General features: G+C 43.7%; 3 protein-coding genes, 3 non-coding genes and 1 pseudogene across 7 annotated transcripts; 3 read left to right on the plus strand and 4 right to left on the minus strand.

The window, feature by feature from the left end:
* Positions 1-16,605: 16,605 nt before the first annotated feature.
* On the minus strand, positions 16,606-54,319 carry Ndufs1 (NADH:ubiquinone oxidoreductase core subunit S1). 2 transcript variants are annotated; one of them, XM_051153927.1, is made up of 19 exons: positions 54,232-54,319; positions 48,173-48,238; positions 47,670-47,761; positions 45,511-45,618; positions 44,335-44,411; positions 42,385-42,466; positions 42,165-42,295; positions 41,110-41,295; positions 36,576-36,710; positions 35,557-35,671; positions 33,177-33,322; positions 32,186-32,314; positions 28,426-28,555; positions 27,159-27,319; positions 24,793-24,947; positions 22,374-22,549; positions 21,034-21,168; positions 20,865-20,937; positions 16,606-16,746 (listed from the first exon to the last, which is right to left on the minus strand). In XM_051153927.1, exons 2-19 carry the CDS (start codon positions 48,231-48,233, stop codon positions 16,655-16,657), a joined length of 2,184 nt encoding a protein of 727 aa, XP_051009884.1. In that variant the 5' UTR covers positions 48,234-48,238; positions 54,232-54,319; the 3' UTR covers positions 16,606-16,654. The 2 variants fall into 2 exon arrangements, with proteins under 2 accessions (XP_051009884.1, XP_051009885.1); XM_051153928.1 differs by lacking the exon at positions 54,232-54,319 and adding an exon at positions 54,074-54,195.
* Positions 54,320-54,585: 266 nt separating this feature from the next.
* Positions 54,586-57,278, plus strand: Eef1b2 (eukaryotic translation elongation factor 1 beta 2). The gene is made up of 6 exons (XM_051153929.1): positions 54,586-54,963; positions 55,456-55,578; positions 55,980-56,106; positions 56,399-56,465; positions 56,828-56,953; positions 57,079-57,278. The coding sequence occupies exons 1-6, from the start codon at positions 54,884-54,886 to the stop codon at positions 57,231-57,233; spliced, it is 678 nt and encodes a 225-aa protein (XP_051009886.1). The 5' UTR covers positions 54,586-54,883; the 3' UTR covers positions 57,234-57,278.
* On the plus strand, positions 56,244-56,322 carry LOC127196772 (small nucleolar RNA SNORD51). Its single transcript, XR_007831540.1, has one exon. It is a non-coding gene; the product is annotated as a small nucleolar RNA SNORD51 (small nucleolar RNA).
* On the plus strand, positions 56,582-56,713 carry LOC127196774 (small nucleolar RNA SNORA41). Its single transcript, XR_007831542.1, has one exon. It is a non-coding gene; the product is annotated as a small nucleolar RNA SNORA41 (small nucleolar RNA).
* Positions 57,279-60,889: 3,611 nt separating the features above from the next.
* Cmklr2 (chemerin chemokine-like receptor 2) lies at positions 60,890-62,128 on the minus strand. Its single transcript, XM_051153706.1, has one exon. It carries the CDS (start codon positions 62,101-62,103, stop codon positions 61,036-61,038), a length of 1,068 nt encoding a protein of 355 aa, XP_051009663.1. The 5' UTR covers positions 62,104-62,128; the 3' UTR covers positions 60,890-61,035.
* A 61,882-nt stretch (positions 62,129-124,010) lies between these two features.
* Positions 124,011-124,118, minus strand: LOC127196753 (U6 spliceosomal RNA). Its single transcript, XR_007831526.1, has one exon. It is a non-coding gene; the product is annotated as a U6 spliceosomal RNA (small nuclear RNA).
* A 12,910-nt stretch (positions 124,119-137,028) lies between these two features.
* LOC127196692 (HCLS1-associated protein X-1-like) lies at positions 137,029-142,489 on the minus strand (annotated as a pseudogene).
* Between the last annotated feature and the right edge of the window lie 1,378 nt (positions 142,490-143,867).

Genomic DNA, 143,867 nt, shown 5'->3' on the forward strand with positions numbered 1-143,867 from the left:
CTTCAAACCAGAATGAGAAAGAAATGAGACAAAAGCAGGTAAAATTCCCCTAAGCTTTACTCAGCCTCCTTCTGTACCCTCTTTTGCCTCTTTTTGTTGTGCCTTCATCTCTGTCTTGAGATGCTTTTCCATGGCAGAGCATTATCTGCCATTTCCAAGGACGAGAGTTTGATTCCCAGCACTGGAGGAAGAAAAGGCATTAACATATTCTGTGCATGAGTGTGCTTCTGGACTGGGCCTAAATAAATAAATAAATAAGTGAAGTGAAACACTGCTGCTGTGTTTATAAGGGCAAAATGTGTGACATCTCTCAGTAAACAGTAAATAGGATGGGTGATGGATGGATGGACGGACGGACAGATAGATGATGATAGATAGTTCCTATTCTTGATATAGATTTAAATCCATAGGAATCGAAGAAGCTGAGGAAGAAAAACTTCAGATTATTGGCTTAAATTTAACCTCCCCTAACCACCCCTCCCCCACCCTCCCATCCCCCACTGGCAGAGCTAAATGTATGCATGGGAAATTTGTTGACTAATTAGGAGCATCTCATCAAAGTGTGGCGTGTCCACAAAATTTAGGTCACAGACACAAAGGAGCAACACAAGCTGCATGCAGTCATTGTGCTGTCATTAAAGCAAAAACAAAAACAGACAAACAAACGAAAAGCAGAAAGCAAAACTGGCAATGCAAGGGCTTCCTCTGTGGGAAAAAAAAATGAAAAGGGTGTTGTGGTTTGGATGCGAAATGCCACCCCCATCATGTACATGGGGCTGATTAGCCAACTGATGAGCTGGGGGAAGTGGTTAGATGGTAAGGACTTTGTAGATGGGCTGATCATTGATAATTCGGGATCTGGTGCTTGGAGGAAGTGGCCCCTGAGCCTGTGCCTTTTTGCACTGTATCTTGTCCCAAACTATGCTTCTGGGTCTTTGTGCTTCCTGGTTGCCTGAAGGTAAACAGCTTTGCTCCTGTATCCGCATCTACTGGGATGCTTTGCCTCACTGTAGCCTGAAACCTCTGAACCAGTAAGCGAAAATAAATTTGCCTGCCCTCCAAATTGTTTATCTCAGATGAAGTCTTGACACAGCTGGGTTGAGATTAACAGGCATGTGAAATCCAAAGTAGATTCCATGCTGGCTGTTTACCTCTTAAGTCAGAGATGATGCTTGGATCTAAAGTGTATAAGAAAGAAAGAAGTGCTGAAGAGAGGGAGGGGGAAACAAAAGGTGTTGGGGGTTTTGCTTTGTTTGTATTTTTTTTTTAATTTTGAGGCAGGCTCATATAGCCCATGATGGCTTAGAACTCTTTGTAGCCAGGGTTAGCCTTGAACTTGTGCTCTCTTTGCCGCCATTTCTAGAATTCTGGAATTGCAGGCATGAACCAACATACTTAGTAGATGTATGACGGGTGATATAGCCCAGGGCTTCGCGCCTGCTACACAAGAACTTTGCTATATCTCAACTGACCTATCCCTCCAGCCCCAAACAAAGCACTCTTCACACAGCGAGCCCCAGTCGTACAGAGCTGATTTTAAAAGTTGGCACAAGTGGAATTTCATTTAAAGGTTAACTTTTCCTTTTGCTTTCTTTCCTAAGTTTTGCTGTCACTATAAATGCTTCTATATCATAACAAAAGTTTGTTTGTTTTATTTTTTGAGACAAGGTTTCTCTGTTACACAGAGCCCTGGCTGCCCTGGGCTCTCTTTGTAGACCAGGCTGGCCTCGAACTTATAGAGATCTGCCTGCCTCTGCCTCCTCAGTGCTGGGATCAAAGGTGTGTGCCACCACACCCAGCTAGAAGAAAACTTTGGGATTTTTTTTTTTTTCCCAAGACAGGATTTCTCTGTGTAGCCTTGGCTGTCCTGGACTTACTTTTGTAGACGAAGCTGGCCTTGAACTCACAGAGATCCACCTGCCTCTGCCTCCCAAGTTGTGGGATTATTTATTTATTTATTTATTTATTTATTTATTTATTTATTTATTATGTGTATGAGTGCTCTATCCACATGTATGATTGCATGCCAGAAAGGGCATTAGATCCCAATATAGAAAGTTGTGAGCCACCATATAGTTGCCAGGAATTGAACTCAGGACCTCTGGAAGAGCAGATAGTGCTATTAACCACTGAGCCATCTCTCTAGCCCTCATAACAAGAATCTGTAAGAACATCTTTCCCATAAATCACTATTGCGGGGGGTGGCACAAACGGGACTACTAAACACGGGGACCCAACTTTTCAATTGGGGGGGGGATCCTGAATAGTCTCATAGTCACAGAAGTTGTATGTCTATTTTAAATGTATTAAGAGCAATTATGTAATCTACTACCAACAGAATTTATCCTTCAGATGTCACAAGAGTGGGTCACCTCCGTTTGTGGTAGGGTGCACAGATGCTTCCTGTTACCCTATTGAGGATGCTGTGAACATCAGCCTCAGAGAAGGCGGTTAGGTCAGCCTTGAGCCGAAGGAGAGCCACTGCATCTGTATTGAGGAGGGAGGAAGAGCTGTTACTTATATTTTATGGTTCTGGTTTTGAGACTAGATGTTTCTCACTATATGGCTCTGGCTGGCATGGTACTGTATAGCCCAGGCAGGACTCAAAATCACAGTAACCTTCCCAGTGTAACCTGAATAACCCTGGAATCACAGGCGTGTGCCACTGTGCCCAAGAGCAGGGCTGGAGAAGTGGCCTAGCAGTTAAGAGCACACCAAAGGACCTGGTTCAGCTCCCAGCACTCACATGGTGGCTAACAACCATCTGTAACTCCAGTTCAAGGCCTCTGACACTCTCTATTGGCTTCTGTGGGTACCAGGCACAAATGTGGTACACTGGCACACATGTAGGCAAAACACCCCTACTTGTTAAATACAGATAGAAAGATAGATAGATAAATAAAATTTAAGAGCAATGAATCTGATTAGCAGTAGTAGTTGGGCTGCTGCTGGTGATGGGATAAGTTATTACAAGTAAGTATGTCTACCTCTGAGTTAAACTAAGAAAACAATTCAGAACCAGCCATGGCAGCGCACACACATATCCCAGCATCATATAGTGTAACTCCATATCAAAATAAGTAGGTAGAGCTGGAAATTTAGTTCTCTTGGTAGGGTGTTTGCCTGGCGTGCAAAAGCCCTGGGTCCAATCCCCAGCACTGAATAAACACCTACATCCCAGCCGCTAAAGGCAAGGACAAGCAGAAGTTCAAGGTCATCCTCAGTTACACACAAAGTAAGAGGCCAGCCTGAGTTCCAGACCATGTTGGGGCCAGATAACTAAGAATTGCGAGACACCGTTCTAAGAAACACCATTAACTGCTCTCTCAGGCCATTTGTCTTTTTGTTGTTGTTAAAGAGAAGTTTCTGTTTTCCTCCGATCAAGTACGTATATGCATATACATAACTATATAGAGTACATACATATTCCAATATGGAACCCTTATTTTCTTTTTTAAATCCTTACTTATTAATTTTTATATGCATTGGTGTTTTGCCTGCATGTCTGTCTGTCTATGTGTGTGTGAGAGAGAGAGAGGTGGTCAGGTGCCCTGGAACTGGAGTTACAGACAGCTGTGAGCTGCCATGTGGGTGCTAGGAATTGAACCAGGGTCTTTTGGAAGAGCAGCCATCGCTCTTAACTGCTGAGCCACCTCTCCAGCCCCAGAATCTTTATTTTCTGCTGGAGTAGTATGCTACTGTTCTCTTTTGCTTCTAGAACTATCATAGCCGAGATGAGAAAAATGAAGATTCTTTAAAGATGCACAGTATGTGTCTTAACCTACATGTATGTAAGTGCTAGTGCCTCAGAAGCCAGAAGAGGGCGCTGGATCCTGAAGCTGCAGTTAAGAGAAGTTATAAGCCAACATGTAGGTGCTGGGAAAAGAAACCTGGGTCCTCCACAGAGCAGCAGGAAAAAGGGAAGGATTCTTCTAAGCAGCAAGAAAGGGTTTTGGGTATTTATAGTTCTAGTTGCTGAGCTCTTTTCCCCCAAAAACAGTATTTCTGATACTGCCAGACACACGTGTGTCTGTCTGTAGTCCCAATCTCTCTAGAGACTGAGGCAACAGATCACTAGAGCGCAGGTGCACATGCAGGCAGACACTCTACATACTAAATATATAAATAAATAAAATTTTAAGTGAAACGGTGACACAGGTTACCAAAAGTTGTCGTTAAATCCCACAGGTTTAGTGGCTCAGTCCCACAAGACAACCCTCACCAACCAAGCATCGGGTCCTCAGGCTGTGGACACTTCTGTCCTGCAACCTCTAGTTTGATAATTTGCTAGGACTGCTTATACAAACAGGACCACTCCTGGTTTCTAACAAAGAGTCTAACCCAGAACAGGCCTCCCTGGACATATCACCCTCTGAGCTCCAGTGTGTGTTCTCCACTCTGGAATCTTCCATACCCTGGCATGTGGAGTCACGTAGCCCTGCTTAATTATTAACTCCTTCTCCTGCCTCTCTTCCTTCCCCAGGGCCACAGAGTAGGCAAAAAAGGTTTCAGGCCTCTGACTGAGGTTTGGTCTCAACTCACTCCTAAGATGTTTGGGAGCAGGTCAAGGATCACTCACTCACTAGGAAGATATTCCTTTGACCCAGGAATTCCAAGAGCTTTCAGAACTCCGTGAGGGACCAGGGACAGTGGCCACATACTAGCACAGAAGGCACATATATCTGTCATCTGGAAATTATGCGGGGCTTAGAAGCTTTCTGTCAGGGAACCAGGACAAAGAGCATGCATACATTTCTTACACAACACATATTATTTATGTTGAAACAAAGCAAGAAGCAGTCATTGGGGCTAGGGCTAAAGATGGCTAGTGGTTAAGAGGCAGGGTTCAGTCAACAGCACCACCCAGTTGCTGCTCAGTCTCTAACCCCAGTTCTGGCCCCTGAGGGCACTACACACAAGTAGTACCCAGATAGTTGGGGAGATGGGACGGAGACACCCTTATACATAATAAATAAACAAATAATTTTTTTTTAAAAATCCTTTACAAGCCAGGTGCAGTGGTGCATGCCTTTATTCCCAGAACTCAGGAGGCAGAGGCAGGGGAATCTCAGTGAGTTCAAGACCAGCTTGGTCTACAGAGCGAGTTCCAGGATAGCCAGGACTACAAGAGAAACCCTGTCTCCAAAAACAAAACAAAAAACAAAACAAAACAAAATTTACTCTTCTTAATCTATACTATTGTATCACAACTGCTGACACAGTTGAACTATGCTTTTGTTTATTTTGTTTTGTTTTAAAACAGGGTTACTTGTAGCCAGGTTGGCCTCAAACTCACTATAAAGCCAAGGATGGACTTGAACTCCTGATCCTCCTGCTTATGCCTCCCGAGTGCTGAGGCAAGTAGGTGTACCCTAATATGCCCAGTATATACTGTCTTTCGAAACACACCAACTCTTCCAAAATCAAGCTACCTTGCTGGGCAGAGCAACTGCGGCAGGTGGAGGCAGGAGGATGGTTTGTGGTGATCTTCTGCAACATACGGAGTTTAAAGCCAGCCTGAGCAACACGAAACAAAACAAAACAAACCTACAAAATAAGAAAAAAAAAATTTTTTAAGCTATTATAAATGAAGAAAAAAAAAAGAAAGAAAGAAAACAATCGGAAGAAAACAAATCCTAGCCGGTGAATTACTTAAGTTACATTGACTCTCCCAATCCTAGGACATCCCGCTGGTCTGTTCCTGTAGCTTTGTTAGATTTCCCCAGCTTCACACTCATACCCATTCTCTGCTCCCATTACTCAGTCCTTCCTGTCCTTCCTGACCTCATCACTCTGGAAGAGTACTGCTCTTCGTCTGGTAGAATGTCTCTTACTTCGGTTTTTTTCCAGTGTTTTGCTTTGTTTTTTTCAAGAATCTCAGATGTAATGGTCTGTAGGTGATGTCAGTGTATTAATAATGATGTCATTTTCTATTGCCACCGTAACAAGTTACAGCAGCATCTGAAAGAAATACCCACTTACTATCTCAGTTTTTGGAGGTCAAAACTACGAATGGCTTCTGGTTCTACCTAGGAGTCACAATGCCAAAGTTTACGCGTGGGCTGGACTGCCTTCTCATCGGAGTTGTCGGTCACTTCCTTGAGGTTGTATACCGAACAGTTGTCTTGTGGGCTGGCAGCTGAGAATCCCTAATAGCTGCAAGAAGACACTGCCCGTGCTATTGTCACATGGCCCCCCATCTACAAAGGAAGCAGGTTTCCCTGAAAACAGTCCTTCTCACACTTTCTGTCCGAATAGACTCGAATTTGCAATGTGGCATCAAGTTGGGCATGTGGCACATTCCTGTAATCCCACCACTTGGGAAGAAGCCTGACGTTAAGAATTGCTGCAAAATTGGAGACCAGCCTGGGACCACAATGGGAGACCCTATTTCAAAGAAAGGAAGAAGGTAGGGAAAAGGCGGGAGGGAGAAACGGTTGTCTTCTCTAGTTGTTTTTAGAGGTAGCTGTAAGCCATCCAGCGTTGGTGCTGGGAACTGAACCTGGGTCCCCTGCAAGAGCAGTACAAGCTCTTAACCACTGAGCCATCTCTGCCCCATGGTTTTATTTTTTAAAAAATAAACCCATTAGCCAGGTGTGGGTGGCGCACACCTGTACTCTCAGCACTTGGAGGCAGAGGTAGGTGGATCACTGTGAGGTCAAGGCCAACCTGCTCTACAAAAGTGAGTCCAGGACAGCCAAGGCTACACAGAGAAACCCTGTCTCAAAAAACTTAAGCAAGACAAAGAAAAACCCGTTAGTCATAAATGAAAAAAACCAAGTCTGTAGTGGAGAAATCCAGAAAACATTTTAACTAGAGATCAATGTTACCATCACTACTGAGGGTTGTAAAATTCTGGGATGCCTACTCCTTCCCACTCTGTTATTTAAACCCTGCATATGGGTGGTAGGAGGCTCACAACTCTCTGTAGTCCTAGTTCAAATGTATCTGACCCACTCATCTGACCTCCCTGGGTACCAAGCAGGCGCATGGCACACATACAATATACATTCAGGCAGACACTTGTGCATGCTAAATAAAAATAAAGCTTTAAAATAAAACCACCTTATTCTAATTAATTCACAAAAACATGGCACAGCTGGTTGGAGGAAGGCACCTAAGCACCTGCCCAATCCCAAACTAGATGTCATCGTGAACTTCTGTACAGTTATAATGGGCGTTCTGAAGAAATGGGGCTCCACTGAGGGTTTTCTATGTCCACTACTAACTTTTTTCTTTTTTGGGTTTTGGTTTTTTTGTTGTTTTTGTTTTTTTGAGACAAGGTTTTTTCTGTGTAATCCTGGCTGTCATAGACTCACTGTATATACCAGGTTGGCCTCGAACTCACAACCACCCACCTGTCTCTGCCTCCCTGAGCGCTGGAATTAAAGGCATGCGCCACCACTGCCTGGCTTGTTTGTTTCTTCTGTGTGCTAATCATGTGTGTCTGCTTTGTCTTGGAGTCTTGCTATATCTCAGGTTTGCCTCTAATACTCGTCTGTAGTCAGCCTCCCAAATGCTGAGATTACAAGTAGGTATCACTACACCTAGCCTAAACCAACACAGGTTTAATTGATGGTCTAGGCCAACATAATCTATGATCTTGTCATTCTGGAAACAGAAATCCAAAATAGTATTTATGTGGTTAAAATTAAGATGTAAGAGGCCAGATGTATTGACCTCTGACCTCAGTGCATGCTTTACTTATGCACGTAGTTAATCCTGGCACTTGGAAAGAGGCTATCCTGGTCTACACAACAGCTAGTCCTGGCCAGCCAGACTACCTAGTTAGACTCCATCTCAAAACAAACAAACAATAACAACAACAACAGATACTAGTAAGGTCACACTGTTCCCAGAGGCAGTGGCGGTACTCTACAGCCTTTATTCCGTTTCCATCTTGACAGCCAGCAGCATAAGACCTTCCAGTCTCTCTCTGACTCTGATCCATATGGCTTGCTCTTATAGAAACCCTTTGGTTCTGTTAGGCCACCTGGATAAATACAGGGTCATCTTCCCACTTTAAGAAATTTAATGTAGGGCTGGGGAGATGGCTCAATGGTTAAGAGCGCTGCCTGCTCTTCCAAAGGTCCTGAGTTCAATTCCCAGCAACCACATGGTGGTTCACAACCACCTTTAACGTGATCTGATAACCCTCTTCTGGCCTACAGGTGTACAGGCAGGCACAACACTGTATACATAATAATAAATAAATAAATCTTTAAAAATAAAAAGAAATTTAATGTAGGGCTGGAGAGATGGCGCAGAGGTTAAGAGCACTGCCTGCTCTTCCAAAGGTCATGAGTTCAAATCCCAGCAAGCACATGATGGCTCACAACCATCTCTAATGAGATCTGGTGCCCTCTCCTGGTGTGCAGTCGCAGTCGTTATATGCAGAAGGAGCACTGTGTACGTAATAAATAAATAAATCTTTAAAATAAAATAAAAAAAGAAATTTAATGTAGTCACACACAAAGAATGAGTTTTGCTATGCAAGCCTACTCACAGGTCAGGGGATAAAGGCATGACACCTTTGGGAGCCACTATTCTACTCTCTACAGGAACACAGTGGACTAATGAGATAATTGGTCACTCCATAAAGCAGGTTGTTTTATGATGGAGTCCCTGTTATGTAGCCCAAGCTTGCTGTGTGTCATCATGCCCTGCATAGAAAATGATTTTGATAGCCAGGCGTGGTGGCGCACGCCTTTAATCCCAGCACTCGGGAGCCAGAGGCAGGCGGATCTCTGTGAGTTCAGATCAGCCTGGTCTACAAAGTGAGTCCAGGACAGCCAAGGTTACACAGAGAAACCCTGCCTCGAAAAACCAAAAAAAAAAAAAAACAAAAAACAAAAAACAAAAACAAGAAAATGATTTTGTTGGTGTTGCAGATTGAGCCAGGGATTTGTAGATGCTAAGCACTTACTCTACCATTGAGAATAAAGTCCATGCTCTTTTGTTTGTTTGGTTGGTTTTTTTGTTTTGTTTTGTTTTTTCTTTTTTGGGGGGGGGGGTTTGAGACAGGGTCTCTCTGTGTATCCTTGGCCATCCTGGACTCACTTTGTAGACCAGGATGGCCTCGAACTCACAGCGATCTGCCTGCCTCTGCCTCCCGAGTGCTGGGATTAAAGGATTAAAAAAATCTACGCCACGCATAGTCAGTCATGCATGCAGGTGGCTGCGGTGACCTGGGAAGCTAGCACAGGGGTTCACCTAAGCTGGAGAACTGGAAGTCAGACTAGGCAACATGCTGAGATCCTATTGGAAAAGGAAGCCGTTTAAAAATAAATAAATGTTCTCATCATACCCCTGCTACTCACTTATTCATTAAGCAAATGCTTCCTAAATATCTGACTTTAGAAAGCAGTGCAGTAAGTATCAGTGACCAACACTAAGATGTAATAAACGTTATTAAAATACCAAGCTGTTTTTTGTAGCTTAATCTCAGGAGTAATTCAAGTAGCTAATATAACCTTCCTATGAACAGGTGTTTTTTGTTTGTTTGCTTGTCATTTCGAGACAGGGTTTCTCTTGTAGTCCTGGCTGTCCTAAACTCGCTTTATAAACCAGGCTGGACTTGAACTCACAGAAATCTACTTGTCTTTGCCTCCTGAGTGCTGGGATTAAAGGTGCACCAACAAATGGAAGTTATTTAATGCTTTTTGTTTTAGTACCAAACTGTACACGGGTTGTATTAGAAACCACTCTAGGAGGATGGCTTGGCCCTTGCATTGTTGCAGACAACCCAGATTCACCGCAGCACCTACATGGCAGCTTACAACTGTCCCCTAACTCCAGTTTTGGGAACTAGTTCCTCCTTCTAGCCTTTGAAGGCACCAGGCAGGAATGCAGTCCACATACATGCAGGCAAAATGTATAAAGTAAAATGTTCCTTTTTTTTTTTTTTAAGATTTATTTATTATGTATACAATGTTCTGCCTGCCCACCAGAAGAGGGTGGCAGATCGCATTCTAGATGGTTGTGAGCCACAATGTGGTTGCTGGGAATTGAACTCAGGACCTCTGGAAGAGCAGAAAGTGCTCTTAACCTCTGAGCCAGCTCTCAGCCCCCAAATGGTTTTTTTGTTTTTTTGTTTTTTTTAAGGTCACAGGATACTCTGTCTCCTTTCATTCTTTGAAATTTGTTTTAAATTTTATGTGTCGGTATTTTGCCTGCGTGTACATATGTGTACCACAAAAGTGTCTGGTCTCTTTGGAGGCTCAGAAAAAGGTGTCAGAGCCCCCAGAACTGGAGTTATAGACAGCTGTGGCTGCCGTGTGGATCCTGGGAACTGAATGCAAACCCTCTGCTACAACAGCGAAGTGCTCTTAACCACTGAGTCATTCTCCATCCCCCATTTTTGTTCTTGTGTAAAGGTCAGACTCCTGGCGGTGAACCTGTGGTTTAGTTCTGTAATCCAAGGTCCTCAGGAAATGAGGCATTCTAAATGGCAGGCCTAGGCTAGTGAGATCCTGTTAGAGAAAATAATTTTAAAGGAGCTGGAGATAGAGCCAGGCACTCCTTTAATCCCAGCACTTGGGAGGCTGAGGCAGGCGCATCGATGTGAGTTCCAGGCCAGCCTGGTCTACAAAGCTTAGTTCAGGACAGCCAAGGCTATACAGAGAAACCCTGTCTCAAAAAAACAAAACAAAAACAAAGCAAACAAACAAACAAACAAAAGGGGCTGGAGATATAGCTCAGTGGTAGAACACATGCCTAGTCTGGCTGAGACACTAAAGCACCCAAGAGCAGCAAAGAAGAAAAACTAAGGTGAGATTCCTCCCGCCATCCCTGGTGGTGCACGCGTGTCACCCTGCACTCAGAAGAAGTATCACAAGTTCAGGGACCACCTGGATTACACTGGGAGGCTCTGTCTCAAAGTCAGCAAACCACAAGTTCAGAAATGTGCAACTCCTATGTGCTTAGCACAATACTAGCAGCCGTCCTTGTGGGTCCTGCCTGTGGTCCCAGCAGTTTCAAGGCTGAGGCAGCAAGACTGCTGGAGTTCTCTTGGCTACATAGTGAGTTTCAGGTCAGACTGGGCTAGAGAGTATCTCAGAAATAAAAAAGGAAAGCTGGGCGTGGTGGTGCACGTTTGTAATCCCAGCACTCTGGGAGGTAGAGGCAGGTTCCAGGCCAGGCTGGTCTACAAAGTGAGTCCAGGACAGCCAAAGCTACAAAGAGAAACCCTGTCTCAAACAAACAAACAAAAAGCAATAAATAAATTAATTAAAAAGGAGCAATAACTATTAATTCTATAGATGTTGTCACCAGCATTCCCATTTCAGAGGTAATAGCAGTAGATTGCCATGACAGTTAACTTTCTTTTTGAGACAGGTTCTCATGTATCCCAGACTGGTCTTGAACTTGCTATGTAGCCAAGGATGACCTTTGACTTTTTTTTTTTAATGATTTATTTTGTTACTTAATATGTATGAGTGTTTTGCCTGCATGTATGTCTATAGGCCATGTGCATGCCTAAGTGCCCATGGAGGTCAGAAAAGGGATCCCCGGATCCCTGGGGTCAGAGTTATAGATGGTTGTGAGCCACCCCAGGGTGCTGAGAACGTCCCCTGGAAGAGCAGCCAGTGCTCTTAACCACTGTGCCATCTCTCCAGCCAGACCATGAACTTCTAAGATCCTCCTGCCGCCACCTCTGAGGAGCTAGGATTATTGGCGCTGTGCTACCATTCCTGGCTGATGATTTCTTGGTGCTAAGGATGGAATCCAGAGCCTTGCGCTTGCTCGGTAAAACACTGCCAACTGAGCTACTTCTGCAGACCCTACTTGATTAGGTTAGATGTGCTAAGATTGGAAGAGCACACCTGTGGGAGGATACTTCCAGCGGGGCTCTGGCTATGGTGTGTGTGGAGGGCCCTCCTTGAATATGTCCGGCACCACCCAGTGTCTGTGGGCCAGAGAGGGATACAGGGGAAGGCTGGGGGCTGGAGAGATGGCTCAATGGTTAAGAGCACTGCCTGTTCTTCTAAAGGAACCAGGTTCAATTCCCAGCACTCACAGGGGCAGCTCACAACTGTCTATAACTCCAAGATCTGACACCCTCACACCAACGCACATAAATTAAAATTAAATAAAATACTTTTTAAAAGGAGGGGGAAGGCTGAAGCCCACCATTTCTCCCCCTGCTTCCCGGCAGTCATGAAGGAGCAGCACTGCCCCACTACATCCTCCCAGACACAATGGACTAGGAATAAAATAAACAAAAGGTCCCTCTTTAGTTGTTTCTCGGGTGTTTTTGTCACAACGCTGAAAAACGTAGCTTATCAATGATAGAATGTACATTTAGAGAACCGACCCGACAGCTTTCTCTCACGATACATGAGTGATGGCCAGGTACAGCAGTGTTGCCACTCAGGAAGCAGTGCTAGATGTCATGACGTCTTCAAACTCTGTTCACGGCTTAATGGTTTCTCCCAACTTCGTCAGAATTGAAAAACTACTTTCAACAGACAGAAAATATACAGACTTAGATTTGCATCAAAATCCTGCTGCTATACAAAGGGTTTTTGTTTTTGAGACAGATTCTCCTGTGTCTTAGGCAGGCTTCAAGGTTCCTATGTAGTCCAAGAAGGCATTAACTTTGATCCTCCTGGCTACATCTCCTGAGAGCTGGGAATACGTACCACCATGCCCAGTTTTAACCCAGGGCTTCCAACAGGCTGGGCTAGTGTTCCACCAGCTAAATGACCTGACCCTAGAACAGTTTTCATATTTGCTTTATTTTTACATGTGAGAACATAGGTAGTTTGTTCATGGAAACATGTTTTCCTGCTTTAGGACCTCAAGAGTATAATGTTTTTCTTTTCTTTCATTCTCTTTTTTAAAGGTTTTAAAAAATATTTATTTATCTGAGTGTTCTATTTGCATGTCAGAAGAGAGCATCAAATGTGATTACAGATGGCTGTGAGCCACCATGCGGTTGCTGGGGATTGAACTAAGGTCCTCTGGAAAAGCAGATAGTGCTCTTAACCGCTGAGCTACCTCTCCAGCCCCTCCTCCTTCTTTTTTATTCTTCTGAGACAGGGTTTCTCTGTGTAGCCCTGGCTGTCCTGGAACTGGCTTCGAGTTCACAGAGGTCCTTCTCCCGCTGGAGTACTGAGCTAAAGGTATGAACCACCACACCTGGCTCTTCTTGTGTTCTTTTTTTTTTTTTTTTGGTTTTTTGAGACAAGGTTTCTCTGTGATAGCTTTGGCTGTCCTAGACTCACTTTGTAGACCAGGCTGGCCTCGAACTCACAGTGATCCACCTGCCTCTCCCTCCCAAGTGCTGGGATTAAAGGCGTGCACCACCACGCCCGGCTCTTCTCGTGTTCTTATAGCCGGTTTCACAGCCCTGTGTGTGATTTTTCTTTTCTTTTTCTTTCTTTTTAGGCTACGAGGCCTTTTGTTTTGTTTTGTTTTGTTTTTTGAGACAGGGTTTCTCTGTGTAGCCCTGGCTGTCCTGGACTCACTTTGTAGACCAGGCTGGCCTTGAACTTACAGAGATCTGCCTGCCTCTGCCTTCCAAGTGCTGGGATCACAGGTGTATACCACCATACCTGGCTCACAACTTATTTTTAAAACTAGGCCAGCCAGACTAGCTTGGAACTTGGGATGCTCCTTAGATTGATGAAAGCTAAGTCAGCCTGTCGCTTTTAGATTTCACACTATCCCAGAACTGTCCCAAAGCCGATAGATGCTTCTGTAACCTTAGCAGACTGGCAAGTTCACCCTGCCAGTAGGACCACAGGGCAGTTCTGAAGTCTTAGAAAAGTCATAACAGGCTGAGTGCTCTTAATTTGTCCCCGTAACATCCTGCATTATTTCTATTGTTCACAGAATAATTTTCATCTCAGCATTAATGTAATATTCCATCTTCTGGCAGGGAGCTTATTAATTTTGCTAAATAGTACAATAGGGGCTGGGGAGAGTTCAGCTGGTAAAGTGCTTGCCTGGCAAGTATGAGAACCTGAGTTCAGTCCCTACAACCCACATAAAAAAGCTGCTGTTGGTGGTACACACACACACACACACACACACACACACACACACACACACCAGTTAAACACAATACAATCTGCTTCAAAGGAACATGGCAAAGAGGATTAGAGGCACCTGATACCCTCCTCTGGCCTCATTGAATATACAGGTGTGTATGCTAGCATGCATGTTTGGCATACACCAACCTCCCCCCCCCAAAACACACACAAATATGCACATGCTAGTTATAAAAGTAGAAGAGGAACTAGTTAGAGAGGGTCAGTTACTGAGCAGGCTGAACACCCACTGTTAGGAACTAGCCAAAATTTTTTATAAACTTTCTGGTTTAACTCTGGGGATAAAAGCAGTAGCTATTATAATTTTTATTCTCAGCTTACAAATGAAGAAATAATATTTAGCATGCATGCAGCTTCCCTCTTTTGATGGAAGTGTCATTTCACTCTGTAAATCTAACTCAGTTTGGGCAGCTCAGCAAGACCCTGTACTCAAAAGAACACTCCTGCCATTAGTGTCTAAGTGTCCTCTTGGTGCCTAGAGGGCAGTCCAAGGACACCAGACAAACTTAGCCAAAGTAGCTCCTTTCTACTTGAGTGTCCATTTCACTGAGGAGTACAGTGTGAAGCACAAGGCTGGGGGCATGTCTTCTCAGGGTCAGCAGTGTGGAGTGGTAAAGAATACTGGAGGGGGCTGGAGAGATGGCTGAGAGGTTAAGAGCACTGACTGCTCCTCTGAAAATCCTGAGCAACCACATGGTGGCTCACAACCATCTATAATGTGATCTAATCCCTTCTTCTGGCATGCAGGTGTACATGCAGGCAGAGCACTGTATACATTAAAAAAAAAAAGAATACTGGAGGGACAAGAAACCTGTATGGGATTTAAACCCTTAAAACAAAGAATTTAGGGGCTGGAGAGTTGGCTCAGAGAGTTGGCACCCGTTTGCTATTCCAAAGGTCCTCAGTTCACTTCCCAGCAACCACATGGTGGCTCACAACCATCTATAATGAGATCTGGTGTGCAGGTGTACATACAGACAGAACATGGTATACATAGTAAATAAATAAATCTTAAAGAAAAAAACCCAAAAAACCAAAGAATTTATACTTTCAGGCAACTAGGAGTTTTAGGCAAAGTACTTTTGTTTATGCTGTGGTTTGAACCTAGGGCCACAGATATCTTCTGTCACTGAGCTATGTCCTTAGCCCCAAGCCAAGTACTTTAAAATACACAGCTAAGAAAGATACATCACTAAAAACAAAACCAAAAACCAAGTATTTCTGAAAAGGATAGCAAACTTGGTGCAATTATTTTGTGTGCAGGGAAGTGCACTTAGAGCCACATACACACCAAGCACACTGCCGCTCACTACTCAGCCCTCTACCACTTCCTAAGAACTGATGGCACACCGCCACTACTCTAAAACCATACTGTTTCTTATGCCAGGAAACTGGCATCCTATAGTCAGAGCTCTTAGTGAAAGGAGAAAGAAATGAGGATTACAAAAGAAAAGAATTTTGTAAAAAAAAAAAAAAAAAAAAAACCAGTGCTGAGGCTATAGTGCAATGGTAGAACAGTCGCCCAGCTTGCTGAGACCCTGGGCTCAATCCTCAGAACTACAGGTAGAACTAAGCATCAAAAAGCCCTTAACCTACTCTTGGATCATCTCCTAAGTTAATTATGAAATGTTTGTTACTTTATGTTTTATTTTGTGCGTATGGGTATTTTGCCTGCATGTACGCTATGTATGCTATGTACCACTTGCATGCCTGGTGCCCAAAGAGGCGTAAGAGGCTATCTGATCCTCTGGAACTGCAGTAGCAGGCAGTTTTTTGTGAGCTGACATGGGGGTGCTGGGTATTGAACCCAGGTCCTCTGGAAGAGCAATCAATGCTCTTAACAAGCTGAGTCATCTCTCCAGTCCTACATTTAAATGAACTCATTTTAACAAAAAACTTGAATCTCTTTTTTCTTAGACTCCCCCTCAACCCCTCAAGACAGGGTTTCCCTGTGTATCCTTGGCTGTCCTGGAAGTCATTGTGTAGACAAGGCTGGCTTTGAACTCACAAAGATCCGCCTGCCTCTGCTTCCTGAGTGCTGGGATTAAAGAGGTGCTCCATCACACTCAGCTTACAACAGTTTTGTGTATAATTTGTAGGATTCAGTTTCCTCCTTCTACCATGTAGGCTGTAGAGCTCAAACTCAAGCTACTTTAAGAGTTGGCTGCAAAGCTGGACGTGGTGGTGCACACTTTTAATCCCAGCACTCGGGAGGCAGAGGCAGGCAGACATCTGTGAATTCGAGGCCAGCCTGGTCTACAAAGCAAGTCCAGGACAGCCAGGGCTACACAGAGATACCCTGTCTCGGGGGGGGGGGGGGGGGGGGGGGGGAAGAAAACTTAAAAACTGCACATTTTAAGGATCTGTGTTTTTAACATGAAAGAACAAATGATAGTTTATTAAACTACTTAATGCTTGCACACAATACATACTTTAAACTGCCAAGATTTTTGATAAGTGCAATACAATTTTCAAATAAGCATAGTATAACTTTAAATATTACATCATTCAGAATCATGTTGGAAAACATTAACTTGTAAGGGATTACACCAATGTACATTTACTGTCTGTAGCAAAACTGGGTCCCTGGTGATGTCTCAGCATATGGATGGTTCCTCTACTGCCTGGGCGCCCTCTGTGACAGCTTTGATACACTTGGCCATTGTCTGTGAGGCTCTGCTAATTGAATCTGAAAGACATTGAGAACATGCATTTTGTTAACACAACTTCTTTTGTTGTTTTTGAAACTGTACCAGATTTCAGGGCAGACTCAATAGCCTTAAACTTGGGGTGATCCTCCTACCTCAGAATCCTAAGTGTTGAGATTAAAGGGAGGAGCCACTATGCCAAGTTTTTGTTGATGTGCTTTTAGAACACATACCAAAAAATGTAACGTTGCACATATTCAAGGACAAAAGGCAGAGCCGAGCATGGTGGCACACGCCTGTAATTCCAGCACTCGGGAGGCAGAGGAAGGCAGATCACTGTGAGTTCGAGGCCAGCCTGGCTACACCAGGACAATCAAGATAACAAAAAGAAATCCTGTCTTGAAAAACTACAAAAAAAATGAACAAAGAACAAAAGGCTGCAAGGCTGTACTGCAGCTGTAGGTAAGCAATACATTTTGAACATATGCTCTTTACTGGAAGTTTTTTGAGCTAGGGTTTTATGTATCTCTGGCTGTTTATGAAGCCAAGAGTGACCTAGAACTTTGATCTTCTTGCTTTACCTCCTGCTTTCTGGCTAACTGCTTTTTCCTCCCCTCCCCACAGACAGAGTTTCTCTGTGTAGCCTTGGCTGTCCTGGAACTCGCTCTGTAGACAAGGCTGGTCTTTAACTCACAGAGACCTACCTGACTCTGTCTCCCAAATCCTGGGATTAAAGAGGTGCACCACCACCGCCCAACTGGCTAACTACTTTTATTCTTTAACAATCATTAAGTAATCACATAAGAGCTAGCTAACATGCCAGGCATAGTGGGGCACGCCTTTAATTCTAGCACTCAAAAGGCAGAGGCAGGCGGATCGATGTTAAGTTCAGGGCCAGCCTGGTCTACAAAGTGAGTCCAGGAGAGCCAAGGCTACACAGAGAAACCCTGTCTCCAACCCCTCCCCCCAAAAAAGCTAGATAACATTATTAAAAAAACAAAACAAAGACTGGAGAGATGGCTCGGAGGTTAAAAGCACCATCTGTTCTTCCAAAGGTCCTGAGTTCAATTCCCAGAAACCACATGGTAGCTCACAACCATCTATAATGAGACCTGGTGCCCTCTTCTGGTGTGCAGGCACACATGGGGGCAGAATACTGTATAAATAACAAATAAATAAATAAATCTAAAAACCAAAACAAAACTGAAAGATAGGAAATTCTTTCAAATCTAGGGAAAAAAAACTGCACAACACAGTTTATCATCTAGATGTTGTAGTCCATGCTCACAGTCCTCCAGCATGCCACAAGCTGAGACGGGAGGACTGAGGTCAACCTGGGCTACACAGAAGCATTTAACAAACAAACGAACACCTACCCATGGGCTGGCAAGACAGTTTGATCTCTGTATCCCAAAGTAAAAGCTTGATGTACAGGCGCACATCAGTAATCCCAACACTCCTATAGAAAACTGGGTCCTGGAGACTAAGACCCTGTAGCTTGGACTAGCTAACCTGGACCACAAAGCATGCCAGAAACAGCAAAAAAACCTCTGCTTCAGCATAACAGACAGAGAGCACTTGCTTCGGAAATCTGTTCTTTGACCTACCTACATAAACTCTATTTCTAGTTACAATAGAGTAAAAGTAATTTTTTAAAAAGCACCAGATGATGGTGGTGGCGCACGCCTTTAACCCCAGCACTCAGGAGGCAGAGGCAGGAGGATCTCTGAGCCTATGCCCCGCCTGGTCTACAAAGTGAGTTCTGAGACAGCCAGGGCTACACAGAGAAACCCTGTGACAAAAAACAAATATTTTAAAAACAAAAAACAAAAAAAAAAAACAAAAAAAAACAACAACAACAAAAAAAAAAACAAATATTTTGTCTTTAGTTATTTAACTATGTACTAAAAATGAAGTGTACACTATTGTATGGATAAATCTTATAGTATGCAACAGCTTTAATCAAGAAATCAAAACAATCCTTTTGTTTGTTTAAATAAACCTATGTGTATGTATACTCATGAAAAATAATGGACCAAATGTTAAAATTGGTTGTACTTTTGGGGGGGGGGGTGATCAGGATCACAGTTATTTTTCTTCTTTTTATTTTTGTTTTTTCAATTGAGCCTTGCTATGTAGCCCAGGCTGGCCTTGAATCCTGCAAACCTCCTGCCTCAGCATCTTGCATGCTGGGATCAGAGGCATTATGCATCACTATGCTTAGCTTAAAAAAAAAAAAAGCTAAAACTTGTGTCTGTGTACTTGAGCACACATGCACGCGCGTGTACTGCTTATTCAAGTCAGGGTCTTACTATATGGCTGAGTTTAACCTTGAACTCTGTAGTCTCCTGTAACCCAAGTGCTAAGGCTCCAGGTGTAAGTCACCATGCCCAGCAAAAACTGCCAATGTTTGAATCCATGGAAATCATCTGACCCCCAAGAGCCAGAAGTCATAGTAACGTTTCATTGATTTTCTGCTTGGTTGTGTATTCTATAATGATCCCAACTTGTATTTGTTAAGAAAAACAAAAACACAAATACACTTTTGTTTAGGAATCTATGGAGGCGGTGGCACACACATGTCAATGTCTGTGTGGAGGCCAGAGGACAACTTTCGGGATTTGGTTCTCTCCTATTGTGGGTCAGGTTACACAGCAAGCTCCTTTACACAATAACCATCCTGCTGGTCCTGATCCCAACACTCCTGTCATATCACAGAAATAACTCATTAATAAGTGGTAATTTAAGAATGTATAAAACAGGGGCTGAAGGAGTTCAAGAGTTAAGATCATTTGCTCCTCTTGCAGAGGACTGGGATTCAGTTCCATGCACCTACATGATGGCTCACAAATGTCTCTAACTCTAGTCCCAGGGGAATGAATGCTAACTAGTGTGTGGGAGGCCCAGGTTGGGTCTCTAGCACCATATAAATTATGGTGGTGCCAGCCTGTCATCTCAGCACTCAGGTGGAGTGAGCAGGAAGATTATAAGTTCCAGGTTATTCTCTACTATGACGTAAGTTGAAGGTCAGCTTGGCTACATAAGATCCAGTTTCAGAATAAACAAGCACAGCCGGGCTGTGGTGGCACACCCTTTAATCCCTGCACTTGGGAGGCAGAGGCAGGAGAATCTCTGAGTTCCAGGCCAGCCGGGTCTACAGAGCGAGTTCCAGGACAGCCAGAGCTATTACACAGAGAAAGCCTGTCTCGAAAAACCCAAAACAAACAAACAAACAACCCCCCAAAAGCAACAACAAAACAGAATAAACAAGCAAATAAATGTATGTATGTGCCAGGCGTGGTGGCACACTCCTTTAATCCCAGTACTCTGGAGGCAGAGGCAGGCGGATTGCTGTGAGTTCGAGGCCAGCCTGGTCTACAAAGTGAGCCTAAAACAGCCGAGGCTACACAAGGAAACCCTGTCTCGATAAACCAAAAAAAGTATGTATGCATCCCCCCATGGCTTTTAGGCAGGAAATTATTTACATATCAACTATCTCATACCTTTATCTACTCTTGTCTAATCTACAGAAAATGCATTTCACGTAGTCTGCATTCCTTAAAAAACATTCTAACAATTTACATCAGAAGCCCTGTTTAACATACTTCATATTCAAATATTTTGAATGTGCATCTATAATTTTCAGCAAACCTTGAGAGTTCTTTTTAGTACTTTTAAAAATTCTCCCTAAATTTCTATTCAGTAATTTTTCTTACAGTAGTAAAATTTTACATTTAAAATCTGTTAAATCTTTTGGGTGTTCAAACTTTGCTTACATGTCAGAAACATACAAAATGCAGGACTAGAGCTATAGCGCTCATCTTTAACAGGTACACCATGAGCACTGAGGCCCAGCCCTGCCCACTAAATTACATTAGTTTAAATGTCTGACAATTTCAGATTAGAAGACAGTGAGATGGCTTAGTAGACAAAGGTGCTTGTCACCAAAAGCTGACTCGAGTTGGATTCCCACAGGTTGTTCTCAGACCTCCACACTCTTCATGGTGAGGGTGTGCTTGCCCACACACAAATAAATAAATGAAAAAAGGCCAGGATCTTGACACTGATAGCAAACAGTGCTAAGCAAAGCCAGCTTTCCAGTTGAGGAGGCCCCCTGCTTCTCTCTGAGTAGTTGGTAACCAAACTAACAGTTACTTACCTGTCATATAGAAGTCTTTTATAGTTAGCTGAGGTGGAACAAGTGGGTCAGCAAGAAGCTCCTGGTTCACTAGCTGAAAAGATAAGAGACCAGTAATTGTACCAAAAATCAGTACTACTGTGCCAAGATATACACCATTAGGGGAAACTGCACACTCGCAATCTTTTACCTTGGCAAGCTCACTTGCTTCTTGAAAGTAATTAGCTCCTTCAACATCATCGTATCGAACAAGATTAGGAGAGACCTCTTCTAGACGGTTCCTCACTTGATCCAGAGTATCATATGGAAGAGTGACACCTGCAATCTACAACAGATCAGACCCACCGTGACATACAGCTTTACTACTTAGATGTGTCAGAGTTGGTGCAGGCCTCGGGCCCACACGGTGCAGGGATGGAACAACAGACTCCCTCAGGATGCCCTTTAAACCTCCAAATACATGCTGCAGCATGCATGGCCCAGAACCCAGTACAGTAAATGTCATTTAACTGAGTGAGATGCTGCGGGCCTTTAATCCCAGCACTTGGGAGGCAGAGGCAGAGCAGCCTGGACCACAGAATGAGTTCTAGGGCAGCCAAAGCTGCACACAGAGAAACCCTGTCTCGAAAAACTTAAAAAAAAAAAAAAAGGAAAAAGTCAGGGTTGAGGTTTAGGACGTACATCAGACCAGGCTCAATTTTCAGCACCAAAAAAAAAAAAAAAAAAAAAAAGGAGAGGGGGGGCAAAATAATTCATAATTGCAGCTATGATGGAACAGTATTACTAAAAACAAAACAAAAAAAACAACCCCCCCAAAACCCTATTAGTATCTTTTAGCATACAATCTTTTTCCCTCTTAAAAATTATTTATTACCTTTTTGTGTATCTGTTTTGCCTGTATGCATATCTGTATACCACACAGAAAAGTATGTCAAATCTCCTAAAACTAAAATTACAAATTATTGTGAGCCACCCTGTGGGTGCTCTTAACCACTGAGTCACCTCTCCAAATCAGATAGATCTTTCAAGGAAGCAGCAGGTACGGAATGCAGACGTCAAAAATTCTAACTCACAAGATCTGTCACCAAACTAATTTATCTGTAGAACGTGTCTCTGTAGCAGAGAGAATACTTAGCAAGTGTATGCTATTATAGAATTATAGAGACGATGCTAGACTAAATACCAGTACTTCCAGCTTGTTATTAATCTACAATAAAAGCACAAATTTTAGTTCTTCATTTCCTGAACACTTTATCTCCTACACAACCAGGTCATAGAAACCCTCCCTCATTTTAGAGAAAAAAATTTCCTTTAGTTTAAAAATAACTTAAAGAAGCTAATGTGTCTGCTATCCCTTAAGCTCAGTGATAGAGCCTCTGCTGCGTATCTGTTGGAAGCTCTGGGTCTATCTCCATCACCACAAGCTATATACATATAAGCAAGCACTCTACCAACTGCACTATATCCCCAGCTGCTTAATAGATATTAGCGGACAAAAAAGACTTCAAAGAAACGCCTCAAAATTAATACCTCAGAGAGCGCCCTTATGATTTTCCAGTCTTCCCTTGCCAAGCCCGGAGGTGTCACTGCTACTTTGGTTTGCTGAGCTCTGCCCTCAGTGTTGACATAAGTAGCAGACTTTTCTGTGTAAGCAGCCCCTGGGAGAATAACATCAGCTATGGGAGCACCAACATCACCATGATGCCCTGTGAGGAGAAAAACAGTGAGCCACGTTTTAGTAGAAACTGGACTAATACATCTGAAGTAGTGGTACACATCTGTAATCTCAGTACTGGGCCTGCAGGAGAGTCCTGAGGTCAGTATAAGGTACACAATTAAGACTGTCTCAAAAACTGTCACCACCACATCAAAAACAATCCAACACAGGGCTGGAAAGATGGCTCAGCGGTTAAGAGCACTGGCTATTCTTCCAAAGGACCGGAGTTCAATTCCCAGCACCTACATGGCAGCTCACAACTGTCTGTAACTCCAAGATCTGACACCCACACAGACATACATGCAAGCAAACATCAATGGACATAAAATAAAAACAAATTATTAAAACGAAAACAAGCCAACACAACATATACTGGATACTATTATATGTGAAGACAATATAGCTCCTTTTAGCTCCCATTTTTATTTTTATAGTTCTGGACATCAAACCTGCCTCATGCAAACCATGGAATTTATTTACCACTGAACTACACTCTTAGCTTGGATTAGGGCACACACCACCACTAGCTGGCTTGAACTACATTCTTTTTTGGAGAGGTGGGGGGTTTAACATTTATTTGCTTGTTTTATGTACATTGGTGTTTTGTCTGTATATGTCTGTATGAGGGTGTCAGGTCCTCTGTAAGTGGAGTTACATATAGTTGTAAGCTGCCATATAGGAGCTAAGAATTGAACCCAGGTCCTCTAGATAACCAGTACTCTTTAACTGCTGAGCTATCTCTCCATCTCCCCTGAATTACACTTAAAAGAAATTTCTTTTTATTTTGTGTGCATTGGTATTTTGCCTGTATGCATGTCTTTGTGAAGGGGCTGGCTCCCCTGGAACTGGAATTACAGACAGGTGTGAGCTGCCACGTGGGTGCTGGGAACTGAACATGGGTCCTCTGGAAGAGCAGTCAGTGCTCTTAATCACTGAGCTATGTCTGCAGCCCTGAACTACACTCTTATTTTAAAAGCAATGAAAGGGCAGATGTGGTGGCACATGCATTTATCCCAGCACTTGGGAGGCAGAGGGAAGAGGATCTATGTGTTTAGTCCAGCCTGGTCTACAAAGCAAGTTCTAGGACAGCCAGGGCTACAATAGAGAAACCTGTCTGGAAAAGCTCCCCCCCACCCCACCCCAAAAGGCCTCTAAACAAGCAACAAAAAAAACCATGTGATATACTGCATGTCCTGTAAGTCAGAATCCAAGTGGTTAAATTTTACAGTTTAGTCAGACGTGGTGGTTCATGCCTGTAATCCCAGTGCTTACAAGGTGGAGGCAGGAGGATCAGGAGTTTAAGGTCATTCCCAGCTAAGTATTCAATTAGAGGTCAACCTGAGCTACATGAGACCTTGTTTCAAAAACAAATTACAAAAAGTATCTTGTACTACTAAAGTTATTTTCTCTAACAACAATATAATGACAGTATATTACTAAATAATGATGCTAAGTATTCTGATACTCATGTTGTCTCTGCTGGCCTCAAACTTTCAATCTTCCTATCTCAGCTTCCTAGGACAGAAATTACAGGTGTGCACCTGAAAGGTGACTACTGTTTAACATTCCTCTTAATGAGTAGCCAACTCCAGCCATTCCTGTTACTGAGCATTCAGGTTGCCTTAACTCTTTAGTTCTTAAATAAGATCAGGCAAGAAATCTTTTAAAAAATTATTTTGTAAAAAAATATTATTTTGTATGTATGTATTTTGCCTTCATGTGTATCTGTGTACTACATACATGCCTGGTGCCCTCTGAGGCTAGAAGAGGCTGTTGGAGGCCCTGGACTGGAGTTACAGACAGTTGTGAACAGCCATGCTGGTGCCTAAAATCCATCTAGGCTATCTGAAGAATAGCCAGTGTTCCTAGCTGCAGAACCATATCTCCAGGCCATTAGGTAATAACATCAAATATAATAATGGGTTTTTAAGAACTGCCTCAAACTCTTGTCTTCTTGCCTCATCCCCCAGGGCTGGGATCATGGGCATATGCCACCCCTCTAGGCAACAAACAGATTTTGTTTATTTGTTTGTTTGTTTAAATAAGGCTTATTATAAAAAAAAAAAAAACACTTGCAAATAAAAAAAGTCACATATTCAGATTAAGCAGATTCAAAGTATATACACTTCAGTGAACTTCTATACTGTCAGAACAGCTATTCAGAACAGAAGCTATGTATATCAAATAGCTTTTAGTATACACTTTTGTTTCTAGTGCTATGGTGCTACTTACCTTGGTAAACAATGAAACAATCCTTTGGCAAGTCCTGCCGTGTGATACAACCTCCATCTGCTCCCAGGAGAAACAGCACTTTGGGAGGGTTCTTCCTAATTGCATCTACACCAGGTTTATAGCCAAGGTCCAAAGCAGCTACCTGGCTTGCAATCCTATAAAACAATTATGGAATTTCAAATATACATGCAGCATTTTCAGTGTAAGTAATTTGAGTAATCACAGGAATAATTTCTTTTATATTCAGTTCTTTTTTTGTTTTGTTTTGTTTTGTTTGAGACATGTTTCTTTGTGTAATAGCCCTGGCTATCCTGGAGCTCTCAGAGATCCATGTGCCACTACCACCTGGCCTTTATTCAATTCTTACCCACTTAAATATAGCATGCACAGCATAGTGTCTCTCTTTTTCTTTTTAAGTTTTTTCAGACAGGTTTCTCTGTGCAGCCTTGGTTGTCCTGAAACTCACTCTGTAGACCAGGCTGGCTCAAACTCAGAGATCCAGCTGCCTCTGCTTCCCAAGTACTGGGATTAAAGGCGTGTGCACCATCAGATCTAGCCTTTTCTTCCTTTTCCTGTGGCTTTGGAGATTGACCCTATCTTGTGTGTGCTAGACAAGTACTGTAAAACAGTGAGCTTCACATCCTCCTCCTGACACTGTTTTTCATGAAATAACATGCAAGAGTCACAGCTAAGAGAAGGGCTGCAAGTTTGAGGGCAACCTGTCCAGGCAATATAGCAAGTTCAAAGCTATCCAGAGATACAGTAAGAACCTGCCTCAAAAAAAAAAAAAAAAAAAGGCTGGGTGTAGTGGTGTATGCCTTCAATACTAGCACTTGGGAGGCAAAGGCAGGGGTATCTCTGTGAGTTCAAGGCCAGGCTGGTCTATAAAGTGAGTTTCAAAACAGCCAGGAAGCCAGGCACAGTGGCACATGCCTTTAATCCCAGCATACGGGAGGCAGAGGCAGGCGGATCACTGTTGAGTTTAAGGCCAGCCTGTCTACAAAGCAAGTCCAGGACAGCCAAGGCTACACAGAGAAAGCCTGTCTCGAAAAAACAAAAAAACCAATCAACCAAACAAAACAGCCAGGGCTCTAATATTAGAGAGAAAACCAGTCTCAAAAAAACAAAAAACAAACAAAAGGCAAAAAGAAAATTGCAGTGCATCCTTTTATCCCAGCACTCAGGAAGCAGAGGTGGGTGGATTTCTGTGGGTTCGAAGCCAGCCTGGTCTACCAAGTGAGTCCAGGACAGCCAGGACTACATACAGAGAAACTCTGTCAAGAAATACTGCCCCCCCAAAGAAACAATTGTTATACATTATTATAGAAAATAATGATTGAGATCTTTTGTTTATTTTGGCTTTTTAAAAAATTGGTTTCTATTCATTTGTCCTGATTTTCTTTCTTATTTTCAAGAGAAAGAACATTAGTTGGGGGTGGTGAAGTGGGAGGTGGAGAGAGGACTTGGTAGTAGAGGAAGAGAAAGAATATGATCAAAACATATTGTATGAAAGACACTATTAAGGAAAAAAGTTCATAAAGAACTTCCAATTATAGACAGAAATCCTTATTTGGTAATGAAAACAAGCTAAAGCACAACACAAAGTTGTAGTCACAGTATAATTTTAACTATATACCTACAACAATTACACAGGGGAAAGACTAGAAGGAAAGGAACAGAAATTATCTTTAGATCATGAAATAACCACTTCATTTCACACTTTGCTCTCTTTTCAGCTTTCCTAAAATAAATTAGTACAATTGGAATGTTTACAAAAAAAAAAAATCTCTTTAGCTAAAGTCTCATTGTATGTTATATTTTTATCATTTCATCAAAGTCAGAGGACTCACTGTACTTCTAAAATTAAGGACAAAAAATATGATACAGATTGAAAAAAAAAAACATAGTCTCACATATCCCATGCTAGTCTCAACTTCACTGTATAATGGAAGATAACTTTAATCTCTGACCCTCCTGCCTCCACCCTGGCTGGAGTTACAGTGTGTGTCCCTGCATCCAGTTTTTTATGTGGCATGGGAGAATATATCCAGGGCTTCATGCATGCCAGACAAATCTCTACCAACTAAGATTGCTGTTAAGATTGCTGTTTTGGCTACAATGCACATACATGACTTTCATGTCACTCACTTTCCACTCTGCCCTATCTTTCCCTTCCTTGATAATTTCTTTTACTGTTACTCATTAACCTGCATTATTCTTAAAACATCTTACATTTTATATCTGCAACGGGAATAATGTTTCTAAATGCTGTTTGTACATATAAACAGGACAAGTAAATCAGGAATGAACACACATACACACACTCACTCACTTGAATTTTCTAGTATGTAAAACAATCAACAAACCTATGCAGAATATTCATAATTTTCCAGTCTGCAGCAACACCACTCGTCACCCGAATCTTTTGTGCAATGCTGGACACAGCTGCAAGAATTGCTGCTCCATCATTTCTCTGGAGTGCAGAACTGCCTAAAACCACCATTGGTTTTTTAGCTTCCTTTAAGACCTATTTTAGAACAAAACAAAACTAAACTGTGATCTTAAAACCTTGCAAGTATAAGCTAATCATCTAACCGTACTTGCACCCACATGTTTTTCCAAGTTTAGGGATCCAACAAAGAATCATTAATTTTCCTAACAACATCTGAGTTAATAAAAACAGCTTGGCAATGTTACTGTGAAAAAGCTTAATATCACATAAAACAGATTTTATACAATTAAGCATTGGGAATGAAAAATTATAGCCAAGTGTCCTCTGAGTGGAATGGACACAGGCAGGTCTCACACACCCTGGGAAATGTCCCTAGATACTCAAAGGCTACTTGAAGACCCAAGGAGTGGTGATGTGTGCACTTGGGATGCAGAAGTAAAGGGATCATTAGGTTCGAAGCCAGCCTGATCTACATAATGAATTCCAGGCTAGCCAGAGCTACAGAGCAAACCCAGTGTCCAAACAAACAAGAAGAATAAACAAGTTAAAACACAAAAGAAGAAAGTATGATGAAGTGTCACCATCTACTACTTCCTGTACTCACCAAGACCAAGACAGAAGAGAAAGGAGAGAGAAAGCAACAGAGCATTCCTAAAGCAGTGAAGACTTTGCTTTACCCACAGTAAGGGTGTGAGTCTCAAGCAGATAGGAAACCACAGGCTAGGTGGAGATTAGTAAGCAGAACTGAGGAACAAACAGCGTACATGTCACTATTAAAAACAGTAAACTAGGGCTGGAGAGATGGCTCAGAGGTTAAGGGCACTGAGCCCTTCCAGAGGTCCTGAGTTCAATTCCCAGCAACCACATGGTAGCTCACAATCATCTATTAATATGGTCTGGTGCCCTCTTCTGGCATGTAGGCATACATGCAGGCAAAGCACTGTAAACATAATAAAATAAAGAAATCTTAAAAACCAAAACAAAACAATAAACTAAAGGAGTTAGAACAGTGGGTCTTGGCCAGCAGCAGGAGCTCAGTTCCCAGCACCCACACTGCAGCTCACAACTGTCTCTAAATCCAGTTCCAGGGGACCAGACACCCAATGCACATAAAAATAAATAAATCTTTAAAAATAATAACTAGAAAACAACAACAGTAGAAATGTATAGCTTAGACGCACCTGGCTGAATGTATGGTTCCCTGAAGCGATTGCTTGCAGAATTTTAGGAGAGTCCCCTAGATGTTCATATCTGTAAGTGAGGTCCACTGGAGTGCCTATGAGGGCCACTTTTAAGTCATTATGAAGCCAGCTGAAACAAAATCAAGTTTAGAGCCAAATAAGTTAAGCACAGCCTTTGGTCTCAACAATTCTAAGTCCTACCACTATTTACAACCACAAAATGTCAAAAGCACAAAAGAATTCACAGAAAATTTAATCTTAATAGATATAATGTAATGTGTACCTTTCAAAATAAGTATTGTCAGAACAATTCGGGGAAACAGTTTGTTTTGTGGGAATCCTCAATACAAGTCTAATGTAATCAAAGACTATTTCTGAAGAGCTGACCTGTAGGTTATAATTCTCAGTACTCGTGCAGCAGTCATTCCTCAAATATCCCCGAAAATAAAAAGTCATTATTTATTCCTTACAGCAGAGTACTACGAAGCTACCTCCTTTAAACCTATTGGTTTTCTGTTGTTGTTCTGTTTTTTATTTTTTTATTTTTTTTTTGAGAGAGAGAGGGTTTCTGGCTGTGCTAGAACTCACTCTGCAGACCAAGTTGCCTCAAACTCCGAGATCTGCCTGCTTCTGCTGGGATTAAAGGTGTGCATGACTACCAACTGGCGACTATCCTTCGAAGCTATTTGTTGTGTGGCTTGTTTGTCTGCAGCAGTACTAATTTTTATCTGTCATTCTGAAATAGCAACTCCTTCTTTCCCTCTCAACCATCTCCCAGATTAGATAATAATCTAGATAGATAAACAGCCACACCAATAAGTGTCACAACACATGCGGAAAAAGACTGGGGATGGGAGGTGTTCTACAAAATAACTATCCTGTACTTTATAAATAAGTGAAACGGGGTGGGGGAAGGGCTGAAGAGATGACTCAGAGGGTAAGAGCACTCACTGGCTGCTCTTCCAAAGGTTCTGAGTTCAATTCCCAGCAACCACAAGGTGGCTCACAACCATCTATAATGAGATCTGGTGCCCTCTTCTGGCCTGCAGGGGTACATGCAGGCAGAGTACTCTATATATGATGAATAAAATCTTAAAAAAAAAAAAAAAGTAAAAAGGGTCGGAAATGTCATAATATTGATTGCAATGTGTGATTCTAGATGAATGCTTCTAACAGAAATTTTGGTTTCTTTGTAAACTCAGGTATGTTATGTTAATATGTTTTTGTTTTAATCTCAAGTGTGGGATTTTAGTTTGGGCTTTACTATGTCCACAGCTGATAACTGTCTCCTGCAGGGCTTGGTCTTTGCCAGATAGTAAAGGCCTGCCTCTGCAGCAGGAAGAGGGGTGTGGCTAAGGACTCAGAGAGATGCATAGGAGAGCCCAGAGAGAGAGAGAGTGTGTGGCGTGCAGTGGTGGCATGTGGCAGTTTGGAGAGACTAGACAGTTTGTCAGCTTGGAGATAGACTGAGAGAGACATTTCAACACAGAGAAACTGCTCCGTTTGCTGTTGATGGAGACTGGTACTGTCCCAAAAGAACCGGATTGAACCTCCACAACCGGGAGAAGTAAAGGGGTCTGTGCCCCCTCTCTTTCCACTAATCTTTCTCTCTTACCCAGGGTTAAGGGTTGGTGGAATGGAGGTAGAGGCTTCAAAACCCCAAATAAAATAGAGTTTTAAAAAAGAGAGTCAACAGATGCTGGACAAGAATAAAATTCTGGGGTCTGGAGTGGTGGCTCAGTGGTTAAGAGCACTGTCTGCTTTTCCAAAGGACCCAGGTTCAATTCCCAGCATCCACATGGCAGCTCACAACTGTCTGTAATTCCAGTTCCAATGGCTCTGACACCCTCACACCAATACACATAAAATAAAATTAAAAAAAAAAAAAAAAAGAATAAAACTGCTATGAAAGATGGGGCTAGGGACATAGTTCCGTTGGTAGGTGCTTCCCTAGTATGCAAGCTCTTATAATACAGTTGAGTCTGGCCTTGAACTTTCAATGAAATTTGAGGTGAGCTTGAACTGATCCTTCCATGTCCACCTCTCCTGGTGAATTATAACCATGTTTGCTTAAACTTTATTTTATGTGTGTATATGTATGTGTGCTGTTTTAAGTGAAAATCCCAAACATTTTATTTTACCAATAAATTTAATCCCTAAAGACAAAAATCAGAGGGTGGGGCTTGCAAGAAGGCTCTGCAGGTTAAGGCACTTGCCACCAAGTCTGACAAACTCAATTCAATGCCTGGAACTCACTCTTCTGGGGCAAGGAAGACACCAGCTCCCGAAAGCTACCCTCTGATTACCACATGTACACTTCACCACGACATGTTCATGGCCACATTATGGTGCAGGGCTTGGATCCCACTGTGATCCTGAGACTGTGAACTGTAAAACCCTATCTTTGATTCCATTGTGATCCCTGAGGTTGTGAACTATAAGTCCCTGTTTCTTGTGGTTGAGCCCTAACACACCTTTAATTCAAGAACCTTCTGTTTATTATAAACAGGTGATTAAGTGTGGTTCAGCCAGCCCTAGCACGCACCTTTAATCCAAGAGCTTTCTGTACACAAGACTTAATAAAGACAACCCTAGGTCAAGAGGAGCAAGAAACCAGCTGACAGGGATTGAAGAGCAGGAGGGACTTTGAGTTGAGGGGTATTTAAGACAGCCTATAGGAGTAGAAGGAGATCTTAGCTCTTAAGCTCCTCAGTTGCTTGGCCTTTGGTTTCCTGGCTTTGAGCTAGCATGCCCTGGCCATGGGTTTTTTGGCCTTTTCTTCCTGGCTGTCAGCTGAGCTAGAGAGCCTTTTGGGCCTTTTCCATTTGGACATGAGCTGAGTAGGAAGGTCAGCTGGGTACTTTCTCTGCCTCTCTGAGCTAGCACCACAGCATCTGGCTCCTCAGTCTTTATTGGTAAAATGTTTGGGATTTTCACTTAAAACAGCACACATACATATACACACATAAAATAAAGTTTAAGCAAACATGGTTATAATTCACCAAGAGAGGTGGACACTGAAGGATCAGTTCAAGCTCACCTCAAATTTCATTGAAAGTTTAAGGCCAGACTCAACTATATTATAAGAACTTGTTTAAAGAAAAGAAAAAGTATAGGACCTGTACCTGCCTATAATACCAGCACTTGAGATAAAGACAGAGGATCAGGAGTTCAAGGTTCAGTTTGACTATACAGTGAGCTTCAGGCTAGCCCGGGCCACCTGAGACCCTGTCTCAATAACAAAGAAACCAGGTGGGGTGATACATGTTTTTAATTCTAGCAATCAAGAGGCAGAGGCAGGCTGATCTCTCTAAGTTCTAGGTCAGCCTGGTCTACAGTGAATTTCAGGCCAGCCAGGGCTATGTAATGAGACCAACTCAAAATAAACAAACAAACAAACATCCTAACAAAATAAACCAAAAGCTAGAGAAATGGCTCAGACTGGCTGTTCTTCCAAAGAACCCAGGTTCAATTCCCAGCTCACAACTGTCATAATTCCAGTTCCATGGGATCTGACACTCTCATACAGACATACATTCAGGCAGAACACCAATATACATAAAATAATAAATAAATTCTAAAAAAATTTTTTGAAAGACAAGGAGGTAGAATAGAATAAATCTGTTAGACATTTTCCCCTCCTCTAGTATCACCACAACTAACACTAGGAATCACCTAAAATACCATTTCATATATAAAACAAAGACAATAACATATTTTTGAAGTTCTTATTAAGTAAGAATTAAATTAAATTACTTACCTCTTTCGAATTCTAGCATTAAATAGCGGTGCCTCAAAACGTGGATTTGTACCAATTAGCAGAACAATATCTGCCTCTTCCACACCAGCAATTGTAGTATTGAGAAGATAATTAGAACGTAAATCTGTGCTAAAAAAAAAAATATATGACTTAAGTCTGGGAAGAAAAACAAACAATAACAACATAAAATTATGCAAGTAAACTTAATACATGCTAAGTATCCAGATTATTCTCTTATCATAAATCCTAAGCACTCTCACTTTTCATAAATTATGTCTACCTTTTGGTTTGTTTACGAGACAAGGTCTCACTTTACAGCCTAAACTGGCCTTGAACTTGAGCAGTTCTCCTCTCAGCCCTCCAAGTGCTAGAGATTACCACGTGAGCCACAGGTCAGGCAGGTATGTCTAAATGAGGTGAAACTTATTACCATGTATTAGCTATACATAATAGGTTTAGAATCCCAGTTTCATACATGTGTAAGGAGCAATGTGATCATATCCACCACTCATTACCCTGCCACCTGCTAATCTACCTCTTCTCCAATAGACCCTTTCCACTTTCATGCTATTTGGTTTTGACTTTTATGTGAAAGTACATTGGTATGTTAGAGAAATCGCAGTGTGTCAAAAATTGAACATTGATGCTACAGATGTGTTGTTTTTTGTTTTTCAAGACACAAGGTTTCTCTGTGTAGCCCTGGGTGTCCAGGAGTTCACTCTGTAGACCAGGCTGGCCTTGAACTTATAGATCCACCCACCTCAGTGCTGGGATTACAGCTGTACACCACCACCACCTGGCCAGATGTGGTTGTTTTAAGTAACTAAAAAGGAGAATGTGGCTAAGTACAGTAGCACGCATCTTTAATCCAAGCACTTGAAGTTAAAGACAGAAAGTTCCTCTGCTATAGAGTTCAAGGCCAGCCTGGACGACAAGAGACTCAAAAACAAAACCTAAAGCAGCTCCTGGAGCACAGCTTAATGTTTCTCACCCAGCTCCTTCAGTGGGGAAGACTTCTTCAGTGCACAGGTTGTCAGCGTCTACTCTATTAAGCAGATCTTTCAGAGCTACTAAGGCTTCAGCATCCACCAAACCACCTGCGATTGCTGCCACATCCTTGCCCTGAAAGCTCTGTAACTAGAAAGAGAGAAAAGGGCATTACTAAGAAACCTACAGTCAGCAAAGACCACAATTGTTTAGAAAATAAAGCAAGTCACTTTCAAGTACCAAGAGTAATGAGTGACAGGACACACCAGCTATCTTTCCTGGATAGTGTAGCAGCCACCCCACATCATGGCAGATCCTTTTTATAGCAAATGGAAAGACAAACCACACTGGACACAAAGCAGACAGAGATCGTGGGAACCACAGCCACAACAGATACATCTACATCATGGCTCCTACATCTGCGGCTCAGGGAACACCACAGAAGAGAAGGTAGAAAGATTCTAAGAGGCAGAGCACCAGGAAATGCCTGCCATAGAAATGGCAGCATAAACAAGACCTGAGCAATTTCAATACCAACAGATATTTTAACATGGAAGGGAAAAGACACCTGTAGACAAAGAATTATAGGCAACTACTCACTTCTGGGAGTATAAAAGAATTAGCTCCTCTCAGAAAATGAACCCCCTTATTGGATTTCAGTAAAGAGCAGTCAGACTTAAAATCATATATATACAAACAAACAAACATACAAACATGCTATATACATACAGGTATGTATGTAACAACTATACTCAAGCAATGTCTTCCAGACACAATAGGACTGACACACATATGAACTCAGAAACCAAAGCAGGTATAAGACCAACACAGGTTCAAGGCAGATAGAATCCCAGCATTGAGAGCGGGAAATGGACACAGCCCACCTTAATCAGGAAGCTATTAGCAGTTGATACTTGCTGGCAAAGGGAAAATCAGTTTTCTCCAGGTGAGTTTCACTAATTATATTAACCATACTTCAGGACAGGCCTCATGCCCAGGAGTAGGTGGCCAACACAAAACAAACTTAATGGGGAACTGGAGAGAGGGCTCAGCAGTTAAGAGCAGTGGCTGCTCTTCCAGAGGTCCAGAGTTCAAAACTCAGCAACCACATGATGATTCACAAGTATCTATAATGCAATCTGGTGCCCTCTTCTGGTGTGCAGGTGTACATGCAAGCACAACGCTATATAAATAATAAATCTTTAATTAAAAAAAGAAGGAATTGTACATTTTCTTTGCCAAATTCATCACTACAACATACTGAGCAATACACAGAACAAAAAAACAGTAATTCACATCTGAATAAAGTGTTACAGTATTCACCAGTTGAAGCATGAGCCACAGCAGTATGTGTGTGGGGCCAAGGTGAGCGATTCTAATGTGACTGGAAGCTGTATATTTTATCTTTAGGAAGAACGGAGCTTCAACATGACTCTGGAGACTAAAAGTCAGGGAGGCCTAGTTACCTAAATGCACCCTCTTCTAAAGTACCTGCTGTTCCCTCTACAGTGTCTTTCATCAGGGGGCTTTTATTCTGTTGTTTTCCCTTTTATTGCCTGCTGCAAATTAGACCGGGGCTTTGTACATGCTAAGCACACTCAATACAAGTGAGTTACACCCCTCCACCTTTGCTCTGGCAAGCTCATATTCATTCTTGCACTTTGTTCCAGAATCACTTTCTTTAGGAAGGCATCTTGATACCACAGTTTTGGTTAGGTACCCCACACCTATTATGTGTTTTCTCTGTATTAGTCCTGGTACAACAATACTTACGCCTCTTTCAATAGCATAACAAGGTACAATGCAGGGAGCAAATGTCAGTGGTCTATGGGTTATATTCTAGAATGTATTAGCATAATATCTGAGATATAGCTTTGAAAAATGTCAAATAGAGGCAAATTATAATCTTGGCAAGAAAGGAGGCAAGAATGGGTGTAGTGGTGCACACCTTTAATCCCAGCACTCAGAAGGCAGAGGCAAGCAGAGCTCTGTGAGTTTAAGGCAGGCCTGGTTTACATGGTGAGTTCCAGGTCAGCCAAAGCTATACAATAAAATCCTTACCTAAAAAAAAAAAAAAAAAACTTAAAGAAGCTGAGCGTGGTGGGAGACGCCTTTAATCCCACCACTCAGGAGGCAGAGGCAGGAGGATCTCTGAGTTCGAGGCCAGCCTGGTCTACAGAGCCAGTCCATATCAGCGAGGACTACACAGAGAAACCCTGTCTCAAGAAAACAAAAACAAAAATAAAAACCAAAAACTTAAAGAAAGAGAGAAAGGGAGGAGGAGAAAACAAGCACGCAGTTGAAAGAAAAAGATGTGCCTTGTCCTCATGGCAACATTGTTTCTTGGAAACTACACACTATTAATTCTACATCTCAATTTTTACCATTCCAGCTACGCGCGAGAGTGCATCTTCCCAGGAGGTATAAGTCAAAAGCCCTTTTTCATTTCTGACCATTGGTTCAGTAAGTCTTTGACGTTTTAGTCCATCATAGGCAAATCTAGACAAAAAAGATCACATAATATGTAGAATATTGCTAAGGAGAACCAAAATATGTTCTTTAAATAGAAAATTACCTAAAGTGTCAAACAGAGTAAGAAACACCTAAGATACGCACGCTGGCAATAGATAGATCTGCCTTAGCTGGGCATGGTGGTGCACACACCTTTAATTCCAGCACTCAGGAGACAGAGGCACGCTGAGTTTGAGGTCAGCGTGGTCTACAAAGTGATTCCAAGACAGCCAAGAAAGACATCTTAAAAGAAAAGAATAGAAAAGAAAAATCTCCCTTTCTTTCTCCAAGTACTGGAGACTGAAATCAGGGCCTCGAACGTATCAGGATGGGCTATGCCCAGTCCCTTGCGTTTTTATTTTGAGGCAAAGTCTAAGTCCCCCAGATTGGCCATGAATTTCAGATCTTCCTGATTTAGCCTCCAAGCAGTTTAGACTACAAGCTTACGTCACCATGCCCAGCATTTATACCTATAAACATTGATTTCCCCCCCCCATTCTCTTTACAAAACCTCTGATTTTTCAACAGTTTCTATCATTTTACAACATAAAAATATCCATTAAAAATGAGCATAAGGGGTCTGGAGAGATAGCTCAGAGGTTAAGAGCACTGGCTGCTCTTCTGAAAGTCCTGAGCTCAATTCCCAGCAACCACAGGGTGGCTCCAACCATCTATAATGAGATCTGATGACGGGAGATGGCTCAGTGGAAAGAGCACTTCTTGTTTTTACAAAAAATATGAGTTCAATACCTGACATCCACATGTTGGCTCACAACCATGCATAACACGGTGGTGCACAGATGTCTAAAGGAGCAACACTCATATGCATAAACCAAACCAAAAAATAACCAAAAATTTGTATATCAACTGTAAAAATTAAGACAGACAATACCTGGTTTTATCAGAGATCCATTCTTCATTTATATCTTCATGCATTCGTGGCAAAATCCTCATTACCTCTCCAGTTCTTGTGCTAACCACAATGTTACTTCCTACTGCATCCATTACATCAATGGACTCCGTCTTTCTGAGAAAATGAGCATACATTTATGTTGCTAGCCCGAAGAGCAACAAGAGTTCTGTTACTTCCCTATCAAATTTCCTTTATTGATACTTTGAGACAGGTCTTAGGAGCCCAGGCTGGCCGAAGCCCACTAGGTAAAAGATGACTCTGAAGTGATCCCGCAGTGTCTACATCCCAAGTGTTGGGATTACAGACATGTAATACCAGATCTACTTCCCTTTCTAAACTCTAAAAAAATAGTAGAACTTAGAAGAATAGCAATAAACTCCCCCCCTTTTTTAAAAAACACAGGGTTTCTCTGTGTGGCCCTGGCCGTCCTGGACTCACTTTGTAGACCAGGCTGGCCTCCAACTCAGAGCGCCATCTGTCTCTGCCTCTGGAGTGGTGGGATTATAGGCGTGCGCCACTGTGCTCGCGCACCTCCATACTTTAATCACATTATTTGACAATCCAGTTGGGCTGCTGTTAGTCAAAGGCACCAGCAAATCAACCACTCCAGAAAGCAGAAACAAAGTTCAACAAAACCAGTAAGGACAAAAAATTCCTCCCAAATACCATGTTACCACTTCCACACCTAAATATAACAAGTTTTAATGCATAAAAATTATTCTGTGGGGCTGAAGAGAGAGTTTAGTGGTTTAAGAGTACTTATTGCAGCTGGGCTGTGGTGGCGCAAGCCTTTAATCCCAGCACTTGGGAGGCAGAGGCTGGTGGATCTCTGAGTTTGAGGCTAGTCTGGTCTACAAAGCGAGTCCAGGACAGCCAAGGCTACAAAAAAAAAAAAAAAAAAAAAAAAAAAAGGACTTATTGCTCTTGCACAGAACCTGAGTTTGGTTCACAGCACCCACATGGTAGCTCACCACTGTCCAACTCCAATTTCAAAGGATTCATTGCCCTCTTCTGGCCTTTTTAGGCACCTGCATGCACACAGGGTACATCCATAACACAGACCCACACACATACACATAAAATAAAATAAATCTAAAGCCAACTGTTTTGTGGTGCTGATGGGATGGTTTAGTAGATAGAGCAAGCATGAGGACCAAAATTCACACTCTTAGCACCCATATGAAAGCCAGGAGGACATGGCAGACTGGCTAGGAGTGGAGGATGGAGGGTTGGGTGGGGGACCAGGAAAACTGGCTAGACAGAATAGGAGGCAACAGTTGGCAAGCTTCAGGCTCAGGAAGAAATGCTGCCTAAGTAAATTGAGCGAAAGAAGAATCAGGAAGATACCCAATGTCAACATCTGGTGTGTGTACACACACACACACACACACACACACACACACACACACACACACACACACACGCCCCAGACTACCCTAAAAAATCTCTAATGGCTGGGTGTGAATGGAATACAACACAATTCCAACACTTAGAAGATTTCTGTGAGTTCAAGGCCACTCTAGTCTATATAACAAGTTGCAGGACAGCCAGGGCTACATAAAGAGACACTGCCTTAGGAAAATAAAAACAAACAGAAAAGTCTGTAATGGTCTAGCTCGATGCTGCTGCTCCTGACTCTCTCATTAAAGGCTAGCACCTTGGCATATACAAGTTTTTCTTAATCTTAGAAAGAAACTATAATTAACTTGTAGAGTTCTATCCTACCTTTCAATTTAACTAGTTAATTTCCAATAAAACATTTTCATAGGCTGGGTCAGATAGTTCAATCAGTTGGTACAGGCTGCACAAGTCTAAGGACCTGAGTTCCACGGCCCAAAGCCCACATAAAAAGCCGAGCGTGACAGTGATGCCTGTAATCTCAGCACTACAGAGGCAGAAGCTGGAGGATCCCTAGGCTAGCCACATCAGTGAGTTCTAGGTTCAGTAAGAGATGCTGTCTTAAGAAATAAGGTGGTGGGGTTGGGACTTAAAAAAAAAAAAAAAAAAAAGAAAGAAAGAAAGAAGGTGGTAAGAAATTAAAGTCACCTGATATCCTCATCTGCCTCCATACATACAACCCTCCTCTCCATACACATTTTTACTTAAGCAAACATAAATATGTAAATCAAAAGCCGGCAGTGTCACATGCCTGTAATCCCAGCAGTCTGGGGGCAGAGGCAGGCAGATGGCTGTGAGTTCAAGGCTAGCCTGGTCTACAAAGTGAGTCCAGGACAGCCAAGGCTACAGAGAGGAAACCCTTTCTCAGGAAAACAAAAACAAAAAATCAAACCAAACAAACAAAAATATGTAGATGAAAACCAATTAAGATTTAGAAAGAAAATGATACGGACACTTTATTTAAAAAGAGGTAGACTAAAATTTAAAAACAAGGCTAGGAAGATGGCTCAGAGAGCAATAGCGCTTGCTGAGCAAGCCTAATGACCTGAATTTGATCCCTGGAACCCACACCAAGAGCCAGATGAAGTGGTGCCCATTTCTCATCCCACACTCCTACAGTGAGATGGCAGAAACAGGACAGCAGGCCAAAAGCTTATAGGCTAACCAGTCAGGCATATGCAGCATAACTAAAGGAAAAAATAAGAGACATGCCTTAACAAAGTAAAAGGTAAAAATTGATTTCCAAAAGTTGTTCTTCATGTGTGCACGCTGGCATACACCCACCTGTGTACGAACACATACTAAATAAAATTTAAAAACAATAATCAGGGCAGGAAGTATGGCTTAGTCTGTAAGGCCCTACCTGGCCTAACAGGTACAAGGAGCTGAGCTCTGTCCTCATCGTGCATGGGGAAAATGCTTGCACTCCCAGTGTGGGAGACAGGAGGATCTCTGCCAGACAGTTTTGCCTAACTGGTGAGTTAGAGACCAACAAGAGACCCTGCTCACCCTTAAGGGGAGTTGGGTAGGTTGTTGGTTGCTTTCTTGGGCTGTAGATGTTTATTTTCATTGGGAGTTAATTATAAGTTACTATTGGTCTTATTCAGAGAGAAAACGAGGTTGGACTCAGGGATGTTTCTCTTTTCCTTTATCTTTCTTTCTTAGGCTTGGAGATAGGGGCTGAAAAGAAAGAGGGGAGAGTATAGAAATATTTAAGGATAAAAGGACAAAAATCGATTATTGAGTCAACTCCTCGATTTAACTGTGCTCACAAGGTTATTTTTAATTCATTGGTATAAAAATATGTATATTGACACCAAGTAAGGTTTATTTTGATACACTGGTATAGAAGTCAAAATTAAGATTATTCTTCACACACATATACATTTCTATCCTAATATGAGGTATTGCACCCATACCACTCAAGAAGATACAAGGTTTACCTCCAATATCTTGAAAGTGCTATTGCAGGCTGTTTTAGGATAAGTAAGTTAGGCAAGCTAATTGTCACTTGACCAAATCACGCTCATGTCAATTCCTACTCTATATCACAATAATATATATCCCAAGTGTAAGAGACAGGTATGATTCTATAGACAGATAAGGTAAAACAGTTAGATACGGTCTTCAAAAACATCAGAGTCCTATAGAATATGGTGTTTAAAGATATTTTTAATCGTTTTAAGGATTCTTTGACAAGAAGACAGGTTAACTCCTGGCAACATCTACCCTACCTCAAACAAGATGATGAAAATCAAAGAACCTCCTTATGGAGATGGCTTCAAATGTGGCAAACAAGCCACTGGGCAAAATGTCCTCATTTCAACCACTGACAGAATTATGCCTAAAAATAGGCAAGCTTGGATGCAGGTCAAGTCAAAAGCCAAACTCTGCCAAGACAGGGTAGGCAAGTCCTCAATAGTTCTTGCCTCATAAATATGTCTGTCAGATATATTGGGCCAGAAAGCTGAAGCTGATGCTCCAACATTACAGAGAGTTATAGGTGACTGTTCAGGCAGTGAACTGTCTTAGTCATTTTTTTCAATTTGGAAGCTTGAAACCTGCACCCCTTGTATACTTAGGTAATTAATTTTATTCCTTCTCAAGTCTCTGATGGGGTTGAAGACCAAATAGGTTAGCTTCACAATTAAGCTTAGTTGTTTAGGGATTAAGATGCTTTTAGGTCTAGATAGATGTTTTAAGTTGATAATGATGAGATATGATAGATATTGATTTACATTCAGAATTTTGGATTCACCAAGATAGGAAAATGTTTTCTTCAAGGTTGCCAAATACAAATGGCCAAAACACTATGAATGCAACATTAATATAATTCCTGATTGTTTCATAGTTCTTGTTGCTCAATGTAGTTTATTTTATATATGTATAATAATATAAATGTGTATGTAAAAAATTTTTTTAAATATTAATTAAAAAAAGAAAGAGAGAGATCCTGCTCAAAGAAAATAGTTGTGTTCCTGAGGATGATACCCAAGGTTTTCTCTGCCTCCAAGTACACCTGCATACACATTCATGGGCACCTGCACACCCATCACACACACACAGAGAATAAAATCTTTAAAAAACAAGTTGGTCAAAGCACAAAGAGAAATACCTTGTTTCCCAAGGCCGGGCAGTAAAGGCATAGGGCTTAGAGGTTAGGGCCCCTACGGGGCAGATGTCAATGATATTCCCAGACAACTCAGACATGAACATTTTTTCAATGTATGTGCCAACTTGCATGTCATTCCCTCTGCCTGTTGTTCCCAAATCATCTACTCCTGCAATCTCACTTGCAAACCTAAAAAAAAGAAAATAAAAATTTGCTATCAAATGGTTAAATCCAACAAACACCATTTCCTTTCATTTTCATAATCACAAAGGCAATGACTTTTAAAACATTAAAAAGGCACAGTTTATTTTCAATGATAAGCATAGTCAGCAAATAAAAACTAATGTTTCTCTGTAACTGAAGCATAACACAATAGAAAATTGTACAAATCACATGTATATAGTTCACACAATACTAGATTTAAAGCTTTAAATTCAACTGAAATTGGCATTAACTGAAAGCAAATACCATAGTTATTTTATCAGAATATAAAAATTAAGCAAATAAAATCTAACTTTTTCCCCACAATGGCTGTCATATCCCGTGTTGTTGTTCGATGAAACTATATGAATACTAAGTTAGGACTGTTAGGTTTCAAACCTGGGGCAAATGGCCAACTGAGGAACCTACTCAACCCATCAAGGCAGTTCTGTTTTTCCAGCGTCTTTCAGTCCCTACCTGTTACAGGTATGGCTGACCCACTCTGCTCCTACCTCATCTTCTCCACCCTAGGAGCCTAGAAGCTGCTCTTCCCCATACTGCCCTTTGCTATATAATCCAGCCATTTTGTTGCTATGCTGGTCCCTTTTTGGCTCTTCTCGTCTTCCTCTTATCCTTGCAGCCTCTGGCTCTGGCTCTCCCCTCCCCTTCTCCTCAATGACCCAGCTCAGGGTCATGAGCACTCTAGACTCTCCCAGATGGGTCCGCCTCTGACAACGCTCTCTCTCCCTTTCACCTACACTAAGCTTTCTCCTCCACCATACCCAGGACCAGTCATGCTCTTTCTTTTTTCTCTTTTTATTCAAGTCCCCAGTGATATTCCAGAAGAGAAACATTACCTGATGCACCGGGTGCACTGGATGCATCTCGTCATGATGGTCTTCACCAACGGCCCAATGTTTTTATCTTCCACAGCACGTTTCCCCTCTAGAAATCGGCTCCTATCACTTCCAAACATCATGGACTGGTCCTTAAGTAGATTACGAGACAGTCAATCTAATGCTGCTAATGAAATTAAAATGAGCCACTCAAAATCATTTACACAATTATTTTAGATACCTGCAGATCACATTCACCTCCCTGGTCACAAATAGGACAGTCCAATGGGTGATTTGCCAACAAGAACTCCATCACACCTTCTCTGTATGAAAAAATCAAATATATAAAGTGACATAAAGCAGCTACCACTTAAAAATGGTAACCGATAGGCTAGCTCAATAACCTTCATATATATTTTAATACAGTTAGCATAAATTTTACACTAACTTCCAGCTACGCCATAATGCTAGCATTGAGGTAGTATTAAATACAGTTTGAACATGTTCATAAGAGTTACACAACTGATCTTAGGAAACTATGACTTTCAGGGCTTTGTTTATTCACTGATGTATATATTTCAGACAAGGTCTCATGAAGGCCAGCTAGCTTCAATCTTAAAATGTGATTTTCCTGCCAATACCTTCCAAGTGATTGGATCACAAGCATATGCCACCACTGTCAGCTTTAAAAAAAAAAAAAAAAAAAAAAGCAATCTCTCAAGTGCTGAAATTATAGGCATGTGCTATCATGCCCATCTTTTTCTTTTTTTAAAAAAATTTATTTATTATGTATACAGTGTTGTGCCTGCATGTGAGCCTGCACATCAGAAAAGGGCACCAGATCTCATTATAGATGATTATGAGCCACCATGTGGTTACTGGGAATTGAACTCAGGACCTCTGGAAGAGCAGACAGTGTTCTTAACCTCTGAGCCATCTCCCCAGCCCCTTCCCCGCTTTTTGTTTTTTGAGACAGGGTTTCTCTGTGTAGCCTTGGCTGTCCTGGATTTGCTTTGTAGACCATGCTGGACTCAAACTCACAGCGATCCACATGCCTCTGCTGGGATTAAAGGCATGAGCCCACCATGCCCAGCCTCATACTCATCTTTTTAAAATTATGACTTTTGGGATAGAGAGATGGTTCAGTGGTTAACAGCACTGGCTGCTCTTCCAGAGGTTCTGAGTTCAATTCCCAGCAACCATATGGTGGCTGACAACCATCTATGGTATGATCTGATGCCCTCTTTTGGCATGCAGATGTACATGCAGATAGAGCACTTGTATACATTAAAAACAAAAAACAAAAAAACACAAAGCACTGGCTGCTTTTCCAGAGAACCTGGGTTTAATTCCCAGGACGTACATGGCAGTTCACAACTGTCTGTAATTCTAGTTCCAGGAGATCTAATACCCTCAAAAACATATACATGCAGGCAAAATCCCAATGAACATACAATAAAAATAAATTAATCTTTTGGAGGTTTTTTGGTTTTTCGAGACAGGGTTTCTTTGTGTGTATCCCTAGCTGTCCTTGAACTCACAGGGATCCACCTGTATCTGCCTCCTGATGCTGGGATTAAAGTCGTGAGCCACTATGCCCGGCAATAAATCATTTTAAAAAATTATGACATTTAACAATACAGAATTTTCAAATGGGGCTAGAGGTAGGCAGTAGCTTAGCTGGTAGAATGCTTACCCAACATGCATGAGCCTTGCTTCAGCCCCCACCACGCATAGCCCAGGCATGGTGGCATTATGCCTGTGATCCTAGTACTTAGGACGAGGACCAGACTCAAGGTCTTCTTCAGCTTCACTGTGAGACCAGGGCTACATGAGATCATCTCCACAAATAAACTGCATTAGTTACTGGAAGGTTCTCAGAAAACATCTACATTAATTCAAAACAAAAACAGGTCTGAATTACAGCACTGTGGCAAGTTTAAACACAGGCTGAGCACTCGAGCAAACACTCACATGTCATGAACGCCCAGCTCTGTGAGTGCTGGGTGCTGCTCATCTCAGGGTGAGTTTCAATGCTGACACTGTTCCTGGCAATACCAAGAATACCTGAGCCCACCACCTCGCTGTGTGCTCATTTCTGCTCTTCTTCAAAGTCTGACTCTATGTCCCTCATATATGGGAGGCATGAACACGACCTGACAACAAATCTACAGTAGTAACAACATAGTACCTGGCTTTCTTAGATTTCTCCGAATTCGTCAGGATATTCCAGCCCTTCATAACAGGCATAGCACAAGCAGCTACAACCTAGAATTTCAATGAAGAAATCGTATTTGTATTTACTTGTAGTTATAAGCAACCCTACACATGAAATATTAAAGCCATCTGCCTCTGCCTCCCTGAATGTTGAGATTATAGGCATGCAGCACTGTGTCCAGCAAAATTAATTTTTTAATTATTAAATAAAAAAAAATTTTTTTTTAAGGAAAAGAGGCCTAGGATGTGGGGAGATACCTCACTCAGTAAAGTGCTTATTGTGTAAGCCTGAGAAGCATGAGGGAGGACTCAAGTGTGATCCTCAAAACCCATATAGAAAAGCCGGACATTATGACGCATGCTTGTAATCTCAGCATTGGCGAGGCAAAAGCAGGTATATCCCTGGAGCATGCGCAGCATAGCCTAAGCAGAGCCCTGTCTCTAAAATACAAAACGGAGGGCTGGAGAGGTGGCTCAGAGGTTAAGGGCACAGACTACTCCTCCAGAGGTCCTGAGTTCAATTCCCAGCAACCACATGGTGGCTCGCAACCACCTATAATGTGATCTAATGCCCTCTTCTGGCCTGCAGGTGTATGTGCAGACAGAGTACTATATACATAATAATAAATAAACAAATCTTTAAAAAAAAAGAGAATCCCAGGATGGCCAAGGCTACACAGAGAAACCCTGTCTCGAAAAACAAAAAAACAAACAAACAAAAAAAAAAAGAGAATCCACAAGGAACAATACTTGAGGTTTTTCCTCTGGCCTCCATATACATGTACATGTGTACACACACACACACACACACACACACACACACACACACACACACACACACACACACACAACACACACCCTTGTTTTCATTTATAGGCATGGCTATACACTCCTACAACTCCTTGTCAAGTAAAAATGGTACAGCATAAGCACTTCTATATACTACACACACACTGAAAGCTTAAGAAACCATCTTGAAATCCTAGATTTGCTATATGGCATTTATCTTTATACAATACTTCTGTCAATGTATTTTGTTTTGAAATGAATCATCTACACATAAAAATATTGAATTTATAGAATAAAGTTTGCTGCAAGATTCAGTCTACTCTCTCCTTCGGCATGGTATGGAATTCCAGGTATCACGTACCTTTGGAGCTTTCTCAATTTCCACCAGGCACATCCTGCAATTTCCAGCAACAGATAACCTTTCGTGGTAACAGAATCGAGGGATCTGCATGCCAACCTTCTCGCAAGCCTAGAAGACAAAACTTTGCATCAGAATAACTTCACTTCACTCTTGTTTTTACTGAAACATAACGGAGGGGAGGAATCTTTTATTATTTTCACTCCTGACTACTCTATCTCGATCCACTCCTATGTAACTTCCTGTGGAGGTCTGAATAGGTATGGCAGCATTGTTAGGAGGTGTAGTCTGGAGGAAGTGTGTTACTGTAGGGGTGGGCTTTGAGGTCTCCTGCTCTCCAGCTATATCCAGTGACACATTCTCCTTGTTGTCTGTGGGTCACGATGTGGAACTCTTACCTCCTCTAGCACCCTGTTGGCCTGGATGCTACCATGCTTCCTGCCATGATGATAACAGACTAAACCTCTGAAACTGTAAGCCAGCCCTCATTAAATGTTGTCCTTCCAGGCTGGAGAGATGGCACAGAGGTTAAGGGCACTAACTGTTCTCCCTGGGGTCCTAAGTTCAATTCCCAGCAACCACATGGTGGCTCACAGCCATTTATAATGTGATCTGATGCCCACTTTTGGCCTGCAAGTGCATATGCAGATAGAGTACTCATATACATACATAAATAAATCATAAAATAAAAATGCTTTCAACTTTGGGGCTGGAGAGATGGCTCAGAAGTTAAAAGCACTGGCTGTTCTTGCAGAGGTCCTGAGTTCAATTCCCAGCACCCACATGGTGGCTCACAACCATCTATAATGAGCTCTGGTGCCCTCTTCTGGCGTACATGCAGATAAAACACTGTATATCTATAATAAATAAATAAATAAATCTTTATTTAAAAAAATGTTGTCCTTTCTAAGAATTGCTGTGGTCACAGTGTTTCTTCACAGCAAGGAAAACCTAACCTTATTTAGGGTTTCCTAACTAAGATAGTTTCTGAAGAGATTTTACTCAGCTTTGAAGCTACCACAAAGGATGTAAATCCCTTAAAATCCCTTCATTTCATGTGAAAGAAATTTGGTATGTATCCAGTCTATGGTGAGGCCTTTCTTCTTCCCATTGTCTACTTTGCCCACTACTCACAAGTTTCCCTGTCAAGCTGCCCCGGCGGCCTCTTTCTTGGATTCCCTCTGTGCAGCCCCTTGTCTTCTGAGTCACATCTCCCCTCACATCTTACAGCTGGCTATGATGTAGTCACCTCTGATGTCTCCATCATCTCCTAGCTAGCCAAAATACTTTCCAATGAACCTAAAAAATATTTTTTTGCTAATATTCAGTGCTTTCATGTCTATGTATGCCTTCCACAGTCCAGAAATGAAAACAAACAAAATACATTTAATTCTATAATAACTTACAGATAGAATGGAAATGGAAAAAAAATTAGCTCTGTGATAACATATAAATAACATGAGGCATCACCACTCTCTGACCAAATTTGTTATTTCTGAAGAAGTTTAGAGAAATTCCATACTATCCTTCACTTACCTGCCTTGTAGGACATAGTCCTAAAATATTAATGAAAACAGAAAGGGGAAAATGAAAAATCATCAAGAAGGCCCAAAATGGGCTGGAGAGATGGCTGAGAGGTTAAGAACACTGACTGCTCTCCCAGAGGTCCTGAGTTCAATTCCCAGCAACCACACATTGGTTTACAACCATCTATACTGTGATCTGATGCCCTCTTCTGGCCTGCAGGAATACATGCAGACAGAGCACTGCATACATAATAAATTAGTCTTTTCTTTTCTTTTCTGTTTTTTTTTTTTTGAGACAGGGTTTCTCTGTATAGCCTTGACTGTCCTGGACTTGCTTTGTAAACCAGGCCGGCTTCTGGAATTACAGGTGTGCACTACACCTGGCTCTTTTTTACAATCTTAATGATAGTGATTATTTCTGTAATATCAAATTTCTTACTGGATCCCACTTGAAGAACATAAGTAAAACTACAGAGCCACTACAGTTCCCTAGGGATGCTAAGGCTGTATTACTCCCTCTCCAACAGTACGAGTGAAAAATCAAACTATTTCCATGATATTGTTATCTACTGTTTTTAAAAACTAAACAGTACGTAAGAAATATAGAGGAACATACAGAGTCACAAAAATAATTACCTGCAGGACAGTGGTTCCTGGTTCCACCATAACAGACTGACCATCCACAAACACTTCAATCAAGTTACTTGCTGCTGTGCCAGTTGTGCGAACTGGTCATCAAAACAGTAAGGTAGAAGACAAACGAACAGAGGTAGATTCATTACAGTAGAGGCTAATGGGTTAACTATACATAAACATTTTCATTTTTTACTAGTCCTCTTTCTTTAGATGCAATCAGCCCTCCCCCCAGCTCTTCCGCGACCCAAGACAGGGTTTCTCTGTGTAGCCCTGGCTGTCCTGGAACACAGTCTGTAGACCAGACTGGCCTTGAACTCAGAGATTCACCTGCCTCTGCCTCCTGAGTGCTGAGATTAAGGGAGTGCATCACCACTGCCTGGTTAAGATGCAAGTTTTTAAAGTACTAAATCAGGCTTGGTTTGGGGTTGGTTTTGTTTTGCTTTGTTTTTGAGGAAGGAACACTCAAAAATACTCATAAAGAGACAACAAAACCAAAAACTTACCATATCCTTTAGGAGACTTAGACAGGCCTATCAAGGCCCTTTTTACCGGTATCCTTAACATGATGGCTACGAAACAAAACAAAGATCAATTATTGTAGAGGGAAAAGAGCCACTTAATTATAAGGTGTCAGGCATTGTTTTATAGTTTCACATACATTATTCTAAGAAAATATTCAGAAGTCCCAATGTTTTCCCTCAAGTTGTACATACACTAGTTGGTCCCAGAGACATTAGCTTATACAATGTCAACCAGCTAAGAAGTAGTTAGTCTACAGTAGACTTCCAGTCCTTGCATGACTAAGTGCTTTATAACTGAGCTCCAGCTCCAGCCCTAGAGTTAGGCTTGTAATGCAAAGTACAGGACACTTTTGATACAGCTAGAAGTGGTGAGAGCTTAGAACACAGTTCAGCTGATACAAGAGTGTTGGCCTAGTATTCAGGAAGTCCAAGGTTCTAACTCCAGTGTAGGATAAACTGGATTATATGCTTATAATCCCAGAATTTGGGAGGTGAAGGCAGGGGGATTAGAAGTTTATGGTCATCTGCTACGTAGCAAATTTGAAGTCAGGTAGAGGTATAGGAAATACTGTCTCAAAAGAAAAAGAATAATTAAGAATAAAGTAAATTAAATTGCAAAAATAACTGTCATTAATACCTATCTAAAATAAATAAAATACCTTTTTGCCTTCATCTTCCACCACTAGGTTGAAGATTTTGTTTTGTTAAAACAGGGTCATATTAATCCTGGCTACTCTTGAAGCAAGTCTCCTGCCTCCGCTTCCTGGGTGCTACCATAACTGGCTCCAATATGCACTCTCTCATGATATGTGAATTGTATATGATCCTAGGATATTCCAAGGGAGGTCAGAAGTCAAAAGCCTTTGATACATTTTGAGGACCATCATTCTCTCACAGACCTGGAATCTGCTGTATTATGCCTCTATCCTGAATGTATGAAGAACTCATGGCATCTTCCTACTTTCAGTACCAATTCCCAAGAGCCAGTAAAACTAAGCTTTAAAACAGTGGTCCTCCATTGGGCCTGGTGTTACAGGCCTGTAATCTCAAGTTACTTGGGACACCAAGGCAGCAGACTCACATGTTCCAGGCCTGCTTAGACCTTGAGGGAGTTCAACGCCAGCCTGAGTAACCTGGTAAGAGCCTGTCTCAAAAATGGAAAAGTGACTGGAAAGGCTCAGCAGTTCAAGAGCACTTGTTGCTCTTTGCAGATGACCTGGGTTCAGTTTCCAGCACCCCATGATGGTTCCCAACCATCCATAACTACAGTTACTGATGCCCTGTTTTTGATATCTGCAGCAACACCCAGCACACATACATACAAACAGGTAAAACACTCATACACAGAAATGAAAATAAGCTGGGCATGGTGGTACACACCTTTAATCACAGTACCTGGGAGGCAGAGGCAGGTGGATCTCTGAGTTCAAGGCCAGCTTGGTCTACAGAGAGAGTCCAGGACAGCCAAGGCTACACAGAGAAACCCTGTCTTTCGAAAACCAAAATAAATAAATTCTTTTTAAAACTTTGTTTTAATTGAAAGTAAAGAGAGAAACAGAAAGGTAGCTCAGTGGTACCATGTGTGAGTCTGCTCTTGGTTCAATAACCAGGTCTGAAAAGACCAGTAACAATAAAGACTGGAGCGATGAAGAGTACTGCTGGTACACACAGATGAAGAGTACTGCTGGAACACACAGACGAGCTCGAAGCTGTCTCTAAGTCTAGTTCAAGAGGATCGGACACTGTCTTCTGGTCTCTGTGGATACCAGGCACACACATTGTACATAGACATGCATATAAGTAAGACACAAATAAATAAATGTTTTAAAAATTAAAAATAAAATAGTGGTTCTCATTTGTCCCACAGGGAGGGAGGGAGAGTATTAATTATTAATGTCTGGAAACAGTGTTATCACAATGGGAGGAGGTATGCTAGCATGTAGTGGGAAGAGGACAGGGTGCTATTAAACACCCATCCATAGGATAGCCCTTTACAATAAAAATGATCCCAAAGAACTAACAGGGTTCAAATTGAGAAACTAAGTTCTAAAAGGTTTGCACCTGCAACCTAAGCTGGTTAGAGCAAAAGTTCAAGGTCAGGTAACACTATATACCAAGATGCTGTCTCAAAATAAAAAGAATAAAATCTGGATAATTTACATAAATATGATTTTTAAACCAGTGATTCTCAACCTTCCTAATGTTACAATTCTTTAATATACTTCCTCTTGTGGTTATCCTCAACCGTAAAATTATTTTCATTAGTACATCATAACTGTATTTTTGCTACTGTTATGAATCATAATGTAAGTATTTTTGGAGATAAAAGATTGCCAAAGTGGTCTTAACCCACAAGTTGAGAATCATTAAATTTTAAGTACTGGACTTTCTGTTTGCTCAGTTAAAAATATGGACCAAGAAGCTGGATGGTAGTGATGAGGACATTAAAGGAGGGACGAGGGATTAAGGGACCTTCAATCCCAGCACTTGGGAGGCAGAGGCAGGAAGACCTCTGTGAGTTCAAGGCCACCCTGATCTACAGAGAGTTCCAGAGCAGGGCAGTCAGGGCTACACAGAGAAACTCTGTTTCAGAAAAACCAAAGATAATTGATGATGATGATGATGTGATAAAGCATCTGCCTTAGTTAAGGTTTCTATTGCTGTGAGGAAAACACCATGACCAAAGTACTTGGGGAGGAAAGGGTAATTTGGCTTACACTTCTACTGAAGGACATCAGTCAGGGCAGGAACCTGGAGGCAGGAGATGATGCGGAGGCCATGGAGGGCTGCTGCTTACTGGCTTGCTCAGACTGCTTTCTTATGGAACCCAGGACCACCACATCAATCACTAATTAAGAAAATGCCACATAGACTTGCCTGCACCTTGATTTTTATGGAAGCATTTTCTTAACTGAGGCTCTCTCCTCTCAGATGACTTTGGCTTGTATCAAGCTGACATAAAACTATGCAGCACAGCCTCTAAAATCATAATGTTGCCGGGTGGTGGTGGCACACGCCTTTAATCCCAGCACTCGGGAGGCAGAGGCAGGAGGATCGCTGTGAGTTCGAGGCCAGCCTGGTCTACAAAGTGAGTCTAGGACAGCCAGGGCTACACAGAGAAACCCTGTCTCGAAAAACCAAAAATAAATAAATAAAATCATAATGTTTATCTCCAGTTTGTTATTGGGATTGCGAATATGTGGCAAGACAACTAGGTTTTTGTTTTTGTTGTTGTTTGTTGGTTTTAACATTTTAAAGATAATTATGTGATTAGAATGTACCAAGACTTAAAAACAAATCAGTAAAGTTTCAATAGTGGTAGCAGTACTAATAAAAAATAGTGCAAACCCAGAAAATTTTCCTTTCTAATTAAAAAAAATTGTGTATATGTTGTCCTGCCTGAATATATGTCTGTTCACCATTTGCATGCCTGCTGCCAAGGGAGGCCAGAAGAAGGGGTCAGAGCCCCTGGGACTGGAGTTGCAAACAGCTGCTAGGGTGTCGTGTAATTTTGATGTATCAAACCTGAGTCCTCTAGAAGAACAGACTTAGTGAACAGACTTAGAAGAACAAGTCTTAGCCACTGAGCCATCTCTCCAGCACCAAAAGTATAGCCCAGGCTGGTCTTGAATTCATAATCCTCCTGCCTCCACTTCTTCAGCATATCTCAGGTGCTACCACGACTGGCTTTATCTATATGGAGACCAGGCTGGCCTGAAACTCACAGAGATCCATCCACAGGCTTCTGTCTCTCAAGTGCTGAGATTAAGGTATGCATTACCACTCTAGATAAAATAGAATCCTAAGCACTAAAGTCTGTAGTTACTGTAGATGACCGATAATTAAATTCATAATTCATTTTATTTCATTAATTCCTTAAAAATAGCAATCTATAACTTTCAATACTGACATTATGTGTTTTAGCTACTAGTTATTGGTTCCTTATCACAGAGCAGATCTACAATATTTCCTAGGTTGTTATTAACCAGGTCAATAATTGCCAATAATAAAAACAAAAAAATTCACAATAAAAAGTGACTTTAACTTAATCAGTAATGGGTACTGACAATCAGGCGTAAGTGTTCTTCGCTTGCGGTCCTCTTCTTTCCTAACCGCACACCATTTTATTATTCTACTTACTCAACTTGGGATGACCATGTAGTGTTAGCGGAAGATCACCTCCTTAGCCTGCACTGCGCTATATCCATAGTGCAGACGAGAAACAAGCCTGCAACACTAAGTTGAAGGTAAATTATCAATTTTGGTACCTACTATAAATTCCTTGACAAGAAATTTGGCAATTTCTCTTCTCTGAAGACTAGTGCAGTATCCTTACAAAAGCAAGTCACCACACAGTCTTGCCACCAAATTCCAGAATGAGCAGTACCTATCCCATTGAAAAAAAAAAAAAAAAGGATTCATGAGGCCAAGTATGGTGGCCCTTGCCCGTAGTTCCAGCACTGGGGAACCTGAAGCAAGAGAATCATGCAGTTGAGGCCAGCCTGTGCTACATAATACCCTGTCCCATAAAAACAAACAATAACACTTGCCCTACATAGAGAGTTTGGGGAGAACCTGTCTTAGCTCATTTGTTGGGGGTGTTTTGTTTGTTGGTCTGGCAGCATTTGACTTTTGAGCCAGAGCACATGTGCCCTCAGACTGACCTCAGACTTGCTATGACGGCAAGGGGAAACTCGGACTCCTCAAGCAAGTGCCAGGATTACAGACATGCATCACCACGTCCAGACTGCTATACAGTTGTTTTGTTTTTGTTTTTTACATTTGTTTATTTACTTGGTGTGTGCCACGATACACAGACAGGGGTGGGGCGGGTGCATACAGAAGTCACTTCTCTCCTTCCATCCTGGGGGTCCTGGGGCTGTAACTCGGGTGGTCAGCCTTGGCAGCAAGCACCATTGCCAACTAAGCTATCTCTCCAGCCCTAGTATGTGTCAGACATATTGTCTATCAAATTGGAACAAGGACAACTAGTCAAGTTGGGCATGTGGCTCAGTTAGTGGAGTCTGTACCAAAGGATGCACCAAGTCCTGGGTTCAAATCCTCCTGTCTTAGCCTCCTCCATGCTGGACTTCTGAGGACCACAACACGTGGCATACGTCTAATGTCTTGGCTGTGACTTACAGAAACAACCTTCCAAAAGGTGCTGATGCCCTGGCTGAGTACACTCAGTTTAATGAGGCAAAACTCAAGTGAAAAAAAAATTCTTTTAATGCCAAGTTGGGGGGGGGGGAAGAGAAGAAACTTGATGTTTCCAGCTCGGGTTGATCTTACAGACGTTGAATCTCATGAACCTCAAGGCACCACAGCTTCCTGGTTTGCAGCTGGGCGCCGAGCTAGCTTTTTCAGATTCATTTTTTATTCACGTGTGCATGGTGTCTGAGTATGTGCACTTATGAGTGCCAGTGCTCACAGGGCAGGAAACTGCCCAATTCCCTGCTACAGCTCCAGGCAGTTGTGCGCCTCTTGCCTTGGGATAGTGGGAACCGAACTCGGATCCTCTCCGCAAGGTACTGCTAAGCGCTTACCCATCTCTCCTGCCCCGGCTGAGCTAACTTAAAAAAAAAAAAAAAAGTTTTGTCAGCTCTCCCCATCCAGGGGATGAGTAAACTACCACCCGGCATGATTTAATCAACTAGATAACACACACACTGTGGACAGTTTCAAGACCGCAACTAAATAATGATGGCTAAAGTTTACATCGCCCCTGACCCTGGGAAATGAACCGGTCTCTTCCTCACAGGCTCTTCTCCAGTTTTCCCCTGAGGGGAGAAAGTAGCTCGCAAGCCCGAGCTCCCAAAGGTCTCCTGATCTTCCCGCCTCCTGCTCCGTCGGAGCAGAAACCAAGGTTAGTATAACCCTCACCTGCCGGGTCTCCCCGGGTCCGGAGGTGGCGGGGCAGGAGGCGGCACCCAGTCAAGGACAAGAGGAGAACGGCTTGTCAGACCTAAAGGATACAATCCCGCCAGGAGACAAGTCACTGCTCGAAGCACTTCACCCTCCACAACTAAACATGCTCTCACCTTTGCTCCGGATCCCACCAGGTTTCTCTGCTGTCTTGTCCGGATCTCTCTGACCCCCCTCAAAACCCGGCCGCTAAGTCAATATGGCGGCCACGGCTAATTACGTCAGCCAGACCTGACGGACGGAAAGCCAGAAGGGACGATAACGCCAGCTTCGACAATTTCCCCACCACCACCACCACCTCCCGCTCTTTGGAGCCGTTCGGCAATTTCCGTCAGCTCGGAGCGAGCCGGGAGGAAGCGGAGAAGACGACTTGGACCTGCAGTTCCGCCGGAAGTAGCCGAGGCCTGGGACGCCGAGCTCCTTCGTTCAACTCCGGCTCTTCAGGGGGCGTTTCCCTTCGTCTCGGAGTCCTTGGAGCGTGGGCATTATAAGATGCCTCTTTTATTACTTTCTTTCCAAACGCGAGGGGAGGCCCACGGACGACCTGTGGGCCGCCTAAGTCACAAGTCGCAGTTTTACGTGGAGGAACGCGACTTGTAACGTACTTTGACCTTTAACCCCTAGCCGGTGCAGCGGAGGGAAACGCCTCCGTCTCTATATAAGGACTTTTCCGGCCGGCCCGGGTCCTTTTTTCCCTCTGCGCTGGCCGCTGGTTTGTGGCGCTCATTTTCCTCCGCGGCAGCCCGGTTCCCGGATACGGCCCACGCCATGGGTTTCGGAGACCTGAAAACCCCCGCCGGCCTCCAGGTACTCAACGACTACCTGGCGGACAAGAGCTACATTGAGGGGTGAGTCGGAGGTGGGGGTGCGGGGAGGGCCGGGGAACCGGGGGCCACGTGGCGCGGGGGCTCCGCCGAGGGGAAGCGAGTCGCCGCAGCGAGGGGGAAGCCGACTTAGGTCTCCCGAGACCCGGATGCCGCCGGAGCTGGACCTCCCCCGGGAGAGGCAGTAATTGAAATAATTTCTGGCTTCCCGTATGGCAGCGTTCGGCCGGTTCTAGCTTGTCTTTGGCCAGTTAATAAGTTAAAAGCCGTGGCAGGCCTGGCTGGTAGCCTTTGAGTTCTCCCAAAGTGGTAAATAGTCTTCTTGGCTTGCACAGATTTCAAGCAGATGCTAACCGTGCATCTACGGTTAGAAAGCAACTCAAGTTAGCCCTGGGATAGTTCCTACAGCTTTAGTTTAACGCATAGAGAGTTTGTCGTTTACTAGCTAGTGTTTGTGTCTTGTCTTTTTCTTTTTTTCTTAAAGGTGTGTGCACTTGTTTTTGTGTCACCCGGCAGGTATGTGCCGTCACAAGCAGATGTGGCAGTATTTGAAGCAGTCTCTGGTCCACCGCCCGCTGACCTGTGTCACGCCCTGCGTTGGTATAATCACATCAAGTCTTACGAAAAAGAAAAGGCCAGGTAAAAGTATGTCTGTGCCACCTGGATTTTTCACATGGCTTCCCTCCACACACACACACACCCACCCCTTTCCTGTCAGTGTCCTCCTACCTGGAAGGGGCCACCGCTGGGGTGAGAGGGTAACTCATTCATTCAATCCCTGTCCGTTCTTCTGAAACTACGGACAAGGGTGGGAGTTTGGGGAAGTGGACTCCAGTTCACTAAGAATGGAAGCGAGCATAGTCCTATACACAGAGATAGATAATAATTCTGAAAATTCTAAACTGTAGTGAGTGTTGAGAGCAAAGTCTCCTGTGGCACTGGTGCCTGTTAGGGGAAGCGTTGGACATGCATATAGTTAGTTATTTATCCGGGATTGTGCTAATGGGTAAATAACCAGCCTAAAATGTTTGTCTTTCAAGCCTGCCGGGAGTGAAGAAATCTTTGGGCAAGTATGGTCCTGCCAGTGTGGAAGACACAACAGCAAGTGGAGCTGCTGATGCTAAGGATGATGACGACATTGATCTCTTTGGCTCTGATGATGAGGAGGTAATAGCTGGCGTCTTTATAGGAGTGTGTTGATAAGGCAGTGTGTCTTTTTAAGCACGAGTACAGATGCTGTAGCCACTGGCTGGGTTTTAGGCTTGGCTGGCTTTGCTTTGTTGTCTGCCTTTAAAAACTGACCGCTGGGTACATGATGAATCGAATCAAATCACCATCTTTCGGCTGAGCTCCTGATGGATTTGCTTTTTTCTGATGACTCTGGTCATGTTTGTAATGACCCTGTCACTACATTCCAGCAGAATATGGCCAATGTTATATTTTTCTTTTCCCTCTTAAGGAAAGCGAAGAAGCAAAGAGGCTGCGAGAAGAACGCCTTGCACAGTATGAATCAAAGAAAGCTAAAAGTGGGTAATTTTATGGTTGATATCTTCACTGTTAAATAATAATGTCAGTGGTCTTTACCAGAGCTTGACCCTAGCGTGTTTTTCCCCTTTCCTTGAATGGGTCAGTATTTGAAAACTTCCACAGCTACTGGTCTGCAGCTGTTCTTATGGTAGCAGTTGTGGCATTCCTCTGTGGGAAAGAAACTGTTACAAAATGTAATGCCTCTTTCTTAGCCAAACAGAAAGAGGAATGTACGTGACAGACACACGGTGTATTTCTGTATGTTCCACCAGATGATGTTTCAAAACAGACGGAGGCTTGGCCTAAGGTGAGGGTGTTCGGTTGAGTGTTTTAAGTGCAGTGCATTTCTTCCTCTCCCCAGAGCCTGCCGTTGTTGCCAAGTCTTCCATCTTGCTAGATGTGAAACCCTGGGATGACGAGACAGACATGACAAAACTGGAGGAGTGTGTCAGAAGCATTCAAGCAGACGGCTTGGTGTGGGGCTCTTGTAAGTTTAATGATTGTGTTTTGAAACTGGTATTTGTATACATTTTCAAAGTTTTCTCATCAATAAGAGTTTTACTAACTTCTTTTCCCTTTAATGTTCTTTTTTTTTTTTTTTTTTTTTAATAGCCAAATTGGTCCCAGTGGGATACGGAATTAAGAAGCTTCAAATACAGTGTGTGGTTGAGGATGATAAGGTTGGGACAGACATGCTGGAAGAGCAGATTACTGCCTTCGAGGACTATGTGCAGTCCATGGATGTGGCTGCTTTTAACAAAATCTAACATCATCCTCAAGTCAGTGCACTTAAATAAAAGCTTGAAAGATAACTCTCGGCTCTTGATTCTACTGTGAGAAATGGTGTGTGCCATCGTCTTGAGGGAAATAATTCAGTGGCTATGTAACTCATAAGTAATGAAGATGGGCTGGAAAGAAATAGGTCAGCAGATCAGGCCTTTTGGACCAAGCTTGATGACCAGGCCAGTCCTAAAGTTGTCTTTTAACTGACATTGTGTCATGTCATAGACATAGTTTCTAAAAATGTAGAAAACTGATGTGGATTATTAAACATTAAGTAATTATAGTATAATTATATAGCCACTAGTGATAAAATTCTGTGGCTGTCAGCAGTACGTGGTACCGGTTGATACTGGTCAGTTGAGTTTTGGGCCAGTAAAATGAGTCTGCCACTAAGGTGCTTGCTTGGGTTCATCTCGAGAGCCAACTTTGCAAAGTGGCTCTCTGACTGCCACATGCATGCCCTGGTCCTTGAAGTTCAGAAAAGGGTGTTGGATTCCCTAGAACTGGAGTTCTAGATAGATGTTAACACTGTGGGGATTGGGGCCCAGGTCACCAAGTAGTAATGATGCCTCCCTCGCCCCCTCCCACCCCACCCCCCCAAAAAAAACCTAAGTGCCAGAGGAGGCACATCCTATAATTCTAGTCATTTACAAATGTTAGGATTTTAATACCTTGTGCTCTAAAAGGCTGACACTTTTTGGAACTGTAGGCTGCAATTAGTGGTTTGTCCGGAGAGGACCCTCATTTCATGGTCTTGTGTAGGCTCACAGTGATTGGGCTGTATTTCCATGAATCTGACTGTCGGAAGCTAGAGCAGGAAAAGTGCAGGTTAGGCGGTATGTATGCTAAAAGCTGCTCATTGGAAAACAGCACACTACTGAGTACATCAAAACTGTTTGAATTTTGTGTTAAAAATATGGTACGTAAGGTGGGCGTGGTGGCACACGCCTTTAATCCCAGCACTTGGGAGGCAGAGGCAGGCAGATCGCTGTGAGTTCGGGGTAGCCAGGTCTCCAAAGTGAGTCTAAGACAGCCAAGGCTACACAGAGAAACACTTGTCTCAAAAGACCAAAAGAGAAAAGAAAAAATCTGGTACATAAATGTAGATCTACTATATAGTGCTTACAGCTTGGTAATTAAAGCTTTAAAACATTTTATGATCTGGGTAGTAGTGCACACCTTTAATACCCACCCTTAGGAGATAGAGGCATTCTGACTTCTGAGTTGGAGGCCAGCCTGGGCTATAGAGTGAGTTGCAGGACAGGGTACCCGAGAAACCTTGTAAAACTCTATTTTGTAGATGGGAATCTAGGTAACTGATCCTGGATTGATTCACACCATCAGACAGCACTCTTGCTGTCAGTCTGGTGTTGGGACTGCCTTCAGGAAGCAAGGCTTCACATGGTAAACATATATTTACTCAAGATAGACGATAGAGCTTGCACAAAGGAAAATGTACTTCAACAGACCCAGCCTAAAATAGTGACAATCTTTTTTCAGGGTTGTTAGGATCATGAGGACCAGCAGAGGGCAGTGTCAGCACTATGACATCTAGCAGAGGTCCTTAAGAACAGTAAGATTCAGCTGGGGCACATTAGAACCCTGAGATCCGGATGAGGACCCTGTCAGAACCGTGAGATGCAGCTGAGGACCCTGTCAGAACCCTGAGATCCGGATGAGGGCCCTATCAGAACCCTGAGATCCGGATGAGGGCCCTGTCAGAACCCTGAGATCCGGATGAGGGCCCTGTCAGAACCCTGAGATCCGGATGAGGGCCCTGTCAGAACCCTGAGATCCGGATGAGGGCCCTGTCAGAACCCTGAGATCCGGATGAGGGCCCTGTCAGAACCCTGAGATCCGGATGAGGGCCCTGTCAGAACCCTGAGATCCGGATGAGGGCCCTGTCAGAACCCTGAGATCCGGATGAGGGCCCAGTCAGAACCCTGAGATCCGGATGAGGGCCCTGTCAGAACCCTGAGATCCGGATGAGGGCCCTGTCAGAACCCTGAGATCCGGATGAGGGCCCTGTCAGAACCCTGAGATCCCGATGAGGGCCCAGTCAGAACCCTGAGATCCGGATGAGGGCCCTGTCAGAACCGTGAGATCCGGATGAGGGCCCTGTCAGAACCCTTGGATCTGGATGAGGACCCGTCAGAACCGTGAGATGCAGATGACGGCCCTGTCAGAACTGTGAGATCCCGATGAGGACCATGTCAGAATCCTGAGATGCAGCTGAGGGCCCTGTCAGAACCGTGAGATGCAGATGAAGGCCCTGTCAGAACCCTGAGATCCAGCTGAGGGCCCTGTCAGAACCGTGAGATGCAGATGAGGGCCCTGTCAGAACCGTGAGATGCAGCTGAGGGCCCTGTCAGAACCCTGAGATGCAGCTGAGGGCCCTGTCAGAACCCTGAGATGCAGCTGAGGGCCCTGTCAGAACCCTGAGATGCAGCTGAGGGCCCTGTCAGAACCGTGAGATCCAGCTGAGGGCCCTGTCAGAACCGTGAGATCCAGCTGAGGGCCCTGTCAGAACCGTGAGATCCAGCTTAGGGCCCTGTCAGAACCCTGAGATGCAGATGAGGGCCCTGTCAAAACCGTGAGATGCAGATGAGGCCCCTGCCTGAACCCTGAGATCCAGCTTAGGGCCCTGTCAGAACCCTGAGATCCAGCTGAGGGCCCTGTCAGAACCGTGAGATGCAGATGAGGGCCCTGTCAGAACCCTGAGATCCGGATGAGGGCCCTGTCAGAACCCTGAGATCCAGCTTAGGGCCCTGTCAGAACCCTGAGATGCAGATGAGGGCTCTGTCAGAACCATTAGAGACGGCAGAGGGCAGCACTTGGTATTCTGGGGATCCATAGTGCTTGAGAATTCTGACGAACTGGCTGGCAAAAAGATAAATTTTATTCAGCTTATACTGATGTTCATGTAAACAAAAGAACAGACGATAGAACTATGTCAGCAATACTTTGAAGTATTTCTGGGGTCAGGCCAGCCTCTATACCATCTGGAAATGTGTTTCTATGTTTATAGTAATCTATACACTTACATATAGCCAGAATTTTCCATAGCTATGATGTTCTAGAGGACTAAAAGGGAATAGAAAACTGTACACACGTTTCACAAAGGGGCAAGAGGTCTCTCTTCGCCTTTGATTCTGAGCTAGCCTAGTTTTACTGTCATCAATTGAATATGATGGAAACAGTGCTGTGTGAATGACCAAAAGGGGACTGAGGATGTAAAGCAGATCTCTGGGGCTTGTGGGCTAGCCACCTTAGCCTACTTGGTGAGTTCTCGGCAAGTGAAAGGTCCTGCCTCAAAAATAAATAAATAAATAAAGTGGGTGGTTCCTGAAGAACAGCACTCAGTATGGTTTACATACATGTGTACCCACACACACATGAACAAACATCCGCACCAAAATGACCCAAAAACAAAACAAACAAAACACCAGCCTGTTAATTTTTAAATAGAGATGATTTTAATATAAAGTAGTATACATTATAAAAGTTATTTCATCTGATACATATATTACCGTACATTAATAGCCCCAGGCAAAAAAAAAAAAAACGGAGGGAGAAAAGTTTCAGGCTGTCAGTATCACAATCGCCACCAGGGGGCAGCCCAGCCAGAGAGCCACATTTAAACTGCAAGGAAGAAATCAGTGGTTTTTATACCCACACAAACATGTAAGGCCAGCCAACGCACTGAACGAAAACAACAAAAACCTGGTCATTTTAGATCAGGACGAAAACTTAATCTGAAAGGATTTGTTATAAGGCTCCCAACACTCATTGGCCTGTTTCTAGGGGAGACAGGCTCTTGGTTTCTGTGCTCCTGAGCGGTTCACTGACTGTGCCGGAGCAGCTGGCTTCCCACAGCGACCGCTTTAATACCTCAGCAACAGAGGCCCGAAAGCGAGTTTGAAACTTCTTGCTAATTAGAACGTAAAGGATGGGGTTCAGGCAGCTATTGAGGAAAGCCAAGCCAATGGAGAGAGGGATCCCACCCCGCAGCACGTTCTGGAAGGAGCTGTTGTGGTGAACGCTGAGTTCCCAAATGCTGAACAGCTGATAAGGAGTCCAGCAAATCATGAAGGCCATGACCACCGAGAGAATCATCCAGAAGTGCTTACTGGACGTCAGGGTGTTGCGCTTCTTCACCTTGAAGATGAGACACAAATAGCAGCAACTCATCGTGAGCAAAGGGAAGAGGTAGCCAAAAAAAAACTTCACCCAGGTCAGAACATGGTGTCTCATCATGGTGAGGTCAGAGTCATGCTCCTGGAAATTGTTATAGCAAATAATCTGGCTATTGACTTCCGCAGTGTCCCGGAAGTACAGGGCAGGACCTCCAAGCAAGGAAGCCAACAGCCAGACAAATACAACAACCACTCGTGAGTTCTGTAGGGTCCGGTGCCGATGAGACCAGACGGGATGGATCAAATGGATATAGCGGTCCAGGCTGATCACTGTCAGGAAGAAAACACTAGAAAACATGTTCAACTGGGCAATGAAGGAATTGGCTTTGCAAAGCCACAGGCCGAAGGGCCAGTGGAAACTCAAGGCTACATAGGAGATGTACAGGGGCAGGAAGAGGACAAAAATGAAGTCTGCAATGGCCAGATTGAGGAACCAGAGGGTGGTGACTGTCTTTTTCCACTTGAATCCCATGAACCAAATGACAACGGCGTTCCCTGGAATTCCCAGGACAAATGCAAGGACACACAAGAGCAGCGAGATCCAGTGAACTAGCTCCAGGCGCGCCTGCTCTTCCGACCCGGCCCCCGGCGGGTAGTACTCTGAGGCGTAGGAGTAGTTCTCAAACTCTTCATATGGCGTTTCCATTGAGATCTCCATGATGACCTGGCAGATGGAGAGCAAGGAAATCTGTAAAAGCAGATCTTAAGAGGGGAGAAAGAAAGCTTAAGTTTAGGGAATAAAGAACAAAAACTCGCCAGGCATGGTGGCGCACGCTTTTTTTTTTTTAAATCCTAGCACTCAGGAGGATCTCTGTGAATTTGAGGCCCGCATGATCTATAGAGCAAGTTCCAAGACAGCTAGGACTACACAATGAAAGCCCATCTCAAGAAACACATATGTATTCACACACATACGCACACACACACACACACACACATATGACAAGTTTAATCAGTTCTGCATTGGGTCAGTTTTCCTGTCTTGTCTTCAGCCTCGGTTTTGTTACTGCTGGCTAAGAACTTGCTGCTAAGCCTAAGGACTTGAGTTGGATGGAACCCCAGGACCCACATGGTGGGAGGGGGAAATTGTCTTCCAAAAATTGTCCTTAGAGCCGGGCCTGCTGGCGCACATCTTTAATCCCAGCACTCGGGAGGCAGAGGCAGGTGGATCGCTGTGAGTTCGAGGCCAGCCTGGTCTACAAAGTGAGTCCAGGATGGCCAAGGCTACACAGAGAAACCCTGTCTCGAAAAACCAAAAAACAAAACAAAACAAAACAAAACAAAACAAAACAAAACAAAAATTGTCCTTAGATCCACCAGTGTTCCATGGTACATGCTCTCATACAAGCACAGGACAGATGGATGGATGGATGTAAACTAAAAAATGATTTTTCTAGACATGTTTTTTCTTGTAGCCCTGGCTGTCCTGGACTCACACTGTAGACCAGGCTAGCCTCAAACTCAGAGATCTGCCTGCCTCTGCCTCCCAGTGCTGGTATTAAAGATGTGGGCCACGGCACCCAGATGTAATTATAAATTTAAAGACTATGATAAAACAAAAGTGGGCAATAATGATAAAGGATAAAGGTACATTAGTGGGAGTTCAACAAGACAACTCAATGGTTACCGCTGCTCTCCCAAAGGATCCCAGTTCCATTCTAGTACCCACAGCGTGGCTCACAAGCTTGTGTGATTCTAACCTTAGAGTATCTGCTGCCCTCTTCTGGCCTCTGAGGGTACTGCATGCATGTGGTATTCAACTTATACATGCAGGCAAAACAATTTACATAAAATATATTTTGTAAAAAAAATTTTAAGGGCTGGAGAGATGGCTCAGAGGTTAAGAGCACTGACTGCTCCTCCAGAGGTCCTGAGTTCAATTCCCAGCAACCACATGGTGACTCGCAACCATCTATCATGTGATCTGATGCCCTCTTCTGGCCTGCAGGTGTATGTGTAGGCAGAGCACTGTGTACATAATAATAAATTTTTAAAATCTTTAAAAAATAAAAATAAAAACAAAATTTAAAAATTAAACATAAAATTTTTTAAAAAGATAGATCAGTGGGTAAAGGTACTTGGTGCCAAGCCTAAAGACCTGAGTTCAAGCCCTGGGACCTACGTAGTGGAAGAAGAGAAGAGAATCAATTTCCAAAAGTTGTCCTCTGACTGCCATATGCATTCCATGTGCACCCCACCTTCAAATAAATAAATATAAATAAATAAATATTTTTTAAGAGAAAAGAAAGTAACTCAGTGAGGTTGGAAGCATGACATTATATTATGTAGGCAGTTGAAGGATTCTTTTTAATTAAGAAATATATGGATGAGTAGATATTTTGCCTGCACGTGTACCATGTAAGTGTTTGCAGAGGGCTCAAGGGAGCACTGGATCCCCTGTGACTGGGAGAACATACTTCTGTGAGCCACCATGTGGGGTGCTAGGAATCAAAGCCAGGTCCTCTGGAAGGGAAGCCAGTCCTAACTGCTGAGCCATCTCTGCAGCCTCATTGTTGAAGGATTTTAAGCAACATTTTCTTATTTGTATTACAGAAAAATCCCTGTTTGTGCTACAGCAAAAGATGACTGGTACCCTGGTTGTCCTGAAACTCACTAGGTAGACCAGGCTGCCTTTGGACTCACAAAGATCCTCCTGCCTCTGCCTCCTCAATTCTGGGATCAAAGGCGTGTGTTACCAGTCCCAGCACACACATGATTTTAAACATTTTTAAAAGATGTATTTCTTGTACTTTATGTGTGTGGGTATTTTACTTGCATGTACACGTATGAACCATGTGTATGCCTGGTGCCCCTGGAGGTTAGAAGTAGGTATTGGATTCCCTGGAACTGGAGCCATTCTGTGGGTGCTGGGAACCCAGGTTTTCTACAAGAGCCACAGGTACTCTTAAACACTGAGGCATCTCTCCAGCCCCGCCCCCATGAACATCTTTTTGTTGTTTTGTTATTTTCTCCGTGTAGCCCCCGGAACTCACTTTGTAGGCCAGGGCTGGCTTCAAACTCATGTAGATCAGCTTGCCTTTGCCTCCCTAAACATCTTAAACTGGTACACACCTTTAATCCCAGCACTCTGCAAGCAAAGGCAGGTAGATCTCTGTGAGTTCAAGGCCAGCAATGGGCAATTTAGGAAGATCCCATGGCTTTTTGTTTTTTGAGACAGGGTTTCTTTTCTCTATGTAGCCTTGCTGTCCTGTACTCAGTTTTGTAGAGCAGGCTGACGATCTGCCTGCCTCTCCTCCCCGAGTACTGACTGGGATTACAGGCGTGCACCACCGCACCTACCAAGATGCCATGTTCTAAGAAACAAAACAAAAGACTCGTGTTGTATATCCCATCATGCTGTGTTATAGTTATCTCTTCATTTTTGGTGAGTAAAAGAAAAAGGGGAAGAGCCAGGCATGGTGGCACACGCCTTTAATCCCAGCACTCGGGAGGCAGAGGCAGGCGGATCACTGTGAGTTCAAGGCCAGCCTGGTCTACAAAGTGAGTCCAGGACAGTCAAGGCTACACAGAGAGACTCTGTCTCGAAAAACAAAACAGAAAAGGGGGGTGGAACATATAAAAGAAAACAGAAAATGTCCCCTTTCATCTAACTAAGTAGAGCTACATCAAGACAAATATAAACCCACACACACTCACATACATGTCTTCATGTATTTTGGAGAGGTGATGGGAGGTCTGAGGTGAGTCTCAGAGGTGAACTAGGCAGGAAAAAGGAGTTGTGTTAGGTAGTAACAAGAAAGGATGATGGGAGATTATGGGAACTAAGCAAAAGTTAGGTCTTCGAACTCCCATTTCAAGGAAATGCCATTTATTTATTTATTTTTAAGATTTTAAAATTTTTGTTCTGTCTTCCTGTACATCTGCAGGCCAGAAGAGGGCATCAGATCCTATTCTAGATGGTTGTGAGCCACCATGTGGTTGCTAGGAATTGAACTCAGGACCTCTGGAAAAGTAATCAGTGCTCTTAACCACTGAGCCATCTCTCCAGCCCTGGAAATGCCATTTATTAAGCACACAGGTCAAGTGTCTTAGCTAGCAGTGACTTTGCACTGGGATGTTGGCTTTTCTCAATTCGGATGAGCATAATAACACCAGGATGAGGTTTTTAGAACTGACTGAAAATAGGAGATAGCCAATGTTTTAGTCTAAAAAGCCATTTGTGCTGCTGGAAGGTCAGTAAATAATTCTGACTACATTAAAGGCCAATAAAGATATTTATACTCATAAAATATTTGAGTTGCCACGAAAATAACTGCCAAGCTGCAGCGGAGCCCTGGATAGGGCCTCCGGAATCTATTAGAAACGTGTGGAAAATGCTTGGTCCAGAGCCAAGCTGAAGGAACAGCCCTTGCCGTCCATGGTCTGGTTCCCTGAGAATGTGAAGGGCCTATTCAGGGCTTCAGTTGCTGTGAGGGCTCAAGCTATCACATTCCTGGGCTATATTTCTTCACACACTTCAGCATCTGTCCAGTTTTGGAGTCGACAGGAATTTCCTGAATTAAACACACCAGCTTCTGATCTACTCCGCATTTAATAGATGGCAAAGCTTGAAACTTTTTTTTTTTTCTGAAGAAACAAATTTTACTATAAGACTTTTGTCAGAAAGTATAGGGACAAATAGTCTATAAAACCCAGATGCCAGGGATGGTAGTGCACACCTTTTAATCCAAATACCCGGGAGGCAGAGGCAGGCGGATCTCTATGAGTTTGAGGCCAGCCTGGTCTACAAAGTGAATCTAGGATAGTCAGAGCTATGAAAAAACTAAAACAACAACAACAGCACCCCCAGATCTGGTAAGAATATGTATCCTTAAACTCTTAACTGTGGCATGAGACGAAGTATGACCAGTGAGGGAAGCATCAGTGCTCAGGAGTTGAAGGCAGGAGGATCAGGACGTCTGGAGTATGAGGACAGCCTAGACTGCGTAAGACCTTATGTTACCTCAAAACAATGCTTTCTCCTTCCAGCAGAGTGTGTGGTGGAGGCGGAGAAGTTGGATTTAGGTTTGGTAACATTGAAGGAAATGGTTTTTTCCTGAACCACTGAAGAGGTGTGTCCTTCTGAAGGGAGGCCAGACCTTCACGTCCTCTGACAGAAGAAGATTTGATCCTGTTGACTTGTGTCTGTCTGTCTGACTGACTGACTGACTGACTGACCAACTGGAGAAAAGGCAGCTCAACCGCAGGCAGTTTATGCTGTTAAATCCACAGGCCTCAGCCTGACATGGAAGTGTGTGCACTTAACCCCCAGCAGTCAGGAGGCAGGGACAAGTGGATCTCTGTGACTTAGATGAAGGCCAGCCTGGTCTATATAGACAGAATTCTAGGCCAGCCAGGGTGACATAATGAGACTGTGTCTTACCGCGAGCCTTTGAAAGACCGTGTGTTTTGTCTATGATTGGATGACAGGAACAAGTGAAAAGCAGAATCAGACATAACGTATCAACCTGAGAGCAGTTCTGATGGAAGCCATGCTCCATGACCCATCAGTGTACCTAGTCAATTGTTGCCAGTGAGCTAAGGCATTTTGTGTAATCTAGGCGGGACTCAAAACTCCTGAAGTCCCCGGGGCTGGGGAGATGGCTCAGCATTTAAGAGCACTGGTTGTTCTTTCAGAAGTCCTGAGTTCAATTCCCAGCAACCACACAGTGGCTCACGACCATCTATATGATATGATCTGATGCCCTCTTCTGGCCTGCAGATGTACATACAGTTAGAGTGCTCATATACATAAAAACAAACAAATAAATCTTTAAAAAATTTTCCTGAATGTCTGAGCCTCTGCCACTTCCTAAATGCTGAGATTACAGGTGTGAGCTATTATACTCAGCAAAACTATTTTCTTTTTCTTTCTTTCTTTTTATTTATTTAATTATTTTGCTTTTTCTCTGTGTAGCCTTGGCTTTCCTGGACTCACTTTATAGACCAGCATGGCCTCCCAGAGATCTGCCTGCCTCTGCCTCCCAAGTGCTGGGATCACAGGCGTGAGCCACCACGCCCGGCTCAGCAAGACTGTTTTCAGGGGATATTTTTTTAGTTGAAGAAAGATTTGGGGGAAAGATTTGAGCATGTGTATATTTGCTCACTTGTGCTCGTGCACCTCCACGTGTATGCACGGGGCAGGGGCGGAGGATGACTTAGGTCATTTCTCAGTGTTCTCCACTAATTATCAGACATGAACTATACACCACACCCCAGAATGTGCTCAAGATGTTTGGCACTTGTAGAGCACTCCGCTGCCCTTTGTATGAACGGTCCCTTGGAAAGGGTCAAGGCATACCAAGGTTTTATGAAATACCCTGTTTGTTTACCCAAGGGGAACAAAGGATGATGTTTTGTTGTTACCAGGGCTTAAGATAGACCCTAGGGCCTCCAGCATGAAGTGAGAGCTGAAGCTGAAGGACGTGTACCCTGACATTCCAGAGGCAGAAGGGGGATTCAAGGCATGCCTGGGTGTATTATAGCGAGTTCCAGGCCAGGTAGGGCTAGCTTGTTAAATCTTGCTAAATGAGGGAGAGAGAGAGAGAGAGAGAGAGAAAGAGAGAGAGAGAGAGAGAGAGAGAGAGAGAGAGGAGAGAGAGGGAGAGGAGAGAGAGGAGAGAGGAGAGAGAGGGAGGAGAGAGAGAGGAGAGGGGGGAGGAGAGAGAGGGAAGAGAGAGAGAGAGAGAGAGAGAGAGAGAGAGAGAGAGAGGAGGTTAGGAGGAGCAGAACAGAAATGACCAGGCTGTACCTTTCCAACTACAGTCCTGGCAGACCCCCTCCCCTCCCTTTCATAGAGAAGTGCCTTGCTTTCTGTGTGGCTACCATGTCATTTCATTGCTTAATGTCATGCACATAAGATAAATGAAAGTATTCTTTTGGTGCATTACAAATGAGTGGACTTGTTTGGTCCGGCTGGGAACAAGACAGCACAGAAGGGAATGTTCTGAGGAAGGTCTTTGAATGTCATGCTGAAGGGTTTGGATTTGATTACACTGCCAGTTGGGAGCAAGTAAAAATGTTTTCAGCAGGGAGTGGCATACCAGATCTTTGTTTTTGTCAAGATCATCTGGTAACAGTTTTTGGGAAATGAGTTAGGGAAAAAAATATTCAAATGAAAGTAGGGAGACAGTTTCCATCCTTAGGATCTGAAAGTGGAGTGGGACTCAGCAAGAATTAGAGTGGGGGAAAAGGAAGACATAATCTAAAGATGCTACCTGAGTAACTGAAAAGCATGTGGGAGCAGCTGAGCGGAGGAAAGCCCTCACAGGAACACTTGGACTGAGCTGGTACTGAAAATCTATCTTGGACAGAAGTGCTAGCTAATTTGAGGTATTTAAATGTGTCTTTTAGTTCTTCAAGGCAGTGAGGTTGGAAGAAAGAAAGAAAGGAAGGAAGAAAGTTTTTCTTTTACCATTAAAAGCGAACAAACAAAACAAAATCAAATAGAAATGAAATGGTGTCTGTTCCCCTGTGTTGAGATCAGGTTTCAGTCATAAAAAAAACTTGCAAACTGATCTCCCTGTCTCCCAAGCCTCCTTGGACAGTTTGGGACAGAGATGGCAGCTCATATTCAAGAATGTCACCACCTACTTGTGGACCAGTTGTTTTACTGCCCCACCCAGAAATTAGTGCCCTCACTTGTACCATCTTGTGACTTTGTTCAGTGTTGGGTCAGGGCAGTTTTTCAGGCTTAATTTCTTTGTAAGTGTGAAAATACTTAGCACGCGGGTGTACTTTAAACACCAGGCAACACAGTAGGCTCTGGGCTGGCTCCTCACTTTCAAGCCCCGGTTCCCCTTCTTCCTGACTATGAGATGTTGTACAACCAACCCACGCCCTTCTTTGAAGCCTGTTTCCTTATCTTTCTTATCCTGAAGCGTAAACCGTTGCAATGGTACTAGAGAGATGGCTGAGTGGTTAAAAGCACTTACTGCAAGAACCAGAGGACAAGCTGTCCAGCGCCAACACCAACACCAACACCAACACCCGGCAGCCTGCGACTGCCTACAGTTCTACCTCTAATGGATCCAGCAATTCTCCTAAGACCATCATGGGCTACAAGCCTGCCATCCTCAGCATATGTGTATGTAGAAACACAAAAATGGAATAATACAGACTCATGAAAATTGCTGTGAAGCCAGGCGGTGGCGGCAGCAGCGGAGGCGCACGCCTTTAATCCCAGCACGCAGGAGGCAGAGGCAGGTGGATCTCTGCGAGTCTGAGGCTAGCCTAGGTTACAGAGTGAGTTCCAGGGAAGCAAAGGCTACACAGAGAAACCCTGTCTTGAAAAACCAACCAACCAAACAAACAAAAAATAAAACAAGTTCCTGTGACGATCATGTGAAGAAATCCTCAAAAAAGTGGCCTGTGTGATGCTCAACTCAAAGCACCAGTCATTGTAAATACGGACTCTTTCAAAACTATTACAGGGGCTGGAGAGATGGCTCAGAGGTTAAGAGCACGGTCTGTTCTTCTAAAGGTCCTGAGGTCAGTTCCCAGCATCCATATGGTGACTCACAACCATCTATAGTGAGATCTGGTGCCCTCTTCTGGCTTGTAGGAGCAAATAATAAATAAATCTTTAAAAAAAAAAAAAAAAAAAAAAAAAAAAAGACTAGAACAGAGCTGAGCAGTAGAAATACAGAGAAAGTGTTGGGGGTTCTTTCATTGCTGTCGTTTGTTTTTGAGACATGGTTTCACTGTATAGCTGTGGTTGGCCTGGAACACTCTATATACACAGGCTAGCCTTGAACCTCACAGAAATCCACCTCCCAGTGCTAGAACTAAAGATGTGCACCACCATGGCCAGCTGCAGTGGAAATTTATTTGATCTAAAAGTGTTTTACATATCCCATATTTTTCTCTGTACTTTATTTTTCTCATGGAGGAAGGCCAAGGGACAAGCCCTGGCTGGCCTGGAACTTGCTCTGAGGTCCAGGCGGGTCTTGAACTTGCAGTCATCTTTCTGGCTGCATAGTTTGAAAATATTGACTCGGTATTGAATTCACAAGTGTTATCTCTCTGCCATTTGTGTTGGGGGATTTCTGTGTCTAGCCTCAAAATATCATGCTTAGCCTCAAATTTCATGAAGAATGATAAGAAGAATAAACCTCTAGACAGCATTTTCTTTCTTTTTAAAATGTCTTTTTTTTTTTTTTTTTTAGATTTAATTATTTTGTTTTATGTGTATGAATGGAGTGTGCAAGGCCCTGGGTTTGATCCAAAGAAGAAAGTGGAGGAGGAAGAAAAAAGAAAAGCAAACTTTAAGAGAAAACTGCTAAACAGAGCTGGTTTGTCTAGATCCAGAATCTTAAGCTGTGATTTGAAATCTGCAGTTCAAAACAGGCTTCCAAGAAACCAGGTGGGAGGGTGTGGGGTGGGGGCGTGGTGGGGGACACAGCGGAAGTGTGCCTGTGTGTGATGCCATAGCCCCACTTTTTATTTCAGCATCACTTGGCATGTTTTGATTATCAGTCACACACTGTCAGTGGTATCGATAGCAGGCTGGAAACGCCAGATTTAGGGTGGCAACTGGGTTGGCAGCCCCTATATTCTTATTTTAATTTACATCAAGACGTTTCCTGTCTTAAAGAAAGCTGGGGCTGTTCTCTTAAAGGAAGAGAAACAATAATGAGGGAACGTGCAGAAGAGACGGAGGAGACTGAAGTCACTTAACAGAACAGCACCATTCATGCAGGGAGGTCAAATGTGATGCAGCCTGTGGACAGAAAGTGTGTTTTGGTAGCAATCCCAATTCTGTTCCACACTGCAGCGAACAATGGAGAGAAGAAATGGCAGCAATTTGGACACTTCCTCCTGTTTATACAAGATTATATCTGGACATGTATTTGTGGGTTTTTCTGTCCTACTAAACATCAAGGCATATAGGATAAAACATAAGCTGAGGAAATAATCCTGTGGAAGTGTGAGGGTGCACCATCATTAAACCCCTTTAATAAATATTAATATTCCATGGTAATGAAAAGAAAGCTGGCCACTGAGATCCCTCTTTTAAAGACAGATCTTGGGCTTTCAGGGGGGACATTGGGGGAAGGCGAGACTAATGCTTTAACCTTAGCACTTGGAAGGCCAAGGCAAGTGGATGTCTGAGTTCGAGGCTAGCTTGGTCTACAGAATGAGTTCCAGGACAGGTCTTGGGGTTGGGGATTTAGCTCACTGGTAGAGAGAGTGCTTGCCTTGGGTTCACCTCAGTCTTAGGGGTGTGTGTGTGGGGGGGGGGGGGATCAACAACATAAAAGGGCAGATCTTGCTTTGTAACCCAGGCTGATCATAAACTCCCAACAATCCCGCGTAGCTCCCAAACCTTGGGACCACACTCAGGAGGGACATTTCTGTTGTGACCAATCTGTACTAGGAGAACTTTGTTGGATTCTACAAAACAGATGTTGAAATTTTCATCGGAAAAACTGAGGCAGGGCAAAGAGGAATTGTGACTTTGTTGAAATAGTTAATGCAGAAAGGGAGCTTAAGGAATTTGATAGCCATGTTTCCAAAGCTTGAAGATGAGGAAACGGATGTTTCTTTTCAATAATTCTGGCCTTGAAATTAGAACAAAACTCTTAGTATGGAGTTGGCAAGATGGCTCACTGGGTAAAGGTACTTGCTGCCAACCTTGCTGCCAAGGTTGCTAAGCTGCATTTGATCCCTGATACTGACATGGGAGAAAGAGAGAACTGGTTGCTGAAGGTTGCCCTCTGACCTCTGCATTCATGCTATCGTATGAGTGACTCCTTTCCCTCAACACATATACTGGCCCTGTCTCCTTTCTCTCCTGCACACACATGGGTAATTTTTCAAAAGGCTTTCCCCCACCCCTCTTGTTTGTTCGGGGTTTTGTTTTTGTTTTTTGAGACAGGGTTTCTCTGTAGAGTGCTGGCTGTCCTGGAACTTACTCTGTAGACCAGGCTGGCCTTGAACTCAGAGATCCAGAGGCCTCTCCCCCTCGAGTGCTGGGATTAAAGTCGCTTGTTACCACTGATCAGCTTCAAAGAGGTTTTAAAGAATCTTGGGACAGAAGTGGTGATGCACACCTTTAATCCTAGCACTTGGGAGCAGAGGCAGGCAGATCTCTGTGAGTTCAAGGCCAGCTTAATCTACAGAGCTAGTTCCAGGACAGCCAGAGCTACACAGAGAAACCTTGTTTTGTGAAGAAAAAAAAAGAAGCCGGGCCGTGGTTGTACACGCCTTTAATCCCAGCATTTGGGAGGCAGAGACAGGCGGATCACTGTGAGTTCGAGACCAGCCTGGTCTACAAAGGGACTCCAGGATAGCCAAGAGTGCACAAGAAACCTTGTCTTGAAAAACCAAAAAGGGAAAAGAAAAAAAAAAAAAAAAAATGGAATCTTGGGAGGCCAGGCAGTACTTTAATCCAGCAGAAGGCAGAGGCATGCGGATCTCTGTGAGTTCCTGAAATGGCTCAGTAAGTAAGTACAGGTGCTTCTTGCTACTGTGTCTGACAACCTGAGTACAAGCCCCAGGGTACACATGGTGGGAGAACTAATATTTGTAAGTTGTCCTTTGTCCTGCACAAGTAAGCTGTAACATGAGTACACACACACACACACACACACACACACACACACACACACACACACACACACACACACCCCTACTACACAAATCAATAAACAATAAAATCCTTATTTATATCAGCAAACTAGGGTAATTTAGGTTTTTAGGGGCATGAGGTCTGTTCAAAATTGAAACTTTTAAGAGCCTGCCAATTAACAAAACAAACAGAAGGTGCTGCATTGACTGGGTTCTCAGAAAGTTCGGACATCTCAGTGGTACTAAACTGGCACATTCTAGAAGGCACTAAATACATGCACTAAAGGGGCTCTGCCTACCTCTTTCTTCAAGACAAGGATCTGTGACAAAAATAGCAATTATGAGCCATTCTTCTCTACTTTCATAGTAGGAAAGTGAAGATTAGAAAAATGAAAGAACTTACAAGGAACACAGAACTGTTAAGTTGTCATAGCTAAAACTGTCATCCAAATTGAAAACAGCCTTTGTTTTTAATCTCTAGGCACTTGCTTGCGCTGACAAGTGTTTGCCACACCCCCAGTTTATTCATCGTTGAGGGTCCAACCTAGGGACTGGTGCACTGTAAGCAAGCACTCTGCTAACTGACCTAATCCCCTAGCACTCTAATTCTAAACTTTTGTGGTTCTGCTCATTGGCTGTCTCTCCCAGCTGGCTGAGAAGCAAAGTGACAGATAAGCTTTGAGAACAGTATATTGACTCTTAGGATATTGCATTAGTAAAAGATGAATCACGAAGAGTCAGTAATTTTACTTTACACAAGTTTCCATAAACAAGTAATCTTCAAAAAGACCTCTTTCGTGCTATAAATAATGTAAGAACGGCACATCTGTCTAGCTTGCAGAAAGAATCCTGGATGTATGTTTGTTTGTTTGTAGACAGGACCTCTCTGTATAGCCCAGACTGGCCTCAAACTCTTTTCCCAGCTTAGTCTCCCAGTGTTGGGATTATAGGCGTGAACACCATATCCAAATCCAGAAAAGCTTCGGTTTACAATGCATTCTTTCTCTTGACTCTTTTTTTTTTTTTTGCCTTTGTCTAACCGAGTGTTCTCAACATGTTGAACCCATCAGTTGTCAGCTTCTTTCCCCCACCTGTCTCAATACGCTCATTTCATTTTCTTAACAGAATAAAAAATTCTTAATGCCAAAATTTGAATAACAATTCCTGTTTTTCTGAACTGTATTTTGTAGTTTAACGTTATTATGCAGTTTTGAACTTGTCTTTTTTAAGCAAGGAAAGTTTCTAGAAGTTGAGAAGTTTTACCCAATAATGGTAAAATAGTGTGCATAATTTTAACTGTGCAGAATTGGTGTTTGTTTCTCGTTTTAGTAAATTATGCTGATGGTATTATTATCTCCTAAAATTGTGTGGCATTTGGTCATTTTGTCAGGAGTAAATTCATTTTTCTTAAAACCCACTAATATTTGGGGTTTTGGTTTTATTATTTATTTATATTGCTTCTACATTGAAGCACTGATAGAAAACATGTAAAATAAAACTCTGGGGTTGGAGAGATGGCTCAAAGGTTAAGATCACTGTCTGCTCTTCCAAAGGGCCCGGGTTCAATTCCCAGCAACCACATGGCAGCTTACCACTGTCTTAGCTCCAGCTCCAAGGGATCTGACCACGTCGCACCAACACTCATAAAATAAAATTGAATAAATTATAAAAGAAAAATAAAACTGAAAAATAATGCCTCCAGTTATAAATAACTAAACAAGTGTAACAAAGGGTTAGGACCAAGACATACAACAAGAGATTCATGCAGACATTTGCAAGTCAAACAAGATCTTGCCAAATTAAAAAACCCTCACACCCTTATCTCAACCATAATAAAAATCTGGAATCAGGCCAGTAAGATGGCTCAGTGGGAGCTGGGCTGCCCTATCTGGCTTCAGTGGGAGAGGATGCACTTAGTCCTGCTGCCAGAGTGACTTGGTACCCCTTGGGGGCACCTCCCTTTCTCTCATAATAAGGAGAGGGGGAAGTGGAGGGAGGGGATGGGCTGAGAAGAGAGAAGGGAGGGGCTGAGATTGGGCTGCACAGTGGTTAAATAAATAAATGGGGTAGGAGGGGAAGCGGGAGGGAGCTGGGGGAAAGATGGCTCATGAGTAAAGATAATGGCAAGAAGCCTGGTAGGTTGAGTTTGATCCCAGTGGTGGAAGGAGAGACATGGCTATTGTAAGTTGTCCTTTAAACTCCACACAAGTTCCCATGGCCCACAATCACATGAGTGTACACACAAAATTAACAACAACAAGAAAGAAAGAAAGAAAGAAAGAAAGAAAGAAAGAAAGAAAGAAAGAAAGAAAGAAAGTAACCATTGGTCTTTCTGCTCTGTTTAAATAAAGGAAAATCATGTTACCTTTTTTTTTCCCCTACCCCCCAAAAATTTTTTTTTCAAATATTTCAGGTTGTGAGATGCCTTATGTAACCATTTTACTCTCTGGGATTTTTTTTTTTTTTTTTTTAATGGTGAAGATATGCGGTACCACCCGAATGAGTAACGTTTCATAAAATGTAACATCTGTGGGAGAGTGTTAGAAACAGGATAGAGCCCAAGACAGCTGTGGAAACTCTGGAAGAAACAGAATCTCCTTTTAGGTCTTCACAGTTCGCTTTGCAGAAGATGAACACACATTCGTACATACAACCCACACATACATTTTCTTTTCTCAGTTTTATTGGCACAGGGAGGGCCAGTGGGCGGCTTCTCTAGCTCGCACAAAGCACCGTAGAACCACTCTTTTAAAAAGCTGGCCAGTCAAGTATATAATCTATGTCTTGGTGATGACCATCATATGCTGTGCTGGAGAATTTCCCTAACACATGTTTTTACTCACAGTATGACGATATACACACAAGTAGCCATTCTGAAGCTTGTTTTATTTTTTATATCATATGCCTATCTGAAACTTGAGGGTAACTGTTTAATGAATGTAGATTTAATTTTTTCTAATGTTAAAGCTTCTCACTTCTAACTGCAAAAAAAATACCTGGACACTCTCCCGATTTCCATCAGCTTCCACCATATATCTGCTGTTCTGTCATCAACTTGTAGAAATAACTATGAAATTCATTAATAAGTGTGTGAAGTTTATATTACCATGTTAGTTAATGGAAAAGCCCGTACAGGTTGAAAGCTGTATATTTTTTTAAAAAATACAATTATAACAGCAAAAAAAAAAAAAAAAAAAAAAAAGCTGGCCAGCCGGGCATGGCAGCGCACACCTTTAATCCCAGCACTCGGGAGGCAGAGGCAGGCGGATCTTTGTGAGTTCAAGGCCAGCTTGGTCTACAAGGTGAGTCTAGGACAGCCAAGGTTACACAGAAAAATTCTGCCTCAAAAAACCAAAACCCAAAAGAAAACAATAATGGCCATAGCTGGCACACCATGCCAGCACTTGGGGAGGCAAAGGCCAGGAGATCTCCGTGAGTTCGGCCAGGGTGATCTCAGAGATACTTGCCGCATGAGAGTGACGCATCACTCATATCTGTCATCTGCTCACACAGGCATCAGAACACCAACCTGGTCCACTTACTAAAAACAAAACAGAACAATTCACTAACGTAAAATCCCCCACGCTTTCTTCTCTTCTATGCCGTCTCCGTCCAACTGCTTTGTATCGCCCAGACGCCATGTTTGCGGCTTTTCCTAGGCCTTGCCACGCGGCATGTCGCCGGCAAATTAATCCAAGCCCTTCAAATTCAATACAACATGTTACTTTCAATGCTAGAGATTAGACCCAGTGCCCAAAGCAACATCCATTAGCTATATTTTCCACACCTCACCATCCCATCTTTTAAAGCGTATCTTGTTTTGAGGAAGGATGGTCCAGGCTAGCTTTGAATTCTGGGTATGCAAAGTGATAGAAGTACAGTAGCCGGCGAGTTCACGTGAAATCACGCGAGCAGGTAAACAAACCATCGCACAGCAGGGGGAGCGCGAAACCCAAGAATCTGTCAGTTCGAGAGTTTGGTCGTCTGTCCAGAAAACCTGAGTACTTCCGGGTCCGGGACTCCCTACGGCTGCCGTAAGTTTTCTGGTAGCATCTTTGAGCGTGACTTAAAGCTGTGTGCGTTGCTTATGGCCTTCAAGATAAACCCGTGATCCTGGAAGTGAGCCAATATGATGGGATTCACTCCATCTTGGTGACTTTCTGACCCATAACTTGGTGCAAAGGTAACCATTCCACTCTCGTCTTTTTGTTTTGGTTTTTTGTTTGCTTGTTTGTTTTTGTTTTTTAAGACAGGACTTTTCTAGATAGCCCTGGCTGTCCAGGACTCACTTTATAGACCAGGCTGGCCTCAAACTCACAGCCATCTATCTGCTTGCCTCTGCCTCCCGAGTGCTGGGGTTAAAGGCATGCCTCACTAGCTCTTGGTTTCTTAAGAAAAGGTTTCATTGTGTATCCCATCCTGGTCTCAAATTCCTCCTGCCTCAGTCTTCTAAGTGCCGGGGTCACGAATATGTCACCACCATAATCAGAATTCTGGGTTTGTTGTAAGGATTTCATGGGATATTTAGATATTTAGTGTCTGGTTCATAGAACTCCATAAATGTGAGTGTTCTTATGACCCTAATAATCCATTTATTAGAGTTTATAATAATTCTCACAATTTAGCTATGGCTCTAGAAAGGGACCGTATTAGCTAATTAGCTTATATCAGAGAGCTTATTTGAGCACATTATGCATGAACTCTGATAACATTGTGGGTTTTGTTTATCCAGAGAACATCAGCTGAGAGAAACCATCATAAGGAGCAAGATAATGATGGCCCTGCTAGTTCAGGATACTTGCATTGTGTTTTTTTGTAAAACTAGGACATTCTGATCGTCTAATAATGTCCTATGTTTATTTTGTCAGGCCATTCAATAGATGTGGTCATTTCTTGTGGTGAGCAGCAGTACAACACACCCGAGTTTCTTTGTGTGGCCCTGCTGATGAGATGTAAACTACCTGGCTTAAGAACTGAAAAATTATCTGTCTCGGAGAGAGAAATGCTGGCCAGATACTCTCTCAAGTTTGATGAATATATTATATACTGATTGTGTGAGGGGGAAAATGTAAAAGGGATGAAATGGCCATTCTACTGGAAATTACTGCCCATTAGAGCAAATTTGACTGATAATAGTTAGAAACAATTTATTTAAAAAAAAAAAAAAAAGCTTTTTATCAAAATGTGAAGCAAGTGAATATTCTTCTATATCTAACAAAAGCTTGAAATGTCCCTACCTACATGATCACTTTCTTCCTCCCTCCTTTGAAATATATTAATTTTTGAGAAAAATCTGAAAAATACTATTTTTGTTTTGCTTTGTTGTCCAGATTGGCCTGAAAGCCACTCCGTTAGCCAAGGCTGACTTTAAGGCTCTAATTGTCTCTCCCTTCCAAGTATTGGCTTTACAGCTGTGTACCTCCATATTTGAGTTAGCATCAGTTTTATGTAGCAAAAGGCACACAATCTTAAGTGTCCCCCGAAATCCACTCTTCTCTCATTAGCTCTGCAAAACAGAGGCAGAGAAGGAAGAAAGGCAGATTTTTAAGAACCTGACCTTCCCTTTTAATGGAGTTCCTCATGTCATGTTGTGGTGAGTCCCAAACATGGAGCTGCGCCTCAGTGTTCTCTCTCTCTCTGTCTCTCTCTCTCTCTCTCTGTCTCTCTCTCTCTCTGTCTCTGTCTCTGTCTCTGTGTCTCTCTCTCTCTCTCTCTCTCTCTCTCTCTCTCTCTCTCGGCTTTTTGAGACTGGGTTGGGCTGGAGAGATGGCTCAGAGGTTAAGAGCACTGATTTGTTTGTTTGTTTTCAGGAATTTTCTTGGCTGTCCTGAATTCCATTTTTAGACTAGGCTGGCCTTAAACACACAGCAATCCGTCTGCCTCTGCCTCCCCAAGTGCTGGGATACCAAGCCTGGCTATGCCATGTCTCAGTTCTTTTTTTCTTTCTTCTTCTTTCTGTGGCTTTTTGAGACAGGGTTTCTCTGTGTAGCCTTGGGTGTCCTGGACTAATTTTGTAGACCAGGCTGGCCTCGAACTCACAGAGATCTGCCTGCCTTTGCCTCACGAGTGCTGGGATCACAGGCATGCACCACCACACTGGGCAGGTCTTAAACTCATGATCCTTATGCCTCCTCCTTGTAAGAAGTGAGATGATAGGTATGTACCAACAGGGTCTCAGCAATGGCCTGGATGCCCTGGAATTTGCTCAGTTTGTCTTGAATTCCCAGCAACCCTTCTGCCTTAGCATCCCAGAAGTTGGGATTATAGGAGTAAGGTACTGCACCAGGCCATGGATATAAGTATAGTTAACATGTTAAGTGTAGGTAACTATCACCTATGTAGAAATAAAGCACATATATACTGATGTTTAAAGAAAGTTGTTTTATATAAATATAGCCTAGTATTGTTCTTGAAATTATTAATCCATGTTTTATGTTGAGGCGCAAGAAACCTTTATTACTTTAGGTCAGACACAGGCTGTTTTTCGCACCTCTCTTACATGACACCTCGTAAATGTAACCCTGTATCAACTCCTTGTTTTTGAGATGGGGTCTCTATATGCAGATCTATCTGGCTTGGCACTCATATTTCCCTGCCTCTGCTTGTCTCCCAAGCGTTCCGGTCAAAGGACCGCTCTGCCGCTTCGGCCCTCCTTTGACTCTTCCTATGTGTTATGTACCCAGGCTGGCCTGGAACTCAACACATCCCAAAGGATGACTTCAACCACCAGCTCCTTCTCCATGTCCACGTCTCAGGTGCTAAGATTGCGGACATGTGCCAGCGTGCCTTGTTTATCAGTGCTGGCCTCAAACCCAGGGCTTCATATTAAGCAAGCATTCTACCAACTGAACAAAATTCCTGGCCCCTACGTCAATTCTTGTTTGTTTGTTTGTTTGTTTGTTTTTCAAGACAGGGTTCCTGACTGTCCTGGAACTCACTATGTAGACCAGGCTGGGCTAGAACTCAGAGAGATCTGCCTGCCTCTGCGTCCTGAGTGCTGAGATTAAAACTGTGTGCCACCTCTGCCGGACTGCTAGGTTAATTCTTAGTTATAGAGTTAGGCAGTGTACTCCAGTTCCATTTCTTTTTTCTCAAGCAGAGGATCATCCCCATACATTAGTGAAGAGAAAACTTTATTAAAAACTAAAGATGTCAGCCAGGCACGGTTGGGTACACCTGTAATCCCAGCACTCTGGAGGGGGAGGCAGAGGCAGGTGGATCTCTGTGAATTCGAGGCCAGCCTGGTCTACAAAAAGAGTCCAGGACAGCCAAGGCTACACAGAGAAACCCTATCTCAAAAAACAACAACAAAAAGATGTTACACCTATAAGCACCTTCTTCTATGTTCAAAGATCAACTCTCGTCTAATTTTCTGTATTATTTAATGCCATTAGAGACACCTTGGTCTTAGGGAGAATTCAACCAGATACAATGTTTTTCCATTTGCCTTTGATTATCTCTCTCTCTCTCCCATGCTGTCAGGTTGCAGACTTGGTTGAAAAGCCCCTCTCAAACTGGGCACAGTGACACACATCTTTAATCTCAGCACTTGGAAGGCAGAGGCAGATGGACTGATGCGAGTTTGAGGGCATCCTGGTCTACATAGAGAGGGCCAGGCCAGCCAGGTCTACATAGAGAGACCCTGCTTTATAAAACCAAAACCAAAAAGAAAAACAAAAGAGACAAAGAAAGAGAAGCCCCTCCCCATGAGGTCCTCTACTTCTCAGTATGAATTCTGTCTGTTCCTGAGCCCTGGCTCATACCTTGCTCTTCTGGATGGAGTGATTAGACCATGTATGTTTAGAGTGGTCACTTTTTTATTAAATTTGGCTTTTATTAGATCAGATTATATATTTATAGTGGAGAAACTATATGTAACTATTGGAAATGACTTATTCTACTAGGTGATTGGTTGACTATGGACAATTAATTATTGCTTTATTTTTGCATACAAAGAGTAAAAAAAAAAAAAAATAGCACTGCAAGGATTAACCCTGGATGTCATTTTAAGTCCTTGTGAAATTTGCTGTTTGTATTATATCTACTTATTTGTGTATGTGTGTATGTATGTGGATACATGCATATGTAGAGGTCAAAAGGCAACTTGTAGGAGTCAGTTCTTTTTCTCCATCATGTGAGATACAGGGATCAAACCCAGGTCATCAGTGCCAGACACAAATGCCCTTCTGTTGAGTCATCTAGATGCCTTAGCACTGTTCTGTTTCTGTGTGATTCCTGAGTGAGCACCACAGCCTTTCCTTCAGTCCTTATGTGCTAAACTTTTGTTGTTGTTTTGTGACAGGGTTGTATGTAACAGCCCTGGCTGTCCTGGAACTCACTTTGTAGACCAGGCTGGCCCGGAACTCACAGAGATCCGCCTGCCTCTGCTTCCTGAGTGCGCCACCACTGCCGGGCATCACATGTGTCTCTTAAACACAGTGATACCCACGGGCACTCAGCTCACTCCCTCTTGCCACCAGCAGCCCAAGAGGAAGGTCAGTTTAGCCGGAGGGGCAGTGAGGAAGATGAGTGAGGGTTCCAGCTAAATCTGTTCCTTCAAAACTGGACAGGAAGACAAAACAGTCAACAGGAAAGGCTAACTTGTCAAGGAAAGAGGAGAGACAGAAAGGAGACAAGGACACAGCTCACGGTTGCCCACTAAGCAGCAGATGGAGAAACTAAAAACAAGAAGCTGTTTCTGATAGAGCAGGAGAAAAGGAGGTAAAGTCTGATCGAAGCCATACACCCCAAGGGTCTCATCTGATGTCCCTGTCTCCCTGCTGATGGAACCAAAAAGATGTTTTATCCATGGCTATGGAAGGGTACAGCCACTTTGGAAGTATGTTTGACATGGAAAGGATCTCGTTGTAGGCCATTTTGAAATATAAAAACTTTTGTTTTACTTTATTGCTTGTGTGTGTGGGTGCGGGGAGGTGTTGTGCTGGTGTTTGAGATAAGCTCTCACTATGTAGCCCTGGCTGGCCTGAAATTATGTGGACCAGGCTATCTCAGGAGGCCTCTGCCTCCTGAGAACTGGGATTAAAAGTGTGCACCACCATGCCTGGCTAAAGCTTTTATTTTAAAGGTAAAGGCAAAGTAATTTCTTGGTTTTATCTTTTGCTTCTTAGGGGGTTTGATTTTTTATTTTGCTTTGTTTTCTTTTTCTCTTTCTTTCTGTTTTGTTTTTTGTTTTGTTTTTGTTTTTGTTTTTGAGACAGGGTTTCTCTGTGTAGCCTTGGCAGTCCTGGCCTTGCATTTTAGACCAGGCTAGCCTTGAACTCACAGAGACCCACCTGTCTCTGCCTCCCAAGTGCTAGGATTTTGCTTTGTTTTCAAGATAGGTTTCCTCTGTATAACAGCCCTGGCTGTCCTGGACTCGCTTTGCAAACCAGGCTGGCCTCAGAACTCACAGAGGTCCACCTGCCTCTGCCTCTCTGAGTGCTGGGATTATAGACGTGTGCCACCACACCTGGCTTGGGTTTTGATTTTTAAAATTATGTTTCATTTTATTTATTCATTTGTGTGTGTGTGCACACTCACGTGTGCGCGTTGCACACCATGGTTCTTTCCTTCCATCAATAGGAAGCAACCTGGGTTCAATAGAGGTCAGCTAGCTTTGGTAGAACCAACCTTTACCTACTGAGTCATCTTGCCTGGCCCCTTGATTTTATTTCATTCTTTTGTACAGGAAGCAAATACCAACATATCGAATCATAGGGGCCTTTGGCTATTTGGGAGGGGGGTTTCTCTACCATTCTCTGTGCTGGCTGAGTAGAGCTGGTAGTGGAGTTTACATCCCATAATACAAAGCTGTAATGGCTATTACTTTTACCCTGCCTCAGCATCCATTTTCAGTCTCAGCTGGACCTTTACACAGTTGCCAATTGTCCCAGCCCCTCAATGTGAATAGATACAGTTCACTGCCTTATGCAGCCTCATACTGGTGCCACCTCCCTAGGGGACAGCTGGACACAGCCTACTTGACATACCCAACTGACCCTCAAGTCCCTGATAGAGAGTTCAGACACCCTACTCTGGCCACCTCTGTCACAGAACCTCAATGGAACTCATGCTGCCTGCTCTATGTCCCCAAACTAGGACTCTCCATGGGACCCTGCTGGGGTAACACCCTGTGCCCATCAGCCTAAGGCTCCCTCACCCACTTGTAACCCCTCAGTCCCTCGTCCTTCCATCTGCTCCTCTGTTCTGGGCATTTTCTCCTTCCCACTGGCTTTGGAGGCCCCTCTTCTCTGGGATTTGTAATTATCACTGTGATTCTGTTGTCCCCAGGGCTATGCTCTCCTCCCTCCTCCTCTCTCACTTGTACCTAGCGCGCGCGCTCTCTCTCTCCTTAGAAATAAACTGGACAAAAAGACAAACATAACCAGACGTAAGTGATCAGCTTTAGAGTTCTGGCCTCGGTTTGTGGAAGAGGAAGCCATATGCATTTAGTAGAAACTGTACCTCATGTTTTAAATTCTGGTCTTTTTCTAAGCTAGCAATATGACACAAACACTTCAGATCCTGGGCAGCGCAAGCCACAGCTCTTAGTCAGCCATGCAATCATGAGGAGAAAGAAAAAAAAAAAAAGAAAAGAAAAGAAAAGAAAAAAAAAGCGGTACTCTGTGCGCACAGTGTTGCTAAGCAACCATGTTCAGTAAGTGAGGTGTATTCAATTTGTTTTCAATTAAGATATTTTCAGTTTACAATGTGTTTATTGAGGTGTAATCCCATAATAAATCAAGGATTATCTGCATAAACAAGTCCCTCCTGTGAAGGACACACAGTCACAGGTTGGACACTCCACCATTAGGCAAGCTACAGCAGGGTCCAGAGAAAGGCACACTGAAACAAGACCACCTCCCTAGGAGGCCCTGCGTGGGCAGAGCTGGGGCCTCTCCCTGAAACAACCAAACCAGAGGAAGATACACAGCAAGCAGGATGTGACCATGAATGTACAACCCCTCCCCCACCCTTGACCTCCTATGTGCCCCACAGTGGGGGAGGTGGCTCTTACTTGGGGGGTCTGTCACTCAGCCTTTATATGCCACCTAGTGCCTCAGCTGCTTGCTGCCTGCCCTGTCCACCCCCAAGTGTCGCTGTTGCCATTGTCAAAGTAAATCCTCCCACAGGAAGCCCTCTGCCAGACCGGACCCCATTGAGGCCCCAGACTTACAAAAGAAAGAAACAGGGGCCTTACCGGGGAAAGCCAGTGAAGAACATTAGATTTCTATGTTTTAATCTGTCCGTAGTAAAGGTAAAGGCTGAGGATACGCAAGAAATGCATTCTCATCGTGAGGACACGAGGAGGCTTTGTCCTTTGGGCCCACTGAGCAGGGAGGCATATTGGGACTAGACAGGGTCTTGCTATGTAGTCTGAGACTCTGGCTGATGCTGCCTTCCTTACTTCTGTAGCCCTCTGCGCCTCTAACGCTAAGGAAGGCGGCACCTTAGAGGGAGGCAGCTGGCTGAGAACAGGGACAACAGGAACTCAAAACGGAGGCCACTGTTGACAATAGGAATTTTTTTTTTGATGTCACCTTAAGCAACCATTCAAAGTAAGAAACAAACAAACGAACAAAACAAACAAAAAAAAACAACCCTTTATCTACAAAGACAAGCCATTCTAAAGATTTTACTACGAGACCCCTCCGCCCCCAAAATAAAGGGTGGGACTGAGATGTCACACCCTCCCTGAGAAGATCCTAGTATGCACACAGGTCAGGCCTGGGTTTGAACTTCAACAGAGCAAAACAAGGCTGTGTGTGTGTGTGTGTGTGTGTGTGTGTGTGTGTGTGTGTGTGTGTCGGGGAAGGATGTCTCTACCTATTTTGGAGAGAGGTACTTTCAGAAAGAAGCTATGAGCTTTAGATATCAGTTCTTTTACCATTCCCAATTCCTGCTATGGGCCAGAGAGCAAATCTAAGAAGTGTGGCTTCAGGTAGATTAAAAAGTCTAAAAACAAAGTCTATGAAGTGTGTGTGTGTGGGGGGGGGAGTAGGGAGGGGGAAACGAAGGTGGGGGGGCTCAGGTGACTTCAAAGTTAAATTGGAAAAAATTTGTATTTACGAAAGAACGGCATTCTTAAATGGCAATTTGGAGTCACAGTCCTGTAATTAAAATGTTTTGAACATTTTAAATTGTACTTCCATACTGTTTTTTTTTTTTTTTTTTTTTTTTTAAAGAATTGTTTTCTTGCTCTAAGGCCCCCGCTGTCACAATTCCTTGTGCTTTGTCAGATCTTAGGTTGTGGGCGGCCAATTTTCCTAATAGGCTTATGGTAATGTACTGTGAGCAAACGAAAATCTAGCCTCATAGACGACATTAAATTGTAAATTAACAGCTTACTGACATTTGAAGGTGCTAATGCTTGATATGTTCTTAAAAGAAAGTCTTTCTTCAACCTTTACATCAGAAAGTTACTGTTGTTTCAGAAAGAATCACAGCTACATCGTTCACCTTTTTAGTGCATAAACCAGCAATGGTGCATATGCCTAGAAGCAGATTTATCACGAGTTCCAGGCCTGCTAGAGACCCTGCCTCAAGCTAAATCAATAAATTAAAAATTAAAAATTTAATTAATTAGATAAAGTAAAAAATCCTGTGCAGCCTATTAAGACGTGGGGGCTCAGAGGTTAAAAACACTGTCCTGGGGCTGGAGAGATGGCTCAGAGGTTAAGAGCACTGTCTGCTCTTCCAGAGGTCCTGGGTTCAATTCCCAGAAACCACATGGTGGCTCACAACCACCTGTAATGAGATCTGGTGCCTTCTTGTGGTAGGCAGGCACACGTGTGGGCAGAACACTGTATAAATAATTTTTAAAAAAGGAAAAAAAGAACACTGTCCTTCCAAAGGTCCTGAGTTCAATTCCCAGCAACCACATAGTGACTCACAACTATCTATAATGAGATCTGGTGTCCTCTTCTGGCATGCAGGCACACATGCGGGCAGAATACTGTATAAATCATAAATAAATCTAAAAAAGAAAAAAAGAAAGACAGAAAGAAAGAAACAGAGTTGGGCTATAATGGCAGGACGATCTCTAAGTTTGAGGCCAGCCTGAGCTACAGAGCAACTTCCTGGACAACCAAAGAAATCCTGTCTCAAAAAAACAGAACAACCCCCCACACACTGACACACACACAAAATTGTGGGGTTTTAAAGAACTACGGAGGTGACAAGTGTTTGCCATGGAAACCTGAGGGCCTGAGTTTGATCTCTGAAACTCTTGAGGAAAGGGAGAATCAGCTCCCATTAGCTGACCTCTGATTTCTCTATAACAATAATAATTAAAGTCGAGTAAAAAAAAAAAAGAATTACATACATATTGAAATAGATGTATTGATTTTTATCACATTCGGTAAAATCTTACCAGAACATAGGAATAAAAAATAGCATGTAGCCGGGCTTGGTGGCGCATGCCTTTAATCTCAGCACTCGGGAGACAGAGGCAGGTGGATCGCTGTGAGTTCAAGGCCAGCCTGGTCTACAGCCAAGGCTACACAAAGAAACCCTGTCTTGAAAAACAAAAAAACAAAAACAAAAACAAAAACAAAAAAGCATGTAGCCGGGTGTGGTGGCACACGTCTTTAATCCCAGCACTTGGGAGGCAGAGATAGGCGGGTTTCTGTGAGTTCGAGGCCAGCCTGGTCTACAAAAGAGAGTTCAGGCTAGCCAGGACTGTTACATAGAGAAACCCGGTCTCGAGAAAAAAAACAAAACAAACAAACAAACAAAACACGTGATTCTGAGGGCGCCATGTTTTAGACCCATATGCATTACGTAAGTAATCCTTACCCATCGTGAAATTGAGTGTAGAGGTTCAAATGAAGAATCACAACAGGCCAGACATGGTTTGACTTGACCCTTGTGGAGGATGGAAGGGATCGAAATGTGTGTATGTGCGTGTTCGCTCGCGCGCGCATGCTCACAAGCTCACGGGCACGCACGGGTGTTTATGTATTCACGTGCACGCGCATGAGGTCACGCGCACGCATACGCTCGTGTGTGTCTACGTTTGTTCACGTGCATGTGCTCCTGCGCATGCGCGCAAGTAGCGTATATGCCATTATGTCTAAGTGGAGATCAGACAATTTTTCAGTCAGATGTTTTCTTCCACCCTGTGTATCAGGGATCAAACACAGGTCAGGGTTGATTTTCCTTGGTTTAACGACAACCCTTAAAAGTCTTGGTGGAAGGATCGGGTCAAAAGAAAGAGATGGAGGAAAATCCTAAATTTGTTCATGCTTGAATTCTACCTTGTTTCGTTCCTTTAGACCCGAGAAGATAACAGTGCTGGCTTCCCAATCATTCCTGCAATTGTTCCCGCAGCACCCCGAGCGCACCGTTGTCGTCCACAGCCTTCTTCCGGTAACTATGAGTTCAAATGCGCCCAGGGCACAAGGGAGTGAGGCAGTCGGGAGCAGACTGACATTTTATATTGGGAATTTAGGCTCTAAATGTTAACTACCTGAGGTGGTAAGCTACGCAGTACCTTTCTGGTGCTCAGCCTTCTAATGGAGAACTTCTAATGCACGACCTTTGTGCAGTCTGCAGAGCGAGCTGGCCGAGTATGCCAGGAAATGGGTGGCATTATACCTTCTCGTTCCAAGAGAAGACCCGGGTAAACAGCCAGATAGGGACATACCATTCTCCAGACTTCTGAGCTCGGTTAGTAGAAAACTAAGGGACCAATTGAGTTAAGAGGTAATTGTTTTTGGTTTTTCCAGACAGGGTTTCTCTGTGTAGCCTTGGCTATTTTAGGCTCACTCTGTTGACCAGGCTGGCCTCGAACTCACAGAGATCTGCCTGCCTCTGCCTCGCAGAGTGCTGGGATTAAAGGTATTGCACCACCAAGCCCGGTTTGAGCCAGCCGTTTTTCTCCTGGGCACATACCCAGAGGACTCCATATCCTATCAGAAATATTTGAATAATCATGCTTATTGCTATTTTATTGACTGTACCAAAGAATTGGAAGCAATATGGTTGTTCATCGAGGAATGAATGGGCAATTTGGTATGCATATAAAATGAAATACTATTCAGCTAGCTGTAAAGGAGAGTGAAATGACAAGATTTATAGAAAAGTAGATGGGCTTAGAATTTTAGAGGCTACACAATTTTAGAAAAAAAATCTTTCATATGTTCTTTCATATGTGGAATCTAGCTATATGCTTTTATATATGTATAACATGCAGAAAAGCAAACAAAAAGGACAGCCAAGGCTACACAGAGAAACCCTAAGAAACCCTAAGAAAAACCCAGTTAATAAATAAATAAATAAATGTGTAAATTCCCATGTGAGGACCCCTGGCGTTTGTTCCGAGTGCCTGATCTCACTGTGCAGACCTTTATGGAGTCATATCAGCTTTGAATCTGGTTAAATTTGGTGTGAGATGTTTTTATTTACCCCAAAATATTTTGTTTTAAATAATTAAGCGGTTTATCTTCAGAAGGGATGAGCAGTGGGTGAGTGTGGCAAACACATCAAATCAATGCAGGAAAACATTTTCCTGCCTTTATCTTAAAGAAAACAAATACTCATTTTTAGTTCTGAGTTCCATTTCTCCTTTCTCTCCAGTTAACTTTTCACAACAGTCCACGATATTCACTGGCTTTACTATTACTTCAAAATCTCCATTTTGAAGCTAAGAAACTGTCCCCAAACATTTAATAAAACCAAGAATATGAACTATGAGGAGTCTTTCCTATTTGCCAGCTGGTCTAAAAGGTGCCTTGTTAATAAATCTTCTGTAGGTTGGTTGCATTTGTGTCAGTTCAAGGAAAGCAAACAACTGGAGTGCTCACCTGTTAATATTCTGCGAGGAGCCCGGCTGTTGCGGTGTGTGAATGTAGCTTCCAGCTCTAGACTGAAAAGGAGACTTTTCCAATCACTCGTGTTTCACACTCCTTTCCTTGGTGCTCATCCTGCTTTTATTTGACTTTTGAAATGACACTGTGCAAAAAAAAATTATTGGGTTTTGAGTGTGGTTTTTTTCCTTTTCTTAAAGATGTATTTATTTTTATTTTATGTGCATGGCCATTTGTCTGGATGTATATCTGTGTGCTGGCAGAAGCTGGAAGAGGGTGTTCTAGAAGAGAAGAGGGTGTTCTAGAAGAGGGTGTTCTAGAAGAGGGTGTTCTAGAAGAGGGTGTTGGATCTCCCAGAACCTTATTACAGATGGTAGTGAGCTCCCATGTGAGTGCTGAGAATAAAATCCTGGTCCTCTGGAAGGGTCTCCAGTGCTGTTAACTACCAGCCATCTCTCCAGTTCCGTGTGGTGTGTGTGTGTGTGTGTGTGTGTGTGTGTGTGTGTGTGTTTTCTTTCTTTCTAAGAGAAAGATATATTCCAGAAAGAAAGTGAGCAGTGAGTGTAGGGTATGGATTGGTTCTTTTGCAAAGCCATTTTTATAGCATTGTTTGGTTTCTCCTTGTGGTTGTTTAATCGGGAATCCCCTCAGCTTGCTGCCCTGGGATTTGAAGCTTCCTCTCCTTCACCTGGGAAGGTTTTTTGCTTAGGAAAAGTCAAGTTATAGGGGCAACAATGGAACAAAAGCCAGAAAATGCTGAAGGGGAGTTGGTTCACCATACAGAACCTACAGGGCTGATTAGAAGTTTTGTTGTTGTTTGTTTTTTTACTTTACATTTACTTGGTGTGTGTGTGTGTATGTAGTTTCCCTCTAAAGAACTGCTTTTTGTATGCTCCATGAACTGACTATATGATACTTGAAACTGAACATCGTTAGTCCATAAAAAGTCAGCTTTAAAAATGGTCACAGCACAGTGGACAGCGGTCAGGCAGAGTCAGGTACACACACACACACACACACACACACACACACACATATATACACACACATATATATAGACACACACACACATATATATATATATATATATATATATATATATATATATATATATATATATATACACACACACACATATATATATTCAAGTTCCAGCCAGCCATGGCTACATAGAGAGACCCTATCTCAAAACAAAACAAGCAAAAAAAAAAAAAAAAAAAAAAAAAAAAAAAAAAAAAAAAAAGTCAAAAGTTCATGATTTTGTATTTGTTGTTTAGAACCAAACCTAGAAAAAGCACAAGATGTCATTTTCACGGTGGGTGTTAGGTGGTGGGCAGAGGCGCTTTCCAGCCTCCCAGCTGCCCTTTGTCCTAGATTTTCCAGCCTCCCATAGCCTAGCAGTACGTGACTCTCTGCTTGCCCCCGGGGAGGCCCCTGGTTGTGCAGAGATAAACAAGCACTACGGTCTTGACATATTTCTCTTGTCTTGATGGATTCGCGTGGTTGCTGGGGACCGGATAATTGTTAGCGTTGTGGGCTGCTCAGTGTGTCTTCCCGTACCTGAGTTCTGTAATCACACCAAAGCTCCGTTTCATCCAAAAAAGGCGCTTCGGAGGACAATTTCAAGATGTGTCAGCTATTTAACATAGTTTTCTTTTTGTTTTGTGAAAGATTCCCAAACCCCGATTCCCAAAACCCTAGCAAAGACTGGAAAAAGCAACAAGAGAAAAGACACTGCCTAAGGATTACACTGTGTGTCCAGCGCAGTATAAACACAGTACCAGCGAAACCCAGGAATGTCTATCTTATCCCTGTGTCTCAGTCAACATCTAAAACAAGAGTGTTGAGATATGCTTGTTTAAAGTTAGACCAAGATACAGTGAGTTAAATTACCACAATAAATAAAAACAAAACAAAACAAAACAAACCTGTCTTTAGTAAGCTCTATAGCTTTTTGTTTGAAGATCAGCTTTCATGCCTTAGCTCAGTGTACTACCTGGGCTGGCCTCAAATGATTGCCTTCTTGCCTTAGCCTCTCTTTGAGTATTTCCCCCCCCCCCACCCCCACCCCCGCCTGCCCCCTTTGGTAGTCTAAGAAGACATGACTTGCAGTTAATGAGTTTTGCAAAAGTACCTGAATGCACACCTGCTTAAATGCCCTGGCGACCTTTCGCCCTTGAGTATTAATCATGCTGGGGACATCCAGCAGGATGTGTGTGACAATGGTTAGATTGTTAAGTCGATGTAGTGGACATCTGTTAGGAGAGGCTCTGTGGGGCCATCCAGATGGCTCGGTGAGTGGTTAAGGGCAGGCATATGCCTCCCTGCCAAGGATCAGAGTTTGAGCCCCTGAACCTAGGTAGTGGAAGGAGAAAACCGAATCCAGAGTTGTCTTCTGACCCTCCACATGTTCAGTGTGATACACACACACACCAAACAAACAAATGAACAAATGTTTGTAAAGAGAAAGAGAGCTTCCTCTGACAGTGGTAGGCTTTGAGGTTTGTTCCCAGACACCCTGATTCCCAAAAGCATTCTTTTGAAAGACTTACTGTTAGGTCCTATCTGGGTGTGTCTCTCCTTGTAGAACTGCTGGATTACGAGGAAGGGTTGGCTAGTAATAGCTTCTACCAGACAGAAGGGGTTCAGGGCAGCTTCACTACTTTCAAAACCTGCTAGAGAGCTGTTAAAGGAATTTTTCCAGGGAGTGTGTGTGTGTAGTGTGTGTGTGTGTGGTGTGTGTGTGTGTGTGTGTGGTGTGTGTGTGTGGTGTGTGTGTGTGTAGTGTGTGTGTGTGGTGTGTGTGTGTGGTTGTGGTGTGTGTGGTTGTGGTGTGTGTGGTGTGGTGTGTGTGGTGTGGTGTGTGTGTGTGGTGTGTATGTGTGTAGTGTGTGTGTGTGGTGTGTGTGTGTGGTTGTGGTGTGTGTGGTGTGTGTGTGTGTGTGGTGTGTGTGTGTGGTGTGTGTGTGTGTAGTGTGTGTGTGGTGTGTGTGTGTGGTGTGGTGTGTGTGTGTGTGGTGTGTATGTGTGTAGTGTGTGTGTGTGGTGTGTGTGTGTGGTTGTGGTGTGTGTGTGTGGTTGTGGTGTGTGTGGTTGTGGTGTGTGTGGTTGTGGTGTGTGTGTGGTGTGTGTGTATGGTTGTGGTGTGTGTGGTTGTGGTGTGTGTGGTGTGTGTGTGTGTGCGTGCACTTATATTCTTTTAGGGATAACTGGGCTCAGGTACAACCTAGCACCCCTCTATCACATTATTTTGACCCTGAGGACCTCCCATACCCTAAAAATGACCTTTTTCCACTGATGCTTGAAAGTTTACTTTTAGATAATTAGAATATATTATACTTTTTAAAATGTGTATTTGTAGTAATCGAACGCAGTACTTTCAAGTGGTCATCCTCTTATTCCTGCCCCAAATCCTACTAAGGAAAAAGTGGAGTTAGCAACTCAGTTTCCATCTTTGTTGTATGATCAAGATTGTCATTACTCTTGCCTTGTCTTGGCTGATATGGATAGTTTCAGAAATTTCAGACTTTTAGGAGAATGTAAGTGGTGGTCATGTTAATTGTTAATGATTAAACCTAATCTTGCTGTTGTTGTATGCAAAAAAGAAAAACCGTCTAAGGGACATTTTCTCTTTAAGAAGTTGACTGTGGCCGGGGGTGGTGGCACACACCTTTAATCCCAGCACTCGGGATGCAGAGGCAGGCAGATTGCTGTGAGTTCCAGGCCAGCCTGGTCTACAAAGTGAGTCCAGAACAGCCAAGGCTAACACAGAGAAACCCTGTCTTGAAAAAACAAGAAAAAAAACCAAAACAAAACAAAAAGAAGTTGACTGTGAATAAGAGACTCACCTTTCAGTTCTTTCCTGTTATTCAGGGTGGTAACTACTTCATAAGTGAGGGCCCTTCTTGGGCCTGCTGCTTCTAGGGAGGCTGGGCTAGAAATGAGGTTTGGGGTCTTTAATTGATGGCACGGCAAGGCTGGAAGCATCCAAAGCTTTCCAAAGACGGAAATGGATTCACAGGCACAGATTTAGTGGCCCTAGGGGTTTGCTTCGAGATGCCGAGCAACCCTGCATTACAGGGGCATTTTTATTCCACTTAAACCAAGAATTCTTAAAAGGCCACCTAGGACAAAGCCTTGTCTAAATTCTTGCTTTTAATTTTTATTATTCCCTGGAGGAACTGAGGTTTGGGGGTGGGCAGGATAGGGCTGGGGGCTAGAAGACAGCCTCTACATCTTTTTCTCTAAGACACACAAGGCTCTAATTCCCTGTGGAAACGTAGGGAGCAGCTTCTATTTTCTCTCTAATTTGAATAAGCCTTCACAATAAGCCAAATGCCAATTCAAATGAGATCTAGATAAAAGGATTTAAATTGATTTTCTTACCTACTGTCTGTCTGACTCACTTTCCTGGGAGTGGTAAGGAGGGAGGGTGAATCTTTGGGGTGGGGGTGCGGGGGAGCAAGCAAACAAACACTTACCCCCAAAAGGTGCCTGTGCTGGTTCTGTGGAGAAGCAGGGAGGCTGGAAGGCTGGAAGGCGGGCCGCCACGTCTTCTGGGCTCCTTGCTCAGGCCCCTTCAGGTTTAACGATTTCTCTGGGAGAACTGATTACCGCCGCCCTGAGTGGAGGAAGTGTTTCCTCTCTTTGTAAGCAAGGGAAGCAAATCTAACTCAACTGCCTTGGGAAAGAAACTGTGTTTTGCCTGTGGCTAAATAAATCTGTTATTCTCCAGTTAGGTGACAGTATCCTTGGCCTTGATTCAAAAAGCCAGGCCCGTCCCAACTACCTACTCAGATGATGCTACTTGTCTCATTAAACTCTCATAATTATAAACATGATGTCAGCGAGTCTGGAGCTTTCCAAAACACCACATTTTAGGAAAGAAAAAGGACGTGAAAAAAGCACATTTTCTCAGCCTCTGGTTCAGCTGGTTCAGCTGGTTTAACATTTCTCATTGGGAAAATTGGCAGCCTGGGGACACACTACAGCTGTTGCTGCATTTTGTTTACACTGTAAGGATTTTACAATTCGAATTTACTCCCAACATTAAAAAATCAAGACAGCTTAAATGGCCACTTAGATTATTGATTCCTCATGAAACGAATTAGCTTGTCTGGGTACAACAGGACACGGCCCCTGAGAGGCGGCTCAGTTATGGCTGTTCTGTTTTAAGGCAAGACATTGCCTCCAGGGCCTGCATGTCTCTCACTCCTACCCTGCTTAGATAGCAGTTGTCAGTCTCCACCCTAGGTCTTTCTTTCACTGTCTTCCTGTTGAATTTCTTCGGTGTGGGAAAGCTGAGCTGAGTTGAGCGCAAACAAGCCTGCCATTTCAGCTCTTGATCCAGAGTTGATCATCTTCAGCAAGATGACTGGGAGTCGGAGGCTCTCCTAAAATATAGAAAAAGCATATCCCCCGTCACTAGCCTAGGAAAACCTGAACACATTGTAAAGAATGATGAAGCTCACAGAACAGCCACAAGGATCCTAACTGTAGAGCGGTCGTGGGTCAGAGGTAGACCAGGAAGCAGTCCGCCCAGATACAAGGCACACACTGGACTGAACGCAGTAACTAGACCCAGTAAGGCCCTTCTGGTCTCCGTCACCTGTCAGCAGCTCTTTTATTGTTTAAGTTTTCACAAACAATGTCATTACTATGAGCTTTAATTATATTTACTTACTTGGAGGTCAGATTTTGTTGAAACAGCCTGCATAGCCCAGGCTGACTTTGAGTTTGCAGTGATCCTCCTGCTTCAGCGCCCGAGTGCTGTGTATGTGGCGCTGTTCCCGGCCACCATTTATTTTACTCTTTATGCATGCGTGTGGGGTGTCTGTGCGCATGCGTGTTTGAAGGTTGCCGTTAAGTGATTTCTGCCTTATACTTTGAGGCAAGGTCTCTAGCTCAATCTGGAATCTGCCTTCTTGCCTACTCTGCTGGCTACTTGTTCCGGGAATTAGCATTCTCTGTCTCATGTCTACCTGGCTTTTATGTGGATGCTGGGTCCTGCTACTTGCACAGTAAATGGCTGATCCATTGAGCTATCTTCCTTACCCTCGGTTATTTATTAACTTGTTTTTGTTTTGTTTTGTTTTTTGTTTTTGAGATAGAACTCCCTATATAGTAGCCTTGGCTGGCCCGGAGGTCACACTGTAGACCAGGCTGGCCTTGAATTCACAGAGATACGCTGACCTCTGCTGTCTCCCAATTGCTGGGATTAGAGGTGTGCATCACCAGGACCAGCCTCCTTTGTACTTTAAAATCAGGTCTCTCCCCGGACCTGGGGTTCACAGATTCCACTAGCTTCGGAGATTATTTCTGTCTTCCTAGTGCTGGTGTCTCACATAGGGAAATGTGAGGTGTCTTTGAGTTTGATGGAGGCCTTTCTCTCACCTCTGGTGGGCTTTGGATTCATAGGGGGAGGATGAGAGATGGCAGAGCTCATTGGAGCAGGAGCAGTGGCTGAGGCTTTTAAAAGGACTTAAGGCAGTATTGGGTGACTCAGGTGTGTGCGCACGGTGGAGGGAGGGGGGTCTCAGGCTCAGCCTGGCCAGCTGGCCCGCCCCTAGGTGTCCACTACCTCCTCAGTCTCCCTCACAGCCTCACACAGAGCCTCACAGAGAGAGACACGTGGCTAGAACTGTTCTCTGGCCTCCTGGGTTTTAAAGACATTTTCAGAATTGGTATTTTGGTGTCCTTGTTCTGCCTGACCAATTTTATTATGTTCCTTTTGTCACTAAGGTGATAGACATTCACTGCTGTATCTGACTGTTTACCAGGTTCCAAACTGAGGCCTTTGTACCTGGACACAAGCACTTCACTGCCTGAGCCATCTCTCAGGCCCTGATATTTTATTTTTTACTTAAAATAGTAAGAAGCGGCAGGGGGTGCAACATCTACTGATTCTTCTTTGGTAATTATAAATTTTGGTCCATAGATGAACATTTTATTTTGTCTAAATTTCAACCTTTTTGGGTTTTTGTTTGTCTTTTCAGACAGGGTTTCTCTGTATAGCCCTGGCTGTCCTAGAACTCACTTTGTGGACCAGGCTGGCCTCGAACTCAGAGGTCTGCCTGCCTGTGCTTCCCGAGTGTTGAGATTAAAGGCGTGCGCCACCAGTGCCCGGCTATTTGTACATTTTTCTAAGAGTGGAAACTAAAGTCTGAGTCAAGACATAAAATAGGGCCAGCAAGATGGCTCAGGAGCTCATTCCCTGGGGCCCTCATAGAAGAAGGACAGCACCAGCTCCTGCAAGTTGTCCTCTGATCTCTGAACAAGCACTATGGCACTCTCACACACACACAATAAATAAATACATATAGTTTTAAAAAGAAGGAGGAGGAGGAGGGGGAGAAGGAGGAGGAGGAGAAGGAGAGCCTAGTGGCCAATTGCCAGCATTGAATTAAAACAAAAGAAAACAAGGAAGTAATAATAGCAACTCTATGATTCAGTAGTTGTCTAAGTTGTACCTTCTGCAGATATTTCAGTTTTCTTAAAATCCAGTTATTGATTTCTGGGAAATTATTTGCATAAAATATTACTGTGATTCTGTAGCCAAGGGGTCCATGGAGAATCATTAATTAGAAAGCAGGGAGGATGGATATTGCCTAGCATATTCAAGGGTGTGGATTCAGCCTGCAGTAATCTAAGAAAGGGAAACACTTGGGCAGGGCACAGTGGCACACGCCTGTAATCCTAGCACGCAGGGAGACAGAGGCAGGCAGATCTCTGTGAGTTCGAGGCCAGCCTGGTCTACATAAGCCAGTCCGGCTACACAGAGAAACCCTGTCTCAAAACAAAAACAAATCAAATCAAGACACAACAAAACAAAAACAAAAAGAAAGTGAACACTTTGATACAAATAAGCATTTTTGAAGAGCTAGCAGAATCAAAAGGTTGAGGCTAGTCAGCGCTATATTGTAACACACTGTCTCAAAAATAAATAAGTAAGTAAGTAAATAAGCTAGGCATGATAGCACACACCTGTCTTTAATTCTAGCACTTGGGAGGCGGAGGCAGAGGCAGGTGGATCTCTGTGAGTTCGCAGCCAGTATGGTTTGCATAGTAAGTTCCAGGACAGCCGGGACTACATAGTTCGACCCTTTTTCATGTGCGTTGGTGTTTTGCCTGCATATATGTCTGTGTGAGGATGTTGGAACAAGAACTTCTAACTGGAGTTACAGTTGTGAGCTGTAATACAGGTGCTGAGAATTGAACCGAGGTCCTCTGGAAGTACAGCTAATGCTTTTAATCGCTGAGCTATCTCTCTACTCTTAGGCCCCTTTTCAAAACAACAACAACAACAAAAACAACAACACCTTACTTAAAAGATACTTGGCTTCTCTCTCTCTCTCTTTGTTTTGTTTTGGATTTTTTTGTTTTTGTTTTTTCGAGACATGGTTTCTCTTGTAGTCCTGGCTGTCCTGGACTTTGTAGACCAGGCTGCCCTCGAACCCACATAGATCTGTCTACCTCTGCCTCCCTGGTGCTGGAATTAAAGGCATGTGGCATCAAACTGGCTTCGTTCTTTGTATTATGGATACATGTTATTTATTTTAAATTCAGAGGAAAAAAAGTCTATACATTATGGGTTAAAAAAACAATTTAAAATATTTATGCATTTTGAATGTCTGAGTGCTGCATGTATGTGGACCACATGCATGCCTGCGGAGGACAGAAGAAAGCATTGGATCCTCTGGAACTGAATGACAGATAGCTGTGAACTGCCATGTGGCTGCTGGGAACAGAATCTGAGTCTTTCACAAGAGCAATAAATGTTCTTAACCACTGAACCAGCTCTCCAGCCCCTATACATTGCGTCTTATTCCATGAAGTAGTACTAAAGTGACCTGCTCAGCGGGACACAGGGACTAAAAATAGCACAGGGGACGAAACTTCGCCCTTGCTGTCTGAAGTCCAAAGGTGACGCTTGCAACTGGAAACAAAGAACAACATGGCTTGCGATGCCGCTCAGTTTGAGGAGTGTCGGCCTAGCACACACCGATCCCCTGTTCATTTCACATCACCACACAAGGTGCCCGTCACTGTCAGTCCCAGTACTTGGGAGGCGGAGGCAGGGGCATCAAAAGTTCAAGAACAGGGGTTGAGGCTCTCAGAGCTTAAGAGCAATTTCAGAGGACCAGCATTTGGTTCCCAGCAAACCCCCATATCCAGAGGATCTGATGTCTTCTTCTGGCCTCCAAAGACACCTGCAGGCATGGACACCTGCAGGCATGGACACCTGCAGGCATGGACACCTGCAGGCATGTGAACAACACAGGCACATACTTACACACAAATGAAACAATGAAGCAAACCTTTTTTCAAAAAGAAGTTCAAGATCATCCTTGGTTACATTGGGATTTTGAGGCCATCCTGGAGCATCTTGGCCCTTGGAGGCAGAGGCAGATGGATCTCTATGAATCCCTGGTCTTCACAATGTGTTCCAAGCCAACTAGATCTACACAGCGGACCCTGTCTCAAGACACAAAAACATAACAGACCCACCTCACCCCCCCAATGAGCAAAGAACTAAAAAAGATAAATAGGAAAAAAAGATTGCTGTCTAATACACACAAACTCTACAGAAGCTTATAGTTCACTCTAACATTGCAGAGAAGTGACTGCATAGGAACCGAGTGTTGGGCTTTGGGGACACTAGTGACAATGAAACATATGGTAAATAAGGGTTGTTAAGTCAAGCTTGTTTAAAAGATGCAGTGTGGTCTTCAGGCTCTGCTGATAAGGTTAGTTGGATGATAAGGTGTTGGAGGCCAGCCTGGTCAATAAAGTGAGTCCCAGGGCAGCTAGGGAACAAACAAACCAGGGAAGAGTGGTTCGTCCAGCACCCATGGGTTAGAGGCAGCTAGAAAGCTAGAATTCTGAGTTTGAGACCAGCTTGGTCTACAAAGTGAGTCCAGGACAGCCAAGGCTACACAGAGAAAACAAAACAAAACAAAACAATCCAAAAACAAACAAAAGCTCAAATCAACCAACAGCCAAACCCTATGTACAGGTAGCATTCCCCCAGGTATTGTAGTCTAATACCCTTTGTGATCTCAGCAAGATATGCCTAGATCTGTGAGCCTTAATTTTATTGTGCTGGAGCTCTTTGTAATGACCATGCTTGTCCTTTCTTCCTCTCTCCTCCCCACCTCAACATTATGGAGGGCTGGGGGTTTGTATGAATGGTAGAATGTTCCCCCACCCCCCATGAATCAGGGTCTAGGTTTGGTCCCTGCACTGCAAAAAGACAACAAACATTATGGTAAACAAACAAAATCTCCTATATAAGCCTTTTTGTGTGTTTATTTGTTTTGTGTGTGTGGTTTTTTTGTTTTTGTTTTTGTTTTTCAAGACAGGGTCTCTCTGTGTTAGCCTGCCTTGGCTGTCCTGGACTTGCTTTGTAGACCAGGCTGGCCTCAAACTCTCAGCAATCTGCCTGCCTCTGCCTCTTGAGTGCTGGGATTAAAGGCGTGCACCGCCATGCCTGGCTATTTGTTTTGTTTTTGTTTTTGTGGGGATAGGGTCTAACTTTGTAGCTTAGGCTAGCCCAGAACTTACTATGTAGCTGAGCTCAGGGTACCTTCCTACTTCAGCTTTCCAAGTGCTGGAACTACCAGGTGTGAGTCTTCATGCCCAGTTGTCTTAAGGTATTTTTTGGGGAGGGGTTCGAGACAGGGTTCTTTGTGTAACAGCCCTGGCTGTCCTGGAACTCCTTCTGCAGACTGGGATGACCCACCTGCCTCTGCCTCCCAAGTGCTGAAATTAAAGGCATGCACCACCACTGCCCAGCGTTTTAAGGGATTTAAAAAATGTATAGTTGAGCAGTTCAGTAGTCACACTGTTGAGAAATAGCTATGTGGAACTGTTTTACCTTGCAGACCTGAATCTCCATGGGTACAGCAAGAGCAGCTGTCCAGCTCAAAAAAACATTACTATATTTATTAGTGTGTGAGAGGGGGTGGGTGATGGCGAAGGAGAGGGTGAGAGAGCACACAGCGTGCCACAGCTTGTGTGTTGAGGTCACAGGACATCTTGCAGGAGCTGCGAGGGATAGGCTCCCTCCTTCCCTGCACCTGTGCAGCAAGAGCTTCTACTTGCTGAGCCATCTTGCTGGTCCCCAACCTGCTGCCACCTCCTTTTGGGACACGGTTACAGTATGTGGTGTTGACTGACCTAGAGCTCAGTATGTAGAGAAGATTAGCCTCAACTCAGAGAGCTGCTTCTGCCTTTTCTTAGCACTCATATGTACACACTCACACACAGACATATGTATAAGTAAAAATAAAAGCAAACCTACAAAAATTTGCATGCCCATCATAGAATACTTAGAAAATAAAAACATACATATATATGTGTGTGTGTGTATATGTATATATATATATACACACATAAATATATGAGATTAGAATCATCCTTAACTCTAACTGTACCATTTAAGAACCCAATGCTAACATTTTGATATATTGCTATATTTTTAAAATATCTGTGTGAGATTAAGGTGGCTGTAGAGTACAGCTACCCATTTCACTTACACAGTGAACATTTTTCAGTGTCATTACATATTATTCAAAAATATGCTTTTTGATGGGAGTTGTGCTTTAGTGAAAAAAATCGGCTTTTTAATGACTGCATAATTTTGTGCTGTTCAAGGCATTTTTAAAAGTGGCAACTTTGTTGCCACCCTATAACACAGAAGTTTCATGTTGTCAGGCACTTTCTAAGCAATTACTGGTCCATCATCTAAAAAAATAAAGCATTATCAAGCTGGATCCTAAAAGATAAGCACATTTTAAGAAATATTACAGTAAAATACAAAATCCTAGCACAGGCTACAATTTAGGCAAAATGGAAACAGAATCTGGTATTATCTGTCAACAAACAACTTTAGAAAGCTTTTCCATAAAATTAAATAATGATATGATGTGTTATCCAGTGCACTTCCAGCACTGTAATTACAGTAACGAGACATTTAATACAATAAGACTATATTTTTTAAAATGTGATTTGGTGTTACGCTGCCATTGAGCTCTTTAATATTCCCATTTAAGTTTTATGAGACCCAGAAAGCACAGCGGAAGATTTTGTTGGCTTATCCAGTGCAGGAGAAAGGGAAGAGGAAAGCTGCCTTTGAATTCTCTCGTGGCAAGGAGCAGAACTGCAAGTTGATAGCTTCAGCTGAGTCCCAGAGCCCTCAAGGCTGCACGCAAATTTGTAGTATTTAGAGTGTAATAAAAAGAGCACACTTGATGTTTGATTTCCTTTCCTGCCATTCTTTCTATCAGAAAGTTGCAGTGATACTCATCAGGGAAATCCAAGTCAAAACCACGATGGATGAGCTATTGCTTGCTTCAGCATGAGTGACCCAGCAGAGTGTATGCCTCTAGTCTCAGCAGAAGGAGGGCTTCAGTGTACATGCCAAGTCCCTGTCTCAGCATCACACACACACACACACACACACAGACACACACACACACACAGACACACACACACACACCCAGGCACACACAGACACACACTCAGGCACACACAGAAAGACACACAGACACATACCCGGACACACTCCCAGGCACACACAGAAAAAGACACACAGACACACACAGACATATACACACAGATACAGACAGACAGACACACACAGATACACAGACACACAGACATACAGACATGCACACACAGACACACTCACAGACACACACACAAACACATATACACATATACAGAGATGTAGAGACACACACACCAGACACAGATGCAGACACACGCAGACACACAACGCACACGCACACACACACACACACACACACACAACTTCCAAAAAGACAAAGCCTAGTAGAACATGAAGAAAAGGGAAGGGATTCTTACATATCAGTGGTAGAAATGTAACAGTAGTGCAGTCATTGAAAACTGTGTGGAGATTTTTCTAAAAATTAAAAAAGGAATTACCATACAGTCCAACAATCCCACCACTGGTTATACACCCAAAGGAAAGAAAATTGTTATGTCAAAGAGGCATCTACATTTTCCTGTTGCAGCAGCATTCCCTAGTCAAGAACTGATGCCTACCCCTTGATAAATGAGTAAAGAAACTGTGGGACGTGCTCAGGGCCACATAGAAGATCCCATCCGGCCATAAGAAAAGATGGGATGCTGCCCTTTGTGATAAGACAGACAGACCTGGAGATGGGTGTGATAAAGTGAGACAAGCCAGACACAGAACCCTGAGCCCTGAGTCATCTCAAGAGTATGTGCAATCTGAAACAGTGGCTGCTGTAGAAACAGAGCACAGACCAGACCTTTGGCTACAGGAGGTCGGGAGGGGCGTAGGGAGGGAGGCATGCATGGGGAGAGGCTAAGCAGCTAAGCTACAGTAGGTAAGATTAAGTAAGTTCTGCTGGGCTGTGGTCACAGAACAGGGCCATACAAAATGTTGATGGCAGTATGACTTGGAAAAAGCCAGAAGAAAGGAGTTTTAGAAGTTTTTACCATAAGGAAACGATAAATGTTTGAGGAAGTAGACATGTTTATAACTCATTTTAAACACTACCTAGTGTATCTATGTATTGAAATGACATGCATAACCTTATAAATATGTGCATTCTTGTGTCTCGGTTGAAAAGCTTTTACAAAGGGAAGATTGTTAGTGATTACTCATATGGATAGGATCTGGGAGAGGGGGAGGTTAGTTGTTTATGAGCTTTTAGAAGAGTAAACACAATTCAGAATTTTAAATTCAAAAATTAGAAGTTGAATGATGATCACGGTTGGAAATGTATCTGAAAAACAGAACAAAACAAAACAACCCAAAGCCCTAATGCATGTAAGTGCGTGCACTAGTGCATGTAAGGGTGACAGATGCAAAGAGTAGGGTACACTTGGCCAGGAATGGAAAAAAATCTTGAGAGAGAAGCAGGGTCAGGTTTCTTGTCATGTCGAGGTGATAAAGGGCACAGCCCTGGAGAAGGCGCCAGACACATTCCAGGAGAGGCCTTCCCTCTCTAGAGTAGAGAGAGAACTCAACTTTCCACCCTGTGATAGTGATCAGAGCCCCAGACGAGGACCTGCGAAACCGTGCTTGCAGTGCCCAGGGTCCTAGTCTCGGTTTCTTAGGTGTGCAATGGCCGAGTGACCTGAAGAATTTTTCTGAAATTCTTCAGTTCTGGTTTCAGTTTTTGTTGTTGTTGCAGGGGTTATGAAGCCCAGACTGGCCTTGAGCTCTCCATGTCGCCAAGGGTTACCTTGAACTCCTGTAGCAAAGATGCCAGGCCTTTAACCTTGTGCCTGATTTTAAGCTTTGTTTCCATTTTTTGTTTGTTTGTTCGTTTGTCTTATCTGGAGAATGGTGATGGTGGGATTAGTGACGCAGCAGTGGTGGTGTGAGGTCTTCTCCACCCAGAGAAAGCACACAAAGAGTAATGGGCCCAGCCAGTGTGCGGGCTGCAGCAGTGACTTCCCAAGTCACCTGCTCTGCTGCTCACTTGTCTTCCTAGTGATAGGGTGCTGTTATACCCGTTCATCTTCTGGCAGGGACTACATTTCCTGCTACAAAAATCTACTTCCACCTGCCTTACCATTAAGTCCCCCAATGTTAGGCAGTGCAGAAATGTAATGAGAGAGGACACCATATTTCCTAAAATGGCCACTAACAGGTAAGTAGAAAACACTGGTGGGGGCTTCGGGAAAAGCTGGCTCAGCTCTGGAGATATGCCGTAAGAGACAGGCGAGAGAGTTGTAGCCTAGATAGTATAGGGAAGGACAAGTGAAGGCAGAGAGACATTATTTTTAAAAATACAGAATCCTAAGTACCCAACCCTGAAATTCTTTGTCGTTGAGACAGAGTCTTACTATGTGGAGTAGGCTGACCTTGAACTCACTGGCCCCCTGGTCAGCCTCCCACGTGCTGAGATGTATAGGCACATAGCAGTATACCCCAGCTCAGCCCTGAAGTTCTTGAAGCAGCGGAGTACATCAACAGCAGCCTTCACTTTGGGAGCTCCTTGTCTGGTCAGAGCTATAGTCCTTATGTGCTTAGGTCACTCTTATTTTGAGTTTGTTGCTCTGTGTTGTCAAACCAAAGAGAAACTCGATACACTACACTTCTTTAAGTCCCATGAAAACATCTAACACTTCATCATGCAGGCTGTCATGGCAACAGTCTCATTGGGTGGGGTAACTTGGGCTTGTTTTGGAAGGAACAGACAATCAAAAACCTGCCTGAAAACTACCTATAGCGTCGTTGTAAGGACAGAGTGAAAAGAAACCAGTATGTTGGTTTGCCTAAGCTAGGCCTTGGCACACCGTGATCAGTCAGTTCATAGCCTCTTATATTACAGGGCCATCTCAATGGGAAGCGAGGTGGAGAAAATATGTTTGCTCTTGGACTAGAAAGCAGGACAATGGCTTTTATAGTTCATCAGAATGAGCTTGTTTGATGAATCTGTTCCTCAGGGAGATGTCAGCTTGAAAGTGATGGAGAAACCCCAGTCATAAAGAAAAGCCGAAGGCTGGCCCCAAGCTAGAGGCTCAGAAGTGGCCTTCTACTTTAAGTAGAGTGAATGAGAGGCACTGATTTGCAGGCTCCTGATTCTCTTTCTGGAACTGAAGGCGATCACATACATGTGCTCTTTACCCAGCTCTGAGCTGCTTTCTCTGCCCATCCAGGGCTTGCTCAGGCATGATGGCCAATCAGTAAAGTGCACCCAGGCCTGGTGTTCAGAACTTGGTTCTCTATCCCCTGGGAAGTGTGTGTGTGTGTGTGTGTGTGTGTGTGTGTGTGTGTGTGTGTGTGTGTGTGCACACGCACCCATATGCCTGTTAGAAGGAGAGGATGGAGGGGGATTGAAGGAGGAAGGGAGAGGGAGAGGGACAGGGGGAGGCAGAAGGACAGGGAGAGGCAGAGGGAGAGGAACAGGGACAGGGAGAGGCAGAGGGACAGGGACAGGGACAGGGAGAGGGAGAGGGAGAGATATCAGTGCTTCACAACAGAGTAGGCAGGAACTCTGCGGCTCTGTGTGGGGGTTTTTGAATGGTGGAAACTTCTGCGAGGACTTTCCCTTCAACCAAGAAATGATGGGTAACTGAAACTTTAAGACGGACCCAGGACTGCAGTGAAGCTGGGGCCACTATGTAATTAAAGAGGATTAAAAAAAATTAACCTACTGTTTTATCATCATATTATTTTTTACTTAAGTCCTTAAAGAACATTACAGAAGCCTGAGCGTGGTGGCGCACGCCTTTAACCCAGCACTCAAGAGGCAGAGGCAGGTGGATCTCTGTGAGTTTGAGGCCAGCCTGGTCTACAAAGAGAATCCAGGACAGCCAGGGCTACACAGAGCAACCCTGTCTCGAAAAACAAACAAACGAACAAAACACAACAAGCCCCCCCCCCCCAAAAAACCCCAAACAACCCAAAGAACGTTACAGGGACAAGATGGTTCTCCACCAATGTATGCTTGTCTTATTTTAAGTTTATTCTCTCTTGACTGAGGAGATGAGCCTCTAGATTTTACTGGTCTAGTCCCGAGAGTGGTGCTGTCACCATGACCTTCGCTGTTGTGTAAAGCACACAGAAAAGAGTGCCTGCTTCTGTTCACACTTTGCCCTTGCGTATCCAACCCTCGCCCTAGTTTAATGGAATGACAGCCATTCATAGATATATCATGTGCCTGTCATATGTTGTTGGGGACAATATTCTTAAAAGTATAATTCCTTTGTGTGTGTGTGTGTGATGGAAAAATATGCTAATTCAGTTCTGTTCTGTCTGTAGGAGACACACCTATACCAAGAGGTTCTGATAAATCTGTCCAGTAGAGTCTTTGCAGATGACGGAGGAATACAGACTATCTCTCTGCACTGATAGGACTCACTGAGATATGTTCTTTGAAAGAAAGTGGATTCAGAACTGGGTTATATTATGTTTTTGAATCAGAATGAATATATAGGTTGGCAATCCAACTTTTTTTGGCAAATGCTTTCCTAGCATGCCAGAAGCCCTGGATTTGATTCCTAGCACTGGAAAAACAAAACAAAGCAAAGCAAAACACAAAACCAAACCACTGAGGCCTCCTCCAACTTAAGGGAGCTCAGATGCTTAAACAACAACAATGACACGGATGACAACAATAAAGCAACCCAAAACCAAAACAACAAAAAAACCAAAAACAAAAACAAAACAAAAAATCCAACTAGAGTGGCTTACACATAATGCCAGTATTTGGGAGGTTAAGGCAGCAGGATTTCCTTGAGTTCAAAGTGAGACTGGGTTATAGAGTGAGGCCCTGTCTCAAAAACAAAACAAACAAATAAAAACAAGAACAACAAAACACAGCTGGTTGTGGTGGCATGCCTCTTTAGTATCAGAACTCTGGAGGCAGAAGCAAGCAGTTCCATAAGTTCGAGGTTAGTATCAGCTGTAAAGTGAGTTCCAGGCTAGCCAGGATACAATGTGAGCTCTTGTCTCAAAACAAAGACAACTCTGAGTGTGTATATACTTACATAAAAATTAATTAAGAGGAACAGCTTAATTGGTAAAGGGCTTGCTTGAGTTAGATCCACAGAACCTAGTATTTGAAGAAGAAGAAAGAAAAAAAGCTGGATATGGGCGTGCGCAGTTATGACCTCAAAGAAGGGAGGTGGAGATGGGACCCACAGGACTCACTGGCCACCAGTGTAGCCTAATTGGTGAGCTCCAGGTCAATGAGAGACCCTGTGTCAAAGGATGTGGTTATTATTCCTGAGGATGATACCCAAAGCTGTCCTCTGACCTCTATGCACACATAATGCCTGTGCAGTCAAGACATACATACGTGAGAAAAATGAGAACAGCTGCATGTGGGTGGAGTTCAAAGCCATCTTTAGATTTATAGGGAGTTCAAGGATATTCGGGGATGCATGAGACCTTGCCTCAAGAATAATAAAAATAAAAAAAGAGAGAGAGGTACATCCTCTAAATGGAACTTACTATGTGATTTTTGGGTTTGTTACCAGAGTTGTTTTACATTATTGAAAAAGCAGAGTTGAATCAAATGAAAGAACAACCTTTAGAAACTGAAAACAAATTGAAGCCGATAAGCCTGAAGGTAGCTATGTTGGTAGCCGTTCCATACGGAGAAAAAACAATTACTTTAAAATACAGCATTTTGCTTACATATCCTATGGGACAAAAGAATTGTGAAGAAATTTAAACTGCAGCTAGTAGTTACTGTTAGCAGAAATATCAGCATTCTTGTTTTGAAACACATTATAACTCTATTGAAAACTAAAATGAAATCTAAGCTTCCATAAGTATGAATGTGAATGAAGATATTAAGTTCCATGTAAGAGCAAAAAGATAATGTATAAAAACCAAGGAATTAAGCCAACACATTGTAATCATAAATTTGAATTTGAAAAACAAAAATGAGCCCAGAATTACTTTTTTTCTCTTAGAAGTGTATCTTCCAGCTTTGGTGTGCAAGGTGTTAGGAAGCAACAGAAAGCCAGCAGTGGCAAACAGCACTCATGCCCGGATTCCCAGGGCATGCCAGCAGTGGAGCCTTAGGATTGGATCCCTGATTTTATGAAACTAAGGCAGGAGGATTGCTGGGAGGTCCAGCTCAGCCTGAACTGTGTAGTGAATTCCTGGTTAGACAGGGTTAGATAGTAGGAGACTGTGTCTCAAGCACAAACACAGAACAAACAAGCCCCCCAAACAACAACGACAACAACAACAAAAGTAAGAAAGAAGGGAAAAGGGGGTGGGGTGGGGAAGGAGAGAGAAGCCGTTCTACCATCCTGAAAAGCCAGTCTCTGGTCGGGGATCAAGACAAATAATGACTATACTCATAAGTATGTTTAAAAAAAATCTATGAGCTCATAGTGGCCTAAGGACAAGCTCGTGGGTCACCATTTAGAGGTTGTTAGAGCATCATTATTCATTTACTCTCATTACACTGAAAATAAGGAAATAATTAAGTATTTTTTTTTCTTGGATCTCATGTGCACCCTGTGTTATAAGATGGCTACATAATTGCTTTGCATAAAAAATCTACCTAATAATTCTAGGAGAAATGATAAAGTTGACAGTGACTATGTGCAATCCTGAGGAACCAGGTGGATGCTAAAGGTTAGGGGGAACTTCAGAGTCAGGTTGTTACCCAGTCACAATTTTAGAATCACTTTCTGTGCTTCTTGATGTCATAGACACAGAGCTTCTCCACTTTGGATCCACTCTCTCATTAGAAAAAAAAAAAAAACAAAACAGGCATCTAAGAGACAACAACCAAATATGACAAAGTATAATAAGATGAAGCTAAAACTATCATATCAAAATTGAATATGGCAACCCAACCGGAGAAGAGTCCCAAGAGCAGGCCCAAGAGTCAGAGACCTACTCGTTCTCACACTCAGGAGTCCCCATAAAAACACTGAACCAATAGTTATAATATATGCACAGAGGCCCTGTGCTTGCTGCTTCAGTCTCAGTGCGCTCATGCGTACCTGGCTGAGCCAGAGGGGATGGAGGACACCAGGAGAGCAGTGAGGATGTCTAAAGGCCGGAGAATAACCCTGATAGTAACTGGAGGGTGCTTCAGGCAAGATGGCACAAGTGGGTGAAGATGCTTGCTGCTCTGCCTGACAGCCTGGATTCAGTCCCCAGAAACCACACTGCAGAAGGGGAGAACTGTGTCCCACAAGTTGTCCTCTGCCCTCCAAACTCACTCTGTGGAATGCAGGCAAAAAAAAAAAAAAAAAAAAAAAAAGCACTGTAATCTTTCTGCCTGGGAGACAGGCATTTCTGAGACAATCTGTTTTTTTCCTTCCAGGCCCTGGAATGTGTAAACTCCATCCCAGCATCCCAGTCAAGGGAGGGACTAAGGATAAACAGGATAAGCTATGGCTGCTTTCAGTCACTGACGTAGGCATAGAGGCATAGTTTGTTACTGCAACAGAATTTAGCCTATCTGATTTATAACTTTAATTCAGGACAAAAATAGTAGATTTTTTGTTTGTTTGTTTGTTTGTTTGTTTTGAGTTTTCAAGACAGGGTTTCTCTATGGCTCTGGCTGTCCTGGAACTTACTCTGTAGACCAGGCTGGCCTCAGACTCACAGAGATCTGCCTGCCTCTGTTGGGATTAAAGACGCATGCTGCTGCCACCACCACTGCCACCGCCACCTGGCCAATAGTAGATTCTTTTCTTTTTTTCTAAATTTAATTAATTTATTTAGATTACATCTCAATTGTTTCCCCCTCACTTTTATCCACCCGTTCCTCCCTCCCACTTTCATCCTATTCCCCTCCCCTAGGTCTATGACTGAGGGGGACCTCCTCCCCCACTATATGGTCATAGGCTGCCAAGTCTCATCTTGGTAGCCTGCTTATCCTTTCTCTGAGAGGTAGTGTACAATCAAGACATTAATGGCAACACCTTCCCTCGTGGCCCAGAGTGAAGCTCATGTGACAGTGTGAGTCCCTCTGTGTCCCACAGAGGGTTTTTACTCCCATTTCCTCAGGAATGAAAGTTAAAAAAAAAAAAAAAAACCAGATCCCCTTAGGCATCATGAGACCCAGATCTTCCCTTTCAGTCCAAGTGATTTTCCCTTAGGCAGGAAGCCTGGTGGTCAGCAGGCCCTAAAACTAGAGCAGATGGTGATGAGCAGTGGTGGCCGGATGAGGCCTGTGCAGTCTCTTCACTCTCGGGATGCGGATGCGATGGAGGAGAGTGGCTGCTTGGCAGCTTTGACCTAAGCCATGCCTGGGAACAGCCTACTGCCAGCTTGATAAAATTTAAGAACTCCTTCCCCATCTTCAGGCAGGATCTGGAACTTTTTTTTCTGGCTTCAGCTTGGAGTGTTTGGCACCCCAGCTTTCCATATGCTCTCCCTGCTCCCTCTGCGGGAGCCCTACTGTGCAGGAATGTAATTAATTTGTCCAGTGCCTAAACTGGCTAATGCTTCTTAGAACCAGGCTTTGTCTTATAGCTACCTGCCTGGCAACGGAAAAAGAAAGCTTTCTGGTCCCTACACTAAACGAAGGTGTTGTGGTGTATTTCACTGAGGCAGCAATTAGCTATCCACCTTTCCTGCAGGTCAGAGCAGGGATCCTTGCCTGGTGGTCTGAATTTGGTCCAACTTGTGGTTTGAGATTGCTTGACTATAATCTGAGAGGCTGGTGTGTGCCAGGGGTTTGGACTTTTCCAGTAAGAGCTGGTGGGAAAGAAGTCATCTTTCTCCCCTAATTTTATTTGCTTGTTTACTTATTTATTTATTTTGAGATAGGGTTTCTCTGTGTAGCCTTGGCTGTCCTGGACTCACTTGTAGACCAGGCTGGCCTTGAACTCTCAGAGATCTGCCTGTCTCTGCCTCCCGAGTGCTGGGATTAAAGGTGCGCGCCATCACAGCCCTATTTGTATTATTTTATACACATATATTTTAGACAGGGTCTCATATTACCTAGGCTGGCCTCAGCCTCACTATGTAGCCAGGCGTGGCCCTGAACTTCAAAACTTCCTGTATGTACTCACCGAACTACCCGAAGTTGCAGGTTTATACCTGTGTAGCTAGATTATTCAGTATGAGAATGAGCCCAGGGCTTTTTTTTTTTTTTTTTTTTTAACGTGTATGGGTATTTTACCTGCCTGTAAATACGTGCAACATATGTTTGTCCGGGGTTCGCACAAGCCAGAGGAAGCCATCTGATGCCTTAGAAATGGAGTTGCCAATGGCTGTGAGCTCTCTTATGGGAGTTGGGAACTGAATCCGCGTCTTTTGCAAGAGCAGCAAATGCTCTTAACTGCGGAGCTATCTCTCCCGCCTCTCCTTTTGGCATTTTAATACTATTTAGTTTGGGTCTATTTCTCTCCTCTTCCCATCTCCTTGTCCCCCACTTGTTCCCTCTACCCCCTAGCATTCCTCTTTCTACTTTCATATTACCTTTACTCTGCCACCCTCCCTTTCCCACTCATAAAGCCTTTCCCCTTCTCATGGGGCCCTTTCTAGCTTTCTGACCTTTATCCACACTCACTCCCACAGAAATACACATATATAATAATTACAAGCTAAGATCCTCATATTAGAAAGGATGTGTGGCATTTGTCTTTCTGAGCCAGTGTTACCTCACTTAATTAACGTTTTTCAACTCCAACATTTTTCTGTATATCTCATAGTTTCATTTTTCTATATGGCTGAATTAAATCCCATTGTGTATATGTACAACTGTTTTTATTATCTGTTTTTCCGTTGATGGACGTCTGTGTTGATTTCTTGCTGTTGCGAATATAGCAGCAATACATAAAGATATGCACGTATCTGCGTGGCGGAAAGGACCACTCTAAAGATTCTTTTTAAAAAAATAAAATATGTAAATTTATTTAATGAGCACTGGTGTTTCGCCAACATGTATGTCTACATGAGGGTGTTGGATCCCCTGGAACTAGAGTTACATAAAATTGTGAGCTGTCACGTGGTGCTGGGATTTGAACTCAGGCCTTCTAGAGCAGCCAGTGTTCTTAACTACCGAGGCATCTCTCCAGCCCCATCTTTTAAGAGTCTTAAGAGTCGTAGGCCATGAAGGCAGTGAGATGGCAAGTATGAGATGAGAGCGGGCAAGAAGCTGCAGACACAAGGCTGGTGCGTGTTACTAATCGGCTGGCTGGCTCTCGTTGCTGGCTCCCAGGGAAGAAATGCAACGTTGAGCCAGCTGTGAGAAAGGAGGATTCAGAACCATTGCTGAAGCATCCATGCCCTGTCACCTCTGACTTCTGCTCCCAATGACTGTCTATCTCTTCATCAGTCTCTTGGCTCCTCGGTTCTTCAGCGCCTGTGATTTGGGACGAAGGCGCTCTCCAATATAATTGTGCTGCCGTCTTCCAGAGATGTAAGGAGCTGATAGACCGGCAGATCTGAATGAAATCTGAAACTCATGCCCTATAGCCAGTATTTCATAACCTCCCCCAAAGAGTCTGTCTGTCTGTTTCACACAAAACAGGCTCCCGTTCTAGGGTCACCTGCTTCTTCAGCAGCTGGTTACCAGGCACAAAGGCCGGCCTTGCCTCAGGCCCTGCTTTCACAGGGGCTTAATGTCCTAGTGCCATTTATCAAGCCATGATCACAAACAGGCAGCTATAGACCCTAGCTTCCCAGGCTCCCAGTGGGATATTCCAAAGCAGGTTCTAGTCAGATGGTCAGATGGTCTCCAGTGGGACTGGGCCATCTTCTCTCCCAGCAGTAATCCCCTCACCAACACATCGTTTATGAACTTCCCTGTCTCTTCACCCGCCCCCCCTCGCTTTGGTTTCCTGGCAACGCCTTTGCCTCTCATACTACCTGCCTGCATGCGCTGTTCCCCAGGGGCCCCTTTTCAAACACACCTAAACCCCCCACTCCTTATCTCTGCTTTTCCTGTGTTGCAGCTAATTTCAACAGTCCTTGCCTTCATAGTGCATCAGGCCTCTCAACTCACAGCCGAGGCCTCGTTAATATCTCTGAAAAAACAAGGGGCTGTTTACTCTGCAGCACAGTTTAGCAAAACCAGAGACGTGGTGTTGAAATTCTGTGTCCCTTTTCCTGTCTCATCCACCAGTGCCTTTTTGCTGATGGTATAAGTGAAGAAATCTCCTGCCCTTTGATGTGCCTTGTGCCCCTATGGGCTTAGGAGCTCTGGGAAAGCAGAGGCCACTGTACCGGCCTTGTTTTTCAGCATCCAGGCGCGTTTTTTTCCTCCTTTGATGTTGTTGAACTGGGGAATGGGCAGGGTGTCTTAGGGAGAAAAAGCAGACAAGGGTATCAAGCAATGGACAGAGTGGCCTAGGGAGAAAAAGCCAGTGCCTTGACACTGAAAGCTGAGAACTGAGGCGGATTCAGGGAGTTAACTCTTCTGGGAAAGGCACACCGGGGAAATCTTGGGACTTGGTTTTTTTTTTTTTAAAAAACAAGACTTGATATTTGCTTTATGATCATGTGGACTTTTAGAACCTTAAGATTCAGTGATGTGGGGGTGCACACCTTTAATCCCAGCACTTGGGGGGAAGGCACAGGCAGGGGCAGGGGAGGCAGGGGAAGGGGAGGCAGGGGCAGGGGAGGCAGGGGCAGGCGCATCTCTGAGTTTGAGGCCATCCTCGTTTACAGGACAACCAGGGCAACACAGAGAAGCCCTGTCTTGAAAAGAACAACAACAACAAAAAAAAAAAGATTCAATGGCATACCGAGTAATAATGCTTATTGATTATGCTTCCGAACTCCCTGAGTCTGAACTGAGGGTCTTGGACATGCAAGGTAAGCCCAGTACCACTCATCTCCATCCCAGTCCCTCACTGACTATGCTCTTAACTTGAATACATCAATTACCTACAGCAGAGTGTAGAATTTTCCTTTTCTATTTGCTTGGCTTTTAGAAACAGAGCTTTATTTTATGGTCTAGCTTAGATTATTCCAAGCTCACTATGTACCCCAGGCTGGCCTGGAATTCACTTTCCTCCTGCCTCGTTCTCCCAAGTGTTGGGTTTATAGGTGTGCACCACTGAGCCTGGCTAGAGAGTGAACTTTTTCTTCAGAAAGGATTTGTAGTCTTATCAGATTCTCAGTAGGGTTTGTGACTTCCACCCAAGGATTAAACTCCATTATGTATTTGAAGGAGTGCAGCAGGGCCTCTATACCAGCCTGAGGGTTCCGACGACCAAGCTGGCATGCAACACACGTTACCAGGTCTGTAGTCACTTGGGCTGGCTTCAAGTTCTAGGTCTGTGGTAAGAAGCCTCGGGACCCTGACCTAGGACTCCATCTCCTTAGCTCCCCGCAGAAATTTGGCTCTTAGCTCACCTGTGTCTGGGAGGACTAGAAAGAATGCTCGTGACCTTGGAAATTAAAGAGAGAATTTAATTTCACAGTGGTATCTTCATCTGGAGAGAATGGATTAACTCAAGTTGGCTTGTGCACAAAAGCAGTGGGAACTTGGAGGACCGAAGCCGGAGATTCTAGGCTGAGTGCTCAAAGGCGAACTTGAGAGCTGTGCTGTACGATCAGGACACCAAGGAAGCTGCAGCACGTCGTTCTATTTTCAGGAGGCCATTTGGTGAGTTGGGAAGCTGCCACAGCAGTTGTCAGCCTTGGTCATCCTACCGCTGATTCTGTCAGGGTGCTATCGTGAGTAGAAGCTGGCCTCCACTGCCAACAGCTTCCAAAGCATCCCCAGCTGTCACAGCCTGCCCTGCCTCTTGGCTGAGGGACAAGTACTTGAGCACTGCTGTGCCTCTATATAAAACTCCTGTGAATGCCTCCTTATTTATTTATTTATTTATTTTTCCTTATTTGCCTTTTGATTTTTATTTTTATTTTTATTTTTTTTTGGAATAGGGTTTCACACTGTAGTCCAGTCTGATCTGGAATTCACTATGTAGCCCAGGCTAGCCTTGAACTTGTGGTAGTCCTGTCTTTGGCTCCTGTATGTTGAGATAGCTAGTGTGAGCTACCATGCCTGGTTTCTATACCCAGTTTTAAATCTGAAACACTGAAGAAGGGAAGGGGAGTGGAGGGGAAGGCATGGCTTCTGCCTCCTCATCTGGTTTGAGGAACCATCATGTCAAGAGTGTAAGGGAGATAACTTGTGAGATTCTCTAAGAATGCAACTTTCCTGCCGCTATAATGAAGAAAGCACACCAAGAAGAGATTGGTAACACTGTTGGTTGTCTGCTACATGTGCTAGGGTGACTTTTGTCAAAATGTCATTATTAATCCTTATCATTTTCAAATTTATTAAAGTAATGCATGAAGCCAAGGGTGGGAGGTGGCAGAGACAGGAAGATGGGAAGATTATTGTAAGTTCGCAAGTTCAAGACCAGCCTGGACTACATAGTGACTACTAGGCTAGCCAGGGCTATGTAGACCTCTATGTGCATGTGTATATGTATATGCATATGTATGTATATATGTATGTGTGTGTGTTTAGAAGCAGCCCCTACCTACACACACACACACACACACACACATACACACACACAGACACACACACTCAATACTACAAAGAAGAAATCTGTAGACTGAAATTAAAGCAGTGGCAGCCAGGAATTTTCTGGATACTTGTATTTGTTTGGACAGGTAGACCAGGTTGGCTCCAAACTCAGAGATCCTCCTGCCTCTGTTGGGATTAAAGGTGTGTGACACCACACCATGCAGCCTGTAGGCACTTGGCTGTTTTTAATTTAATTTTTCTTTTCTTTTTCTCTTTCATTCTTTCTTGTTTGGTTTTCTCTGTGTAGCCCTGGCTATCCTGGAATTCACTCTGTAAACCACCAGACTGACCTAAAACTCAAAAATCCTCCTGCCTCTGCCTCTGGAGTGCTGGGATTAAAGGCATGAACCACCACCCTGGCACTTAATTTTTTCATACATGTATGTATATTCACATATATTCACACATCTGCCTGAAATCAGACAGAATTGTACAGAATGAAATTAAGGAGAAGCAAGAGTTCTTCAGGCTCACTGATTTCTAACACACACTAACCTCACCATGGTTGGTGAATGAAGTCTAAGTATTATTGTCTCTTTAAGCCCGGGTGTCCTCATCCATGTTGGGGGTGGCGCGGGGGGGGGGGGGGGGGAAGAAGCAGTTCCAGAATCACTACAGAGAATCAGTAGGAGAAACCTCAAATCTCAGTTAACAAATGAGCTGTACCCAGCGGGCACTCCCTAACAGTGGGGAGGCCGCTGACTCCTGATGCTGCCCAGACACTAGGCAGGTTAGGTGTGTGGTTACAACAAGCCTTTACATTTCTCACAGTGCTATGCTCAGCAACACTACCACTGTCTTTCCTTTATGACAACCTACATTTAAAAAAAAAAAAACTTATTTTGTGGGGCTGAGAGACAGCTCAGCGGTTAAGAGCACTGGCTGCTCTTCCAGAGGCCCTGTGTTCAATTCCCAGCACCCACATGGCAGCTTACAACTGTCCAACTCCTGTCCCAGGGCATCTGATACCCCCATACAGACATACATGGAGTTAAACCACCAATGTATATTTTAAAATTTGTTTTTTATGCATATGAGTGTTTTGCCTTTGTGTATATCTGGGCACCACATGCAGGCAATGTTGTGAGGCCAGAAGAGCATCAGATCCTCTGGCTGGGGCTACAGACTGTTGTGAGCTGCCATGGGGGTGCTGGGAACCGAACTTGTGTCTTCTGGGTGTAAGTGCATTTTAGAATTTGACCAGGCCAGAGAATTCAACAGGGACCAAATCTAGGCTAATGTAACCAGGCTGAAGACCCTTTGCTCTTTTTGTTTTTGTTTTTGTTTTTCGAGACAGGGTTTCTCTGTGTTAGTCTTTGCTGTCCTGGGCTTGCTTTGTAGAGCAGGCTGGCCTCGAACTCACAGCAATCTGCCTCCTGAGTGCTGGGATTAAAGGCGTGAGCCACCAAGCCTGGCTGACCCTTTGCTCTTGAGTATTAGTTTTCCTCTTGGGCTCACCAGTACATTAGGTTGGCACTCTGACAACACCAAAACTGTACTGCCTTGGTTTCACAGAAAAAGGAAGTTCCGAGGTGCAGAGTTCCAAGCAGGGTGAAACTGCATTCATCTCATGAAGTTTAGCTCACTCCAGATACAGCACACAGAAACCACGCAAAAGCAATGGCACTCTCATGTGCACTTGAAATGACATCCAGAATTACTCTCCCGAGTCCCACTATCGCATATTTCAATGCAAAAAAAAATCACTAATGATTGAGAGTCAATCAATCACTTGGTATAATAACTAAATGAGTTGAGTATAGCTTCTCCATCACACATGATTTACATAATCAGATCAAATTAAAAGACGCTAGTTGCCCATCCTCTCTTGGCTGATTCAAAATACCACCCATGATTTGGTGTGAGAATTAGCCGGGAAAGTGCAGTGAGTGCGGTGACGTTGCTTAGCCCTGTATCACACTTAACAAATGCTCAGGAAACACTGGGTGTTAAATGCAGCTTTGGCATTAGGCAAGGTTGGAACTCCCTTCCTTACTGGAGGTCGGGATGGAATTAGGCTCGGAGGTAGGGATGGAATTAGGCTCGCAAGCTGCCTCCTTTGGCGTGGGGTCAGGGAAACCATCTTGTTCTAAACACTTCGCGATTGGATAACGGTACTGCTTTGTATTGAAGTCGATAACTCTTGGTGGTGTTTGTGGGCTGTGGCGGGGAATTTTACCTCTTTCCCGGGAAATAAGAGCTGTTTCTAATGAAAAGTCGAATGGAGTAGTGAAACACACTTCTCAGGAGGGAGGCTAGCTTTGCCAGGTACCCTACATCCTCTTAACCCCTTTAGGAGGAGGAACTGATTGTAGAAACAAATCCATTCGCCGGGACCTGCACACCTTGGTTCCCTTCTCAACCTGTTCTTGTCTTCTCAGATGTGCCAAGATGCCCATGCCATGGACGCCTTTTCTCAAAACCCACCCGGTAGCCTTCTGATGGTTCGGTCAGTACCATGGAGCCCTCCTGCTGTCAGGCACTGTGCTAGACTTTTGAGGTCTTAAGGAAGCAGAAGGACAGTGTGGGGAGGGGACAGACGTTCATTAGACTGGCACTCAGCGTGTCGGCACTAGTCTCTGAGTGGAGAGTGCAGAGCAGGGACCCAGGTGTAGACCTGAGCAGTGCAGCTCAAAGACACCACTGGCTCTTTAGAAAGGCTGGTGGTTTTCTCTGATTTCAGTACCATCAGAAGGTTCAGAAACAAAAGCTTAGGCAAGTAGATTATATCATTAATTTATGGACGATGCTGTGATAATAGAAATGATTTGTTTTACCCAATTGTATTTTTGTTTGGACATGCATCGCTACTCCCGGCCTCAATTGTATTTTTAACATTAGTGCTTGATAGCTCTGCCCCATAAGGATTTTTTTTCTTGCTTTTTTTTGAGACAGGGTTTCTCTTTATAGTCCAGGATGTCCTGGAACTTCGAGATCCACCTGCCTTTGCCTTCTGAATGCTGGGATTAAAGGTATGAGCCACCACCACCTGGCTGAGAACATAGATTTTGTTTATTACCGGTATTAAAAATTGTTGGGTGAGCCAGGTGTAGGTGCACACTTTAGTCCCAGCACTCACGGAGGCAGAGGTAGGTAGATCTCTGTGAGTTCACGGCCAACCTGGTCTACAAATCGAGTCCAGGACAGTCAAGGCTACACAGAGAAACCCTGAGTCCATTTTTTCCCTTTGAAGCGATTTTTCGTTATTAACTGCCCTCCCATGCCTGATTAATTATAATTCCTTGTATTCACTAGCCAAGAAGTTTGATCAATTTAAAATGCATTAAAAATAACCTAGGTCTAAATTCTTTGTTCCTTTGCTTCTTTTACTTTCCAAATATCATTTGACCTATTGATAGAAGGCTTCTTCTCTTGCCTTTTGCTTTGGGGCATTTATAACTAGCAAAACTTGAACTTTACATGCTTTTAAACTGCTTGTCTTGGAGGGGGAAATGTAATATATCAAACACTGCATACTGCTCTTTCAGTTTTCCTCGAAGTCATATTTCCCAACATACAGGAAGAGAAGAATAATTGTAGAAATATGTATCACTTTAACTTTTTATTAGAAATCTTAGAATGTCTGCCTAGAGACTGGGAAGGGACTTCAGCACACAGCCTGTGATCCCAGCACTCAGAAGGTGGTGTGTGTGTGTGTGTGTGTGTGTGTGTGTGTGTGTGTGTGTGTGTGTGTGTGTGAAATTCAGGATCATCCTTAGTCACAGAGTAACTGGGAGACTACCCTGGGGTGCAGGAGCCTCTGTCCTTTTTTCTTTTTAAAACAACATTATTATTATTATTTTTTTAACTTAAATGCTTCATTTAAAAAAAAAAAAAAAGACTGGACCGGGTATCGTAAGTGAAATCTGCTCACACTGATTGGGTGCTCTTCTGTAATTTCTTAACAAAATGACCATTTCTTGCTTTTTATTTTTTTTCCCAAGCAATCAGTACATAATATATTCATCAAATTTAAGAGACTGCCCAGACAGAGTCTCTCTCTTTCTGCGGCAGATAATTGATGAGTTCTGAAGGCAGCTGCATTACAAGGAATGGATGAGAAAATCTCAGCTATGTTGTACTGACATTCATCAGGAGAAACTCCAGTACGAAGTCACATGGTGCAAACCAGACCTCTTTGTCAGGACGTTATCTCATGGTTGAAATATCGTACTTTGGTAGCGGTAGCTTCCCCGTAACAGCGGGGACACCTTTACCTTGTTCATGGCGCCAGATTTCAGTTGATGCACATTTTCTTTTAGGATTAAAATCGATACGAAATATTATCTATGATAACCACAACGGGTTGGGGGTGTTGCTTGGTGGATTTCATAGCTTACTCCCTGGGTTCGGTCCCTGCAGAACCGACTAAAACCACACATTAGTCAGGGATATGGCTCAGTGCTAGAGTTCTTGTATACACCCCAGGACAGGAGAAAGAAAAAAAGCCATGCGGATGAATTAGCCACAGATAATTTGATCAGAGCCATTGATCATTAAATTAACTGGAATTGGACATTTTAACAAGTCATGTGCTCATCAACTGAATTATTCCGTAGTACACCCTAATGAAAGAACTGATTATGCCTATAAGAATAACGCTCAGCCTTCTCTGGTCTCGCTCTCAGCCAGGGCTTGCAATAGGCACTTGTATAATTTTTACAACAAATGCAGAGTGAAGTATCCATATGCTTCATCTCCAGATCATGAAACGTGCAGAATGCTGGTAACCACTGTATTTAGTTTGCTGTCTATGCTGGTTTACTGGGCTGGCGGGGGGGGGGGGGGGGTGGGGCATAGTTATATCTACAATAAGAAAACAGAAAATACAAGGACACGACAGATAGAAGAAATTAGGAAATTGGAGGGAAGTGGAAATAGACAAAAACTATAGTAATGGATTGACCGCTGTGTCAGCCCCAGCATTTATGATGCGAGCTAGGCTAGTCTGTGCTGGCTGTTCAGAGAAAGCCCACGTCTGAAGGGACAGTTTCTTTAAAAGGATTTAATTCAAGAGTCAGGCAGGCAGAGGAGGGGGGCCTCAGGACTAAACCCGCCTCCTGGAGATAGGGTCTAATCGGTGGTCTGAGGTGTGGGGAAAGGTGATTGGAGGGACGAAAAGCTGAAGTAATTGGTGGTCTGTGCCTGCGGTGGTCTGTGTGTGCGTAGGCAAACTTCAGGGCTCTTCATAGGTCGCCTGTTCAGAAAATGGCTGCATTAGCATGACCTAGGGGTGGGTTTTGGGTCCTCTGACGTCAAAAGAACGCTCAAGCCCATTAGACATTTTCTGCTGCTCCTGGGTAAGGGGAGGGGGTGTGCGGTTTCAACCGGTTTGAGCCAGACAAGGCTTCTTCCTCAAAATTCCAAAAAAAAAAAAAAAAAAAAAAAAAAGGCTTAAAACAATCGTTGCCAAGGTGACCAAGCATCAGAGGCCCTTCCCCCCCCCCCCCCCACTTCTCTCGCTGTAAGGCTAGCAGGGGTCCATTCAGGTTTTCGCTGCTGAATTTCAAAAGAAAAGACTGCTCTTTGATTTTTAAATTTCAATTTGGAAAAGAGAATGGCTCTAGCCTCTACAAGAGAAGACATTGCTAATTTCATTATAGGGATTTAGTTACTATAGAAAAAAAAAAACACTTTTCTTTATTATATTCAGAATATTCTGTTTTGCTCCAAGCATCAGATTAGGTTTTGTTTTGTTTTGTTTTTCTCTTCAGAACCAAGAGTTTTCCAGTTCTCTTCAGACACTGGTTGCAGTACAAAAATTAACTGAATTCTTGACCTGCCATCCTGGGGAGTACAGATCTCAACAGATTCTGGGCTCAGTTCCCCCAAACTGCAACATTCCCAACCCCCACTTCAAAAGCCAGCCACGGTGGTTACCTGTGCATGTGACCGGGTTATAAATCAGAGGTTTCCATGACTACCCCTCAGGTTCTCTGGTTTACTAAAATCGCTTGCAGTAATCAGAAAACAGTTTACTTACAAGATTATAGGTTTATTACAGAGGATGGACGTTAGAAACAGGAGGCTGAAGGAGCATCCAGCCACTTCCCACCTGTTTCCCCGCCACCAAGTTCTGCTGGGGTCTTGTATGTATGCATGATCGCTAAGCCCTTGGACCTCAATAATGAAGCCACCCCCCAGAACTTCACCCTGCCCTGCGGTTGAGGGTCGGCTTCTAGAGGTTGTGAATAGGATTCGTCCTTAGTTAAGGAGTGTTTTCTTCTGTCGGGAGAACGAAGGGAAGGTTGAGCCTCGAGATTTAAGAGTGGCTAGGTTCAGGGTTTGGCGGCGGAAGCCCGGGTGCTGGAAGCGGCTGCGGCCGCACCGAGTGCCGTGGGGCGCGTGGCGTGGCCAGGGCCGGAGCGGGCGCGCTGGAGGCCCGATCGTGCTTGGACCGGGTGTCCTGAGCGGATCGGGCCACGCGTGGGGCCCAGACCAGCTGGCTTTCGTTCGCCGGCCGAGCTCTACGCCCGAGCCGGGAGTGGTAGCGCTCCCAGTAGCCTCAGAGCCATCTTACTTCATCAAAGCACGGCCCTCGGGTCTCTCCACGGAGCAACAAGCCCTTTCAAAGAGATTACATACTGGAAATGGGTTAGTAAAAGCCGAACCGCTATTTTCCAGGTGCTAATGGAAGAACCGAGCAAGCCATTAGCCAACATGACATGTATCTTTAATGATGGCTCGCCAAATCCATCGTAGGAAGATAATTCGGGGCATGTAATTGCTGTAAGCACATTATCAGCAAGGAAATCCTGTGGGAGAGAATGTGTACCATCGTGAAGTTCAGTGCTGGTGTTGCTCACTAAGTGATTTCTGATAATGAGAGAAAACTGGAAATTCTGAACACCCCCGTCTGTCCTATTTTTCGTATGGTAGAGCCGATCTGCTGTCTCTCCACTTCTAGGGCATTTAACCTAGAGCATAGACCACTTTTTACGACTGAGCTGCATTCCCAATGGCATTCGATTTCCCAAGGAGTAATTAGACAACCTTTCTGATTTTCTCTTCAAAACCTTTTGTTTGTTTGTTTGTTTGTTTTTGCTTTTTCGAGACAGGGCTTCTCTGTGTAGACGTGGCTGTCCTGGACTCGCTTTGTAGACCAGGCTGGCCTCGAACTCACAGCGATCTACCTGCTTCTGCCTCCCAAGTGCTGGGATTAAAGGCGTGCGACACCACCTCCATATTCTTCTTGTAATGTGGCGCTGGGCACAGAGGGCTTTTTGCTGATTTGGAGGAAACTTCCACTGAGCTACCCCGACTGATATTTTGTTTTTAAATTTTAAATGCTAACAAAAGCAAAATGTCTTCAGCTCAATGTACCATGACACTTACCAATATAACTAACTGTCCCTGAGTGGTTTCAGGGATGAACTAAGAATTACTATTGCTGGGTGGTGGTGGTGCACACCTGTAATCCGAGCACACTCCAGGCAGAGGCAGGCAGATCTCTGAGTTGGAGGCCAGCCTGCACTTGAAAGCAAGTCCAAGCCAGCCAAGGCTGCACAGAGAAACCCTGTCTTGAAAAACCTGAAAAAAAAAAAAAAAAGAAAGAAAGAAAGAAAGAAAAGAAAAGTGAAAAAGCAACTACTATCTACTCGGCTTTGCACAAGAAATCTTAGTGACTAAATTCAACATGATAAATTCAACACGGTTTCTGAGTAGCAGGCTTGGGGTTTACAATGGTTTGTCTGTCTTTTTTTTTTTTTTTTTTTGGTTTTTCGAGACAGGGTTTCTTTGTGTAGCCTTGACTATCCTGGACTCACTTTGTAGACCAGGCTGGCCTCGAACTCACAACGATCCGCCTGCCTCTGCCTCCCGAGTGCTGGGATTAAAGGCATGCGCCACCACGCCCCGGCTCGGTTTGTCTGTCTTACAGAAAAAAAGAGTCTTTAAAAAGAAAGTCTATGGCATCAAGTAATTTGTTATTAAATTTCTGCCAAGTCCTTTGTCAATAAATGTAGCAATAAAGAAAGGGAAGGTATGCCACTTTACAGATATAGGACACTTTCTGGTAGCGTCTTGAACTTTGGATTGAGGACCTGTGCTTGCTTGCTTGCTTTTGGCTTTTGAATTACCTTAAGTATGGGGTCTGTATGGGGCAGTGATGCAGTGTGCCTATGTCCATCCTTTCTGTCAATCACCATGCTTAATGATTTTTGTAAGACCATTTTTATTTTTCTCAAATCGAGATCTTTGCAGGACAAGATGATTAATATATCACTATGAAAGAAAGAGCATATGGGGCTGGGACGATGGCCAGGTGGGTAGTGATTACACAGCTCTGAGGACCCTAGCACTCAGACTCAAGGCGAAGCATGCCTGTTACCCCAGTGCTGGGAAACGGACAAGGACAAGTCATGGGGGTGGGCGGGGGGAGGAGAGAGGGGAGGAGGAGGAGAGTGGTGGGGGCAGAGAGAGGCAGGGAGAGAGAGATAGGGAGAGATAGAGAGAGATGGGGGGGGGAGACATCTGTATCTGAATATCTGAAATTGATCTCTGGTCTCCATGTGGTCTGTGTGTGTGCTTGCTCTTGCAAACATATACGTGCAGGCACACACACCAAAAAGGGAGCAAGGGAGGGAGGGAGAGAGGGAGGAAGTGTGTGTGTGGGGGGCAGGGGGCTCTGGGAGTCAGAGACGGAGAGACAGATGGAGGCACTAAAAAAGAAAACTATTGAATAAAACCAATTGTTTTCCTAACTGTGTGTCTTATTGCACCTGGTTAAGCCCAGTCTGGAGGACACGATTAGACGTGTGCTGTTTGGAACCAGCACAGATGATGCTCTAGGCAGCAGCCACTGGCTGAGAGAGAGAGAGCATCAGTGGTGTAAAGCGTGCTTGTGTTGACATCTTTGCATTGTATGGTGTTTGCTCTTTTGAATATTGCTTTTTTGTTTTGTTTTGTTTGTTTTGTCTGAACTTCAAACTTCAGGGAGCCGGGAAAGCATAACATATTTGTTTCAGAGAAATTAGTTCTGATGCTGCAGAACCAGACCGAAGACGCTCAGGAACTGAAGAAATAGTCAGGCAGATGCAGGGGTTTCCGCAAAAGGCAGTGTGCTGGGGACTTAGAAACAAAAGCAAGCGCTCCTCGTTGTAAACTTTAGACATTTTTAACAACCTTGAATTACAGTAAGCTTGGTCACATACATATCTTTTAACTTCTACGAATCTTTTTGCAGCACATCTTTTTTAAAAAAAAATATGGAACGCTTCACGAATTTGCGTGTCATCCTTGCGCAGGGGCCATGCCAATCTTCTCTGTATTGTTCCAATTTTAGTATATGTGCCTGCCGAAGTGAGCCCTTTGCAGCATATTTTAACCTTTAGTTTTTTTCTTTATAATTTGTAATCTTATGGGCAAAAGGCTTTTAGGTCAGTGTTTCATGTGGTACGCGGTAAGACAGGTAGCTCACACCAAAGGAAAGTGTTTATAAACCAAACGAGCAAAATTAGATGAGACTAACCCTGAGTGTACACAGACTTCTTCCCAAAGCACTGTCATGTCTAGCATCAGTTAAAGAATTTAGAAGTCAGGGTGTGGTGGTACAGATGGATCGCTAATTTGAGACCAATGTGGACCACACAGCAAGACCTTGCCTGTCTTAAAAAAAAAAAAAACAAAAAACAAAAAACAAAAACAGGATAACCACAAAAACCACAACAAAACAAAAAACGAAAAAAGGCCAGCAAGATGGCTCAGTGGATAAGGATGCTTGCCCAACAACCTGAGTGGAGCCCTGGAACCCTCACCCTGAAGGGAAGTTATAATTTACATAACCCTGATGCAGTGCGCAAAAGTGCACAGGTGGGCACATGAGCATGCAAATGTACACGTGCACACGGAAGCGCTCGACCACAGACACACACACACAGAGACACACACAGACACACACACACACACATTAAGTGAATAAATAAATATAGGCAGATGTGACGGTAATACCTATAATCCCAACACTTGGGAGACAGGGGTAAGTGGATCTCTGTGATTTCGAGGTCAGTCTGGTCTATGTAACAAGTTCCCAGCCAGACAGGGTTACATAGAGAGACAGTCTCAAAAATATATAAATACATAAAATTCATACATACATACATACATACAAATAAAAAATAAGTAAATGTTAAAATGAAACAGAAACTGTTGAACTTCTAAATAGTCCAGGCAGGCATCAGTGCTGTCTTCACAATTCTGACCATAGGAGTTATGAGTGGAAGATTGGACCTATAGGATGTATGGGGAGGGGAGGGTTGGAAGAAACAGAGATTAAAGCCCATTAAGCTTGATCCCTACAGTGAGGCTCCTGGTATGCTGGTGTGCAGCTAGCAGCAACCAGTCCTCAAGCTCCCAAAGTACTTGTGCCAGCACCATAGTGGGCAGTAAGATCGCAGTGCCAGATGTGGTGCTTCGCCAAGTGCTCCGAGGGGAGAAAACCAGGAAGCACGATCACTCTCCTATGCCTCTGCACTCCGACATAGTCTGTAGAATCACGTAGTCAAGAGATCTCAGGGGTGACTTTTGCCTTCTCGTTTCATTCACCATTTTGTTGTATCTATTCAGAGAACTGGAGAAAATAGTTTGCTTATTGGATTAGTAGTTTATGATGATGGATACAAATAACGGGTGGAATTTGGGAACGGACAATTACAAGCACAATTGCAGGTACAGGGTGAGCTGTGTGGAAGGGGCCGTAGCTGCCATGACCCCTGTCTAGATGACGTTAGGGTCTAGAGTAATTAGCAATCTAGCGTTACCCCCATTAACCTTTTCTTTTTAAAGATTTATTTATTTACTATGTATATAGTGTTCTGACTACACATTTGACCGCACACGAGAACAGGACACCAGATCTCATAGATGGTTGTGAGCCACCATGTGGTTGCTGGGAATTGAACTCAGGACCCCTGGAAGAGCAGCCAGTGCTCTTAACCTCTGAGCCCTCTCTCCAGCTCTGTTAACCTTTTATTCTAGTAACCTGTTCGTGTCAATGGGCTAGGTTGTCTGTTACACCGCTGTGTAGCCAGTCTCAATGAAGCCTGGGCGCTTGGTGGGAGTATATGTGGTAGTCCCCCCTTCTCAAACACTTTGGGGTTCCATAGACCTCCAGTTGTTGTGTTGTTAACTCTTTGGGAAATTATATGACCCGATTTTGGGGACATGACGCATCCCAGTCACCTTGTTGTGGAACTTTCCAGATGCCCTACACCCTTGTATTCTCATCTTGGACTCTTTTGGGGCACCGCACATTCCGTTTTTGTCTTGAAATGTGCTTGTGGCACTGATTCTACACCCTGTTGTGTACTGTACCTCTAGTGACAGTTTTTCTATCTCCGAGTAAAGGAACTCAACTCGGCAGTCCACCAGTTTGATATCCGCGATGCGGAGAAAACACTCACAGTGGCCATCAGTGGGAAGCGTGCTCCCACTAGCGGCGCCCTCCCCGCAGCGCTGTTGGCCACAGCACCAGCTACTAAGTCCAGAGCAGCATGCAGACCCTCACGTCTGTCAGGTCCAAACCACCTCACTACCTGTGCCAATTGTTCTGATTATGACTATGTCTCCCAGACTCAGCAGAGTTATGGTAAAATATGAAAATGCCAGGGAGAAAGGCCATCTTGAAGATACTGTTGTAAAGACGCAGGCGGCTCAGTCCCATGAAATCACATAGAGCAGAGTTCAAGAAGAGCAGGTTTTTCAGGAACGATCTAGAACCTTCATTGTACCTTCTGTGGACTAGGCAAAACATAATAAATTGCAGAACAAATTTAGGGTCGCCCTCTGCCCCGTGCCCCATCGCCGTCAAGATTTTAAAGCAGGGTAGTGCACACCATAACATCGGAGTTACTGTACTTGATTCTTTCAAGTGTACAGTGGACCATAGCCACGCTGTGTGGCCATTGCTGAGAACTACCTTTTCTCATAAATATGAACGTCTTTTACCTGTAACCCCTGGTAGTGCTCCCTTCCCATCCCCTAGTCCTTGGAAACCGCTTTCCTGCTACTACTGACCCATCCAATCCTTCTGTCCTTCCCCGGCATCTTGTCCTGCCAGCCTTGTCTGCCTTTTTATGTGGTTCTTTGTTTGCAGGGCCCGGCCACAAGGGTTTCTGTGGCCTCTCTTACCGTGAGTGGGCAGAGCTCTCACGCCATGTCCTCAATATCCTGCACTTCTTTTTTGTTCCTACTTCCTTGTATAATCCAGATTTCTTTTGGTTGTGTTAAGGATCTGTACATATATATTTTAATTTGTACACACACAGACACACACACACGTGTGGAGTTTGCTGCAGCTTGTTTTATTTTGTTTTTTGTTTTGTTTTGTTTTGTTTTGTTTTTTTGTCTTTTCTTTTTCGTTTTGCTGCAGCTGGGTCTCACTACAACTCCTAATTTTCTTGAAAATCTTCTATCCTCTTGCAGTCTTGGCTGTTGTGGTTATAGCCATGAGAAACCTTGCTGGGGCTTCAGTTTGTCCACAGATCTTACTTTTTTTTTTTTTAAATGGGCATTGATATTTTGCCTGCAAGTATATTTATATGAGAGTGTCATATCTTGTAGTTACAGATAGTTGTGAACTGACACGTGGGTGCTGGGATTTGAACCCTAGTCTTCTGGAAGAGCAGTCAGTGCTCTTAACCACTGAGCCATCTCTCCAGTCCCTTGTCCACAGTTCTTTATCTATGTCACTGAAGGTTTACTTAAATGTGTGTGTGTGTGTGTGTGTGTGTGTGTGTGTGTGTGTGTGTGTGTGTGTAGGCGGGACACCTTGCCTCCCCCTTATGTGAATGCTGGGGATTAAACTTAGACGGCAGGCTACTTCTATTGAGTGCTGTTACCTGTTCAGCCATTTTGCCAGCCCTGTGCTGAAAATTTAACAGCTATTTGGTCATGATTCTTTTTTCAATTTCTATTTCATTTTTACAAATTATTGTACGAATGCTTTGCCTGTATGTTTGTATGTGCACCACGCCCCTGCCGGTACCCATAGGTGTTAGAAGAGGGTGTCGGATCCCCTAATTGGAGTTAAGAACGGGAGCCCTGATATGGTGGCACACATCTTTAATCCCAGCACTAGGGGGACAGAGGTAGGTAACTCTCCGCTTTTAAGGCCAGTCTGATCTACTGCGCGAATTTCAGGAGAGCCAGGGCTATACAGAGAAACCCTGTCTTGAAAAATGAAAAAATAGGAAAAATATAGAAGAAGAAGAAAAAAAACCAAACCATCAAATAAAAACAAAAAGGATGGTTTTGAGCTACCGTATAGATACCAGGAACCGACCCTGGGTTCTCTCTGAGAGCGGCCAGTGCTTTTAACCCCGTTCCTGGCTCTCCAGTCCTGATACTCTTCTCTGAACAGATTTCAGTGACTTTCTAGTCTAAATACTGGCGGCAAAATTAGCATCTTTAAATGTCAATAAGCCTTTAATCCACAGTTGAATCCTACTGTCGTAGAATGGCATGCTCAGGGGTTCAGTACACAAGCTTGTTAGGAAAACTGCACACCCACGACCAAAGATGGGACAGAGCACTTGCAATTAGGAGGAGAGCCACGAACAAGAGTGCTTTTCTTCAGGAAGCAACGGACCAAATAGGATAGGAAGGAGCACAACTTATTTAAAATGTTCCGTACATCTCAATTGCAGGATAGTGAGTCCAAATTGACATTTAGTATGGTCTTGTGTCATAAATATATATTCTTACATGTTTGGTTTTGAGGTTGCCTGACCAACTTCTTTTTCGTTTTTGTTTTAGACCTTTGTCTTTTTCAGTCAGGGGGAAATAAGGCACTGCGACGGCGACGGACCTGGTGTCCAAACAAGAGATTCTACATGCCTCCTTTTTGTAGGTGTGGTAGTGGGGATCAATAAAGGCTTTGTGAATAATAAGCTAACGGTTGCCACTAAACTTCATCCTAGCACACTTTGTTTGTTTGTTTATTTTTTATTTTTTGAGACAGGGTTTCTCCGTGTAGCCCCAGCTGTCCTAGAAACACTTTTTTTCCCCCTCAAGAAAAAAAAAATATCTGGAATTTTTTATTTCTAGGCAGCTAAAGTATATTTCTCTTCGTATTGAACATTTGCCAAACTCCTGATGCTATCAGGTAGTCCCCGCTGTGAGCTACAGCCGGCATTTTGCACTCTGACTGTCCTTGCTTCTAACCAGCTGCCTCCTGCTCTAAGGTCTCCCATTAGGGTCAGAGGGACAAAAAGAAGCAAGGCCCCAAATAGATACTACAATCTTCATACTTATTGTCCCATAGTGATGCCATTCGTTTCCGGTTGTGGGTTTATTCTCCGCAGACAGCATCGGCTAGGGATGGCCCTGCGGCAACTCTCCGCTCAGTGGGTTCACGGACTTGCTCCTTGTTCCCTCGCTGTGGGAATTAATTTCCTGTCCTCTTCAGCCCTTGACCTGACAATCAGATCCCTCCTGGTCGGCTCTCTCTTGGATAGAGGGGAGGCCCTTTGCCTTTAGTCCCTTCCCGTCCTGGTCTGTCTGTTTCCGGCAAACCAGAGGTGTCATCTTGCTCCCTCCCTATGGGAAGATTCATGGTGACACTGGCAACAGAATACTTCAGGGTCAATGTGGCTGTGGTGCTATGCTGTTCAGCAAGGAAGACAAATACATAGCTTCAGTGACAGAGCTGTATGTTTCCCTGTGTGCTTTCTGGGCTTGCGTGTTAGAGGAGCGGCGGGGGAGGGTCGCAGGCAGGCCTCAAGGTGCTTTGCCGCACGTGGTGGTAGCTGCACTCTCTTCTTACAGTGTCACCATGTCTTCCTCTCATTTCGTTGTGGCAGGAAGAGGGACTTCGCTTTGGGCTGACAAGATTCGTTGGAGCTAGCCATGGATGTGCCAGTGTGCCTTTCTCTGGACATGTCTGTGGCTTGGTCTCATAATGGTTAAGTGTCTGAGCAGTGATCAGGTGTTTTTTGCTGGGGGAACTTACTTTTGCAAATGAGCCTTGATTTATAATGAGGTGACACCTTGATAAACACATTGTAAGATGAACACATCTTAAATTGAAAACAGATTGAATACGCCTAAGCTACTGCACATTGTTGCTTAGCAACACACTGCACAGCAGAGTACCATTTTTTTTTTCCCCTCCCGGTGATGGTGATTACGTGGCTGACTGAGAGCTGTGGCTTGATGCTCTGCCCGGTGTCTGAAGTGTTTGTTATATCACTAATCCAGGAAAAGATGAAAATTTAAAATATGGAGCACATCGCTTTCTCTCCCAAGTAAAGCCTCAGTTCTAAAGCTTACCACCCACATCTGTGTGCGTCTGTACTACCAGGCGCCCCTGGTCCCTGTCTGTTTTTTATCTGGTTTAATTTCTAGGGAGATAGCTACTGTCTAGGAGAGCCCTGATGGCAAGTGAGCCCGATCTAAGTGTGTGGGTCAGGTGATAAAGGAGGAGGGAGGAGAGCATAGCCCTGGGGACAACAGAATCACAGTGATAATTACAAATCCCAGAGAAGAGGGGCCTCCAAAGCCAGTGGGAAGGAGAAAATGCCCAGAACAGAGGAGCAGATGGAAGGACGAGGGACTGAGGGGTTACAAGTGGGTGAGGGAGCCTTAGGCTGATGGGCACAGGGTGTTACCCCAGCAGGGTCCCATGGAGAGTCCTAGTTGGGGACTTAGAGCAGGCAGCATGAGTTCCATTGAGGTTCTGTGACAGAGGTGGCCAGAGTAGGGTGTCTGAACTCTCTATCAGGGACTTGAGGGTCAGTTGGGTATGTCAAGTAGGCTGTGTCCAGCTGTCCCCTAGGGAGGTGGCACAAGGATGAGGCTGCATTAGGCAGTGAACTGTATCTATTCACATTGAGGGGCTGGGACAATTGGCAACTGTGTAAAGGTCCAGCTGAGACTGAAAATGGATGCTGAGGCAGGGTAAAAGTAATAGCCATTACAGCTTTGTATTATGGGATGTAAACTCCACTACCAGCTCTACTCAGCCAGCACAGAGAATGGTAAGCAGACACAAGACACTGCTTTCCATAATTTTATTCTATTTTTTCTCTTTTCCAATGATTTTGTTTTAAAGGAAAAGACAAAAAACACCACAGACTTGAAAAATGGAGTAACATAAGACTCCAAAATGTTTTCAGAGCATTTATGAAACAGTTGGTAAAAATATTCATTTAAAAACCAGGCAGGTACAATTCAGGGGTAAAATGCATACCTGGCATATGCAGAAGATCTGGGTTTAACGTTCTGCATTGCAGAAAGAATCCGAAAGTCAGAATCATACAGAAGGGCAAATGCTCCATGGAAAGACGGGAGCCTCTTTTCTTCCTCCTGATATTGGCATTTGGTTTTCAAAAACTATTATTATTTTTTAAACAGGATCTTCCTGTATCACTCAAGTGCCTCCACCTCAAAAGCTAAAAGCCTGTCTTAAAGTTCTTCTTGTAGGTTTCCAGGACCCTGTGGATCCTACTATTTCCCCATTCTTCTATGCTACTCTCACCTAAAGTCTCAATAGGATGTCCTCTTCTCTGACCCACTTTCCCGGTAAGTAAAGTTTTTCATGGGACGTATCCCTTGTCTCGATATAAGTGAGTATATACCGTTTGTCTCTTTTTGCTTCTGGGTGAACTCACTCTTTATGATAATTTCTAAATCAATCCATTCTGGGGTCCTCCTCAAACTAAGGCACTAGCCAAGGAGAATATAGGCAGTAAACTTCGAACCCCTACCAAGACCTAGCCGGCGAACATGACACTCTCCACCATTGAGTGGAGAGTGAGATCTGACTCTCACACGAACTCTGGTTCCCCTTTTCTCACCACGTCCCCTGGATGGGGAGGCCTGGCGGCACTCAGAGGAAGATAGCAAGTTACCAAGAAGAGACTCGATATTCTAAGAGCATATATAGGGGGAGACGTCTCCCTCAATCACAGACATAGGGGAGCAGAGAAGGGGGGAAGTGGGAGGGAGGGAGGAATAGGAGGAAACAAGAGAAGGCCTAACAATTGATATGTAATATGAATAAATTAATAAAAAAGAAAAAAACAAGTGATGGGATAACAATTGAGATGTAGTCTGAATAAATTAATTAAATAAATTAAAAAAAAAAAGCTGAAAGCCTGCCCATTACCGCTAGGCTGGCTTCTTTATCTCCCCTCTTCTGACAGTGGATTTTGTTCTTGGTTAGTTTAGCTTAGTTATTTTCCCTACGTTCCTCACAGTTTTTTTCCTTGTGTGTGTGTGTGTGTGTGTGTGTGTGTGTGTGTGTGTGATTTGTCTTTTTCCCATTACTTTATTTATTGTGTATGCATACACACTTGCCGCGCCGCCTCCGCCGCAGTGCATATATGGGGTTCAAGGACAGCCACCTCCGACGTCAGTTTTCTCCTTGTAGGCTTTTCAAGTCATCCTGCCCTTTCTCGCCGCGCCATTCCTTCTTCATCAACTGCACTTTTCGGCATCATGTACACTTTCTTAGGGCAGACTTGACTGCCCTTTGCTGTTCTTTCACCTACACACTCAGCGTGCTCTTAGGCATGCGGCATTCAGGATCTTCCCTTCTGAGTGCAGGTAGACCTAGAGTACTTACAGTCGCCTGTTGTTTTGTGTCATGGCTTTTTTCTCATTCATTTCACTATAGCTTTGGCTGTCCTGGTCTTGAGTTGTAGACCAGGCTGGCCTTAAACTCCCAGCGATCCACCTGCTTCTGCCACCCCAGAGTCCTGGGATTGTACCAGGAGACTCTTCTACTTTCGTGATTTTTCTTCTACTGCTAGAGTTTGAGACCGTAGTTGTGTGTGCTCCCCCTTCGTCCCTGCCCGCTGCCCTCTCAGATGTCCTCTAATGACAATGCACTTCCACACAGGAGTGCCTGTGTACACGCACATGTGTATTTGTGTGCGCGTGCGCATGCTATGGAGCTACAACATTTTGATTTTGTATTTGTTCGTTGTAGAAAATTACGGATTTTGTTCTGACATGTTTATACAGGCATATAACTGTAGTTTGGTCATATTTATACCTCCTATTTCCTCCTCTCACCCTTTCTCTTCTCCCAAACGAACTCCTTCTTTCATGTCGTTACAAAAGAAATACACTACCAAGAGACTTGATACCCTATGAGCATATACAGGGGGAGGAGGTCCCCCTCAATCACAGTCATAGGGGAGCGGAGTAGGGGGGAAGCGGGAGGGAGGGAGGAATGGGAGGATACAAGGGATGGGATAACTATTGAGATGTAATATGAATAAATTAATAAAATATATTTAAAAAACAAAAGAAATACAGATTCTATGTCTGATCGAAAATGATCTTTGTCCTTCTGAATCGGCTGCATTTTCTTAACACGATGAATCTCTCATTCCAAGCACTTTTCTATAAACAGCATGATTTGTTTCTTTATGTGTGAGTAATAAATGCTCTATAGTGCTTTTATATTCCGTTGTCTTTACCCACTTGGCTGTTGTAGATAATACTTGTTAAATGTGGGTGTGCATCTGCCTTTATTGTAAGATTTCGTTTCTCTGGGTTCCAGAGGAATGGTATACTTAGCTTTAGCTCTTGTCTTTACAAATATAGTTTAAACTATGTTTGTTTATTGTGTGTGCATACGCGCACACGTACACATGTGGGCGCATGCACAGGTATTCCTGTGTAGGAGTGTGCATATGTGGATGCTACAGGGCAGCTGAGGGCCGGGCGGGGATTGGCTTTCCCCTTCCTCTCTATGGTTCTGAAGATGGAGCTCAGATCATCGTCAGACAACCAGGGCAGCGGTGACACATGCCTTCAATCCCAGCAGAGGCAAACGGATCTCTGAGTTTAAGCCAAAGCTACTCTGTCTCGAAAAAACCAAAACCAAACCAAACCAATGAATAACAAAACAAACAAACAAACAAACAAAACAAAAAAACAAAACCAAACAAACAATCAAAACAAAACCAAACAAACAACAAACAAACAAACAAAACAAAAAACATCATCGTCAGGCTTAGCAGTCAGTACTTTTTTCCCCAACCTTTTGAATATCTTGCTGGCTCATTTTAAAAATTACATTTGTTTGTGTTGTGTGCTTATGTGTGCAACATCCATGTCATGTCCAGAAAACAGCATTTCAGAGCATTGCTTACTCTCAGGTTCTCTGAGACCTTCTTTGAAACAAGAGCGCCTATAAAGAAAAGCTAGGGAGTGTTTGACAAGGCCAGGGTTAGCGGCATTAGGGAGCTCTGGTAAGTTGTTTGGGAGTTCAGGCAAGGGAACACTTCTGGCTGACCTGCATCTCGATTCTGTCTTCTGGAACCACATACGGTAGCCTCTGATTTCTGTGCCATTTTAGACTATGAAGAGCAGTTTTTCAGCAGTTGACATAGTTTTTTTTTTTAATGATTTATTTTTACTTTATGTGCATTGGTGGTTTTGCCTAGGTGTATGTCTGGGTGAGGGTGTCAGATCCCCGAGAACTGGAGTAACATTTTTAACTGTCACGTGGGCCACTGGGAGTATGAAGCCAGGTCCTCCGGAAGAACAGCCAGTGTTCTTAACAGTTGAGCCATCTCTCAGCCCGACTTAAATCTTTAGGGCAACAAAAGCAGAGTTTAAGGGCAAAGAGGAACTTTTGGATTCCAGACAAAGTCATTGGGAGACCAAGCCGCCATGATCCTGAATCGAGGAGTAACCGATTGGGGTGAAATGAAGTTTGATACAATTCCTGAGGTCTCTTTCTAACATTCTTCACCATGGTTGAACCTGAAAAGACAGTTCTACGGAGCTTTCCTCAGCCTCCAAAATGCCGGGAGTGTTGGGAAGTGGGAAGCGATGAAGCAGATGGTTTAAGCTGGTCCACTGGTAACGGTGGAAGGATGGATGGTGGGCACCCTTCGCTGAGCTGGAGTAGGAGTTTATTATAAGAATGGATTCCGAGGTCTTTCTCTTGAAAGCCAGTGACTCAGGATCTTTACAGTACTGGCAATGATTTAATGAAGCACTCAATTTTGGAGCTTGCGCGCGCTCTCTCTCTCTCTCCACTCCCCCCGCCCCACCCCGTGCGTTTTTTTCTTCTTCTAATTATTTTTGTTGCAGTGCCATAAAGCCTACCTCTTGTAGTTACTTTTTTCTTTTTTATTTATGTTTTTTATTAATTCGTTCATATTACACCTCAGTTGCTATCCCATCCCGTTGATCCTCCCATTCCTCCCTCCCTTCCACTTTCACCCCATTCCCCTTCCCTATGACTGTGACTGAGGGGGCCTCCTCCCCCTGAATATGATGCTAGGGTATCAAGTCTCTTCTTGGTACAGCTTGAAACAATCTTTTTCTTTTTTATTATTTAATTAATTTATTCAGATTACAACTCAGTTGTTATCGCATCACCTGTATCCTCCCATTCCTCCCTCTCTCCCGCTTTCACCGTATTTCCTTCCCCTAGGTCTAAGACTGAGGAGGACCTCCTCCCCCACTATATGGTCATAGGCTATCAAGTCTCCTCTTGGTAGCCTGATTAGTCTTTCCCTGAGTGCCATCAGGCCTCCCCACCAAGGGGAGGTGGTCAAATATGGGGCACCAGAGTTCACGTCAGAGTCAGTCCCTGAGAGCTGCGAGCGCACGTGCGCGGTGCACACACACAACTGAGTGCGCGCTTATGCTTTAGTTTGTGATCATTTACAGTGGTTTTGGCCAGAGCCAAGGTTGTCTGAGATATCAGTTCTGAGCCAGTTTTCTTTCCTACTTTTCGCGAGTTGACGCTGACAGATGACGGATGTAGGCCTGTCTTTTCTGTCCGTAGTTTTGACTACATACACAGTCAGTTGCATTTGACTAGCTCTGAGAATGCCGCGCAGTGGGTTTTATTTTCTCTGCTGGGTAGTGTCCTCCATAGAACCAGGAGGAGTTCTCGATCCCGAAGATTCTCAAAAAATGGCGATGCATTTGGCTTTTTTTTTTTTTTTTTTTAATCCAAATGGAAGATGTCAAGGTCTCTCCAATAGTTTGATACATTTGCTCTATATAGAAGAATCATGGAAAATTTGCCTATGGAGCAACTCCATTAAATCGTTCATTAAATTTTCGTTTACTGCTGAGAGTTTTGGAGAAATCCTTGGAGGTGGTGGGAAAGTTGGAGCAATACAAAGCTTTAAATTTGGTAGGTTAGCTTCAAATATAGTGTCAGTGATATGCATGGCTTAGTTTGTCCTGTAGTAGTGATGGCATTGGCAGAGCTTAGAGTAGAGTGGTAGTGGTGAGGGCAGCTGTGTGTGTGTGTCCACACCCGCGCTTAGTGTAGAAGGATGTTTGATGAAATATAGAGTTGCTGTAGGGCTTATGGGGCGAGTGGGGTGGGGAAGAAAATAGTTTTTGAAACTAGAGCTTAAAAGCTTTAACAGTTTAACATGATATTTGAAGCATTTAGTCGCTTTTCCCTCATACCAGATAAAAAAAGCAGGCCATCCAATGCTGGGGATTTTGCTTGCTGCTCTGTCTCTCTATAGATGGAGTATTGGAGGATGACTTGGGAGCCCCAGAAGGGTCATTGTAATTCAATGTTTTGCCGGTGAGAAAGAAAACGGATGGCGGTAGGATGGTAGTGGTAACGTTACAGAAGCAAAGATCTGACCCAAAAGATTTCAAACGGACCCAACATTCCCGCGGGAACAATCGAATCACACAGAGAGAAGTGATAAAGCCTTCCTGGGGAATTAGGAAAAAACATTTCAGAGTTAGGGAGGGAACCCCACTCAGGAACAGAGGCCCGAAGGAGAACTTCAGTTCATGAAGTGGCTTTCAAGAGGCACTAAGTGTGCTCTTCCAGTGACTGGGAGTGCTGGGTGGAGGATTGAACACGGAAAGCTAAGCCATCCCCTTCGCGTTAGCTGCTAAAGGGGACAGAAAATGAAGTGCAGTAGCAGTTTAAAGTTCAGGAAAACAGCCAGTGCGGTGGCTTAGCAACAAATGCACTAGTGGTAAGCTTGACAACCTGAGTTTGATCCTCAGAATTCCCTGTGGAAGGAGGGACTGGACTCCCTCTGACCTCCATACTGCTCGAATATGGTTCCCCACCAACACATACACAGATGCAAAAATTTTAAAGTGGTGGACCCTGATTTATTGGTCAGCTTGGATGAATGACAGACTGGCATAGGCTTAATTAATAGTTTCACACCCACAAGACCCTAGGATGACAGAAAAAGCTAAGCTTATTGGCAATGGGCAACAGGAAGGGAGTGGAAAGGCTTCTGAAAGTTAACAAAGCTACAGAGACCGAAACCGACGTCTTAGAAGCAAATCCAGGATGGAAAAGGGATCGCCCGAAGTTGAAAAGGTAAAAAGGGGGAAAGGGAAAGAGGGAAAGGGAAGGGAGAGTCTGGATCACTTCTAGAACTGTCAAGGGCTTCTTGATGGGTCCCTATGGTCTCTTTGGAGCCATCACTGTCCACCACAGTGCGCTGCTCCTCAGCTGTCCCATTTAGCTTAGTGATCTCGGCCACAGAAGTGCTTTTGAAATACGATTTGGCCTGGGGTTGAGGAAGTGGACCAAGACCTTTCCTGTGAAACCTGGGAGTCAAGATCGTTGTCCTTTTAGTCTCTAGGATGGGGAGTCACAGGCCAGCCATATATTATCTAACCTATGAGGAGGTCCCTGGGACCCCCAATCTGGATCCGATTTGGGGGATTCAGATCTTGCATGATTCTTCAAGACCCACTCAACGATGCTAGGTTGGTGACTATCTGGGTACTTAAGCATTGTGTCCCGAGTGCCCGTTTCTCACCTGGAAATTCAGGAGAGTGAGAAGGCAAGGTCCAGGCCCCCACATCACTGAAGATGCTATTGAAATCACACACTAGATCATCAAAGCCAAACTTGCGTGGAATCGCATCACTCCTCAGGGACTGACGCGGAAACCGAATTCCTCTGGAGGATGAAAACTATGAAACCTATAGCTCTCTCGATCTAAGTGCCTCTGTCTTCTCTTCTTCCTCCGCCTCCTCATCATCTAAAGGGGGGGGGGGGAGACTTCTCCGAGGTCTAGGAAAGCTGAAAAAGCCTCAGGAAACAAAACAAAACAAAACAAATCAAGACTAGAAAATTTGAACTTCAGCCTATGGCACCACAAGACAGCCAACTTGCGCTACCCTGTCGGATACATGGGAACGGACTTTGTTTAATACCAATTGGTAGGAGAAGAAAGAGCTAAGTTCTGTTATGTTAAAGAGAATGCAGAGAGAGGATGTTGGGGGGGTAAGAGGGGAGAATTGTGAAATAGGCTCCCGGATGGCTGGGTGTGGGAAGGCCTGGACTGCAGTTCAGTGAGCCTTCCAACAGCCCCTTGTGCCATGCAATGCCGATATCGACTTTGCGATTCTTAGGCTGTATGCTTCACAATAAGTTGGGAAAGCTACTAGTTTCTCTCTCTTTCACCCTCGTATCACGGCAGGGGGAAGAGCTTCCTTTACAGTGCCCTTGGGGAAAAAACAAAACAAAACGAAACAACCACTCCCCCAAAAAACCACTACCACCACCACCAACCAAAAACAGTACACTAGAGGATCTCAAAAAAACCCACAACAAACAAACAAACGAAAGCCACTTTAAAAGTCTAAAAACCAAACAGTTAAAAACAAATGAAAACGTCTGGAAGCATACTTCTGTAACAGCCTTCACCAACTTTTCCCAAATCCACATTTGACTTTTCAAAGCGACTGTTTAAATGTGCGCACATGATTTCCATGTAAAACAAATTAGCACATTTTGTCGGCTCGGAAGCTCTGGACTTTTGTACGCGTATATGAAGCCTTTATGGGCTTTCTTGGGGGCATTCTCCACCGCTTCATTCCTACATATATGTTAGGTGTTCTCTCCCCAACGAAGGCACAGTTGCAATTGTTCTAAGAAGCCTGGAGTTGTTTAGAAACCCATTGACTTAAAGCCAGAGCGGCGCTGCCCGTGCTGACGTTGTATTACTTACTTCAATTACTTAGATCTGATTGGATACACCCAGGAAAGAGTTGTGTGATTTCTTGGTTATGTTTTTCACAGTGGGTCTGTTTCTGTTCCTCAGAGTAAAGACACCACCTGCTTGAAACACTTGAAAACTGGGTTTACAAATACCCAATTTGGTGTGGAGCTTTGGCAAGTTGCTGCAATTGTCACTTATTTGGTTTTTCTCCCTGTGTGGTTGTGTGCGTATCATGCATGCGTGTGGCACAGTGTTCTGTGGAAGTCATTAGGATAACTTGTGGCACTTTCCTCCTGCCATGTGGGTTTTAGCGATTGATTTCAGCTCCCATATCTACTCAGTATTTGAATTTTCGTTTTATTTGTTGGTTTTTAATACTAGGAATTGAGACCAGGATCTCTACAAACAATGTAAGGCAGCCAAACTACATTGAATTTATCCTTAATATGTGTTCAGAACAGGGGTACCAGACCATGAGATATACAAGTTCAAGGGCAATACATTTTAAAAGCCTTTTTGTTATCAGAACACATTGTAAATAGGATGAATAAAAATTGTCCTTGAATGGGTACATCAAAACCGCATAAATGCCATTGTATAATTGCTACGAATCATTTGGAGGCCATACAAAATTTTACAGGGAAGGAAACTGTCTTTCAGGCCACTGAGTGAATTTAAAGACTACTGCAGACAAAACACTAAAGCCTTTTAGAATTCAGACAGACCACTGGTTGTTGCTGCACTGCTAGTGAGGGGTAAATGTACTTTAAAAACACTTGCATCAACTTAAGGCTGTGAGGAAACAAAGCTAGGGATTTTCCCCGGTGTATTAAAAAATCTGATTCTGAGTGAGATGCTATTTAAATAGTGCATTTTATTAGTGCCAAAATGAGGCTGACAAATTAAGATGGAACGCTGGCATTATTAAACATAGTAATGCAGTTGTGACTCTTCTGCATTATGCTACAATTTGTTTTAATTCTAAGGATATTGAGCAAAAATGCTTCTTTTCATTTGATTCTTGTTAAATCTTATAATGGTTGGTGCTTCTGTGTCTTATATTAGAACCAAATATGAGTATGCTGTTTGTAATTTGCTTACCTGCTTAAATTACACACACACACAAACACACATGTGTGCACATATTTTATAGATTAAGTGGCCCAAGCTCAGAAAAGGGAGCAGAGGAGAACATCCCTCAGCCTTAAGGACAGCATGGGGCAAGTAGGCCTGCTGCCTGTGAGCAGCAGTTTATCTAAGAGGGTGTTCTTGCCTCCCACAGAGGTGGGAAGGCAGTGACTCCAGTCTTTACACCGATACTGTAAGTGACCTTCAGTTCCCGAGAAAAGACCTTGTAACAGCTACGTGGTTATCATTTTGAGCCTATTCTAGTAACTACCCCACAAGGAGGCACCGAGGGCTGTCTTCAGGTGTATTGGCTAGAGCAAATGGGAAATTTCCGCAGAAGCCCAAGGCTTTCTCCAGCAGGCACTTTGAGGGGGAGGCGGTAGGCATGGTACCAGTGACACTCTTTGTCTTCTCTGGGGCAGCCTTCTGGCTCTAGTGTTCTCATCCAATACCCTCTGCAGCAGTGCACTTTGCCGCATCTTCCTGTCTTGCAGTCTTTTCTGAAGATTTCTGTGCAAAATTTTAGGAGACATTGTGCCAGGACTGTGCAGTGCACAGGGGCATCTGGCTTCGCTCATAGAAGGGCTCTGCGCTCCCGCGTGGTGTGAGCAGGGAGTACTTGCCGTGTGGAGCACTTGCCACATGGCGTGAGTGAGCGCAGAGCACTTGCTGCACGCGCGCGGCATGAGCAGGGAGCACTTCCTAGTTGATACCTAGTTGAGGCTGTGAAAGTAGGACACACTATGGGACACATGCATCCCATGTCATCAGTGTCCCCTTAGGTAGTGGTGGCTGTGGAGCTATTGCGATCACACTGCTGGGTGCCCTAATTGCTCTAATAAAATACGCAGTCTTTTCCTTCTCTTTATGGTCATGCTGGGCAGAGCAACCTGAGCTGTGTCTAAGTCCCCCACACTTTTATTCAGAAAGTGCTCAGTAGGGTTTTAGATGTGGCACCAGGGGTAAAGGCACTTCTTGTCAAGTGAAGAGATCCGAGTTCCACTCCCTGTTCCGCAAGGTGGAAGGAGGGAACTGAGTTCCACAAATTGTTCTCCGGCCTCTATGTTGGGGCATGGTGCATGTGCACACACACATATACATGCTAAATAAATAAAAATCATAATGATGATAATGACGATGACAATGACAACGATGTATACAGTGGGCTGACAAGATGGCTCTGCAAGAAAAGCCACCTACAATCAAACATGATGACCTGAGTCTCATCCCTGGAACCCATGTAGTGAAACAACTACTGGGAGCTGTATTCTGATTTACACACACACCATGGCACACATGCGCCATGACACAGTGTGCTGTGTATGTAAGCATGTGTGCGCATGTGCACACACACACAATGAAAATAACCATAAAAATTATTGCTGGGAAGCGAAATTTTTATTCCTCTTCCTCCTTCTCCTTCTCCTCTCCTCTCCTCTCCTCCTCCTCTCCTCTCCTCCTCCTCTCCTCTCCTCTCCTCTCCTCTCCTCCTCCTCTCCTCTCCTCTCCTCCTCCTCTCCTATCCTCTCCTCTCCTCTCCTCCTCTCCTCTCCTCCTCCTCTCCTCTCCTCTCCTCTCCTCTCCTCTCTTCCTCTTCATAGTTCCCCAGACAGAGGAGGCACTAGCCTCTCAGAGACAGGAGTGGAAATGCCTAAGCAAGCTACAATAGCAGAAGGAGGTAAACCGTGGAGACTTCCTTAGAACGAATAGGCATGCCAGGTAAACAGGCATACAAGTACAAAGGACTGGCGAATTTGAACAGCCTTTGTAGCCTTGGACTATAGGGTGAGCCCTCAGCGGTTTTACCTGGGTTTTTGTAGTCCTTAGGGCAGGGGAGATATTAAAAAACACTAATTGGGAGCTGTGGAGTTTAATTTGTAGAATTCGTTAACCCCAGAAAAGCAGTGACTCAGGCTGGTGGCTCCAGCTGCATCAGGAACATAGGATCCAGGGCTCAGTGGATAAAAGTGCTTGGAGTCTGAGGTCACTCCTCAGGACACAGTGGAAGGAGAGAACCGGCTCCTACAAGTGGTCATCTGATCTCCACACTCATGCCATGGCACACTCCCATTGTGGCAAGTAACACATGCTGGGACACAAACACGTTGTAGCACACACACACCATGGTGCACACTGCCACATTTGCATCATTGCACACACACTCCATGGCACACTCATGCCATGGCTAGTGCATCTCCACACACATATACACACAAATAAATATAGTGAAAATAAAATAAAATGGAAAATAGGAACTGCGGGAAAGCTCAAGTGCAGCATTTTCCAGGCAAGAGCTCAATCGCCTCCTCACTGAACTAAAGAAAATCAATAGTACATCACTTTTGGTGTTCTGACGCTATGAGGATTTTCTAATGCTCTTTGTGTATCATGAGATTTGAATGCTACTGATTTAGGAATACGGTCTATGGAAGATAAAATTAACCTCGAAGTTTTCCTTTTACCAGTATATATCTCCATGGAACAATTAGCTCTCTTTCGCAGTGCCTGAGAGGTAATCAGCCACTTCCAGTAGCTTCTGCTGGTCGCCTGCTGCCAGAGACGAAGGCGTCACGGCAGAGCGTGACAGCAAGCTTCGTACTCTTTGAGTAGTGTTTGGCCACAAACATTGCGGCTGCCGCTCTGAGTTGTGGATTTAGAGTCAGTGGCAGGAATAGCAAACAAGGTTTCCACGGGAATAGCAAACAAGGAAAAGCTGCTACCTAAAGGCAATTCCTCTTCGAGACACAGCAGAACTGTAGAAGGCGCAATCTATTTAAGGTTGCGTTTTTTGGATACTAATCTAAATTTGTTTTGTTTTGTTTGAGACAGGGTCTCACTATGTAGTTCTGGCTGGCCTCGAACTCATAGAGATCCATACTCCCCTCCGCCTGTGCCCCCCCCCCCCCCCCGCCTCCAAAGATGTTCTTGGTAGTTAGAAAAGAAAGAAAGGGAGGGAGGGAATATGACAGAGGAAAGATAATTTGCAAATCTCTATTGTAGCGTCTTATTACCCCGTAGCCTATAGAGATCGTAGAATCTGTAAACGTCTCAGCCTCTGAGAAAGAGAATGCCCACCAGTACGTTCTAAGAAAGACTCTAAAGGTGAGAGATCTGGGATGCCACTGAGGTAGAGCCGTGCTTGCGTACCTTCAGGAAGCTCTGGCCTGAGCTGGTATAGAGAGTGGCCTCCGCTGCAGAATCTTCCGGTTTCTGTGTAGCTTGCAGTGTGTTAGCATGGAAACTCTATCAGCTTTTCAGCCACCCAGTTCATTGTGTAATGGTGATGTGGGGGGAAAAATACTGCTGGGCTCCCAGCATGAGCCTGGATGGAGTAGTCCAAGTGTGCTTAGTGTGCCATTCTACCTACCTCGCTCAGATGCAAGATACTAACTGCTTCTGAGGTAGATGTGCACTACAGGAAAGGAAGCAAAGCTCTCGGTCTGAGAGAAAGACCGTCAAAGCGTCTCAAAGAAAAAAAACCTCATATTGCTTTTAGAATTGTTCAAGTAGGCCAGAAAATATTACCACCTGCTCCCCGGAGTTCCTTTTTTAAAATTTCATTTTATTAATTTATATGATTTATTATTGTGCGTGCCGTGCTACTTGCCGTGGGTTCTGAGGACCAAACTCAGGTTGTTGTGCTTTTGCAGCTGTCGATTTTGATTTTACCAATCTCACGGGCCCCGGGAGTTCATTTTTAAACACCCAGTGCACACTGCTGCTTTCAGCATGTGAGACATGTTGGGGAGAAAGGGGGCATTTTTTTTCTGTAGCGTTTCTGAAAGTAGAAACCTTCCATCTCTGTCGGTTTCCTCTCCTTTGGCCCTTGGATTGGGGATTCATAGCGGAAGGCATATGACAGCCTCCACGAGCACAGTTCCTTTGATGAAGAATTGCATCTAACTTGCTCCCACAGCAAAGATTTATATCTGAGTTCTGACAGCAAGCTGAAGAGCCATCGTGATCCTCGGGTGCCCGCACCACTTGTGTTTACTCGTTCTGTAA

Source organism: Acomys russatus, chromosome 12 (assembly GCF_903995435.1).
Source record: "Acomys russatus chromosome 12, mAcoRus1.1, whole genome shotgun sequence".
Taxonomy (NCBI): domain Eukaryota; kingdom Metazoa; phylum Chordata; class Mammalia; order Rodentia; family Muridae; genus Acomys; species Acomys russatus.

Bases quoted from the DNA above. Each gene is read 5' to 3' on its own strand.
- Eef1b2 (XM_051153929.1), top strand. From the start codon at position 54,884: ATGGGTTTCGGAGACCTGAAAACCCCCGCCGGCCTCCAGGTACTCAAC. The intron at 55,579-55,979 runs GTAAAAGTATGT...TTGTCTTTCAAG, and splicing joins TACGAAAAAGAAAAGGCCAG to CCTGCCGGGAGTGAAGAAAT. The intron at 56,107-56,398 runs GTAATAGCTGGC...TTCCCTCTTAAG, and splicing joins TTGGCTCTGATGATGAGGAG to GAAAGCGAAGAAGCAAAGAG.
- Ndufs1 (XM_051153927.1), bottom strand. From the start codon at position 48,233: ATGTTAAGGATACCGGTAAAAAGGGCCTTGATAGGCCTGTCTAAGTCT. The intron at 45,619-47,669 runs GTAATTATTTTT...TTTGTCTTCTAG, and splicing joins CAGGAACCACTGTCCTGCAG to GCTTGCGAGAAGGTTGGCAT. The intron at 20,938-21,033 runs GTAAAAGATTGC...TTATCTTTTCAG, and splicing joins AAGCAAGTGAGCTTGCCAAG to CTAGTGAACCAGGAGCTTCT.
- Cmklr2 (XM_051153706.1), bottom strand. From the start codon at position 62,103: ATGGAGATCTCAATGGAAACGCCATATGAAGAGTTTGAGAACTACTCC.